Here is a 144179-nt window from a genome sequence, read left to right as displayed (position 1 = left end):
CGGAGAGTATTCGGCGAATGGGTGGCCTGCCTGTTACCTCGCTTTAAATAGAGTCAAGTACATGTAGCTAGATTGTGGCGACGTATTGGAGCACGTCCACATGCACCAGTGACCATATAGTACTTGTCGGCTGCGCTGGTTGAGGAACTGAATGCCTTACCACAAGAACTTCGTAACAACCTTGTGGCTAGGATGGGAGTATGTTGCACAAAGCACTGTCGTCCCTGGTGTTCACAAGCACTATTAAGTACCACACCCTGCCGTTTGTAATGTTTGATGGGAATGTCATGAATCGTGGTGACCTCGGAGCAATTATTGCCTTTGAATAAAAGTGTCATGTCTGTTTGTCTCATTGCATTTTGATTTTGGTTTCATTCTGTGGTCAACTGTAATAGTTTTTCTGTGTATGGTTCAAGTTTTGTTTAGAGGTGTTGCTTGACAGTGATACCTAAGGCGAAAGTTACTTGGGTCTTTATGTTTCGCAGACCAATGTATATACTACACAGCAAAGCAAGTATAACTATTTGACTGACACTGGCTGCTTAATTCATTGTATTAAGACTTTTACATACATCAGGATATTAAGAGTAATATACATAAACTGTTTCATGCTTTAGGCTTTCCTGTGAGTAAAATATAAAAATTCATTATGCTATTCGATCCTAGTGTCACGTAGCTTCTATTACTAAACAGCGTAAGCTGTATTAACCAACACAAGACTATCTATCTTTTTGTACTTTCAGATAAACTAAACACCTTAACTTGATATGTCTGACTGATTTAACTGTATTAAAATGAGAGCATTACATATTATTTGAGTGTGTGTGTGTGTATGTGTGTGTGTGTGTGTGTGTGTGTGTGTGTGAGAGAGAGAGAGAGAGAGAGAGAGAGAGAGAGAGAGAGAGAGTAGAGCAATGTAAAAAACGTAAATAAACACACACAAAATATTAAATTTGATTTGTAACTGATTTACTGTGTGGAAGATAGAGTAAATTTAGATTAACTTCATTTATTTCATCATAAACGTCTAGTTACAACTCAGTTTAACAATGTTGACACTTAGAAACAGAAAAATCATAATTCTGAAACACTTGAAGTGAGCTGTAGAAGCTGTGTGAAGAAAAAGCTCGGTACTTGGCACAGACTGTAATGCGAAATGGTTATATGAGTTTCCACAAAACAAACTTTGTCTCGAAACCTGTCAAAAAATTCAAGCAGACTGTGGTCGTATTTAAAGTAGGCTAGCGTCAAGGCGCGATCAGAGCGATAGCAATGGAAATACTATCGATGCCAGTGCTGCTAAGGCAAAGTTATTAAATATATTCTTCCGAAGTTTGTTCACCAAAGTAAACGAAGTAAACATTATGGAATTCGAATCTTGAACAGCTACCAATATAAGTAACTTAGATTTAGGTATCCTCAGGTATTGAAGCAACTGAAATCGGTTAATAAAGGCAAGTATTCCGGTCCAGATAGTATACCAGTTGTTTCTTTCATAGTATGCTGATGCTGTAGATCCGTACTTAAACAATCGTATACAACCGTCCGCTCGGCATAAGATCCATACCTAAGGACTCGAAAGTTGCGCAGGTCACACCAGTATTCAAGGAAGGCAATAGGAGTAATCCACTAAATTACATGTACATATCATTAACGCCAATAGGCAGCAGGATTTTAAAACATTTATGGTGTTCGAATAGTATGAATTATCTCGATGAGAATGGTCTATTGACACACAGCCAACACGGGTTTAGAAAACATCATCCTTCGAAACAAAACTAGCTCTTTACTTACACGATGAGTTGATTAGATTTCGCAAGGGATTTCAAATTCGTTCCGTATTCCTGGATTTCCAGAAGGCTTTTGACACTGTACCTCACAAGTGCCTTCTAATGAAATCGTGTGCTTATGGAGTATCGTCCTAGTTATGCGACTGGATTCGTTATTTCCTGTTAGAGAGGTGACAGATTTTAGTAACTGACGGAAACTCATCGAGTAAAAGAGGAGTGATTTCTGGAGTTCCTCAAGGTAGCGTTACAGTTCCTCTTCCTTTCCTTATCTAGATAAATGATTAAGGAGACAATCTGAGCAGTCGTCTTAGGTTGTTTGCAGATGATGCCGTCGTTTCTCGTCTAGGAAAGTCATCAGAAGATCGGAACAAACTGCAGAACGGTTCACAAAAGATGTCTGTATGAGACGAGAATTGGCGGTTGACCCAAAGTAATGAAAGGTGTCAGGTCATCTACATGGGTGCTAAAAGGAATCCGTTAAACTGTTGCTTCGCTATAATTCGATCAAATCTAAAGACCATCAATTGAACTAAATACCTAGGAATTACAATTACGAGCAACTTCAGTTGGATAGAACACATAGAAAATGTTGTGTGGAAGACAAACCAAAGGCTGCGGTATATTGGCAGAACACATATGAGATGCAACGTATCTACTAAAGAGGCTACCTACACTACACTTTTGTATCCTTTCTTGGAGTACCTCTCCGCGAACTGGGCACTGACTTATATAAAAGGGAAAGTCTGAAAATTTGTGCCAGACTGGAATTCGAACCATAGTTCCCTTCTTCCGAGACAGAGGCTCTGGCCACTACACCATCTGGATATAGTTGTCACCACAGCCACATAGACTACCCTAACACGACTCCCAGCAGCCCCAAATTCTTTACTTCTACCAGTCACTGATGTAGTGCCCCTGCTCATTTGCCTCATTACTCATGGCATCTCGCTGATTCCCGTAAGCTGATGTTCGTAATTCCTTCTTGTCTTAAACCACAGTGCAGGAACATACCTGAAAGAACAGGCACCACATACGGAATTTATGTGACGATGGTCAATGATTCCTTCAGTGTAGGTGCATACCGAGTTCGAGCTCGTATGGGAATCGGTGAGATGCCACGAGTAATGAGGCTTGTGAGCAGGGGAACTACGTTAGTAGTGTGAGATGTAAGTTTAAAATTTGGGTCTGAAGTGAAGCGCACTAGGGTAGTCGAAGTGGCTGCCACGTCCGCTGTGTCTGGATAGGGTAGTGGTCAGGGCATCTGCTGATAAGTAGGAAATTCATGTTCAGATACTAGACTGACCAACATTCCCAACCTGCCCCATTGGTATAAGTAAATGCCCACCGGAAGTTAATGTCTTTAGTACCTATGTTTCTTCATTTAGTTTGAATTCCAGCCTTAAATTTTAAATTCTTTTCCAAAGAAATGGTGGAGGAATTCATTACCAGGAAAAGATCAATTTCCTTACCCTATGACCAGTCAAGTCATGAGAAGTGCATCCTGGAAGCATCTGTCTCAAGATCCGACACTGCAACCTTAAACCACCAGTAAGGATACCATGCAGTGCATATATCTGCGAAAAGATTCCGATAATTCTAACAAAATTTTTCAAGCATCTAATCCTATGACACACTTCAAGTTTGGAGACTGTTCCAAATGGCGGTCGGGGGCCAAAATCAATTGGTAAATACTTCCCACCGTCGCTATTGACAACTCCATTTTTGTAAGATGTAACAGCTCCCGTCAGTTTCAATAATTTAATTGACACGATCGTATCATTTATTGGATAATCGCATGAGCGAAAAGGACTGGCAGATACATGCCGATACGTAGATGTTTATTGATTTGTACTGCGTGGCTGAACTAGCCTAAACGCTGTTCCTTAGGCTGACAGTAATATGTAGTTAACAATAGTATTGGAATGATAGAAAAATCACGCAACTGAGGTGAATTTTATTAATCCTTTAGACAAGTATTGACCTACCCTGTATGACAGAGGCTCATTCCGTCTAGCCGAAAAAGAGTCTCAGCTTTAAAAATTACGTTCTGAAAAATTCATGGGTCTTTAGCTCACAAATTCTACCACTAATTGAAATTCTACCACGAATAGAGACACAGCTATAATGATCTAATTCAAACAAGAACTCGCAGCTTTTACAGATTGGCTGAGTTATAAAACAGAGTGTTTTCATCAATATGCAACAGGAAAAAAGAGGAAATGAAGGACTAGTTAATTAAGCAACTTTGATACCGATGGATGTGATATATGCTTACAGGGAAAGACAGCTCCTACCCATGAAACCTTGCAGCAACAACAGTGCTCATCGCATATTACTGTAGTAGTGGGATGGGCTTAAGGAATAGTCGATATGCTATTCTCCGTAGTATTCAGGTACATATGTTCACAGTCAATGGCCCTAGTTACTTTAACTGAACCCGGCCAGATTCTACTAACCTCCAAAACATATGAAACTTACGGCGAAGGCAAATTGTTTCATGGAGTGCTGTTAACAATATCAGCGTCTGACCAGTGGTGTCACTAGTACAAAATCGTCTGGTCCACCCAAGTCCTTTGCTAGCTTAACTTAGTACACATAATAACAGCTCACAGTTCCAACAGAAGAAACAAGTACAAGTACATTTGCCATCGCATGTGAAAGCGATCATCCATGTATCAGGGGTGCATTCTTGTGACAGTTTACTGCATATGAACTTTCAAGCAACTGACTCGTTAATAAACTCCTCACAAAAGATTGCGGTTCGGTAAACCCTTAACAGAAGATGCAGCCGCATTCCGCTGCTCACACCATAGTGGACGTATGCCTACATTTCAGTACCAACTTCCCATATGCTTCAGCCCTTACATCAGTACACCAACAAGGCAGACACTAACATGTAACTCCGCAAGGCAATACCGAGGCACGATCAGTAAAATTCGGTATATCAGTTAAAATATAAGTCTCCACAATCAGTCGCTATAAGCTACTGTCCTATTAACGAGTACTCTTTGAGCTCGACGTAATATACTTCCGTTTCAACCAGAAACGGAAGACCCTTATTTATCCGAAGAGATGACGAAGACGAAGGCAGTCACCACGGATTCGCATCACAATTCGGTACTTGCTTCCAAGCAACACGATCTTCCAGGCCAGCAACAACACACCACGCCCACTCGTGTAACTTGTGCCCCTTATATCGCCGTTTCGAGGCATTTAACCTCGTGTCTGCCCGTGCCTGTCAAATTCAACGTAGGCGTGGCAGCGTTCACGTGGCCACGGCAGCTTTCAGATTCCCTTACTCGACAACCACCAAGAGCCAGCTGCCTCCTTTCTTCCTCACGAACCACCTTTAAATGACCTCTGGCAGTGACGTACACCCAATAGTCACATCACCAGGAAGCTCAACCGTCACGCCAGCTATAAGTCTCTGTTCGATTTTTCCGGAATCCTACTTACTAATTACAATAAAAGTAGATCAACATCATCGCAATGTTGTCTCCTGACACACGATAGAGCGAAGTTGGCGTGTTTAAGGTCGGTTTGTAATTTACGAGCGGTGAGGAGCATATTCAGGAACACAAAAGTCCAGGGAAGGCAGGTTGATTACTTGGATCAGCGCCCAACACTGTCACAGGGAGTGTACGAGACATACGGATTTTGCCACTCGACAGGAAGATTGCAGCCAGAGACCAATGGAATTCAATGGTCTGCGTAACTCTGTTTATTTGCGATCAGACTAACCAACACACTGAAGGCTAATTCTAAATATTACAAAAAGCAAAGGAAGCAATTGGTTGCACAAGGGAAGTCAGTGTCTGAAGCCATGGGAGGGTCCGGTGATACCAGAAGTAGCGAACAGTAGCAGCACGTTACGTGCAAACTCAAGAGCAGCAATCCAAGTGAGAAAGACAGACATGTCGGACCCTACCGAAGCTGACCACCAGCGACACGGAGTCGGCGCCAAACTATCTGACTGAGAACTCTCTCTGAATACAAAAACATGGGTTTTTAATTAATGGTGGTGGCGCACCATTTCTACCTTCCTAAAGTCTAACCGGCACTTAACAAGCTTCGGCCAATCTGGCGAGTCACTCAGCACCTCCAGGGCGCACCTGGCCAACCACATTCTGATTCCTCTCATACTCATAGGTAGGGATGCTTCTGCATTTTGCAGCAATAAACTCCAAGTTTGGCATGAAAGAATTCAGCTGGAAGCTGAATGTCGCTGTCACTCATATTGTTGCCAGCAACAACAGTGGTTTACGTCACTTGGCCCCGCCCTCTGCCCAAACCGTGGGTGGAGACTGCTGCAGCAGGACTCTATAACTGTGAGAACCCCCTGACATTGCAGATTTCAGTAGCAAGTAGCAAGCTTGCTGCATCTGCTAATACATGCCTATTCATGGCCACCTTCTACTGTGGCACCTTACAGCAGCATCTAGGCGGTGGATGGAGTTACCAGTTGATTCTCTGAAGTGAAACGTCTCTCCTGGGGCAGCTGCCCAGAGCGTGAGCGATTTTCTCGGCTCTTGTATTACTGTTTATCTCCGATAACATAAACGCCAGTACTTTTACCTGCTATCCGCATTGTATCTCTATTTTCCTACCTTGGAGTGCCCTTGATGGCTCCCAACAGCCTTAAGCCTATCAACGTATATGTCGTTTTCTAGTTAATATATAACAGCGGTTTAGACGCTTTCTTACGACGAGCCGTGAAAATCAGTATTTTGAAAAGAAGTGCTTCTCACATTAAAAATTATTTCTAACTGTGTTATGTTATTGGAAAATTATTGATTGACCATTACCGTGTAAGGTAATGTTATCGTTCCACATTCGGGACGTAACTTGTACCCAGCGTTAGCTTCTTCCCATTCCGTGCGAGGCTGCTAGTCAATGTGCTGCATAACGTCGTAAGAAAGACTTTTGCATTTATACCAAAGCTGTAATTCGTAAGTATTGTGGCGCACTGGATTCGAGCCTTATTCATGATTATACAATACATAAAAGTATTTAAACATTACTTGCGGTCCTGAACCTACCCAGACATCATGTTGTTGAAGTTTTTGTCGTAATGATCCTTCATGGGGAACTACACTTGAATTCAGTTTCAAACAGTTGCTAAAATTGACAGATTTGTTGTTAATACGAAATGTTCATTAAGTATAAGAATTGCTGTAGAAAAGATATTGAAAGCTTTCATGTAACTCCAGGTGTGTCATTTACATACAGTTCTATATTTCACTTCATGAGACGTGTCTACATATCACATGTCTGTGTAATATCGAATATCACACAGTATCCAATTTCTGATCATGATCTCGTATGTTTAATTTGTCCAACGCCGTAGGTTCAATGTTCTCTCGTGTACTCCTGTGCAGAACAACACAGTATTCACAGATATCCTAGCCCAAAATACCCTCGTTGGTAATTGTTTAACAACAAAATAATGCTAGATAAAGAAGTATATTAATTCGTTCTTGTATTACGTCGCATGTAGACCCCTGGAAGGTGACGAACGTATCTAATTGTGAATATACGGTCCCCAATCGCAATCTCGGATACGTAATTATACTATGAAAGCATGGACATGTACTGCTCGCCCCCTAATCTCCCGTATGACTATTTTCCCCTGCTGAAATTTGCGCTGCTACACGTTTTCTCTGCACTGAAGGGGATGGGGTATGCCCACACTGTTGACATGACAAATTGCCCACACGAACTTACGCTCGCGCCGCTTATTTAATATTCATATCGCTCCCGACCTCAGTATCAGTCTACAAATTTTTGTAGGTTTGATTAATTCCTGTTTGAATGTGATAATTAGTTAGTTACCTACGTGAGTTAATACCCATGACTCTGTCAAACGCTACTGAAATTAACTTGCCTGCTCGCACACAGAAATTTCGGCGCTGAGCAAATGCTGCAATGAGAAATGGAGCCCGTGCTTCTGTAATTGATTTGTGCATGGGTATGCCGTTGAGGCACAGGACCAGCACTGATACAGTAAACAGTCCATTTTCGACATAAAAAATCAACGAACTGATGTGAAAAAGAGTGAATGACGGAACGTCATCACATGCTCACTAGAAACAATTTATGAAAACAGTCTAAATGACTAAATGTATTTACTTATTTATGTGGTATTCTGTACTTTCAACCTGCCATATAATGGCTAAGCAAGTACGTGTAGAGGGGAACAGGCAAACCAAGATCCCCTTTACAAATAAACGAACCTGAGAATAAATAGTTCATATATATAATTATTTCAAAACATGGAATTCCTTGATTTAAAATGTACATCTATTTTACATTACACAAGACCACTGCTGTGTTATTCCACTTACAAAGACGAGAACTAAGGTACGATTTAAACAAATTACAAACAGTTAATAGTTGTTAATATAACCAGGAATAAGAGTGTCAAGTAGCTCAGTTTAATTGCAAAAATAAAATAGCGCTACTACTTGGGTAAAAGTCTCTAGCAGCGTCCATTCTACACAAAATGAAAAGGTGGGTGAGGCTTATCGCCGCCAGCAAACTAATAAAACTATTGGGCGGCTGCATCATTTGTAAAGCTCGGACGATTGACAGCACTGCTGTTATTCTGCCCTGTGCTTCTGTTTTGATACGACTGCACTGAATGTATGTTATTCAGCCACTACGAGAAACGTATGTTTTCTAGAAAACAGAAATACTCCTACTTCCAACCTAATCAACAAAGAAATAATAAACGTGGACGTATTCCAAACCATAACGTACAAGACGGATTCTCAATATCAACGGAACGCAATAGATAGCGAAATATTTTTCAATACGAATTCAATTAGACTCGCGCGTAAAATTATCCAATCACATTTCAACGCAACAGAAAATAAATTGCAGTAATCAGTTTTGTCAGGAGCATATTGTCTTGCGTGTTCACCTCTGATTATACGAGAAACACTGGGTAATCTAATTGCTTACAGTTTTCAGCGAGGACTCGGATGCCTCAGCGCACCCGTGCTGCCAATTTTAATTTCCGCTACAATGGCAGAGAACCCGTCGAAAAGAAGTCAGAGCCCTTGATGTACACTTTTTAATGTTTTAAGTATTTATTTCTATGGTAAATTAAGATCCCTATTTCTACGGGAAACTGTTGACAAAGTAGGCATATGCTAGCACTTGATATTTACTTTCCACATCAGGTGGTTTCTACGAACTAGGTTCAGGTGGTTTATACGAAATAGACTGTCATTAAGACGGAGAGCTAATCTCATATGAAACTGAATAGGGACGATTTATTTACACATAATTGTGTCAGTTGAAACATTTTTGAAAGAGAATTACAATAAAGTGTTAAATAGCAACTTGAAGGCCGTTACCTAATATCAAGCAAATAAAAAATTTAACAAGCGAGGCATAAGGACGAAGGGGAGCATCAATGGTGTAATGTCACAGTTAAGTCAAGAGATTAACATACATCTGATACACTCACTTTCGAAACATAAAGGCACAGTAGAACTTTTGTTCATAAAGGGGTTAATTTCATTTAATAATTCAGACTGACGTATTGATGTACTCGCCGTTGTTCGATTGATGTAAAAAGTAAGTACATCTTTGTGTGGTGTAGGAAACAGTTTCTACAAAGGAATTAATTTTCTAGCTAAGACAGTAACAGGAAATTTTATTATGTTTGTGATATATTATTTATAAACTTAAATAATCTAGATACAGTATAATGGGTGGTGAGAAAAGCAAATGTATCTGAGGAATTTAATGACGTCTGTACGAAAATTGCAGTGCTTAGGCAAATACTTTATATATTGCAACAGCGTCGATTAATCAGTCTGGCTGGTTGGCAAACTGCCGGTGTGTGTGGTCGGAATACAGTGATATGCGTACGAAATATCCAGAAGAAAAGCGTGGCTTGTCACAGTTGACGGTGTGTGATGGTGGCAAGAAGGAATTTATGGCACTGTATGATGAGATATAAATGTGCCACAGAGAAACCACTAAAACACGACCCGTTCACGACACAAAGGCAACAGTTCAGTTGTAAAGTGCTGCTCTCGCTAAAAATTTCAGTCTCTCATTCTTCAAAATCTCGTAAAAGGAGAGTATGATGAATTCGCTTCGTTTTATTCTGTAACCTATAAATGTAAAGTAGTAGCGGGTGTGTTGTTTAAGACGTACGTAGCAGCTAATCAAAATATTTAGCCATTTACGATCAGAATGTAGATTTGAAGTGTTGCCTGTGTAAGATTCGTCATATACATTGTGTGAATGTGTACATCTAGTGTCTTGAAAGGAGGATATAAGATGAACATCAACAAAAGCAAAACGAGGATAATGGAATGTAGTCCAATTAAGTCTGGTGATGCTGAGGGATTTAGATTAGGAAATGAGACAAAGTAGTAAAGGAGTTTTGCTACTTGGGGAGCAAAGTAACTAATGAGGGTCGAAGTAGAGAGGATATAAAATGTAGACTGGCAATGGCAAGGAAAGCGTATCTGAAGAAGAGAAATTTGTTAACATCGAATATAGATTTAAGTGTCAGGAAGTTGTTTCTGAAAGAATTTATATGGAATGTAGCCATGTATGGAAGTGAAACATGGACGATAAATAATTTACACAAGAAAAGAATAGAAGCTTTCGAAATGTGGTGCTACAGAAGAATGCTGAAGATTAGATGGGTAGATCATATAACTAATGAGGAGGCATTGAATCGAATTGGGGAGAAGAAGAGTTTGTGGCCAAACTTGACTAGAAGAAGTGATCAGTTGGTAGGACATGTTCTAAGGCGTCAAGGGATCGCCAATTTAGTATTGTAGGGCAGTGTGGAGGGTAAAAATCGTAGAGGGAGAGTTAGCGATGAATACACCAAGCAGATTCAGAAGGATGTAGGTTGCAGTACGAACTGGGAGATGAAGAAGCTTGCACAAGACAAGGTAACATGGAGAGCTGCATCTAACCGGTCTCAGGACTGAAGACCACAACAACAACAACACATCTGCATGAGTACTCTGAAGATCGTGTTTCAGTACCTGGAAGAGATTTCAGCGAACCACCTTCTAACTAATTCTATGTTATTGCACTCGAAAAGCGCCCATAAAATACGAACAACTCTACTGTTCAGTGCTAGCACCAGTTCCCCTTATATTACATGATCGTCGTTTTTAACCACGTATGTAGGCCTGTGCCAACAAAATATTTTCATATTCAGAGGAGCTAGTTGGTGATTGAAATTCCGTGAGGAGATTCCACCACAACGAACGAACTCTTTCTTCATTGATATCCACCCGCAATCCTGTATCATATCTGTGACCCTGTTTCGTAACAACAAAAAACAAGCTGCCCTACTTTGAACTTTCTCGACGTACTCCGTTAATCCTATCTGGCAAATGTCCCACACCGCACGTAGGTACTCGAAAACAGCACAGAGGAGAGTACTATAGGCACTCCCTTTAATTGATCTTTGCATTCTCTAAGTTTTCTGTCAGTAAAACGCAGTCTTTGGTTCGCCATCCCACAACATGTTGTAAGAGTTTTTCCAAGCTAAGTTGATCGTAACTGTAACTCCTGGGTATTTAGTTGAATTTACGGCCCTTAGATTTGACTGATTTATCCTCTAACCGAAGTTTGATGGGTTACTTCTACCACTGTTATCGATGATCTCAAACATTCATTATTTAAGTTCAATTATCAGTTTCTGCACCATACAGATATCTATTTAAATGATTTTGCAATTGTTTTTGATTTTCTGATGACTTTACTAGAGGTTAAACGTAAGCATTACCTGCAAACACCCTAAGACGACTGCACGGATTGTCTCCTTAATCGTTTATATAGATAACGAACAGCAGAGTGGCTATAACTCTACCTTCGGCAACTCCAGAAATCACTGCAGAATTCCAATATTTGAGTACGTATCTTTTGCCGAGCGACTGGTTGTACATTATTGTTAAATACGAAGCTATGGCATCAGCTTACTCTGATGAACCTAATTGGTGTACAATCTGGACTGGAAGACTTGGTTTTATTAAGTGTTTTATGTTGCTTCACTAATCCGAGGATATCTACTTCCGAAACACTAATGTTTGCAGCTGTTCTTGATTCGAATTCAGGAACATTTACTTCCTCTTCTTTAGTGTCGGAATTTTTGAAGGACGAAGGCAGTCTTTAATAATTCTGCTTTGAAAGTATTCTCATCGTCAGTATTTTCACTGTCATCGCGTAGAAAAAGCGGTGATTATGTCCTGTCGGAAGCATACTTTCCGTACAACCTGAAACGCTTTTCATTTTCTGTTAGGTTTGGAGACCAACTTTAATTTTGAGAACAATTACAAGCACAACACAAAGAAGTGAGCGCTCAATTTCGAGCTTCTGTATAAGATTTCCAATCTTCGGATATTACGTTCGATTAAATTTTTACATGCTTTTCTCGTTGATTCTACATAGTGTTGTGACCTGTTTTGTGTAGCAACGGTTATCAGCCTTTTCGTTTATTAATTTATTTGCATAAACTCTCAATTTCTGTCGATTATATTTCTCTGAATTCAAGACACATCTGGTCTACACTTACTCTGTTAATTAAGCAGTATTGGGATTATCTCTCAGGAAGCGTCAAACGAATTGTTATCTGCTCTTATGAACAGATGTCTTTTCCGTTTATTTTTGAAGGATTTGGGAGTTACAGCATTCAGTCTCCCTACGACAACACTGTGTTCACTAATCCCTGTAACCGTTTTGATGCTCGTTATTAGTTCAGGATCATTTCTACATCTACATCTACATTTATACTCCGCAAGCCACCCAACGGTGTGTGGCGGAGGGCACTTTACGTGCCACTGTCATTACCTCCCTTTCCTGTTCCAGTCGCGTATGGTTCGCGGGAAGAACGACTGTCTGAAAGCCTCTGTGCGCGCTCTAATCTCTATACTTTTACATTCGTGATCTCCTCGAGAGGTATAAGTAGGGGGAAGCAATATATTCGACACCTCATCCAGAAACGCACCCTCTCGAAACCTGGCGAGCAAGCTACACCGCGAAGCAGAGCGCCTCTCTTGCAGAGTCCGCCACTTGAGTTTGTTAAACATCTCCGTAACGCTATCACGGTTACCAAATAACCCTGTGACGAAACGCGCCGCTCTTCTTTGGATCTTCTCTATCTCCTCCGTCAACCCGATCTGGTACGGATCCCACACTGATGAGCAATACTCAAGTATAGGTCGAACGAGTGTTTTGTAAGCCACCTCCTTTGTTGATGGACTACATTTTCTAAGGACTCTCCCAATGAATCTCAACCTGGTACCCGCCTTACCAACAATTAATTTTATATGATCATTCCACTTCAAATCGTTCCGCACGCATACTCCCAGATATTTTACAGAAGTAACTGCTACCAGTGTTTGTTCCGCTATCATATAATCATACAATAAAGGATCCTTCTTTCTATGTATTCGCAATACATTACATTTGTCTATGTTAAGGGTCAGTTGCCACTCCCTGCACCAAGTGCCTATCCGCTGCAGATCTTCCTGCATTTCGCTACAATTTTCTAATGCTGCAACTTCTCTGTATACTACAGCATCATCCGCGAAAAGCGGATTGCTAAGAGATCAATTGGTTTTCGCAACCGTTTTCTATTCGACTGAGCTCACGAGCTATTTTCATAGAAAGCGTTTAAACGCAATTTTAGATGTTGTTTCATGCGAACCTCCTGATTTAAACATGTATATTCCCCAACATGTAGAGGGTAAATTGCTGTTACCACTGATCCGTTGCGCGATGGATAGGTGGGGCCATTTCTCCTGGAACACAGTCTTCGGCATGAAGGGGGCATGGCACGCACCGTTTTCCGGGTAGAGAAGTCAGCGAACACGAATGGACAGCGTAATCTGCGGGGAAACGGACCGGCTCTTGTTCTATCGCCCAGTTGGTGTCTGGCTGAGCATTTTCCCGACACGAGGAACGTGCAGCGGAAACGGGAGTGGACACGTTATTCCTTTGGCCAACCATGTCTGGAGGCGAGTGGTGGGTCGTCTTCATCCACATTTCCGCTGGTGGTTCCAAGGTTTTCCACTGTTTGTCATCTCACAGCGGCTTTGTATGCTCGCTGAGCTACTTTAGATCGGTGATTCAGTGCCCAGACCATGCGGCATTCGTAAATATCTTTCTCGCCTGTGTGAGCGTCTTTATTCTGATTGGCCAGCTTTATGTACGTGTTTGCGTTTTGCTTCTTCTATATGGGACTCAGTTCAACCTCTTAATGTTGTTCCATGTTCCTGTGTTTGCCCAGTATATTTGAGCCGGCCAATGTGGCCGAGCGGTTCTAGGCGCTATAGTTAGAACCGCGCGACCGCTACGGTCGCTGATTCGAATACTGCCTCCGGCATGGATGTGTGTGATGTCTTAGGTTAATTACATTTAAGAAGTTTTTAGTTCTAGGGGAATGATGACCTCAGAAGTTAAGTCAGATAGTGCTCAGAGCCATTAGAGCCCAGGAGATTTGCAGATATTGACGCTCGCATCAAAACATAATAACATCCATTTGGTAATTCTCATAGAGTTACAATCGGTTGTATGTTTTAAATTACTGGGTTTTAAAAATTTATTTGTGATCAGTGTCATCAATTATGACGTCCAGAAGATTTCTTTTTGCCTAGTACGAAATCGCCATGTCCCTATCTTTAGTTTTTGGGGTCGGCGGGTCTATGCGCCTCAGTGGTGAAAGTTTTGTTGCTTGTAGTTTGGTGAGCTACATTTCCACGCAAATTTAGTGCTTATCTAGGTGAGATTCATCAGTCAAACGTTCGTGTCTTTTTTCCACCTATGTTTTTCATCTCACAGACTGTTAAGTGCTTACGCCTCCCCCTCGTGGCGTGGTTTGAAGCTGAATCTCGCTAAACTTCTTTACTATGAGGTGTAAGTGGGTGTGGCGACCCCGACCAATTACGTTGTATGTTTTAGGAACAGATGGAGGGCGCACACGTTAGCGGTCGTCCAAAGAAGAAGGAGATCACTGTTAACAGCCCATTGCAGTACAAACGGAAGAACGAGTCCGAGACTTCGAGCAGCCTACCTATCTACGGCTTATCATCCTCAAGAAGATGCCATGAAGTGGAAAAGTTAAATGACAGATTGTCGCGGATGGTTGTTATTCTCCAAAGGTGTCGTCATCAGAGAAGATGTTGTGTAGCACAACTTTACAATCAACAGTCATTCTTTAAAGAAGATGTCGTCGTCATACGAGAAGCTAATCAGAAAAACAATAGAGCCAATGACAATCATCAATATCAAGAACGATGCAACCAGTATGCGACTGCTCCACATCGACGAAACCATCGATGTAACCACCGACAGAAGTATAAGTAGACGCATCCGGTCAACTGAGAAAACAAGCGAATGACATGAAGAAACACCATGGGTGTGACTTCTGATGCAGCTGCCCTTAGAATAAGAATCCGAGCTGCAGTCAACAACAATGCTCGATACTTCTACGTCTGGCCGGCAACTATTAAAGATGGGCGAATTAGATACTCACAGAAGTTGGCTGTTGTAACAGCTAGCAAGTAGCAAACAAGATACTTCAACTTCCGCCACTCGCCAGCAAAGAGGCGCCAAATTGATCAAAATCGGCCCAATCATGCTATTAGCCTATTCAAGAGGTAGCAGATGAGAAGATTGTCTCCTGCTACTAGCCTATTCAAGAGGTATGAGAAGATTGCGCGTCGCCTCGCGTTCCTGTTGCCTAGTCATCCGAGAGGCAGCAGAGGTAGCGGTTGATCAGACTGTGATCCCAGCCTGCACAGTCTGGTCCATCTGTCATGCGAGCGGAACGACCCGATGGGGAGCTGAGCGCTGATTGCAGTCAGTAATCCCGGGCGTGCTGTAAGCCTGCACTTCGAGCGTCGCCAAGAAAGAAGACAACGAAACTGTTTATTGTACACACTTTGTAGCATCAATGTATAATTCAATTTGTTTAATAATAAAATTCTTAAGCATGGTAATTAACATAGACCAGTCTTAAATTACTTAATCATAATTGGAATTATTTAAGATACGGATTACTTAGTAGGCACTTTTCTTAAGCCCGAAACATTTTAGCTTTGAGACAACTAAGGAATGAGATTTATAAACAGTCTAAATTCTTAGGCCTTCGTAGCATTAAATTAGAAATATTTAAAAGGTCAATCCTGTTAAGCCCATAGGATAATTTTCTTGACAACCACTGATATATTTTTAGCGATGAGTTTATATTGTAATAAGGAGGTAGGAGAGAGAGTCCAATTATCAATGCACCCCACACTAAGAAAGGGGTGCACCGATATTTGTCCGCGAGGCTGCTGTAACGCCGCTTCCTTTGGACGCAAAATTGAAAATATAAAATAGAACACGAAACCGAATAAAAGTCCCAGAATCCAAGATCCAAATTCCGAGTCCCACTGAAATAGCATCACTTAAATAGTAGCAAACTTAGAAAAGAAATCCAGTACAAACTGACTTAAAGTCTTAAAAAGGAACGAAAAGAAATAGAATCCATTTGTTTCGGATTAAAATAATAGTAGATCGCAAAGTAGTGTACTTACAGATCACGGAATAGAACGAGTGAACTCAAAGAATATTCTTTCTCAGTAGTCTTTGAGGACACTGCGTAATAGCGAAGAAAAAAGTCATACGCTCGTAATGTGCTGCTAGCGCTTGCTGGATCTGGTCGTTTCTCAACGTATGCTCTTGTACGTGGGCGTGACGAGAATGCTTTGGTGCATTTTGGGCAATTTAGCGATTTGCTAGGAATCATTAAACTTGAAATAGGTAGATCAGCAAGCCTGAATATATCATTACGTAAAGCCAAGGCAGGAAAAGATCCGAACTTGCCTTAAATTGATCATTATATAGCGAAGACTAAACTGTACCCCAAGGTAATAGACTGTTAGCAGTTTACCGACATAGGAAGTGAACATTCGTATTGAATTGTGAGAAAGTACTGAAGTTTAGTTAGAGTAGCAAATGAAACCTGGATTTTATTAGAAACTCTTTGACGGAAACGTAATTAATTCAACGCAGCTTAGGGAAAAGTTACTTACTTAACACAATAATAGAACGTGAACAGTATTTAATTAACCAGCATAAATTGTATTTACTGTGTGACATTTCTATCAACCCATTTCACATTGTGTGTTTATGAAATATTTAATTGTGCGACGACATAGATCAATAACAGCGCGCAGCATGCATAAATTTTCTTTGCTGCGATTGACAGTTATTGTTAAGTAGAATGTTTAGGTTTTTATGTTGGTAGAGCCATGTAGTGCTCTGTATGAAAATCACTGACTCTGCTGTGTGCAGTCTGTGGCTGGTTGGACTCATAGTTGGAATATTTGCTTGTGTAGTGTTGGGCAGTTGTATGTAAACAGCGCGTAGCGTTTCGCAGTTGCAGGTGAACCGCCATCAGTGGTGCAATGCGGGGACAGAGATGGCAGAGTTTTGATAGCGGACAACATGGACGTGTGTTCGTCAAAAAGAGGAAATTTGTGAGACTCGGTACCACATACTCATATATATATATATATATATATATATATATATATATATATATGATGACTTTTGAACATTATTAAGGTAAATACACTGTTTGTTCTCTATCAAAATCTTTCATATGCTAACTACGCCCATCAGTATGTGGCGGCGCGGTTCTTTCCATCCCTTTGCAACGAACCTGCACCTACCTGTGAACACTGTCTCAGCAGATCATCAGTAGGGATGCCGAACGATACCTACTGTACTTTGACGTGAACCAGGCTGCAATTAAACTCACTAATATACGTTTCGGGAGAAAGTTTTCACACGAAATGAAAGGTTGGAAATTTTGTCCTTAATTAATATATTCTGAAACTTAGGTGAACAAGTATCACTGCCAAGCCTGTGCTAGTCTTAACACAGTCAATCAGAATCCCTATCACTCACTTTAGCAGGTTTATGGTGTTGCATTTCCCGAAAACATAATAGCTACAAAAATACTGTTTGTTTTTGATTGATAATGCTCGCCAAATATTAAGTCTATCGCTATCAAATGCAGTCGCAGTTTTTTGATCACCGACCTGCTCAATTTGCCACGCGGAACATATGTCTTTTCTCGTCCCAAAATTCACTTACAAATTCCAAAATTTCTACACGCCCATCGGAATAATTATGTCGTCACTTTATCACACTTTTGATGAATGAAACACTGCTAGATCGGGCAACTTATCGTTTCAATCGGAACTACTACTACACAATTCCATACTATTTCATGGCTAGGCTCCCACTCTTCTCTAGAATACTCTAAGTCTTCTCTGACAGCAGAGAAAAGCGCGCGAAGAATATTGCTTTGTCATTGGTCAGTTTACTCAACAGCCAATAGCAAAACAACATCCTCCCACGTCAGTCCGCGCTTTTCATCAATAACCAATCGCAAAATTCTAAACCTAACGACTGTACTTTTTACCGACGTAATTATCTAATATGCTGAAGTTTTCCTTATGCATAAAGTTATTTGCTATTGTTATTTATACCTGAATTAACTTTCCCTTTACCATTAATTTGCTTTACAAATCTATTCTACAAAAATCCCCTTTGTCCATATCCATACTTCTTCGAAATATTCCCACACTAAATCCTATGACATAACTCGGTAAACAATTATCTTCATATTAACCTTAAACCACACTCACGCATCATTCATACTGCTAAACCCCATTTATAATATTTTACATACACAAAAAGACATGATAACACTTTATGAAAATACTAGAACAGTTTATGAAAAACATTCAATTACTTTAGTGCACTCTAGTGGGCACAATCGAAACTGGAAGATTAAGAAAAGGCAAACCTACGTTTCTAGCATTTGTAGACTTAGAGAAAGCTTTTGACAATGTTAACTGGAATACTCTCTTTCAAATTCTGAAGGTGGCAGGGGTAAAATACAGGGAGCGAAAGGCTATTTACAGTTTGTACAGAAACCAGATGGCAGTTATAAGAGTCGAGGGGCATGAAAGGGAAGCAGTGGTTGGGAAAGGAGTAAGACAGGGTTGTAGCCTCTCCCCGATGTTATTCAATCTGTATATTGAGCAAGCAGTAAAGGAAACAAAAGAAAAATTCGGAGTAGGTATTAAAATTCATGGAGAAGAAGTAAAAACTTTGAGGTTCGCCGATGACATTGTAATTCTGTCAGAGACAGCAAAGGACTTGGAAGAGCAGTTGAACGGAATGGACAGTGTCTTGAAAGGAGGATATAAGATGAACATCAACAAAAGCAAAACGAGGATAATGGAATGTAGTCAAATTAAGTCGGGTGATGCTGAGGGAATTAGATTAGGAAATGAGACACTTAAAGTAGTAAAGGAGTTTTGCTATTTAGGGAGTAAAATAACCGATGATGGTCGAAGTAGAGAGGATATAAAATGTAGACTGGCAATGGCAAGGAAAGCGTTTCTCAAGAAGAGGAATTTGTTAACATCGAGTATAGATTTAAGTGTCAGGAAGTCGTTTCTGAAAGTATTTGTATGGAGTGTAGCCATGTATGGAAGTGAAACATGGACGATAACTAGTTTGGACAAGAAGAGAATAGAAGCTTTCGAAATGTGGTGCTACAGAAGAATGCTGAAGATAAGGTGGGTAGATCACGTAACTAATGAGGAGGTATTGAATAGGATTGGGGAGAAGAGAAGTTTGTGGCACAACTTGACTAGAAGAAGGGATCGGTTGGTAGGACATGTTTTGAGGCATCAAGGGATCACAAATTTAGCATTGGAGGGCAGTGTGGAGGGTAAAAATCGTAGAGGGAGACCAAGAGATGAATACACTAAGCAGATTCAGAAGGATGTAGGTTGCAGTAGATACTGGGAGATGAAGAAGCTTGCACAGGATAGAGTAGCATGGAGAGCTGCATCAAACCAGTCTCAGGACTGAAGACCACAACAACAACATATCAAATATTGTCCTCTATCGGCTGATACATAAACTACGTGCGCGTTCAGTCTCGCGTCTCCAACTATCACTATCCAGCTCTGAGACACATCTCCCACTTAACCACCTCCAAGGCAGGATCGGTATACAGCGGTACGCCTCACTCCCCCTATGATTATAAAATTTTGTTCCAAAAAGTTTTAAAATTATACTCTTATCGATCCTGACTTAAAATTAGAAAATATTTCACAAAAATATTCTTATTCTTATAAACTAAAATCACAAATCTTTTACTTCGGAGTCGGCAGTCTATAACTAATGTAGTCCAAAATCTTAAATTTCTTTGATAATAAGTCGTTCTTACTTCAAAAAATTTTTTGACTAATCTTTAAAAAACATTCCTAACATATTTATAACTTTTTGAATGTCTTTTTTTTCAGGCACTGCAGTTGGTGTCCAACAATTTAATAATAATATTTTGTCCTACCTTAAAAAAAAAGCTACACATAACTATCGCCTCTTTATCACACATTTTTCCGTGAGTCTTGAGTATGGCACCTGGCATTGTAGCGTCCATAACACACCTCCATTCTCCACTTATTTGTCCCTACATGGTTTACATGCATTGCTGTCCGTGAAACCATACTTCCATCTAAGCCTACTTCCTTTATATACATGCTAGTATACAATTACATATAGTATAGGTAATAATTTATATTTTCTTTACTATTTAGTTTAACTTAAATACAAATGAAGGGAAATTAACAGAGTATTGCTTACTCAAATCAGCAATATCAAATCGATTCGAAAATCTTTTCTAAAATTTACTTATTTTTCAAAAACTTTATGAATTTAAAAGAACTTAATGCTACTGCAAGCAAAGGTTATATTGACATCTTGGGTTGTTGGGTGTTCTGCCGGATATCAGCGTCGTACTTGCACGATATTTCGGTCCTGTAGCTCGAGACCTTCATCAGGTGCGACCGAAGTCTCAGGACCTGATGAAGGTCACGAGCTACGGGACCGAAATATCGTGCAAGTACGACACTGATATCCAGCAGAACACCCGACAACCCAAGATGTCATTAGATCGCCGGGAGAGCCTGAAGAGTTACATCAAAGGTTATATTAATCTTATTTGTTTAACTTTCACTCAACTTGAAAATATTTGATGGTAATAAATTACACATTTCCTATAAAGCAATTATTTACAAATATTATAGTACATATAGTACATAGTTACCACTTTTTATGTAGTGTCTCTTTTCATCACTTCTTCCTCATAGTTTCACCACTATGTAACAGAAATCAAGAAAAGTATTTACAAAATATACAGATATTCTCCACATTCATTCATACTCTACTCCTAAAAAATGTTCTTCGCCTAAATCTCCTTTACTAACTGCCCTTGTCATGTCTGGTTATTTTTCTTATTTGTACATGTCACTCAGCCTTCATTCAAACTGACCCCCATCTCTCTCCCCACAAATCTTACCTCATCTTAATCCCATGATTCCATCTGACACCTACAAACACACCTTCCCTGATAGTGAAGAATATTACAGAAGATAGATTCATATTCCTTGACTAAGCCAGGTTTATCAGAAAAAAACATTTTTTACGATCTAGTAACACTACTCTTAAACGGTCCCTCTCATCCTTATCTAAATCTGGCACCTCTTTCACTTTTCGTTCTACTTTTTCTTGTACCACTCTCATTTCCTCAGGGTCCACCCCCACATCATCTCCATACTCATTGTAGTCCCCCATATCCTCTGTCCTTCTACAATACCTAACTGGTATACTTGCTACTTCTTCATTGATCACAGTCTTTTCGAAAAAAATGGCACAACATCTTTCCCATTTATTTCAAAAATTATCACACTTTCTTTAAAATTTAATTTCCATTTGTAATGGTTAAAGAAATCTACACCAATTTTTTATACATAGATCAGGAATTATAAGGAAGTTATGGAATACTTCCACCCCATTTATTTTCACTGGCAACAGAACTTCGTGTCTAACAGATTGTTTTTCACTTTTCCAGTAGCTACAATAACCTGTACTCCCATTACTGGCATAATTACAATATCATTCTCTTTTTGAAATGATTCTGACCAAACCTTTACTCACAGCACATAAATCACTACCTGTATCTGCTAAACATTCTACCTCTTCATCACACACCTGCACACTAATTATTTTTTGTTTCAATACTTTTCTTTCCTCGCTATTATCAGCACCCTCGTCGAACAAGTCGTTCACAACCTCTCTTCTATCGAAACCTTACCTATTTCTGGAATTTACACAGATTTTTGCAGAAGCATCTTCACCATTTTTCTCCCCAATACTATGTATTCTATCCACTAGTGTCAATTCAGAACTCCCTTCTGGCGCTTCGCCATTCTCCATTATAGCCTCTCTCTCTTCCCTTTCTCAACTATTAATTAGTCGAACCCTACTTTGGTCACCATCCTCCTGCTTCTCCCTAATAGCTTCACAAATGTCGTCATTTATAGACGCTAATATTTCCTCCACACTGGCACCACCAATTTCCTGTAATTCTGCAGCCTCTATACCTTCTCCTTCCTCAGTTCATGACTAAGCTTCAACTTGGCTGCTAACCACTTTCTTGTAATCGGATTCTGTCACATCTTCCACTAATACACCATCCCTCTCGTCTGTAATACAGTGCTTATCTTGTTTATGACTATCCAAAAAATCCTGTAGACCTCCATTAAACGTACAGATTTTTACGTAGCTCGTTTCGTCTGATATCATTACCTTCTCCTGTACCTCCCTTACAGTACCAGTCTGGCTATTATTAACACATACAGAAGATCTTGCTAGCGGGCTCAGACTACTACCTCCTGTCTGGTAAAAGCTAGCTCTTTCACAGACGGCGTTTAGTTTGACGAATTCTGTAGTTCGGTATCCTTTCTTACGTTTACGCCTCTCTGCTGCTGCCTTTGCGCAACATCATTCTCTCGCACTGGAGAATGCGATCGATAACTGTGCACGTGTTCCCCATTACTTCACCTATCTTTTGCAGGATAGTACCACCTCCTGGCACCTCTGCCCCTGCCATTTCCACGGAACACGCCATTTCTGTTAATGTTTACATTATGTCGCGGTCCTGCATCATTTGGTAGTCTGCCATAAGGATTTGCATATTCCTCCTCATGCAATAACTTCTCAACCCTCTCCAAATGACTAATGAACTTACGCACATCATCCCTCGGCGCTGAAATAAGTTTGTTCCGCCACTGCATAGGCAGTTTACGTTCCAAACCCATAACAATTTGCTCTGGCTCGATTTTGTTGTTTGTGTATGACAAATTTGTCATCCACTTTAACGTGAACTTTTTTACACTTTCACACCTGGGATTAAACTTTTCCCCAGCCCAGAAGCTATTTAATAACTCCATCTGTTTTTGCTTACCCCAATATTCTTTCAAAAATGCCTCTTTAAATTTCTCCGACGTATCGTACTGTTCAGTAGCAATAACCCCCCAGAGTTCTGGCCCCTCCTAAGAATTTTCCATAGTAAAATCAATTTTTATTTGTCTGACCACGAACTAGGTAACACAGATTCAAAATCATTCCAAAATTCTTTTGGATTCACATTTCCTGTTGGATCAAAATGTAGAAACTGTCTGTTAGTGACATGAAATTTCAGATGATTCTACCACAAAACTACACCCACTACTGTTAATTACACGTTTGAGGTTAGTTTCAACTTGGCATAGTCTACTGTCATGCTCATTCAACCTACTTTCCACCTCTTCTACTTAGTTAGCTGAAGAACACTTTTATCGGACTCATCCACGCCTTCTGGAACAGTTTTTACTTCATTCATATATTTGGCAGATTCAGAAGAGAGTTTTCTGGCTAACATTTTGTGATCAGTTTCACATACAGGTACTACAGCCGCTATTTTAACCTGTACTTTTTGTATACCTTCTTTAATAGCATATACTCTTTGTTTGTTTCCAATAGCAACTCTTTTCAAAGCCTCTGTTAATTCACCATTTACAATGCTAACAGATCTTTTGCAATTATTCTCAACTAGAGAAATTTTTTCACCTACTTTACTTCCTAATGACTTCAATTAATTTTCCCACATTTCTTTTAAAAATGCAGACTGCTTTTCAAGTTTTTCATTGAACCCACTGTCAAATTTTTTGAGTTTACTATTAATTTTTTCAGCTAAATTAGTTTGTCCTTATACAGAGCCCATTCAATCTGTTTCTTGTTTACCTTGTTTCACCGGCATTAAACCAAATTTGGTATCCACATTTGATACATTTGATTCAGTAACATTCCCAACACTATCACCACACACCTGATCATTACTGAGTTCATGTTTAATGTCACTTTTTGAATTAGTATTATCCCAACTAGTGACTTTAACAGACATACTTGAAGCAGACTCAATTCCACTGTCCGTAAATAACATAGAAATATCATCAAAAACATCCCCTTTTATTTTAAAATCTACTCCTTCTCTCTTTTCAGGTGTGCTAGTGTGTGAAGCACTCACACTGAATGAAAGTTCTTCCTCCTTCACCGTATTCACCAAATCATTACCACTTTCCATGTTTCTCAGTCTGTCAGCACACACACACACACAACAGATGTAACAATGTTGACTTATCTTTTGTCGAATGCTGCAGCCTCGGCGTGTTGAAACTGCGAGTCCGACCCCCTGCGGCTGTCGTAACAGTTTCCGGGCCCCCGCTCGTCGTGTAGACTGGCCGCGCTGCCCCGTTGTACTGCTCGCCGCCACAGCTAATATGCCATCTGCTGCTTCGCTGCGCTCCCGTTGCTGCTGCAGCCGTTGCGTGTCATCTTCTTTCCTGCAACTCCAGAAACTCGAAACGGGTTCCGTTCAAACTTCTGCTAGTACCGGTTCAACAAATTCTTTCACTAGCGTTCACAGTTCGGTCCTTCAAAATCTTTCTCTGGACCGCAGATACAAATTACTACGGCTTTAATGTTTCCCGGCACCGATGCACCACGTGCGGCGGCGCGGTTCTTTCCGTCCCTTTACGACGAACCTGCACCTACCTGTGAACATTGTCTCAGCAGATCATCAGTAGGGAAGCCGAGCGAAACCTACTGTACTTCGACGTGAACCAGGCTGCAATTAAAGTCACTAATCTACGTTTCGGGAGAAAGTTTTCACACGAAATGTAAGGTTGGAAATTTAGTCCTTAATTAATATATTCTAAAACTTCGGTGAACAAGTATCACTGCCAAGCCTGTGCTAGTCTTAACACAGTCACTCAGAATCCCTATCACTCACTTTAGCACGTTTATGGTGTTGCATTTCCCGAAAACGCAATAGCTACAAAAATACTGATTGTTTTTGATTGATAATGCTCGCCAAATATTAGGTCTGTCGGTACCAAATGCAGTCACAGAGTTTTGGCCACCGACCTGCTCAATACGCCACGCGGAATATGTCTTTTCTGGTCACAAAATTCACTTAAAAATTCCGAAATTTCTACACGCCCACCGGAATAATTATGCTGTCACTTTACCACACTTTTGATGTATGAAACACTGCTAGATCGGGCAACTTACCGTCTCCATCGGAACTACGTACGAAATATTTCATGGCTAGGCTTGCAAATTTTCTGGAATACTCTAAGTCTTCTCTAGCAGCAGAGGAAAGCGCGCAAAGAATATTGCTTTACCATTGGTCAGTTTACTAAACAGCCAATAGCAAAACAACATCCCCCCGCGTCAATCCGCGCTTTTCATCAATAAGCAGTCGCAAAATAGTAAACCTAACGACTGTACTTTTTACCGACGTAATTATCTAATATGCTGAAGTTTTCCTTACGCATAAAGTTATTTGCAATTTTTATTTATACCTGAATTAACTTTCCCTTTACCATAAACTTGCTTTACAAATCTATTCTACAAAAATCCCCTTTGTCCATATCCATACTTCATCGACATGTTCCCACACTAAATCCTACTACACAACTCGTTAAACAATTATAATAACCTTAAACCACACTCACGCATCATCCGTACTTGCTAAAACACATTTATAACATTTTACATACACAAAAAGACATGATAACAATTTATGAAAATACTAGAACAGTTTATGAAAAACATTCAATTACTTTAGTGCACTCTAGTGGTAACAAGCGAAACTAAATCAGTCCCCTATCAAATATTGTCCTCTATCGGCTGATACATAAACTACGTGTGCGTACAGTCTCGGGTCACCATGTGTCACTATCCAGCTCTGAGACACATCTCCCACTTAACCGCCTCAAAGGCAGGATCGGTATACGGCTCTACGCCTCAAGTAGTTGGTGACTTCCGTAGTTAAAAACTTTTATTGAGCTGGCTGTATTGGCGCTCGCTATATTGCCGTAGTTCGAGTAACGAAGATTTTTGTGAGGTGAGTGATTCATGAAAGGTATAGGTTGTTATTAGTCAGGGCCATTCTTTTGTAGGGATTGCTGAAAGTCAGATTGCGTTGCGCTAAAAAAATATTGTGTGTCACTTTATTGATGATCAGAATAAGTAATGAGAGGAATGTCAGAGTACGTTCAGTTTTACTCAGCTGTCCCTGTATCGAACAGCGTAGAAGTTTACCAGCACAGTAACATATAATATTTCTAAGGGGACGTTTCATATGTCGACCCTTCGCGGAGGATACCTCACTGGAATATTCTCATACTTTCTTGAAGTTTATGTAATTAGTGTAGCTATTGTTTATTGCTAACGCGAAATTGTAGAGAGAATTTCCTTTGTAGTTTTAGTTTTTGAATGTTGTGCAGTAAAACAGTTGTGGCATGAATGTAGAGTTGCACCAAGTATTTCACAGCTGCGCGTGAAATTAATTAGATATTGTTTACAGTTCTATGTTAATTTGTTTTCTTATTTTACTCTTCAAATGCTGCTTTTCTGTGTTATACGTGTGAAATATTGTTACAATTATGGCGTGTGGAAAACGTTATACTAGGCTCCAAAGTAAACTGAGAAATGACAGAGAAGACGAGAGAAGTGTGTTAACGTCACCGTGTAATGAATTAACTAATGTTCAAAATAGAAATTTGGTAATTGTGCATAGGGAAGTAGAGCAGACGCAAATAATGGTGTAGACAGTGAACAATTAGTGAACAGGGTAGTTGTCGATCGATCGGTCGGCAACAGCTGGCCCCAGGAGCCTGATATGACAGGACACAATCGTGCAAAAACCGTAGATTCAGGTTTGGCGTCCTCACCTTTATCTCAATTAAGTCAAGACTTACGCTCTGCTTTTCAAAATGCAAATGTTGCCGGTGGAAATGCACTGCCGAAAAGCATAGACGAACATGTTGCAGACACTAATACAGTGTTAATGCTATTCATGGAACGTACAGACCAAAATCAGTAGCAAGTGGGACAACAGCTAATTAGCATGAATATTGCTTTCCTAGCTCTCTGATGTTCTTATCTGTAGAAACTTCAAATAAAATAATTATTTTTCTTTAAAAGCGTCTTTAATTTCTTTTTCCCAAATTCTAAGTTGTTCTATCCCATCTGTTTACTTCCGTTAATGAAGTGCTTTTAAGGGTGCTTTTGAGGGTCCTTTCTACATCCATGTCCTTATTGACTGGTAGGAGAGCAAGCTTTTATTGGTGTCCGCACCGATAAAGTTACTTAGTACTATGTTTCAGCAGGAAATCATATTCGAACAACTCATGATGTGGCTTCTTTTCTCGTTTCTTTGCTTATCGTATTGCTTAAAGGTCTTAATTTTATCGTCTATTGGTATATAGCCACTCACAGAGTTTAATACTCCAGCACTCCACGTAAATTTATAAATGTCTTTCGTTTTGTAGACTGCGTTAGTAATTTTAAAATCATTAAAAAGTCGAATTGGCGAAGTTTCTGTCCATTATTATTAATGGTACATACGTTATAATTAGGAGAACATACAAAATAAAAAGAAAAGCTGAGAAACAAACAGCTCGCAAAGCACACCAAGAGTCGTGGGTTACGCTCATAAGCGTCTCAGAACACAACGTACACGACAGAAAGCAATGAGCACTAAAAAGTCGTGAAAGCCCTAAACAAGGAAGACAAAGACACAGCCACACTAAACATCACACACAATAAAGGCCTGTGTCTTAAACAGAAGGCAAAGATGACCCTGAGAAAGTATGATCAATGAAACTGTAGATGTAGTTACAATGTAGGAAGTACAAAAGGTTCAGGAAGTCATGAAAAACTGAATAGCTACTGAATTAGATAAAATAAATGCAGAACTAGTTAAATATGGGCGTTGTTGTTGTAGTCCTCAGTCCTGAGACTGGTTTGATGCAGTTCTCCATGCTACTCTATCCTGCACAAGATTCTTCATCTCCCAGTACTTACTGCAACCTCCATCCTTCTGAATCTGCTTAGTGTATTCATCTCTTGGTCTCTCTCTACGATTTTTACCCTCCACGTTGCCATCCAAAGCTGAATCTGTAATCCCTTGATGCCTCAGAACATGTCCTAGCAACCGATCCCTTCTTCTTGTCAAGTTGTGCCACAAACTCCTCGTCTCCCCAGTTCTATTCAATACCTCCTCATTAGTTACGTGATCTACCCATCTAATATTCAGCATTCTTCTGTAGCACCACATTTCAAAAGCTTCTATTCTCTTCCTGACCAAACTATTTTTCGTCCATCTTTCACTTCCATACAAATACTTTCAGAAACCACTTCCTGACACTTATGTTGTACCCGATTTTAACAAATTTCTCTTCTTCGGAAACGCCTTCCGTGCCATTGCCAGTGTACATTTTATATCCTCTCTACTTCGACTATCGTCACTTATTTTGTCCCCAAATAGCAAAACTCCTTTACTACTTTAAGTGTCTCATTTCCTAATCTAATTCCCTCAGCATCACCCGATTTAATTCGACGACATTCCATTATCCTCGTTTCGCTTTTGTTGATATTCATCTTATATGCGCCTATCAAGACACTGACCATTCCGTTCAACTGCTCTTCCAAGTCCTTTGCTGTCTCTGACAGAATTACAATGTCATCGGCGAACCTCAACATTTTTATTTTTTCTCCATGGATTTTAATACCTACTCCTAGTTTTTCTTTTGTTGCCTTTTCTGCTTGCTCAATATACAGATTGAATAACATCGGGGACAGGCTACTACCCTGTCTCACTCCCTTCCTAACCGCTGCTTCCCTTTCATGCCCCTCGACTCTTATAACTGTCATTGGTTTCTGTACAAATTGTAAATAGCCTTTCGTTCCCTGTATTTTACCCTGCCATCTTTAGAATTTGATAGAGGGTATTCCAGTCAACATTGTCGAAAGCTTTCTCTAAGTATACAAATGCTAGATACGTAGGTTTGCCTTTCCTTAATCTATTTTCTAAGATAAGTCGTAGGGTCAGTTTGCCTCATGTGTTCCAATATTTTTGTGGAATCCAAACTGATCTTCCCCGAGGCCGGCTTCTACCAGTTTTTCCATTCGTCTGTAAAGTGTTCGCGTTAGTATTTTGCAGCAGTGACTTATTAAACTGATAGTTCGGTAATTTTCCCATCCGTCAATGCCTACTTTCTTTGGGATTGGAATTATTATATTCTACTTGAAGTCTGAGGGTATTTCACCTGTCTCATACATCTTGCTCACCAGATGGTAGAGTTTCGTCAGGACTGGCTCTCCCAAGGCCGTCAGTAGTTCCAATGGAATGTTGACAACTCCCGGGGACTTGTTTAGACTCAGATATTTCAGTGCACTGTCAAACTCTTCATGCAGTATTTCATCTTCATCTACATCCTCTTCAATTTCCATAATATTGTCCTCAAGTACGTCACCCTTGTATAGACCCTCTATAAATTCCTTCCACCTTTCTGCTTTCGCTTCTTTGCTTAGAACTGAGTTTCCATCTGAGCTCTTGATATTCATACAAGAGGCTCTCTTTTCTCCAAATCTCTCTTTAATTTTCCTGTAGGCAGTATCTATCTTACGCCTAGTTAGATAAGCCTCTACATCCATTCATTTGTCCTCTAGCCATCCCTGCTTAGCTATTTTGCACTTCCTGTCAGTCTCATTTTTGTTACGTTTGTATTGGTTTTTGCCTGATTCATTTACTGCGTTTTTATATTTTCTCCTTTCATCAGTTAAAATCAATATTTCTTCTGTTACCCAAGGATATCAACAGGTCCTTGTCTTTTTACCTACTTGATCCTCTGCCGCCTTCACTACTTCGTCCCAGCTACCCATTCTTGTTCTACTGTATTTCTTTCCCCCATTCCTGTCAACTGTTCCCCTATTCTCTCCCTGAAACTCTGTACAACCTCTGGTTGAGTCAGTTTATCCAGGTCCCATCTCCTTAATTTCCCACCTTTTTGCATTTTCTTAGTTTCAATCTATAGTTCATAACCAATAGATTGTGGTCAGAGTCCACATCTGCCCCTTGAAATGGCTTACAATTTAAAACCTGGTTCCTAACTCTATGTCTTACCATCATATAATCTATCCGATACCTTCTAATATCTCCAGGATTCTTCCACGTATACAACCTTCTATTATGATTCTTGAACCAAGTGTTAGCTATGATTAAGTTATGCTGAGTGCAAAATTCCACCAGACGGCTTCCTCTTTCATTCCTCTCCTCCAATCGATATTCACCCACTATGTTTCCTTCTCTCCCTTTTCCTACCTTGAATTCCAGTCAGCCATGACTACTAAATTTTCGTATCACTTCAATACCTGAATAATATTTTTTATCTCATCATACATTTCATCAATTTCTTCATCATCTGCTGACCCAGTTGACATATAAACTTGTACAACTGTAGTAGGCATGGGCTTCGTGTCTATCTTGCTGTTTGTAGTAGCTTACCCGCACTCCTATTTTTTTATTCATTATTAAACCTACTCCTGCATTAACCGTATTTGATTTTGTATTAATAGCCCAGTATTCACCTGACCAAAAGTCGTGTTCCTCCTGCTACCGAACTTCACTAATTCCCACTATATCTAACTTTAAACTATACATTTCCCTTTTTAAATTTTCTGATCTACCTGTCCGATTAAGAGATCTGTCATTGCATGCCCCGATTCGTAGAACGCCAGTTTTGTTTCTCCTGATAACGATATGGGCGTTATTACCAGACAAAATAGTTTTACACTTTATAAATGAACGTTGGACGAACTGCAAGATTTCTGCGCTTGATATTCAACAGAATTAATTTCTTTTTTCATCAAAGGAAACGCAATGACTGTAAAAACTATTGAGGCGTCAGTCTTAATAAACACTGGCTACAGACTACACTCAAAGAGAATTAATAACCGTATGAAGGATATCACGTAAGCGTATGGCATTGGTGGTCAGGAGACCCTTTGCAGGGTGTTCTTTAACGCCACTACGGCGACTCGGGAGTGAATGATGATGAAGTGATGATGAAAGACACACAACACCCAGTCATCTCGAGGCAGAGAAAATCCTGACCCCGCCGGGTATCGAACCCGGGACCCCGTGTTCGGGAAGCGAGGACACTACCGCAAGACCACGAACCGCGGACACGGAAGCTATTACTTCTGAACACCCAAATGGTTTTATTTCATGTCATCCACACACAGTGATTTTAATATGAAAACCCCTGTGGCGTTTATCAACCTGGAGAAAGCTTTTGGCTTTGTGTATTTGGTAGCCTAAGTAAGATTATGTCTGCAGTTGATATATGTGTCACTTAATAAAGGGTGAGAAAAGTCTTTGTAAAAATACATGAATTGTAATAAACACAGGTAGTAATTTCAATTAATTATTAAGGATGGTGTTGGACAATGCTGTGGAGTAACACCTACGCTTTTTAATATTTAGATTAACTTCATTCTTCGTATATGGAAATGTAAAGTAAACAAAGGAATTAAGATAAAGAATGAGGAATACCTAAAAGCTCATTTTTTCACTGATGATATTATCGTTATTCAAAACAATGAACATGACCTCCGAAGATTAGTATACGAGCTACACGAAATATGCAAGAAATAAAACTTTAAAATTCCTAGCAACGAAACTGAAATATTGGAATTCTGCGAAAATATCCAGTCGGATCAAAATCTGTTTTGGATAAATCAGTTTTAGAAGAAGTCTCTCAAATCTCTTCCATAGGACCCCCGTTTTGCTCATCTTACAGCTTAAGTTAGGTGAGTCTCTTCCATTACAGCTACGTTTATAATTACATGCATTTACTAGAGCGTAACTATAATAGTTGTGTGTTTGTATGTAGATGTTCACCTGAAGCCACGAAAGCAGTCCTTAGTCACTAAATAGTGATTTTCATACAGCTGAAGGCGTTTATTAGTTTGCTAAATGTGATATAATATTATCGCAAAATAAAGGACATCTTTTACTGTACAAATCGACAGTCTACGATGGTTTCTTAATGCTTTCACAGTTTTGTGGGTGATATAAGCGCCACTTACGTTCAGGACCAGTTTGGTGTTGGGAGAAATTTCCATCTAGCGTCCACTGTACTCAACGTGATAAAAAAATTTGGGACGAAATCCAAAAAGCTGGCCGACTGTACCAAACGTTAGAAAAACTCGGAACACAGGTGGAAACGGTTGCGGCTCCTCATATTGACTGGCGCGTGCATATGGCTGCTGTAATGTCACTCTTTCGTGTTTTACACCAGGTTCCAAATATGTCTGTAATCAGTAATTATTCTTGTTATTAACTTAATAATGATTTTTAGAACAAATGCACTGTCAGGTGTCCTGCCCATCGCCTGTGCTACTTTGTATGTGAATTGAAACAAGTGAGACTTTCTCGTGAGAGTCTCAGCTCGCATTTTCCTTTTTTTTATTTGTAAAGTTATTTGTAGATTTGAAATGTAATAGAACTGTGCTTTATTCCATTTCATCAAATTGAACACAAAGTAACACAGTTAAGGTTTGCTATTAATAAACTGTGTCACCATTTTTCAGGTACAACAAAGCAGTGAGATGTTGGGTAATTTTTAGTATCAAATGATCCTGAGGACTCAGATGTTGAAGCTGATGATCTAGAAGAGGACAATATATCTACTTCACAAGAATCTGAAATTTGCATGCCGCATGTCTTGTCAAAAAATTTTACAGCAGGTGGTAGTTCAGACGTTTTACAAATCACAAATGACGTTCATAGTTCACTAACAAATGCCGTACTTCAAATTTTGTTTTATGTGAACTCTTATAAAAAGGCTAAACATAAATCCTCTGTTTGAAGCAGCGGAGGGGTAGGAGGTCAATATGTGTTTGTGATAGTGTCCGTGACGATGGCACAACATGCTTCGAATACACTGTGATTCTGTTTAAGGAGCCAACATTTAAATTTGATTTCATTGTGTCAGACAGTGAACGTATTTATTTTGAGAAACTTTTTTACATTAAAATTATGGATTTCATGTGTATGCTTCTCAAAAAAACTGTGTTAAATGGAAAGAAGTAACTGTTTCTGAAGGCATACATAGGCATACTCACAACATTGGGTGTCCATTAACTTCTGGTGTCTCATAATTACTGATGTTCAGACCCAATGATTAGAGCGAGATCAGTGGCAAATTTCAGGACACTGACAGATACAAGAACATAATGTAAAACCTGCACTACGGTGACAGTAATGTTTTTCTTCTTCCAAATACTGATCCAAATTGGGAGAAATCTTATAAAACATACTTCTTGCGGCACCGAGAGAGAACTGTTTAGTATTGTCTGAATCATCTTTACACTAGCAGTAGACGAGTTATTGGTGGCATTGAAGAGACACATATCTCTCGAACAGTACATGCCCATGAAGTCCATGAAAGGGGCTTACAAAATATAGTGCCTTACAACTGTAAAAGTGGTTTTGTTTCAAATTCCAGCACTCTAATACAAGGCTTCGAGAATTACTATATGTGTGACTGAGTGGTGCTGGACCTGTGTCCACCATTTATTTACAGGGCAGGAATCGTTTCTTTAACAATTTTTTTCCAAGTTTCTTGTTGACGAAACGGTTAAGGAACTGTGGTCTACTTAGTTTTGGAGTTCTAAGAGGAAGGCAGAGTAGGTTGCCAAAAATGTTAGCAAACAGTCGAGGATGATTTAAACTTTTAGTACGGTGTGGTGTAACAGCAATGAAATGTCAGGACAACAAAACAGTTTGTCTGCTTTCTAATTTCAACAACACAGTAGACATCAAATTTATTGGAAGGAAAGTGAAAGACGGCTCTAAAATAACTGTGTCCCGTCCCGTAGCGGTATGGCTTTATAACTACTCAGTGGACCGAGTCTACACGTTCGATCAGCTACGAAAAATTTTCATCATTGAAAGATGATAAGTAAAATAGTTGTATCAATCACTTTATTTTTTTTGTTGGTTTATCTGTTATTGGTTCTTCTGATTTGTAACAGATATAACGGCAAAAGACATATCACTTAAAACTTTGTCTCAGATTTGTAAGCCGAACGATGAGAATTGGTCCCGAAAGAAGAGTAATTCAGTGCATACTCTCTTTCCAGCATAGAGAGGAGTTTCTAGTATCCCTAATTATATCCTGCTAGTGAATGTAAGCCAACATGTCCCGAATAACAGTGACTGTTAAGCGATGCTGATACTGCAGCACTAAGTCTAAAGAGAAGGAAACAAATGTGGTGTGCATTGCTTGTGACATACTACGTTGTGCCGCACTAAGCTTTTCTGAGTTACATATAATGTAAGTTTTGTGCTTCAAAGTTTTCATACAAACTGAAAAGTAATCAACATTCTAGGACACTGACAGTAATAAAATAAATTATTACATGCGTACATAATTTATCAATTGTGTTACTACCTACTAAGGCTGTTTATGCCCAAAACAGATTATAAGCAAATTCCTATGTCAACAGGAAATGATTTCCCGTATTTGTTCGTGGGACATGTGTATCACTTCCTATTCGCAAAACAATTGTAGAAATTAATAAATATTTTGGTTGCGAAAGGTGTTGAAAGAAGGCAATATCACCTTAATATTTCAAAAATCTCTGCAAATTCGGTTTTAACCATGAAAGCTTAAAATGATTCCATCATTCAGTAATTAAGTTGATTAATGGAAGGAATGGGACGCTATGGGCTGCACTGGCAGTGGAGGTATCAAAAGTGGACGGTAAGATGGTAACATACCATCCGAGGATATTTCACTCCCACGTATAATTCCTCTGACTATGAATCTCCATCTATTCACGGTTTCCCTTTTTTTTTTTCTTTCTTTCTTTTTGGAAGGGTAACTCCGCACCTATGAAGCACCTTGTTGCTATAATTTTGCTTTACTCTAAGTCCATTTTCCGTAAAAATTCCGTTATAACACATATATATGTTGTTAGTATAATTACTACCGAGTTTGAGAAAAGCAAAAGAAATTTCCGAAGTATCTTGGATTATAGTGCGTACCAGAAACTTCTAGGACTTAAGTTAACAGTGAAATTCATTCGTAGTGCACTTTAGCGTATTGTAAAGGTAACGCTTTATGAGTAAATGTTAAATTACCATATTAGGATTATGATGAAACTACTTGTTGTCGGTCATTGACTTTCTAAACGTGTACGACTGTCATTTGGACTATGCATCAAATAACTATCGTAAGATATTATCCTATTAGCTCATGGCCATCAGGAAGATAGAGTTCCGTCACACGTATCTTCAGTAATTCCCATTCGCATTCTTTTCATCTCTTCACTTATTTTTGAGAATAGTAATTCTACTAACCAAATTGTTTCTAAATAACGACCTTAGCCCTGATTTTACTATCTATTTCGTCATTCTCACACTGAAAGATAGACTTTAATTTTGTAGCAGCATCTATGCATTTTGATGTTTTTCATTTAAATTGTTAATAGCCAGTTCGAAGACGACATTTCACCACGTGTTTTCTTTTCGCTTGATAATCGATTTAATGAGGATTATTCGCGATTACCACACACAGCACTTTCATTAACATCACCTCGCATCACAAGGCATGTGTTAAAGTTATAGTACACTACATCTGCTAACGCATTACTCCATTCGGCTATGATACGACTATTATGAAGACGTGACAGATATACGTGTATGTACGTGAACGTAATGTGTCCTACGTGCATGGAACTTCTCGACATGTTTATTCATCATTAAAATATATTGGACATGTCGGTTCACTGATAATTTACATTAACAGTCATTATAGAAAGTACATTTTGGGATGATATAAAAATTTAAGAATTATCTCTTCGCATCACTTACATTATGTATGGTCATACCATCCTGAACTCCCAATGGCGAGAAAATTTTATTCTAACTAAGACGGTATATCCTTTCCCTTCATCTGCAGACACTGCTGCTACTTTTGTATTACAGTAATTTATTTTGCGGGTTACATTAGTATTTGAAATTATGGCCTAAAAATAACGCCTAGAACATATTAATTAGAACTGCGTTCTATAACAGTTGATGGCTGCTAATTTTCTGCAGCAGTTGTCTGTGATCTCATACTTGGTTTATATTTGTACAATGTTAAATATTGAATTCAACATTTTTATCTGAAAGGTGAGTCCTGATATCTGCATGTAGGGGTGACTGAACGAAATAACTGATATTAGCAATATGTAGAATACACAAGAACGTGAACAGATATGAAATCTGTTGTACTTTAAAGGGTGTTATTGCTCTATATTAAAGGAATTTCAGAACATCCGATTTCCAATGAAACGTGACAAGTGTAATTGTCCTTATAATCCGAAACTATAAGTTTAGAGACAATTACGTTTTAATTCAAAAGGAATATTTGTTTCATCAGTTATTTTCATTATCTCATTGCTGCTTGTCCCAGTTACTTTATTGCTGAAGTTTTCTGGCAGTCTCTGAAAAACCGTTGCAAAGGCTTACCAATATTTCCGCAGACCACCTTCAAAGTCGTAAATCCGCATTTTGATTGATGTCTTTAATTTAGCATCCTGTGTCATTCTTTTATAATGTAAGGCACATTATCGGAGGCAACGACGCTTTTTCGCACCCTACTGGGGTGGTCGTATCTGAGAAAATAACAAATTACAGATTGCACGTTTTCTACTGGAGCATTACGTGAGTCACGCCATTTTAAAGTGTTCCAAGCGTCTTTTAATCACGGGGCTACTCAAGCGAAAAATGGATAGCCTGCAATCTTATCACACTTCTTGCTAACTACTTTCACTGAGCTAAGAATGAATTACCACAGACAACCATGAAAAGCTGAGAGATAGTCACACTCGTGTGAAACGTGTAAGTAACCTCAGTGTTATAGTTAGAAATGCCTGATTACACGTCACTCTTAAAACAAGTTTCTCAAAATGTTTGCCAACTTCTTTTGCGAATGTGTTAAGTGAGGTTAAGAAAGGTACAGTAAAGGGATTAAAATATTTTCTGCTTAGCCTAATGCTCATTTATTCTGGAACTCATCCACAGAGGTTACAAGAAGTAATCACGTTTTAGATCGTATGTATATTTATTATTTCGGAATCGATATATTGTGGTATTGTTTGAAGTCAGTACATAAATCTTTAAGACATGTTGCTCACATTTGGTCTTAAAATTTACCCAGGTGGTAATGTTATCGGAATTATCCATGGAAATCCGGATAAGATGAATCAACATGGCTGTATATTGAGTAGATACGGTTTTTCTCGAATATCAGCCAGAATTACGGTTTCCTCTGCAAAACTGGGAGAGATTTAGTTGAAATATGCAAATAAATAAATAAATAAATAATGGAAGAAAGAATGCCGGGGAAGACATATGTACAGGACTCGTAATTTGTTCCAGAAATCAGCGCAGAACTATAAAAATATTAAGTTTTTGAGGAAGTTTTGCATTCTGAGAGAGGAATCTTCATGCTGTAGCGAGGTATGTTAGAGGAATCCTATTCACGCACCATATCGTTTGTTTTTACGATGTTATAGATCTGTCAGACACGCATAATAAGAAATAAGAAAGTAAGTGGTACAGGGATCATTCTTTCTATACTTGAGTCAACTATTCAACTAGTACGTAAATTAAGGTATTGAGACTACTTGGTAACGACACTCATTTAGCATTATTGCGGATGATTATTAATGTAATTACAGAAAGAGACGTTTAAAGGGTTCAAATGTCTCTAAGCACTATGGTACTTACCATCAGTTTAACATCAAGTCATCAGTCCCCTAGACTTAGAACTGCTTAAACCTAACCAACCTAAGTACATCACACACGTACATGCCCGAGGCAGGATTCGAACCTGCGACCGTAGCAGCCCTGTGATTCCAGGCTGAAGCGCCTAGAACCGTTCGACCACAGTGGCCGGCAGAAAGAGACGAATTCATTGAATACACGCGTTAGATAGCAGCATTAATGGTATCAAGAGAACTAAAAGTAAGTGAAATACTTGGTTAAACTTTGTCACCGTAGCGGTAACATTTATTTGGAACGGTAACTCTTCGTTAGTCAGGATAGGATTTTCAAATCCTGAAACGATTTCTGACATAAATTAAAAGTATATTGGAAACTAGGTGATTAAGCTAAAGGAGGGAATTATTCTTTGTGACATTTTTTGCTATGTTTTATCCACTTTCTTTCCATTAGTATTTTCCTCTCATTCCATTCAGTGACCTACTTGTTCCGTAAACGGTAGCAGACTATTGAGTTCAGAAATCTATTTAGATATATTTCAAATGGTTCAAATGGACTTAACATCTGTGGTCATCAGTCCCCTAGAACTTAGAACTACTGAAATGTAACTAACCTAAGGACATCACACACATCCATGCCCGAGGCAGGATTCGAACCTGCGACCGTAGCAGTCGCGCGGTTTCGGACTTAGAGATATTTCTCCAATAGCATTTATCAGCAGCATCGCAGATTACAACATACGCAGGAGAAACAGAATTCTACACATAATCGTGCGCATTATAACTAATATTTATATTTCAAATAACTTCCGGGATTTCAGCCAGGTAACACTTTCAGCGACCGCCAACATTTCGGCGGCAGAGCACCCCGCTATTTTTACGGCAAACTGCAACCGACAGGCGGAGTACATGCAATTTTAAAACCTCGGTTCTCGGAATGAAGCAGGAAAGATAACGCACACACTGAACACTAGTGCCACCAAAGATGACCAAAGTCAGAGCTATCGATAGACTATGAATGCGCTGGTGAAGTAGCATTGACTCTGTCCCTCCGTTTTTTGAAAAGGGAGGGAGCCGGATTCCAAACAGAGTTTAAACAGATATCTCCATCCCTGTTAACGAGGTTGCTGGCTAATTTAATGTCAACTGCCTCCCTAATAACACTGTCCCAATAGCTGGACGTGCTTGCCAATATCTCGGTGTTATTATATAACATGGGGTGAACAGTATCCAAGCAATGTTCGCAATAGCAGATCTATTTGGCTTCTTTAATGTGTGTGCCGTCTATGATCAGTACATCGGTCCTCCACGGTCCTGATAGTTTGACCAATATACGCCATGCCGCAGCTACAAGGAATACGATCTACACCCACCTTAAGCAGTCCAAGATCATGCTTTAAATTTAGATGGAGGTCGGAAAACACATTTCACATCGTATTTCCGTAAAATACGACCGATCTTGTTGCACGTGTTTCCTACGTAAGGCAAAAAGGCAGTAGACTTTGGTGTTGACTCAGAATTATCGTCAATCGCCCGACGTACAGTTGGTCGGTAGCGCAACGCACGTTCAACCTGTCTATCACTATAACCATTTTGACAAAATGTAACTTCAAGATGGGACAGCTCAGCTGGCAAAGTGTCAGCGTCAGAAACAACATGTGCCCTGTCTACTAAGATACGAAGTACCACTTCACGCTGAGCCGGATGGTGACAACTATTAGCCTGTTTGTACAAGTCGGTGTGAGTACGTTTCCTGTATTAGGGAGGCAGTTGAGATTAAATTAGCGAGCAACCTCGTTAACAGGGATGGAGGTTTCTGCTTAAACTCTGTTTGGAATCTGGCTCTCTCCCTCGTCAAAAAAGAGAGGGACAAAGTCAATGCTACCTCACCTGCGAATTCATAGTCTATCGATAGCTCTGACTTTGGTCATCTTTGGTGGCACTCGTGTTCAGTGTGTGTGTTATCTTTCCTGCTTCATTCCGAGAACCGAGGTTTTAAATTTGCATGTACGCCGCCTGTCGGTTGCAGTTTGCCTTGAAAATGGCGGGGTGCTTTCCCGCCGAAATATCGGTGGTCGCTAAAAGCGTTATCTGGCTGAATTCCCGGAAGTTATTTGAAAGTTGTATACGCCAGGAGCAACTCAGATCTCACATAATAGTTATATGTTGCCGCAGCGGAAAATTTGTTAGTCAGAACTCTATGTTCCCTGATGATTATCTTGGAAAATCCAGATTCTAGATCCGTGTTTCTATTCAATCAAATCAAAATCGAAACCTTCATTTCCTTTTATTTGATGTAAATGAATGTCAAACTAAAAGGGAATTGTATCCGATGTTAGCTCAAATATTGAAAGTAAGTACATGCTTATTATGAGATCCATAAGAGGAAGATAACAGTTTCTGAAGTGTTACATAGGAGATGTAAACAATGTGGAAACACCAAAAAACACATTGATGTGTGTAATGCGATGTAGGTTACACGGTGGAACTGAAAACAGTTCGGATGGCATGTCGGATTGGATAAGTACAGCTCCCGCACAGTTTACTAGAGAATCTATTAGCCAGCTTCTTAAAAAATAATGGCAAGTTATGGTGAAGACGATGCAGTTGCACAGCGATCATGCACCACTGTCTCCAAAGTAGACCACAAAAGCTCAACAGTTTTGCGATATGGTAACTGTGGTGGCCAAGGGAAATGTGACAGTTATTTCTCGTGCTCCCAAAAGAGACTTGGACGAAGCAGTAGCATGAAGGGGTAGTCTTGGAATACAGCATCACATTGCACCATAAGATGGACCGCGTCAGTCAAAAACGGTCACACAGTTGTTGGCAGGATAGCGACCTTGCGATGTAGGCATAGGGCTCATGGAATACCACAATATTGCTGCCCAAATCATCACTGAACCCCACCGTGTTTCACTGTTGGGACCAACTTGGCCAGAAGTTGGAAACAGTGCGAAACGAGGCTCAACCAGCCAAATCATTATCTTGCATTTCTCCATGACGCATGTTTTATAGCTTCGGCACAAGTTTCTTTTTGTTACGAGTAACTGTGTTACTGAGTCGTTTAGCAGTTTCAGCTCCCCTACAGTTCTCTTCTTATGGAGCCCCATTCGTGTTGTTTTCGTGCTGACAGTGTTAGCCAGTGTGACATTCGGTTTGGCAAAGACCTTTGCAGCAGTCGCCCTCTTATATTTAGCGACCTACCATCACGATCACGTAACACACCATTCCGTCGTGCTGTGTCTTAGCGGATGACGTTTTTCCACTTGACTCTTTTCTGACGAAACTCCTCCATACCTTGCCTCTTGGAACACCAAACATTTCGGCTGTCTTGACTACGGAAGCACCCACCATTCGATCACCCACAACTGGCCCACGTTCAAATTGACTTAGCTCTGGTATAAGCACTCACCACTACATAGGAGACCGCTACGACCACGGCAGACGCTTTCAACGTACTTGACGGAGTTGCAGAGTTGCCGTTCGTGGTTAAACAGTAATGTGCAACATGGAGGTTTGGTTAGCATCAGCATTTATGCTCAAGCATGCGTAGCACGCGGTGCTTCCACATTTTGTGTCCAATCATCGACACACACACACACACACACACACACACACACACACACACACACAGACACACACATGAAAACCCAACATACTGTTTCACAGGACAACATTTTCACTTCTTAATGTCATTTCAATAGCCGACGCTCTGAATACAATATCGACATTTGATCGTTTTGTAATGGAAGATACTGTGCTTAATATTTTTGCATATGTGCAGGCGTGAAGTTTTTCACTCACTAATTACCAGTAAGTCTAAAATGCTATCGTGGTTACTATAATTACTCTGTCAAATATTGTCCTGTATAGAGTTGTACACGTCAGTGAACCACGATCATGAAAAGTTGTTAATATTAAGTGTCATATGTTGCAGGAAATTCTTCTGATTTTCATCACTAGCCGTAGCACCCAGCATTCAGGCTGCATGACAACATTTGAACGAAATTAATCTTTTGCAAATGATATATTTTTGTTTGTGGTTAAGAGAACACCTCTGGTTTATGTATGACACTATTGTATTTTTTGCGAACATCAATGATGTTTACTATTGAGCGGGAACAGCTTCTTCCATCTCATTATAATTAGTTTGTTCCGTCGCGTTATATTGAATACTATAGATGTTTGAGACATTTTCATCATATTTCTAAAATTTAAGAAATGTTGTAACTCGAGTGAGGAATAGACTACCTGTTTACTTAATTCATAATTACATAAATGCACCATGTGACGTGGCGCAGTAGTTAGCACACTGGACTCGCATTCGGGAGGACGACGATTCAATCCCGATTCCGGCCATCTTGATTTAGGTTTTCCGTGATTTCATTAAATCGCTTCACGCAAATGCCGGGATGGTTCCTTTGAAAGGGCACGGCGGACGTCCTTCCACATCCATGCCCAATCCGATGAGACCGACGACCTCGCCGTTTGGTCCCCAGCCCCGAATCAACCTAACCCAACATTAATCCACATCCTCTCCTTAACCCCTGTACGTTACCTTGCGTTCATTAACTTGGAGTTGTTTTGTTGGTAGTGGCAAGTCAGGTATGTTGTCAGTCTGTAGCTTGGTTAGTGCCAACATTAATTGGCAGTAAACGCGAGTAAAGGCAGCGTTGATGCACCTGTTTGCCAGGGTAGTTTGGGGTTGGTAACAGGTTCCCCTCCCCTCCAGTGCGGAGGAGAACGACCGGTGAGGGCCGCCAAGAGAGGGGCGATCTGGGATAAGCTGTTGAACTGAGCGGACGGAATAGAGGGCGATCTCCGTCTTTGCCTCCAAATTATTTGTCGGATGAGGTATAATTTATTACGTTGATAATAATCAGCTCTTTCTCAGGATGGAAGTAATGAGAATGTCGTGACGACTATTCATTATTTTCTTGAGAAATTTTGCCTGTGAAATCAAAATTTTCGTTTGGAGTTTCATTTCCAGAGTTGAGCATGGGGCTCACTTTATCTATTTGTAGTAATGCCATCAGTTAGTGTCATCAACACACGAGAGCAGCAGAAGTATCACAAATCATATAGTTCCACTTTAAGCATTAGCGTTTTCCAATTTTAAATCTCTTACTGGTCCTGCTTAAGTAAAATGGGGCCTCACCCCGCCTAGTTAGCTTAACAAGTGGTCGTACCTGCTGATGAGAAATTTAGAAGGTGATTCCGTGTGAAATCTGCTGGAGTATGCGTGAGTTTTGTGTGAGTTACTTAAGGCTCAAAGTCTGTGATGTAAACTTTTGGCTAATTCATAAATTTTGTGCACAGATCTTTTGTTTCATGTCTACTCCCATTTGAAGCAGCAACCTAGATGAGGCTCCATGTGCTAACTAAATGCTAATAATAGGTTGTGCGTGTGAATAATTGTGTAGATTTAAAATAAGAATGAACAGTGGGGTGAGTCCAAAAAAAAAAAAAAGTAGCAGTTGGTGTCGATCATCCACGTGGTGTCGAGTTGCACTGCCAGCGAGCTACCAGTTCGTTCTTGAAAATAGTTAAGGTGAGGATGCTCGGGTGTGCCGTAAATTGTTAATTTGCGTGTGCCAAATTTTATAGGATGTTTTATTTCTTAAGAAATTGTTGTTTGTGTATATGAGAGATGTTTGTGGTTGCTTTGTCCCTCCCGTTTTCCCACCAAGGATCTTTGCTATACTTTGGAATAAGGGAACGGTGCTGAGAAGTAACGGAGAGAGTGACCGTTGAGGAACCGTAGCGCGGTTCATTAATTCATAACGATTTGGTCCACGTAACAACATTTGGTGCGAATTTCGATCACTGTCCAAGAAGACGGACTACAGACGCAGCAACTTACATCCCTCCCCTTTCTCAGTGCACAATATCTTAAAGGAAACCAGATGTCTGATAGTAGAAGCACCTTCAGCGTGAGAGATTGGTGAATAGATGTGTGATATATGGGTACCTTCAGTGTTGGATGAGATGCAATTTATTCACCATTGCTTTAGTAATTGCAATTATGAGATCGCTTAAGTAGCGAGTAAAAATATCGATATAACGTTTGTAAAGTTTCTCAGTAAATAATACAAATGTCATATGAATTTAATTTCTTGGATTCAGTGACTAATCGTAACACCCCATCCTGTGCAGAGAACAATGCGAGTACTAAATTAAAGTCATGATAATATGGCGGAAATGGATATTTACAAGGTTGGAGAATACGGATCATGTTATACCGTGGTAATTTGTTAGTTGCCTACTTGGTCCCTTGAGCCCTCCCCCGCGTTACCCGTTGCGAAATCGTAACATGATCATCACCTAATCAATCAAAGATTAACTTCGGATCGGTCCCCTTTCAATGAATCCTTCCGAGCATTGAACGAAACTGGTAAGCAGCGTGTATATGAGGTGCCTTGGCACACACACAGCGGGCAAGCTCTAACACAGATCGAGAGAGAGAGAAAAAATATTACTTCTGGGAAGGTAACCGTCCACTACGTCGCTAAACAATTAAATCTATGGCGTAGTACATGAAACTACTTACTCTAAACAATGACCGCAATGAGTGCATGCAATTGGAATGTTCTATATTAACCAGTTTCGTTAAAAAAAGAAAGAGACTACAAACGAAATTTTTCAGCCAACTTACCTGAGAGTGTTTTGATGTATTGAATACCTGACAAAGATAGTCGAAGGACCTTTACGACTCACTCATTTATATAAAATATTTCGAATTGAAGTCCCAAGCCATCAACAGCTGTCTCCACAATCGAGTGACACCACTGAGTGCGGGGGAACATAGCCACAGTGGGAACTTCTTATAGCGCCTCCTTAGAGAGCGTCAAGCATCAGTCTGTTGCTTCACTCCGAGTACCGAGCGAGGTGATTGAATGGTTACCACACTGGACTCGCGTTCGGGACGATGTTGCAGGTCAGGGTACGAGCACCCATATTTTGGCTGTCTGTTATTACGCTAAATCGATTATGGCAAATGCCGGGATGGTTACTTTGGAAGGACACGGCCGACTTCCTTCACAATCCTAAACCACTCGCAGCTTGTGCACTGTCTCTAATGACATCGTTCTCGACGGGTCGTTAAAAATTCTTATCTTTCTCTCCATCATTCGATGTACAAATCCTGGCCGCATGCCTCACTGTTATCCGCTTAATTCAGTTAAAATTATTATAGTTTAATCTAAAGTCGGCCATAGCTCATTTAAAGGAATCGCAATATGGTCTTTAAGTTCGTTCTATACCATCCTCTATACAATATTCAACCATGGTAGACTACCTTCAATTCTCTCTGCACTATGTGGCGCGTTTACATTATAGATTGCTAAGCGCCAACGATAATAGTTTGAACTATAACAGTGCGGTCGCCTCGTATAGAGTCTGTTTGAGCACAAAAACTCGCTCAAGGCGCAGCTTTTATCGACATCTTTGTACTTTTTTTTTAAATGACATTTTCGTAGCCTTAAGAATATCATATTTGGGAACACCTTTAGCAATTTAGTAACTAACACTTAATCATAGTCTTAACTATGTTGTGTCAAAAAACTACGTTACTTCATTGTACTATTAACTCTAAGTAGAAATTTGTTAAATGTATTATTATTGATCTTCCTTTGCGATCCAAGTAATTTTAATATGTCTGCAGCGAGTGATACCTATCGGCCACGTTTCTTCGGCTTCCCATGCTGTAGCTGCAAAAACAGTAGGCCTACATGACGCTGGTTTCGGCTTATGACTCATGAAAAATATTTTGTTCTTCTGACTCTCTATATATTACAGTATTTGCCGCTGCCATTCTTGATTGGTATCTTAAGATGCTTTTAATGCACTTTTGAAGACAGGTATTTGCCCTGTGATGGTGTTATGCGGTTACTCATGTCACAAATTTACAAATTGTACGTAGATTTTATTGCTCTTATTTTCTAATATGTCGCACTCTTTCCACTTGTTACTATATGAACCATTTCATGCTACTTTTAGAATGAACAGATGATGATCGCTACTGATTGAAACAGCTAGAAAATAACATAGATAACGATACCGATTGCCCGTTTTGAGAGATTACGTGGATGTGTGCTGGTTCTAGGAGCATTGTGATCATGTCTTTACAGTAGGATGGCAGTGGTCCTTTTTTTACAGGGGAAAGTCTGGCAATCCTCTTTTTTGCTAGAGAACAGCCTTCCTCGCAGAAGATGATGGCAAGGAGTTAGTTATCAAAGGAAAAGTGATGGGCCATCGAGGAGTGATCGTTTTTAGCTGCTGTTAATGAGATATAGTTAATGATAATCATCTTTTTAATAGAAAACAAAATACGTATTTACAACTAGCGATGTATAACTTGTTCGGGGTGGGTGGATTGGGTGGGGGGGGGAGGGGGAGCAATCCATAGCGAAAACATTTCTTTGAGATAGTAATTCAATCATTTTTAGCACAGGTTTTTTATTTTCTTGGTGCTAGTAAACTCATGTACCCAACTACAGGAACTAAGTTGTCGCCTGATTTCTTACCGGTACTGGTGAACACTGAATAACGACGACACATTCGTGTTCTCAGTCTTGAAAACTCATTTTTGTGAACGCGTTTTTAATTTTACACAATGAGGTATGATTCTCTGGCTCATTACACAGCCAACATAAAAGCTGTAAATTGTATAGTTACGGTGATAGCGCTGATTTTTGGTTCATAGCTTCTGTCACACTGCAAGAAAGGAATTTCATGATCAAGTTTTTGTATGTTCATCCTTCTGAATGGAAGTCTGAGGGTCTTCGACCGTTCGCTTACGTGATAAAATGGAACACCTGCGGCAGTCCTTACGATGTTATTTATTATGTGACTACCAGTTTTGCTGCTAACTCTAATCGTATGCACGATTCATCTATAGCCAACATCTGTGAACTGGTTTTCGCTGAGTACCTGTAACAATAATGTTGTGTCTCCAACCATGGTAGTTGATGGTTGAAGAGACAACATCGTTGTTACAAGCAGTCTTGGAAAACCTGTTCACAGATGTTGGCTATAGATGAATTGGAGTTAACCCCATCAGCGACAGTTAAGGCCAGAAGATGGTACAGTAAAGCACCGAAACTGGTAGCTTTCCGTCTTCAGGCCACAAGTGGCCCATCGTGACCATCCGACCGCCGTGTCATCCTCAGCTGAGGATACGGATAGGAGGGGTGTGTGGGCAGCAAACCGCTGTTTCGGTCGTTACGATGGTTTCCTGTGACCGGAGCCGCTACTGTTCGGTCGAGTAGCTCCTCAATCGGCATCACGAGGCTGAGTGCACCCCGGAAAACGGCAACAGCGCATGGCGGCCCGGATGGTCACCCATCGAATTGCCATCTACACACGACAGTGCTTAGCTTCGGTGATCTGACGGGAATTAGGAAATTCACTGCGGCCTGGCCGTTGCCTACCGAAACTGGTAGCCATATAATAAATAACATAGTGAGGACGGCTGTGGATGTTCCATTTTATGATCATGTCCTCCTCGCCTACCTGAAGATACTTTCTAGGTGCTGTATCGACGGTTTGTCACGTTTCAGTTAAAGATATCTTCATCAGTTTGTCACAAATCAGCCAATCATTATTTAACCACCAGCGGCAAGAAGAAAGTATTGGGAGAGAACTGAACATAGCTTCTAAATCTTATTCCGAAAGCCACCTTATAGTTTGTGTTGCAGTGTGAATCCAGTAAGTCTATCATTTCCCCCGTGTGCAGTTCCATTTATGAATTTGGCGTTGGAACCACAACTGGGGGTAAGCCTATATATTAGCTCCAGTTTCCTGTACCCGTCGCTTGCCAAGATATACATGGAACTCTCTCTGTCGAAATTCTGAAAGCAAGTTTCTTCGTTGGACACATCTCCTGTAGTATCCGCCACTGCATTTATCTCAGCGCTTTTTTCCTCTCGTGTACTTACCAAACAAACCTGTGACGAAATCAAAAGTTATTATACCATCTATCTCTTATTTTTTTAATCCAGAGAACTACAATTATCCATCGACGGTGAAACAATTGTTTCAGAATGAATACATAATCCACTTTTCAGTTTTATCGCAATCTGGCGTCTGACAGTCCTACAGTTGGAATGAAAAAAAAAAGAAAGAAAAACCGAAGCATCACGAGGATTTATGCAGACTGATCACAAATCGTAAGCTTTGGCGACCGTTGGATGAATGGGTGACGCTGTAGCACAGTTTCACCGCGTAGCTGAGAGGGATAGTAAACAGTAGACTTGACGATCTCGTATATTTCTCAGTCAGTAACATTGAGGAAACATATCAGCGACACTGAGGAACCACAATGAATGCATCCTGAAAGCCCGGGGACGCAGAATCGTACAATGAGGTGACGAAAGTCAGCAGACACCTCCTAATAAGTCGTCGAACCTTCTTTTGCCTGGCGTAGAGCAACAACTCGGCGTGGCATGCGCTCGGTAAGTCACTGGAAGTCCCCTTCAGAAATATTGAGCCGTGCTGCACTACAGCCGTCCATAATTGCAGAACTGATGCCAGTAGGGGATTTCGTGTACTAACCGACCTCTCGATTGTCTCTCATAAATGTTCATGGAATTAATGATTGACGACGTCGGTGGCAAAACCATTCGCTCTGATTATCCAAAATGTTCTTTAAAGCGGTCCTTAACAGTTGTGGCACGGTGACTTGGCGCACTGTCATCCATAAAATTCCATCGTTGCATGGGAATATGGAGGACATGAAATGCTCAAATGGTCTCTGTTGGTTCAGTTGGACCAGAGGACCCAGTCCTCCATGCAAAACACAGGCACACCATGATGGAGCCACCACCAGCTTTCCCACTGCCTTGTTGATAACTTGGATCTAGGCCTTCGTGGGGCTGCACCATACTTGAACCCTTCTGTCTGCTCTTACCATCTGAAATCGGGATTCATCTAACCAGGCCACAATATTCCAGTCGTCTGTGGTGCTACCTGTATGGTCACAAGCTCAAGAGACATCGTGCTGTTAGAAAAGGCACTCGTGTCGATCATTTGCTGACATAGCCCATTAATGACACATTTCGCCACACTGTCCAAACGGATATGGTCGTCGTAGTCCCACATTGACTTCTGCGGTTGCTTGTGTGTTAGCACTGACAACTCTACGCAAACGCCGGTTCTCTTTGCCATTAATTGAAGACCGTCGGCCACTGCGTTGCCCGTGGTGAGAGGATTGCGGGATACTGAATTCCCAAAAGGTTTCATCAATGGAACGTCTGATGCACCTAGCTCCAAATAAAATTCCGTTTCCGATGTCATTTAATTCCCGTCCTGCGGCAATAATCACGTCGCATACCTGTTCACATGAAGCACCTGAGTACAGGTGTCAGGTCCGTCAATGGACTGTCTATTATATCGCGTGTAAGCTGTACTATGGCCATCTGTATAAGTGCATATCACCGTCCCATGATTTATCACCACCACAGTGCATAAAGAACCGTTATGTTTGCCACACTGCATTTAAAGCAAGAACAGAGCGGGTTAATTTTGCCACCACTGTTACTTTTTGAATCAAAGAGAATTTTAGTCAACAAATGTTTGTATAACGTGAACATGAAGCATCGTTCGAGTAGTAAACAAAGTATTATTAGTGATATGCGTATGTTATTATGTGGATCTTTTGAAACGTCCCCTTAGAAAAATTATACATGACTGTGCTGAAACTGACACACAATATTTTTTAGCGCAACGCAATCTGACTTTCAATAATCCCTACAAAAGAATGGCCCTGATTAACATTAACCTATACCTTTCACAAATCACTTACCTCACAAAACTATTCGTTACTCGACCTACTGCAATACACCGAGCGCCATTACTGCCAGCTAAATAAAAGATTCAAACTACTGAAAGCACTAACTACTGATAGGCATAGTTAGCACATGAAAGATTTTGATAGAGAACAACCAATGTATTTACCTTAATAGTGATAAAAAGTCAATATATATATATATATATATATATATATATATATATATATATAATTAGCTTTTGACCGACATTGTTAGTTAGAATCTTTTATTTAGCTGGCAGTATTGGCGCTCGGTGTATTGCAGTAGTTCGAGTAGAAGATTTTTGTGAGGTAAGTGATTCATGAAAGGTATAGGTTATTGTTAGTCAGGGCCATTCTTTTATAGGGATTATTGAACGTCAGATTACGTTGCGCTAAAAATATTGTGTGTCAGTTTATTGTTGAGAGAGTAATGTCTGAGTATGTTCAGTTCTGCTCAGCTGTTTGAAAATCAAATAACGTAAGGGGTTTACCAGCACAGTAATTCAATAATTTTTCTAAGGGGACGTTTTTCTTCATGATGACTGTTCACAAAAATAGTTATCGTCTTACAACCGCTTGATGTTATTGCATTACGTACACTAAAATTATTGATAGAGCAGTGCTTACCACGGTACAGATCCCTGTCTGGTCATCCAGGTTAAGGTCTCGTGCCATTTCTTTAATCACACAAGGCAAAAGGCTTGACGCTTCCTTTGAAAGGCCGCAAACGATTTCCTACCTCACACTTCCACAGTTCAAGACGGTACTCCATTTCTATTGCCCTCGTTGTCGACAGCAAGTGGAATTCTAATAATCCTCCATTCCATCCTTAAAAAAAAAAAAAAATACAGATATGCCACTCATAAGCACGTCTTACAGGAAGCATCAAAATTGGTGTTAAAAATCATTTTGGTCTCAGACGATTTACGCGAACATCAAATCCAACTTACAGGAATGTCTGCTCCCGGGTTTCTGTATACGAAGCACTTTTAGTAGCGTGAACAGACAGTTTAATGATTCTGGAGATATATGTAAAGCGTATGGCAAAAAGCCGCGCTTCTTAAACAAGAACAAAGTACGTCCACCGAGAATTCCATTGTCGTCCAGTCAGCTTAATTAGAGATGTTCTAATGAAATTGTAGGTGCATGTTAACGAGGTAGAGATGGAAGCCCTTTGCACTTTAATGAGGGAAGAAAAATACATCACAGTACCAGAGGAGATGTAATAATTATGACTTACCTTTCTGATTTAACGACAGTCTCGCATCTGTAAAGTCCAACAATAAATTGGGCTGTAGATTGATATAATTTCTTCATCAGGGTATAATGTCATAGACATGTTATTTATAATTTAAATCACAGTTGAAATAAGAGGTGCGACAATAAAATAATGAGACTGATTTTCATTGCAAGATGTGACGACCCTCAGGCTTGCGTAGACACAATACCTTTGACCTTGGTCTATAAGCTGCTTCTTGACCAAGCGGCACATCGATGAAACTGCTCAGAAGTGAGTTGTGCTGTAATAAGTTACCACGTGTTTGTGTCTCTTGTCACGGAAATGGAACAGCATAATATTGCGCAACGGTATGCCATTTCTTTTTGCGTCACATTGGGTGAAAACGCGACGACGACTTGCAGTAAGCTTCAGAAGTCTTTTGGAGAGACGTTTATGTCAATAGTTCAAGTTTTTTGTTGGCATAAAATGTTTAGTGAAGGCAGAACGAATGTTGAAGATGAAGACTGCAGTGGACGACCATCAACCTCACCGAAGGATGTCAACTTGGCCAGCGCGTGTGAACTCAGACGACCTGATCGAAGATTATCCGTGCATATGATTGTTGAAGAACTGAACATCAATCGAGAAACGGCTCGACTAATAATAACTGAAGATCTTGGTATGAGAAAGATTTCGATTCTGCATTACGATAATTCGCCATCCCATACTATTCTGTCAGTACAGCAATTTTTAACCTCAAAACTAATTTCAGCACTACCACAGCAACCTTATTCGCTAGATATCACTCCAAGCGCCTTTTTTTCTATTTCTAAGAGTCAAAACGGCGGTCAAGGTACACAATTTTCAAACAACACAAGATGTCCAAAGAACTGTGGCGACAGTCATGGAGGTTATTACAGAATATGAGTTCCAGAAATGTTACTTTCAATGGCAGAAGCGCTGGAATAAGTGTGTGCAATCAGAAGGGAACTACGTTGAAGGAGACAACACTAAACTTGACTAAAACGGTAAGCAAAATTTTTTTTCACATCAGTCTCATTACTTTATTGTCGCACCTCGTAGGGTGTAACGAACCAGGTTTTCGGAGGCCACTTGTGAGGGAGGTTACAACATAAACTGCTTCTGAAGCAGTTTCTCAGGACTGACAGGCTGCGCTGGTACTGTATTTTGATGCAGGGTTTGCGGTTTCTGCCAGACATAGTGTTCGGTCTTCCGGGAGTCAGCAGTAGGCGGTAACGACGCCCCACGCCAAGTCTTTACGGCCGCTGAGGGGCCCCTGCTGGCTGCCCAGAGGAGTCGTACTGCGTGTAGTCTGCATCATCGTCGCAGTCATGAGCCTCACCGCAAATGCCGGCTGCTTGTGACATTCTCACAGCTGTCCCTGACGCTATATTCAGTACAATCAGGGCATAGTACTGGAACAGCGAGTGTAACGAAGGGAAAAGTTTCAGGCCCCAAGCTAATAAATTGGACTGGTTGTAATGTCTCCTGCAGCGGTCTCTCGGCGATATTTTCAGAATTTTTTTATAAATTATATAACTCAGTACATATCTCGAAATATCTCTTCTTAACTTACCGATTCATAAACTTTAATATACGATGATTATCAATGCAAAGTAGTTTGAAGCCCTATTATTCCTTGGAGCGTGCATTTACTCCATGGAATAGCTTCTCGGCCATCTGCGTTTTCTCTTATGAAAAGATTGATGGAGATCATGCCGATTAGCCGTGAAAGAACGAAGATGTATATGTATGTATTGTTGAGCTAGTCTTCATCTTAATGAGTTTCTGTATGAGAAGGAATTTAATACATGAACTAAACTAAAGTAAGTGTGTTCGTGTATTATTTAACTGATTATTATTGACAGTGTCTGCTTACTACGCTGTGTTGCACGGGATCAGTGGGGAACGTCTGATTTACACTGGACGAACCTGCCGTTTTGTATGCTCAAGATATCCAGTTTATTACTTCCAATAAATAGGCTAACACGGTCTTACCATCAGATCTCCGGTCTTCCCCATGTGATCACCGAAAGTTAATAATTATTACAAATGTTTTCAGGAGATCGACTGACAATTTTCGTCGCACCGAGACTTCGAAATTGCTGCACTGCCTTATGGAATTTAAGTTTAGCTCAATTTAATCAGGATAGAAAAGTATTGAACTGTGTGAATGTGATAAGCCTGCTTTGTGAATGAAAATTCCCTTAATATACGCATGTTTTTTACTATCCTGATCAGTGAAACTAAATCAGGCCGGTGTGAGAGAGGTTTTTAAATTTCAGATCCCACAAAAATATTAAATTTGGCGACCGTGACAGGACACATTTTTGAGAATTACTTAAACATTGTGTGAATTTTATGTTGCATGTGCACGAGAGAAAAGAAGACGAGGTCTGTTCCAAAACTCACAATTTCGCCACAACCTACGAGATCGTCGATCAGGCCAGACAATATAAAATTAATCTTTGTAGGTAGAAACTTATAATAACTATTTAAATGTCTATCGGTGGACTTTGAATATTTTTTGAATCAGATTGATTGAGTGACTGTTGGGTTGAACTTTAGATAGGAAGTGTATATTATAAGTGAATATTATGCAAAGTTTAGGTCAGTGACATTATTAACTCTGATGCGAGTGATTTTACATATTTATTTTTCTGTGTATTAATGGTTCTTACTAGGGCGGCTTATAAAATGGCAATGCAACTGCAGAGCGAATCACAACAGCCCTCAGCTATTTCTGAGGTTAGTGAAACATTAGAAGCTAGCTTAACTGAAGTAGTGCCTAGCGGCTGCATCAATCAGGCCCCACAACAAAGCTTAAGTGTTTCGATGTCATCTGAGCAGGACGAAATAAACCCATTGAATGTAATCATGCTGCAGTTAACACTGTTAGCCAAAAATGTAACAGACTTAACTGAAGCGCAAATAGAGACTAAAAGGGAATTAACTAAAGCGCAAATGGAGACTAAAAGGGAAATGAATGAACAATTAGCAGCCAATCAAGTGAAAGTGGAACAATTAGCAGCCAATCAAGTGAAAGTACAGAAGCAATTACTAGCTAATCAAACAAAGTAGAATGAGCAATTAGAGGCTAATTAAGCGGAAATAAATAATAAATTAGCAGAGAGTTTTCAGAAACTTGATGACAAATTAAATAAAACTGCGGAAGAATTGAAAATTCATAATGAAACGACAGAATTAAAATCAGCTGCTCAAATTGAGCAAGTCACTCAACAGTGTAATGAAAATGTGAAGAAGTTACGCCTAGAGCTGACCGAGTATGTTGCTGCTAAGCTTGATACTATTAAAGAGCAAGTCGAGTCAATCCAACAGATAGTTCTATCACAAGAAGAGATGCAATGTTTTATGGCGGTAATTCCTGTATTAGTTGAAATTCAAGATGAATTAAAGCAAGAAGTAAATGAGATGTCAGCAGATATGCAGGATTTGAGACAATCACAAGACAAGAGCCTGAAGGACATCCAAAATTTGGATAAATCCATAAATAACATAAAGGAGAGACAAGACGAGGTTGATCATAAGGTAAACATTCTCGCGGGAAAATTCTCGCAGTTAAGTTTGGAAAGGAAAACCATTTCTTCAGACAATATTGAACGACACAGTTAGACCGCAATAGACCGGTGATGCTGTATTGTAACCTATCACCCCGGACTACAAGTCCATTTTTTAAAAGACAAAAAAAAAAAACGGTCAGAGCAGCTATTCGATCTATGACCGGAAGTTCTGGAAAAAATTTATTTAATAAAGGTTTGCGAGATGCCAGAGAACAACTAGGCAAAGAACTTAAATCATGGAAAGAAAACATTGAGGGATCTTATTCGATCTATGACCGGAAGTTCTGGAAAAAATTTATTTAATAAAGGTTTGCGAGATGCCAGAGAACAACTAGGCAAAGAACTTAAATCATGGAAAGAAAACATTGAGGGATCTTTAAATCAATCTCGAGAAGATTTGTTCCACGCAAGGAAATGAACCCATAACAAGTAGTGATGGGCTAAACTGCGATTTTCCGATATCAGTGATTTCTGTGAATGCTACTTTTCAGTATCTGTTATTCTTAACTGTGATTTGTCGCAGTTAAGGAACCTAGGTCGTGTATCCCTCCGCCACTGCTATTTCTGCTACTTCCGCGATTTCTGCGACTTCTGTGACTTCTGCAACTTCTGCGATTTCTGTGACTTCTGCTACTACTGCGATTTCTGCGACTTACCACCGTATGAAAAAGCTACATCTGTCCACACAGAAAATTGCGTCTCAACAAACCTGTCATTGGTAAGTATGTTTTACGTTTGTTCTTCTGTTGGCTTTAATTTTGTATTAAAGAACAACTGTGAAAATATTAATAGTGTAATTAATATGTAAGTAGCCTTACAGTACCGTAACAGTTCATGTTTAGAAAATGAATTCTAACATATTGTTATGTTCTCAGGTACCCGAACTACATTTCAGTCTCTCAGTAAAGTGATAACTCAAAATATCATTGTCAGCAGATCTGGAGAAATTGCCACTGCGTCTTTAGACCGTTTTCGTCAGACGAGAGGTTAGTTTCTAAGTGTTTCGATGGACTTAATTACTTAAGTGAGATCGTTCTTGCAAATGTGAAATATACCCCATGGAGTGGCTTTCATTACAGAAAATATTAGCAATCTACTCTGTCAAATATATTGCTTGTAATTAGTGACAGCAAAAATTGTTTAATAATCCTTGTGATTTTGCAGACACAGTTCTGGTTGCTGTACGTATCTATCTACATCAAGGCTGTTGGGAGAGACTCGTGAAGATTCAAGAGAGTTCTTAGAGGATTTGCAGTTTAAAAGTGACATTATTGCGAAATAAGTGTGCAGATGAGTGATTAAACTGTGTTTTATTGAAGTTATTGTGCGATTTTAAAGGAATAATAAATGTTAAATACAGTGAGTGAATAATGAAAATCTCATTTTCCACATGTTAAGCCGTCCTATACCCATAATTTTCTGCCACATATTTATTGGTAAACACTTGTTGGTGAGTGACGTGCCCCCCCCCCCCCCCCCTTCTTTCTCCACAATCTTGGTGTGACACTGACCTGTAACATATCCCGAAGTCTACAATATGCATTTTGAGGTTGTTGATACGAAAGTGGGAAGTACAGATCTTACAGTTAAATCAGGAATAGCTTAGGTACATTACTTGAAAGTAACACAGGAAAAGCTTACATATGTAGGTGGTAGTAGTGTCGGCAAAAAGTTCTTGTGTGTGAAGTTGCCATGTAGATCACCAGGTGTAAAACTTTTCTCCCGAGTCTTGAACTGTGTCGGAACAAAAGTGAGGCATTCATATGACACAATAATACTGTTTTTATTTCACTACACTTATACAGGTGTCTGACTTCTGCTGTGTTAACATTGCAAAATCCTGTAGGCATGTGGAGAACTAACCAAACCTGTCATATTGGAAGCAGAATCAAACACATTTGTTACGTTACTTGATATTTTCAGGAGAAAAAGGCAATGTTGCTTCTTATCAATGTAATACATTCAGAGTCACAGCTGTGTTTGACCAACCATAACTGATGCTGAATGTGCATGTCGTCGTATAATATGAAGGGCTTATTTCAATAGTGGTACAAGTCCATTACCTCCACTTTTCTGTCTATAATGCTTCTGAAATTAATGATCCAAACAAACATAAATAAAGGTTCATCTCTAGCAAGAAGCCATATGCTTGAATATTTCTGGTATCTCAACTGCAGATTTTTCAGCACTCATTTAACTTTACGACTCTGTATCTCAAAATGAACAAAAGTGAACTTGTACCACTATTGAAATAAGCCCTTCATATACAGTATTATGCACACAGTCACACGCAGCACGTCGATCTCGTGAGGCACAATGCTCTCATAACGAAGTACGTACGTCAATCAACAGATGGCACTAGGAAAAGAGTGTTAACTGCGCTTTTTAGTTGCTACGTGCGACTCTTAGTTGCGATTTGTCACAGAAATCGTAGTTTTACTCGGTAGCGAATAGCGTAGTATGAAGTTTGTTCAACAGATGGCACTGCTAACTGCGCTTTTTAGTTGCTACTTGCGACTTCTAGCCGCGATTTGTCACTGAAATCGCAGAAAGCAGTACGGAATTCGGCCAACAGATGGCTCACGGCGTTGAATGTGAAATGCTACTTGCGACTGCTAACTGTGACTGAAATCGCAGTTAGATTTTGTAAAGTTGTTATTGTGATATCTGTGACTTCTCAATCACTGTGATTTCCAACAGATACGCGATTTCCTGCCCACCACTAATAACAAGAGCTATCAACGACGCTACATTATTTAACCGATCAAGTACAGAAAGGGACATTAATGCACACGTTTGTTTTTGCAATCAACATCAATGACAACACGATTGAGGCGCCAAGCGCAAACCGAAACGGAAACGGATTTAATAATTATTATACTAGGAATAGTCATAGATTCAACGGAAACAATTTCAACTGAAATGGAAATTTCAAAAACAGTGCTGCGAGGGGCAGGTTCAGAGAAAATCGAACAGGTCGCAGATACAACCCAATGTTTCGAAATGCAAGAGATTATCAGAACCAGCAGTTTTCAAACAATTATAATGCGCACAGATATTCTGACCCTCGATTTGAAGCAAATAACACAACCAGTCATCAACAACAACCAATCGTAACGGAAGTAGTAGATGATTCAAGAGGACATAATAATCCACGTTTAAACTGAAGAGGGCCGCTTTATGCTCCGTAAATTCGGCCGGGGAATACAAAAGGGGCAAACCTGTTTTAAACGAAATTAATTCCGTGGCAATGTTGAGTTATAATGAAGGCGAATTAATGACAGATGAATTGACGAGAGACTTAGAGGCCTGTGTAGTCGAAGATAACAGGGTTCCTGTGTCTGAGATCATCACAGAAGTGGGAGGAGCAGCTATTCGATCTATGACCGAGAGTTCTGAAGAAAATTTATTTAATATAGGTTTGCGAGAAGCCAGAGAACAACTAGGCGAAGAACTTATACCATGGAAAGAAAGCATTGAGGGATCTTTAAATCAATCTCGAGAAGATTTGTTCCACGCAAGGAAATGAACCCATAACAAGAGCTATCAATGAAGCTACATTATTTAACCGATCAAGTACAAAAAGGGACATTAATTCACACGTTCGTTTTTGCAATCAACATCAATGACAACACTATGAGAGCAGTCATAATGACTGTAATTGTAAAAGAAATACTGAAGAGAAAATGCTGAAACAACGTCAATTCGAGATCTACAACCCAGACAAGAGAAATGTTCATCCAGTAGTGTTTGTAAGAAGTTTGAGGAGAGTATTGCCGAAAAAATTGGAGAGAGTAGCAAAAGGTTAGTTTCGTGACCAGTTATATTCAGGAGACAGGAGCTATATGGGCATCTGATATGATATCAACTTGGGACACATACGAAGATTTTGAACCAGCATTTTTATCGAAATACTGGTCCGAAGGAGTACAAGAACGTTTATGGCAGGAGGTATTATACCCGAACCTTTTTCCCTTTCACGTGGGCCTTTAAAGAAATACTTGAGAAATACATAAATCGCGGTATTGGGATATGCCTATGTCTCTAGAAGACATGATTGGCATATTAAAATATCGACTTCCAGCCAGCATCAGAAATAGAATGCTGTATATTAATGAGCATGACCTTGACTCTTTCATGACAATGCTTGACACTATAGATATGTTCGAGGAAGGTGAACATCAGCCAAGACAACCGGTTATGCAGAGGAGAGCGATTATTTATTATGTAATTATTTAATTATATATATTTATTATATAATTATTATACTAGGAATAGTCATAGATTCGACGGAAACAATTTCAACGGAAATGGAAATTTCAAAAACAGTGCTGCGAGGGGCAGGTTCAGAGAAAATCGAACAGGCCGCAGATACAACCCAATGTTTCGAAATGCAAGAGATTATCAGAACCAGCAGTTTTCAAACAATTATAATGCGCACAGAAAATCTGACCCTCGATTTGAAGCAAATAACACAACCAGTCATCAACAACAACCAATCGTAACGGAAGTAGTAGATGATTCAAGAGGACATAATAATCGACATTTAAACTGAAGAGGGCCGCTTTATGCTCCGTAAATTCGGCCGGGGAATACAAAAGGGCAAACCTGTTTTAAATGAAATTAATTCCGTGGCAATGTTGAGATATAATGAAGGCGAATTAATGACAGATGAATTGACGAGAGACTTAGAGGCCTGTGTAGTCGAAGATAAAAGGGTTACTGTGTCTGAGATCATCACAGAAGTGGGAGGAATTTTAACCAATGTTGTATTGGACAGCGCTTCATCTACAGACGTAGTATCCGGAACTTTGTTTCGCAGAATTAGTAAAAATAAGAAAATCGCTGTCTTACCAGTACAGAATTGCCGAGTTATAGGTGCAGTGGGAGCAAAATCCCGGAACGTCAAGATACAAACGCTTATAGAGATAAAATTGGGAATTGTAGCTAAACAATGCCCATTCCTTGGAGTGGAAAAGTTGTTAGTAGATTGTATTCTTGGCATTGCAACTTTGCAAGCCTGCAGTTGCATGTTGGACTTGGTAGAAGGAAAGGTGCATATTAAAATCGAAGATCAATTTGTTACACTGATCTTACTGAGAAAGGAGGCAGTGTATGAGCGATATTTACGTGGTGCTGCTGTGCAGTTGATTTTTGCTGAAAATAATAATATGTAACGACTACCGATCAAGTCAAGTGAAGTAGTGGATTTCAGAGAAACAATCGAACAGAAGATTGCTGAGTCAGATTGCCTAACGGATAGTCAGAGGGAACAATTATTCAATATATTAGCAGAATATGAGTCAGTTTTCGATGCAAAGCCCGGAATTATTAGAGAATATGTTTGTACATTACAGATTAAGCCCCATAAGACATTTTGCCGCACACACTATCCCATTCCCTGGTGACTAAAACAACCAGTTCAGGAGGAGATACAACAAATGTTAAACTGGAATCTTATTGAACCGTCGAAGAGCCCATATTGTTCTCCGTTGCTTGTTGTATCAAAGCCAGGAGGAAAAGTTCGATTGGTATTAGATGCAAGGGAAATTAACAAAATTATAGTACCTGTGCGCACAGATCCGGAGAATATTGATGAGTTAATACAGAAATTTCAAGATGTATCATATTTAACCAGTATTGATTTGAGAAGTTCGTTCTGGCAAGTCCAGTTAGACAAGGACTCAGGAAAATATACTGCTTTTATATATGTAGGGAGAAGCTATCGGTTGAAGGTCGTTCCGTTTGGTCTGAATATCAGCTCTGGAGTTTTTATTTCTGCGTTGGACTATGCCCTTGGACCAGAACTACGTAGTCCAATAACCATTTTTGTGGACGATTTATTAATTGCCTCTAAAACTTGGGAGGAACATAAACAACTTATTATGAGGATTTTGGCTGTGTTCAAACAAACTGGCATAACTGCAAATCTAAAAAAATCCCTTTTTCTCTACAGAGAATTAAATTCTTAGGACATATGATTAATGCAAAAGGCATTCTTCCAACAGAAGCGAAGATTAGCGCGATAAAAATTTTCCAACTCTAAGAAACAGAAGACAACTGAAAGGCTTTATAGGCTTGGCTTCATTTTTTCGTCGATTTATTAAAACTCAAGCAATGAACTCTGAAGCACTAAACCGGCTCCTGAGGAAAAATGTACCATGGCAATGGTCTAATGATTGTGAAAAGGCTTTTTGTGAAATTGAGGATCAACTTATAAATGCTCCGTTATTATACCATCCTGTTATGAATGTCGGATTCTGTTTAGCCACTGATTCATCAGATGTGGGATTAGGATCTTGTTTATTTCAAATTAGGAATATATGGTGTAGAAACCTTTTGTCCAATTGCATTTGCTAGCAGAGTTTTATCCACCTGTGAAAGAGCATATACCACTACGGAATTGGAAGCTTTAGCAGTTATTTGATCTTTGAAATGGTTTAATTATTATGTATATGGCTCAAGGATAACCGTTTATTGTGACCACCAATCACTGGCCTTTTTACAAAGTTGTAAGTTACTGCATCCTCGCTTGTCAAGGTGGACGCTGGCGCTGCAAGAATATCAGTTTCAAATTATTCATGTAGCCGCAAAAGAAAATATTATAGCTGACGCGTTGTCAAGATCTCCAGAAGGAATAACACCTGAAATGGATGTAAATAATAAGGCAGAATTTCCAGTGCTTCTTCTTCAAGAAAATAATTACAAGTTCTATTATATTCATTTATGCGAGACAATGGCTCAACTTCAGAAGAAGGTTCGGCGATGGAATGCTATAATACGACAATTCAATCAACAAAATCCTACGGTCAATTTGGAATACTACCGGCTTGTGGATAATATTTTATTTTTTAAATCTGAGAAGAATGAGAATCCAAAGTGGTGTGCCTGCATACCCGAAGAATATGAAGTACGATTAATTTGGTTTACACATTTGATCTGGACTCATGTTGGTATTGTAAAGTGTACTAATAAGATAAGATATTATTGTTACTTCCCAAATATAAGGCGAAAAGTGCACAAAGTCATACAGAAATGTGTTCTCTGTTAAAAGGCTTAGCCGGACAACAAGGGAAATAAAATTGCGCTTCACTCAATAATGCCTGTAGCACCAAGATAACTTATACAATGTGATTTTGTGAACCTCTTCCTTGAGCCAGAGGTGGTGTTAAGTACATTATTGGATTCTGTGAAGTGTTTACAAAATATGTTAAACTATATCCTATAAAATCAGAAACTGCAAGAGCTGCCGCAGTAAAGTTTGTAAATAACTGTATTCCTCATGCAGGGATTCCAAAATCTGTAATCTCTGACAATGCGAAGATATTTACAGGATATTTATGGAGAAAATTAGTACTACTACTAGGAATAAAACAGATATTTACATCTTGCTACCATTCACAAGGGAAATTAATTGAACGGGTTTTCCGAGAACTAAACAGATTCATGAGAACGTACTGTCATGGTAAACAAACTACCTGGATAAATTATTTGACCGAGTTTGAGCAGATTTATAATAATTTACCACATAGTTCTTCAAACTTTACCCCGAATGAAGTGATGTTCTGAGATAACGAAAGAAACTTTTGGGTAGATAACTTGCCTAAACTCGAGGACACCAAAATGTCATGGGAAGAAAATATTCGCAATCCTCTCATTAATATTATGGAGAAAGCAAGACAGCGAAAGGAAATCCATGATAGAAACATCAAACGGATTCAGACTTTCAATATCGGACAGAAAATTCTTTTAAGAAGACACATCAAGTCATCAAGGTTGAAGAAGACCATCAGAAAATGGAATCTAATTTATACAGGTCCATATAAAATAGTTGATATACCGAATCCTGGACCGTATTTATTAGCATATCCGGATTCTGGAAGAATAAAAGGATTATTTCCCCATGTAGACTGAAAGAGGTACTTTTAAGGAAAGTGTTACAAATGAAATAAAATGTCTGTATGAAGTATTTGGGTGTTGAAGAAAAATTGAAGTGCGAAGGACAGTATGCCTCAGCTACTGTGATAGGTTAAATGACAGCATGCCAAGCATCTGTGATAGTTTAATGAACAGTAAGCGATTGCTTCTGTGATACTATAGGAATATTTAGAAAAGTAAGTGGAACTGTAGCTATTGCTGCTGTGAAGACTTACGGGTTATCTGTCTACGTGAAGATCACCAAATAAGCTTGTGCGTGTGAAATAATATACATTCAGGGAGTGTTAATCTCCAGTGATAATAAGTTTACTGAAACTATATGAACGAATACGGCGCTTGCGTGTGAAGTTAGTGTTTGTTAACTGACAGTTCACAGGAGAACAAATGAACCGCGTTAGGAAATTAGAATCGATTGCAACTGTCCACAGACATAAAGACTCGCTGGTAATTTTTGGCGCGAGCTAAATTCTATTCAAGAGAATTTAATTAACTAGCTTAGCGTGTGTTTATAGAATTAGAGTTAATAAGAAAGTTCTTCATTGAATTTATAATAGTGTATCATTTTCCAGTTGGATTTGTTTATTGTTATATTGCATTCATATATGTTCATGAGAAAATTCGGCAATCGGAGTATAAAAGAGAAAAATTTGATCGTCAATCACTATTAACGAAGACTAATTTCAGCTGGAGAGGTCATGCTGCAAGACTTAATTAAACGTTCTCTTTCAGCAAAATTTCATTGTAATCATGTATGAATAAGATATTATTTTTTAAAATGTCTCAAATAATAAGGTTTTTTATATTCTGTCATGCTATCCACACTCGTACTTGAAATCAAATTAGTAAAGATTCAGGTCTACTTCCACCTGGAAAAGCCTACGAAACACACACACAAAAAAAAAATGTAAAACCAGGATTAGAACGTTTCGGCTTACTCAAGAAGATGGATGAAATTATCCATGTTTTCAAAAATTGTTTTCCGATCTGGAGTTGTGATATTGTGCAACTACAGTATCGATTAAGACACCTAGGTGTGGAAAGTATAAGATGAAAGGATTTTCCCATTCCTCAAATGGAAGATTGGATGGATCAGGTCCATATTTCAGTTCAAAATGAATCTGGAGAAATTCGACTAACTCTTCTCTTCCAGGAATCCTTAATAGTTGATTATTCCCTAGACGAATTTCGATTGTTTCATGCCACAATCCTGAGTACCTGTTCCTCAGGTTCCTTCTGGTCTCTCACATCCGTTACGTCTCCTGTCCGGTACGCCAATGCGACGCCTGTCCTCCGTGCCGTGTCCCATGTTCCTGTTAGATCAGTTTCACAGCAGTTCGGCAATACATCGATGAAAATTTTTCAGAAGATAGTAAAAATTTGGATTTGTAAAGATTTTTTTTTTTTTTTTGCTATGAGGTAGATATTATCTTTCCTACGAATTCTAGAATATCTCTCAAATTTCTAAATTATTCCGTCTTTCCTATTATCTGTGATACCTAGTTAGGGTCTAAGCCTCCAGGTTTTCCGGGGTTCCCTGTCAAGGCCAGTTCCTGAATAGGTAGACCTGATCAACAACTATTTAAGTTCATCTTCCCTGGTTGTGTACGTGGGATACGGGTATGCCCCAGCACACGTGAAAGCATCAACTAGGTATCTAGGTAACGAAGATCGGTGTTACCTATATCAAATCTCTTTCAATTCTTGTAATCAAAAAATCTTACTAACTTCTTAAAATTTATAGGAACGTATGTTCCACAAATTCTAACGAGTTAGCTAAGACAATAGTTAGCTCGCAAAGTGGATACATATCAACTTTGCTCGCTGCGAAGGGCGATGTAATGTCTCTTGCAGCGGTCTCTCCGCGATATTTTCAGAATTTTTTTTATATATTATTTAACTCAGTACATATCTCGAAATATCTCTTCTTATCTTACCGATTCCTAAACTTTAATATACGATGATTAACAATGCAAAGTAATTTCAAGCCCTATTTTTCCTTGGAGCGTGTATTTACTCCATGGAATAGCTTCTCGGCTATTTGTGTTTTCTCTTATCAAAAGATTGAAGGAGATCATGCCGATTAGCCGTGAAAGAACGAAGACGTATATGTATGTATTGTTGAGCTAGTCGCCATCTTGATGACATTCTGTATGAGAAGGAATTTAATACATGAACTAAACTAAAGTAAGTGTGTTCGCGTATTATTTAACTGATTATTATTGACAGTGTCTGCTTACTACGCTGTGTTGCACGGGATCAGTGGGGAACGTCTGATTTACACTGAACGAACCTGCCGTTATGTGTGCTCAAGATATCCTGTTTATTACTTCCAATAAATAGGCTAACACGGTCTTACCATCAGATCTCCGGTCTTCCCCATGTGATCACCGAAAGTTAATAATTATTACAAATGTTTTCAGGAGATCGACTGACAATTTTTGTCGCATCGAGACTTCGAAATTGCTTCACTGCGTTATGGCATTTACGTTTAGCTCAATTTAATCAGGATAGAACAGTACTGAACTGTGGGAATGTGATAAGCCTGCTTTGTGAATGAAAATTCCCGTAATATACGCATGTTTTTTACTATCCTGATCAGTGAAGCTAAATCAGGCCGGTGTGAGAGAGATTTTGAAATTTCAGATCCCACAAAAATATTAAATGGTGACAGTAGGAACCGCTCACTAAGGGTTCCGCACAAAGTTAATTATTTCTGTAGACAGTTTAGCCATTCCCGGGGATCCCGGCAATCATTGCCTGTTATCGCCATTGATACTGGGAAGATATCTTTCGAGAGTGGTTTGCTTTCGCGTTTTAAGTTGCGTGACGAATGACAAAATAAATACCTTTTTTCGTATGTTATCTGTACAGATTCTCAGTTTTCTGATCTTTTCGTTTACTCGCACTGTGAAATCTTTCCTCTTACCAAAATTCGGAAAGAACACTATACGTGATTTGCGAGCATCAAAATATACAAATGGCCTTATCTTTGGACCATAATATGTGACATAGGTTTCTACTTCATATATATATCCGTCACTGAGAGTAAGAGGGCTTTACGACGAAGGATTAGACAGTTTCATAACAAGTGAGCAGAACATTCTATTCATGTGACGTAACTACAAACTAACAGTTTTCGGATTTTTGATTTGGTTGTGGCGTGAAACATTGGTTCTTAGCAAATATCATCATTGTATGTCAACGGGAAGTACCCTTAAAGGTTTTATGACCGAGATTGCGAATATCAAACTTTGTGATATGAATCGCCGTACCTTTTGATTGATGCCTTAGAAGATTCACTTTTTCTCACCGCCAAGGGACATATTTCGTAATATGTGGCATAAATTTCAATTTCATATGTCTACTTGTTTCTCAGGTAAAGGTTTTAATCAGCCGTACAGACAATTAAGTGATCCTAAAAGGTTTCCATTTTTACCCATTTTGGTGCGGAACCCGTAAAAAAAGAGCAAAATGAAAATCTGGAGCGATACTTTTAATACATTATCATGTGTTAGATTCTCGCTCGGGGTTCTGCTTGGGTTATAGAAATTTCTTTACTAGAGGACGTGCTTAAATGTACTCTTTCCGGAATTTTTGTTCTCTTCTCAGTAGCTATTGAAGTATTACGAGCCACAAACATTACTTTCTCGACTTTCCCGCTGCACCGACGCAAGTTGCAAGCCTCCGCCACTAGAGGGGTCCGAACTGCAGCGTGTAACATTTCGGTGTGTAACAACTGAACCCACGAATTCTAAAAGTTCGTCCACACACGGAACACTCTCTCCTTCTGTATGAAAATATTAGACCTCACACGAGCGCTGCGTCATCTGCAACATTCCACTGCCTTGGGTTCACTGTGATAAATCAACTTCAATTCAACCTTGGCATCATCCGATTTTCATCTGTTTCCAAAACTTACAGACTACCTCGAGGAATTCATTTCTGTAGCTACATAGCGGTAAGAACGGAAGTGAAGTTATAGCTCCGTAAACAAAGTCAAACATTCCACCCTCACGTCATCAACAAACTGGTCTGTCATTGGGAGAAATGGTTCATCGTTATCGTGACGGTGTTGAGAAATTAATACATTGATATAAAGAACAGAGATGTAGAATGAAAATATCGATTCTTTGATTTTAAATCTTTGGGAGCTTCCGCGTAAAATATCCAGAGGCATTACTTTTCAGCACGCCGTTGTATTTCGTTATAGGAAGACGGAGATATATATTAAGCCATTCCATTCATATGAATGAGAGTTGAGAAGAGAGCGTCAATATTCCGGCCTCGTAACCTGTAGTCTTCTGCAGTGTCCTTCTGACGGGCGTTTTACATCCCCATAATTCAAATTGTTACGGGTAGTATGTGTGGTATCAACGTTCGATACCACACTTGTTAGGGGTTGCACTTATCGACCGCGGTCCGTACTAGTATCACTGGACCCGCGAGTCGCGACCAGCGCCGCTAGCGCAGCTCCGCGGCCTGTATCAAGTTTCTAGCGAGCTCTCGTCCACTCTTGCTGGCGACGTCTAGTAGTAAAGTAGCATAGCCCTCAGTTGATAAGAAGTAACCTCTAACAAGGCGTTTAGTAACGTATGGCCTAAGTGACTCCTCAATAGCTATCTTTTTATAATTCTATGTCTGCAGCCAAGAAGAATCCTGTACAACCAGTTAAGTACAACATATATTATTTTTTACCAACGACTTCTAATTATTTTAGTCGTAACAGATCCAGACCATGCAGCCACCACCTAATCGACGTTACTGACAAACCTGTTGTGATTTATATGTTTCTATTTAGCATTGGCCACCATCAACATCGGCGACGACTCGTTCGTCGTCATCATAACAGAATGCTTGTTGAATGTATGTTGAAAGGGGTGTGTGTATGAAGAATCATAATCATCATAGATAGCGACAGATAGGTAGAGTGTACATGTCTAAAGCCCAAACCATCAACTGTAGTGACGGAATTTTACTCAAAATATGTATAAAATAGTCACATCGCAAATTCTTTCTGAAATTTAGAAAACAGAAAGACATTATTGCACGAATATCAAATAGGATAGTAACTGTATTAGACTACTTTACTTTAAACATGTGGTTGCCGACCGCTTATATAGTCCCGCTGTCTAGTCCTGTGCGCACATAAATTCAGAATGCACAAAATGGTTGGTTAGCAGAATCGTCAGTTGCAATCCTATTTCATTCCTTACCCATCATTAAGTGAGGCGATACAACGAAGTGTCTCATGTCAACAGCCAGTAACCCAGCGTACTGCGACATACATTCAACCACCACATGAAACGTATTTAGCTTGCAGATAAATTTTACCTATAATAATTTACAGATCTGTAGTTGAGTGTCGATTTGTCAGGGTAAAATACTTATCTCTTGTAAGGCAACAAGTCGGCGGCCCCTTTGCATGGAAGACTCAAAATAATATATTATATCTCATCTAGAGTAAATCAAAATGAAGCCTACATAGTTTTTTAACAACGTATACTACTGCTGTGAACCCATCTGGCAACACCTGAACGCATCAACATTACGAAGCAAACAAACGCTAATTGTTCAGAATCATTCATTAAGCACTTATTCAGCATTAACTGCATTTTATTGGCAGGACACTTAGAAAATGTAGCACAGCTACTAAGGAGACTGCCTACACTACGCTTGTCCGTTCTCTTGTAGAACATTGCTGCGCCGTGTGGGATAATTACCAGATAGGACTCACGGAGTACATCGAAAAAGTTCAAAGAAGGGCAGAACGTTTTTTACTATCGCGAAATATGGGAGAGAGTGTCACTGAAATGATACAGGATTTGGATGGGGACATCATTAAAAGAAACGCGTTTCTCGTTGCGACGGAATCTTCTCACGGAATTCCAATTACTAACATTCCCCTCCGAATGGGAAATATTTTGTTGACACCAACCCAGATAGGGAGAAACGATCACCACAATAAAATAAGGAAAATCAGAGCTCGTAGGGAAATATACAAGTTTTCGTTCTTTCCACGCGCTATACGAAATTGGAATAACAGAGAACTGTGAAGGTGGTTCGATGAAAGTGATTAGCAGGGTATCCATGTGGATGTAGATGTAGATTGCTCTGCGATTCACAATTAAGTGCCTGGAAGGGGATTCATCGAACCACCTTCACATCATTTCTCTTTCGTTCTACTCTGTAACAGCAAGCGGGATAAACGAACACTTAAATCTTTCTGTGTGTGATTTAATTTTCTTATTTTATTATGATGACTATTTCTCCCTATGTAGAGGGGTACCAAAAAGAATATTTTCACACTCTGAGGAGAAACTAAGTAACTGACATTTCATGAGAAGCTGCTGCTGCAACGATAAACGCCTTTGTTTTAATGACTACCTTCACAGTTCACGTATCATAGCCGTGGGTCTTCCTCTCCTGTTTCGCGTCTCTACAAAACAGGTTGCCCTCTTTTGAAACTGTTCGACATCATCCAACGATCCAATCTGATGCGGATCTCGTACAGCACAGCAACAGTCCAGAAGAGGACGAACAAGTGCAGTTTACGTAGTCCCTTTAGCAGAGGTGTTGCATTTTCTCAGTGTTCTGCCGTTAAACTCGTAGTCTTTTACTTGCTTTTTCTATGTGACAACATTATCTATATGACCGTTCCAACATAAGTTATTCGAAACTGTAATCTCTAAGTATTTATGTGAATTTAGAGTATTTACATTTGTGTGCTATATCGCCTAACCGGAATTTAGCGGATTCCTTTTGGTACTCACGTGCATGCCTTCACACTTCTCATTATTCAGAGTCAATTACCACTTTTCTCGACAATCAGATATCTTGTCTAAATCGTTTTGCAGTTGGTTTAGATCATCTCATGACTTTATAAGACTTTAAAGGCTGAATCACCTGCAAATAATATATGAGTGCTACTCAAATTGTCTCCTAAATAGTTTATGTAGATCAGGAACAGCGGTCGGCCTATGACACTTCATTGGGGTACGTCAGGTAGTATTTCTACTTAGTCGATGACTTTTCGTCAAGTACTAAGAGCTGCCGCAACCATGAACCATGGATCTTGCCGTTGGTGGGGAGGCTTGCGTACCTCAGCGATACAGATCGCCATACCATACGTGCAACCACAACGGAGGGGTATCTGTTGAGAGGCCAAACAAATGTGTGGTTCCTACTACAGTAGTACAAGTTTATATGCCAACTAGCTCTGCAGATGATGGAGAAATTGATGAAATGTATGATGAGATAAAAGAAATTATTAAGGTAGTGAAGGGAGACGAATATTTAATAGTTATGGGTAACTGGAATTCGAGAGTAGCAAAAGGCAGAGAAGGAACATAGTAGGTGAATACGGATTAGGGGGTAAGAAATGAAACAGGAAGCCATCTGGTAGAATTTTACACAGAGCATAAATTAATCATAGCTAACACTTGGTCCAAGAATCATGAAAGAAGGTTGTATACATGGAAAAACCATGGTGATACTAAAAGTTACCAGATAGATTATAAAATGGTAAGACAGAGATGTAGGAACCAGGTTTTAAATTGTAAGACATATCCAGGGGCATATGTGGACTCTGATAACAATCTATTGGTTGTGAACTGTAGATTAAAACTGAAGAAACTGCAAAAAGTTGGGAATTTAAGGAGATGGGACCTGGATAAACTGACTAAACATGAGGTTGTCGAGAGTTTCAGGGAGAGCACAAGGGAAAATTGACAGGAATGGGGGAAAGAAATACAGTAGAAGAAAAATCGGTAGCTTTGAGGGATGAAATAGTGAAGGCAGCAGACGATCAAGTAGGTAAAAAGACAAGGGCTGGTAGAAAATCTTGGGTAACAGAAGGAATATTGAATTTAATTGATGAAAGGAGAAAATATAAAAACGCAGTAAATGAAGCAGGCAAAAAGGAATACAAACGTCTCGAAAATGAGATCGACAGGAACTGCAAAACTGCTAAGCAGGGATGGCTACAGGACAAATGTATAGATGTAGAGGCTTATCTCAGTAGGGGTAAGACAGATACTGCTTACAGGAAGAGACCTTTGGAGAAAAGAGAACCACTTGTATGAATATCAAGAGCTCAGATTGAAACCCAGTTCTAAGCAAAGAAGGGGAAGCAGAAAGGTGGAAGGAGTTTATAGGGGGTCTATACAAGGGCGATGTACTTGAGGACAATATTATTGGAAATGGAAGAGGATGTAGATGAAGATGAAATGGGAGATACGATACTGCGTGATGAGTTTGACAGAGCACTGAAACACCTAAGTCGAAACAAGGCCCTGGGAGTAGACAACATTCTATTACACCTACTGACGGCCTTGGGAGAGCCAGTCATGAGAAACCTCTACCATCTAGTGAGCAAGATGTATGAGACAGGCGAAATACCCTCAGACTTCAAGAAGAATATAATAATTCCAATCCCGAAGAAAGCAGGTGTTGACAGATGTGAAAATTACCGAACTATCAGTATAAGTCACAGCTGCAAAATACTAACGCGAATTCTTTACAGACGAATGGAAAAACTGGTAGAAGTCGACCTCGGGGAAGATCAGCTTGGATTCCATAGAAATGTTGGGACACGTGAGGCAATACTAACTAACCTTACGCCTTATCTTAGAAGAAAGATCAAGGAAACGCAAACCTACGGTTCTACCATTTGTAGACTTAGAGAAAGCTTTTGACAATGTTGACTGGAATACTATTTTTCAAACTCTAAGGGTGGCAGGGGTAAAATACAGGGAGCGAAAAGCTATTTACAAATTTTACAGAAACCAGATGGCAGTTATAAGAGTCGAGGGGCATGAAAGGGAAGCAGTAATTGGGAAGGGAGTGAGACAGGGTTACAGCCTCTCCCCGATGATATTCAATCTGTATATTGAGCAAGCAGTAAAGGAAACGAATGAAAAACTCGGAGCAGGTATTAAAATTCATGGGGAAGAAATAAAAACGTTGGGGTTCGCCGATGACATAGTAATTCTGTAAGAGACAGCAAAGGACTTGGAAGTGCAATTTAACGGAATGGAAAGTGTCTTGAAAGGAGGATATAAGATGAACATCAACAAAAGCAAAACGAGAATTATGGAATGTAGTCGAATTAAGTCGGGTAATGCTGAGGGAATTAGATTTGGAAATGAGTCACTTAAAGTAGTAAAGGAGTTTTGCTATTTGGGGAGCAAAATAACTGATGATGGTCAAAGCAGAGAGGATAGAAATTGTAGACTGGCAATGGCAAGGAAAGGGTTTCTGAAGAAGAGAAATTTGTTAACATCGAGTATAGATTTAAGTGTCAGGAAGTCGTTTCTGAAAGTATTTGTATGGAGTGTAGCAATGTATGGATGTGAAACATGGACAATAGATAGTTTGGACAAGAAGAGAATAGAAGCTTTCGAAATGTGGTGCTACAGAATAATGCTGAAGATTAAATGGGTAGATCACGTAACTAATGCGGAGGTATTAAATTGAATAGGGGAGAGGAGGAGTTTGTGGCACAACTTGACAAGAAGAAGGGATCGATTGGTAGGACATGTTCTGAGACCTCGAATGATCACCAATTTATTATTGGTGGGCACCGTGGAGGGTAAAAATCGCGAGGGACACCAAGAGATGACTACACTAAGTAGATTCAGAAGGATGTAGGCTGCCGTAGGTACTGGGAGATGAAGAAGCTTGCATAGGATAGAGTAGCATGGAGAGCTGCATAAAACAAGTCGCAGGACTGAAGACCACAACAACAACACAACTAAGAGCTGTTGTTGTCTGACATTAAACCACAAATCCAGTACCACAACTGAGACAGTAGTCTATAGGCACGCAATCTGTATTTGATCAGAAGTCGCGTCAAAAGCCTTCCGGAAATCTGAAAATATGGAATCAATCTGACATCCTTCATCAATAGCACTTATTACTTTGTGAGATTACAGAACTAGTTGTTTTTCACAATAACTATATTTTCTGAATCCGAGTTCGCTTCGTCAATAATTTTCAATCTTTGTCTTCGAGATAACTCATAACCTTTGAACACGATATATGTTTCGGATTCCTACCGAAATTCAGCAGACTACTCCTGTTTCCTTTCTTGGATATTGGTTTCACTTTTACAGCAATTCAGTCTTAGGTACTGACCTCGCAATGAGCGACCGGTTATATATGATTGCTAAACATGGAGCTATTGTTTCAGCATAACCTAAAAGAAATCTCATTGATATTCGATCGGGACCGGAGGCCTTGCCTTTATTAGGTGATGCAAGCTGCTTTGCTGCACGGATGATAGCTTCTTCTATGTTGCTCACGTTGACAACTGTTATTCCTTCAAATTCTTTAATATTTATTTCGTTTTCATTGATAAAAATTTTCGGAAAAACATGTTTAGTAATTCTTCTTCAGTGGCACTGGCAACAGTAACGTAACCATTGACATTGCACAGTGAAAGTAATGATTGTGTCATTCCGCTGGCGTGCTTTGGATTTTCTGCCAGATTTTGAGACAGAGCTCCGTTGAGGACACTATTAACAACATCTCTCGAACTGAAGCACGCGCCACCTGTGTACCTATGTCACTCGTGATGAACAAGCATTTTCACTGACCTGCATACTCGTTAAACATTCAGCAAGCTAAATGCTATCAATGACAGAGGTACGAGAGCGCGCAATATCTGCTCTAATAGTGGTCATAAAGGCCTACGGTGCAGATTTGGATTTTCATTACTATCTTTTGAATTGTTCGAACGATGGGACACAGATGCGGATACCGTCTTCCATCAAAGACAATCGATAAAATAGTTCTGGCAAGTGAATTTGTAAGATATGACTTTAACGAGCAATATAAGACATAAGAAATAATATATGGCTCTTCACAAAAATCAAGTAACATAATTTGAAACACAGTCTTTGATTCCTTGAAAAATTAACCTTACTCTTCAAGAGCAGTTAAAATCTTTCAATTCATGTTAGCACAGAAAGAAGTAATGCAACGTGTGATTCAATAAGCAGCTTTCAAACAGATCATGACAGCAACCTTTTAACATTAACGGCACTGTAGAGAAACTCATGAGTGGATATCTACGTTCAGAGTAATGACAAGAAATATTCCGAAACTAATCTCTCCACATAAAACTAGCTTCACCACTGTAAATAAATCATGTTGTTGTCACCGCTCCATATGCACTGCAATGTCTGTTTAACAGCTTAGTCTTTGCCCAGACTAAGAGAGCTTCCGTCTGACATCAGAAACACAGCACGAAGTACCTTTTCAAACTTAACATTGCAAGACCAGATAAGAAGTGGCCAACAGTGATGGTGAACTACAGTCAAACAAGAAGATTTACATGTTCCACATCTACCAAAAGTAATATTGCTGGCAAAGAGGCTGATAAAGTTCTTGTGTTGGTTACAGCATGCTGTTACAGAGTATACCAAATACAAAGACCACAATGCACAAAAGAGAAAATGTAATGTGAAGAAAAGATAACGCTGAGTAACAGGCACCTTTCATCATTTCCTCCATAATCCACTGAATATATTTGGAATGCTCTGCGGAGAAGATCACCAGAGGGTATTACAAACTTTCATCCTAACAGATAATTTAAAGAACAAAATTATTAAATAAAATGATTAATAAAGAAAATGTCTAATTGTTGAATGTACAGAGTAGGTGGGGGGAATGTCTCACAGTTGAAAACACAATTCTGGGCCATGATAATTAATTTGTGCATAAAGAGCTTAGTAGACATAATCATATCAAACATATAAAACCTCTCAAGTCACCATGAAACAATTCATAGTAGAATAATACTCACTATGTAACGTAACCATTGCACAAAAAATATATAGAATTTAAGTAGTTACTATTACATTGCTACATAATGTCGTAGTGCTTCTGTTCTACGTATTGATATCCCGGTTGCTGTGAGATAATTTATCAGTTATAATTTTTATTTGTATTTCACTGTACCTACTTGAGTTTACAGATTGCCATTCTTAGATATGGGTGGAGATATGGACGCTAGAAAATGGAGTGTCAAATAGCTAGCTGGAATATTTCCAATAAGTTCATCTGTAAGATTTCAGCAGCAGACGGTAGTGGACGCAGCTAGAAACAGATGCGTTGTGTATAGCAGTAGCAGTAGCCTTATTCATCCTTAGATCTCTTTTAACAAGGATACAGGACATGCCGAAATATTTACAAGTTTAGACGAATTTAACATAAGCTAATTCGAATACACATACATTTACAGACTTCTAGTTACAGGCAATTAATACATTTATTACCGGTATACAATATTTTTTTTACAAATAACTTATAAAATAATGTAAGGCCACACTGCTCACTCAAGTCTCAAGAAGGAAAAAAACATAGTCTGAATGTGTTATGTGGAATGTAGGATATTTTACATTCATTATTATTATTTACTTGTATAACTATTTTTATCAAACCTGTAATCTGTTTTATCTAAGTAATTCTTCAATGTATAAAATGTATTGCATGACAGGTATATTTTTGCTGCCATTTTAAACAAGTTAATTTTTGTAATTTCCTTAATCTGTTTTGGTAATTTATTGTATAGTTTTATTCCTTGGTAGAAAAAGCTGTTTTGAGATTTATGTTTATTTTTTCCTTGGTAAATGTAAATTGAGTCTAGTTCTTATTCCATGGTAATGGACAGAGCTATTTGTGCAGTAATTACCAGTGTTATTTTTTATGTGTACAACTGACTGGTAAATATATTCACATAGAGCAGTTAAAATCTCCAGTGTTTTGAACAGATCTTTTCAATGAGCTCGACTACTATTTTTGGTTATTATTCTTCTGGCGTTTTTCTGGAGTTTGGAAATTGTGTTCATATTTTGTCCATTTTTCCCCAAAAAAGAATGCCACTGCCAAGAATTGTGTGTACGTATCAATAGTATGTAACTATAAGACACTGCAAGCTACACACTGATGATAGGATTCTAAGGGCATAATATGCTGATGACATTCTGTTTGCAAGTATCTTTGTGTGTTCACACCCCTTCAACTGAGAATCAATATTCATTCTTAGAAATTTTGCATTTTTAGACAGTCTATAGAGGTGTCATCTGCATTTAATTTAACATTGGAATTTTTCATCTTCAAATTGGAATTCATGGCATTGGTTTTCTTCATGTTGAATGTCACTTTATTGCTTATTGACCAATCATAAGCTTCCTGGAGAGTTTCATCTGCTATCTCAGCAAGGAGTTCTCTTGTTTTCTCAGTGATTATAATATTGCTGTCACCATCGAAGAGAATTTTTTCACAATGACTAACAATACTGGGAAAGTCATTAATGTATATCAGGAATAGTATTGGTTCTAATGTGCTACCTTTCGGAAACCGTGTATTTTGGTTCTGATAAGTGTTTTGCTAAATGGTTAGATCTATTTTAAGTAGGGAGATCATACCATTGGACAGAGCACGCCAAGATAATGGTTTTATCACTCTAGGGAGGATCATTTTGATGTTAGTCACTTTCCACGTTCAGGAAGACCTCTTGGGTTTGATGAAGATAATTTAACTGCGTTAATCCACAATGATGCATGTCAGTATACTCGAGAACTGACAAATATAAAGAGCTGCGACCTTTCCACCATCGTGAAAGATTCAGAAATCGGATGTGTCGGTACCGCATCTCTAATACAAAATCAAAAAGATCAGCAGATGGCCGTATGTGCAAATCTTCTTGCTCTTGAACAACTGGTCATGAAAAGCACCGCCGATTTGTCTTCCGTATCATTACTCGTGACGAGAAATGGGGTCTTCATGCTAACGTAAGGAAAAGAAAGGAATGGTTGAACAAAAAAAAAGCAGCAACTCCATATACAAAGACCTGCGTAATTCCACAGAAGATAATGTAATGGATCTGGGGGAACAGCGACGATGTGTTGTACGACGAACTGCTTCTCCGAGGTGTAACCATCACTGCTGGTATTTATTGTCAACAACTGAGTCATTTTGCAGGCGCTATCCAAGAATAACGACCCGAAAGACAGCGTGGAGAGATACTACTCCACGATAACAGTCTTCCGCCATCTGCTAAAATGACAAAAAACAGTATACAGCAGTTGGGTTGACAACACATTCCACACCCACCATATCCACTGGATCTTGTGCCCTCAGATTTTCACCTTATCATCTCTCTCTCGAACAACCGTCAATGAACTTCCTTTCCGGATGAAAATGTGCTCCAAACATGGCTTCGTGAGTTCTTCGACCCAAGGCCACGATATTTCTATAGTCACGGAATCGAAAAGTTATCCCAGCGTTGGCAGTCTGTTGTAAATAGTAAGGGGGAATATGTCATTGATAACTAAAGTGTGTGTTATGTGTGTCTTATGGTAAAACGCTACGAACTTACGTACCAACCAAATAATTATTCGTGATGATTAATATTGATAATGTGAAACGTCCCCTTAGAACAATTATACACTACTGTGCTTAAACTAACACACAATATTTTTTAGCGCGACGCAATCTGACTTTCAAAAATCCCTACAAAAGAATGGCCCTGACTAACATTAACCTGTACCTTTCACAAATCACTTACCTCACCAAAAATCTTCGTTACTCGAACTACTGCAATACGGCGAGCGCCACTACTGCCAGCTAAATAAAAGATTCAAACTACTGAAGGCACTAACTACTAATAGGCATAGTTAGCAAATGAAAGATTTTAATAGAGAACAAAAAATGTATTTACCTTAATAGTGTTGAAAAAGCATAATATACATAGCAGTTCATAATGTCCATTCTGTACACAAAAATCCGCCATCTCATTTCCCACATCCACCACTGCTGGCGGCTCACCTCCAACTGTGCAACGCTACGCGCTGTTCACATCCAGCTGCCCAACACTACAATGGCAGACAACAATGCAAACTAGCCACAGACTGCACACACCACAGCCAGTGATTTTCATACAGAGCGCTACGTAACGTTGCCAATAAGAAAACATAAACAGCCTACTTACATAGCCCCCATGCTCCCCACAAAAAAATATTTCAAATTATTTTGGGCAGTGGCCAATAATGATTTGATAACATTTTTCATAATTACAATAACAAACATATCAAATGCACACACTTATTTATACAATGTTGGTCAAAAGCTAAAATTTTCTCACAGTCCATAAAGAAAGTCCAGATTGTTCATCACAGTAAAATTTCAGTGTCTTTTTTTCAAAGTCTGAGCAGTATAAGACAAAGCACACGGAAGTAGTGGATTTCCATGCAGTCTTGAAGAAGTAATGTTGTCCTTCCAACTGAAAGACAGTGCTGACTCTTGACATGCTGACAGGTAATGGGCCACAACAGAGCAAACCCACAGCAGAGTCATTCGACGTTTTGAAGAAGATTGGTAGGTAGGTCATCACAGAGCAGACCCATTGTAGTCCTGGTAGAGAGTATGGTATTGGTGGGCCACCAGAGGTGCAGACCCACTGCAGTCCTTGTAGAGATAATGGTATTGGTGGGTCATCAGAGATGCAGACCCACTGTAGTCCTTGTAGAAAGTGTGGACAGGCCCATTGTAGTCCTTGTAGAGACTGTGCAGGTGCACTATCACCATCGAAGAGTCTTGCAGAGAAGATAGCAAGTCCATAAACCACCACTTGTACACTCGCAAAGTTTTTGGAATTGTCCTTAGAACCAGCAATGATGTTATCCAGTCCCTTGCTGAATTATCAACACACGTGCAAACACTAACAGTCCCTACTTCTCACATTTTGTGCATTACTGCGACCAACAGAAATGTGTGCAGTGAAATGAATGCTTACAAGTTACTTAATTTGATTAACTGGTGTCAATTACAATATTATAACATGAGAATACAATTACAAGGGTACAAAATACATCATTAAAACATAACAATACAGATAACATTTGTAGTAACACAGGATTTACAAAACAATAGAAATAAACATATACATCAGTGTTACAGGAATTATGACATGAGTACATACATAAAAGATCAGAATAACTTTTGAAACATCAACTTCACACATGAGCATTAAAACAAAACAGAATAAATAATGTCTAAGCATATTTAAAAAGTAAATAACATATTATTAATGCCAATTATATTTGAGGATAACAGTATTCCTCATCATAGTGAATGTAGCTTAGTATTAGAAGAAGAATAAATTCTATGAAACTACACGGAGACAGGAAGAAAACAAATACACAAGGGTACACAAACACATAGTGGGAGAACATAAAAGGAAAGGACATGGTTCGTTTTCAGTGTAACATTTGGTACTGCAGTCCAACCCAAAACTTCATTCCATAGATCGTTCGTCTTATTTCAACCTTTGCTTCCACCAAAAAACTCCTATCCAAGCATGCTTTCTGTATTTTTCTCGTATAACCTCTCAGTGCATTTCCTCAAATTCATCGCAACTCGTTCTCTTATATAGTCTACCCCTTCTTAAGCTAACTTAAATCTACTGAGCTCAGATGCTAAACTAATGGACGAGGCAATGCAGCAGCACAAAACAATTAACACGAACAGCAATGACAAAAAATTCAAATTGGCAAAGTAAGCAACAATATTACAACTAATATGCAATGAGCAGCAAACAAGAAAAATAAATCAGTAATAAACTGGCTTAGCAGAGTAACACAAAGTCAAATTGAGTAACACTATGCCTGGCAAACAGCCGCAGCAAATGAAATAACTTATGTCTAAACATGACATAGCTCAAGCAAAAAAAAAAAAACTTTACACTAAAGACAATAATGCAGACACGGGAAATGTATATTCACATCTTAATGCCTATGTAATTAAAGTGGTGCACCGCAACTTATTCTACAAAAGAAATTACCAAGTACTTGAAAAGAAAATTATATATGCAGTTATTGTTTTCAGTCCCTTCTTATTGTTCTTTCCATCCCAAGAGCTCCTTTTTTGTAAGAATGTGGATCATAAAATAATTATTTAATAGATCTGTTGACAGAAAGTGTTCACATTAGCAAATGCATTTTATTTTATTTTATTAAACCAATGCTACAACACAGGTGGAAACTAGATATCAAATGAAATAAGCAACTATGAAAAGCAAAGCATAAAAATATCATTCAATAGTCATGTGACATTTCATAAGTTAGTAGAAATTCTCTCAACTCTCGTAGAAAGACGCTTGTCATAATCAGGTGTGCAGATGTAAGTATCTTTCCAAGTAATGAACGTGTCGTATTTGCGATGCTATATCTAAAGGAATGTCAATGGCGAGGGTAATGGCCTCTTTTTTTTCTCCACCTAATGGCGTTCTTATGTCAGACGACTAACTCTCAGCTGGGCGCCCAAAACGCAATACGTCAAGGTCACTTACCTTTCTTACTGAAATATTTACGATAGCGGTTTCTGCTACAGTGACAGTCTCATATAAAAATATTTCACAGGTCAAGAATTTGCGTTACAAATCTGTAGAAACTAAATGCTATTGATATAACAGTGTCCAAAAAATTTTCGCCGGCATTGTAATACTTTCGCGCATTTACATACATTTCACAACTCTTAAAGTTAACCACTACTCATTACTCCTTACCTTATTACACATATATATGTTCGTCGACACTTCTTCAATATTTCACCATAATAAATACATAGCATAATCAAATTCCTCATATAGCATCAACTTATTGATCATAAACATACCTCAACAGCATAATACACATTGTCGTCGTAATAATAACATCATAACACCTCAGTCAACTCTCAAAATCGTCGTAGATTCCTCCAATAATTTCAAAACCTAAAAAAATCTCTCCTCATGTCAAAATTGTCATCTGCCTCAAACGTACTTTAAAAATCGTGATCCCATACCAAATACATAATTCAAAGCTCTCATAATATCACAATGGGTCCGAAAAAATATGAACAGTTCACACAGTACAGACAAAATACAATTTCATAAGTGTGAAGTTATCCAACTGTGTAATTGCGTAAACATGTGTCACTGATGTAGTAAAATAAATGTTTGTCTCTCTCAGTTAAACGATCAGATAGCTGTGTAATTTATGTATTAGAGAAATATGGTACCGATGTGTAAAGTTGTATAAGCAAATACCATATTAGCTAGGGCTCCTTGTGTTTGCCAAACACATGGTACACAAAGCAGGCGTGTACCCCTCTGAGGATTAATGTAATTATACCCTCAGGTGTTACAGATTACAGCAATGGAATGAAATGTATCACGGAAAACTTTTGTATCATTGTACTTCAAATATCTTTAAAAATAAATTACTTAAGTACAAATTTAATCACTGAAATGCGCTACCTGTAGCGCTAAATGTGCGTCTTGCTGTAAGATAATCTCTGTGAAAGTGTCGTAGTTATTTTCCTCCGAAAGCTAAGTTCTGCAGAAGTCAATGTACTTACCTCATGATAAACAAAAGTGAAGTGCTTTGCGTATAGATATCTTAGTTATTACGCTTATTGTTGTGATTAAGAAATTACTGTGCTGTAACGTATTGTTGTGCTACGGAAAAGGCTGTCTCATTGTAGCTGTACCACAAAAGTTACTACTAAAACCTGTTTTACTTTCCAGAATAATACAGAAAAACTGTGCAGATATGAAACAGAAACACCGCAAAAGCAACATTGTGAATTGTCACTCATTAGTAGCATCGTGATAAAATCGTGTAGCTGTCACATAAACTAACCACTGTGTCATCTGGTATCTCACTGAAAGTACTTTAAATGGAGAATGTATTTTCAAGTAAACCAAAATGTTGCATTAAAATCTCGTTAGCAGTACAGGTACATGTTCTAAGTATGTCAGCCTTATGGTCGTTACGTAATCGTGCAACTAACAAGCAAGAATGCACCCACACAATAACACTGTGTCGTCTGTTCACAATAACAATGCATTCGTAATTTCTGTTTAAATAAATTCTCTTGGTTCTTGACTGGATATTTAGCTAGCTTTAAAAACAGTTGCATGTTAACAGTTTGTAAGTGTGACAAAGAGTACTAGTAACGTGAAGTGAAAAATTTTATAGCAAAGACTAAATTAAAAAACAGTTTATCTCTCAAAAAACGGTTTTACATGCGAGATGTGGTGTAATCCTTTGCTCTTCTCAGTACGCAGAGTTTCAACTTGAATGCAATTATCATGCGGTATTCGTCTGTAAAGAATACTGGAATTTTGCTCAAGGTTAGCGTAAATGTTATTTTTCCCTGAGCCAGCGGGCGCAAGTGGCTGCCTGCGGTGCGAGTCATTGTCTGTTTCTTTGTTGGCGCGGGTCGTTACTGGGATTAGGAGACCTAACTTCTACAAATTCGCCTTGCCGAGAGGGCTCATCTCTGTTAGAATCCCGCCAGTTCTGATGAACTTCACGTCTGTCGTTACGATCATATCGTCTGTCGTCATGTCGGTAGATTCCATAGTTTCTTTCTTGTCGGTCACGTGGTGGAGAATTTCTCCCTGAGTCGTAACTGCGTGCTGTACCGTTGCGTCTAAAGTTATTCTGTCTCCCTTGATAATAATAGTTCTGGTTACCATATTGTCTGTTTCTATGATTGTCTCTATCATATTCATTACTACGGAAATGCGATCTTTGCCTGTAATTATTACTACTCTGCCAACGGTTGTCATATGGGTGATGTCTGTTTTGGTCACGATTTGTGTTGTGAGAATAGCCTTGTCGTGTCCAGTTATTATTTCTTTCATCGCGGAATTGCGACGGATGTGACCTGTAATTGTTGTCTTCCTGTTTTCGCGTTCCGCGATTGTCAGTGTCAATTTCTAATTCTTGTAAGAGTCCCTGAAAAGCTTCAATGCCGTCTTTGCAAGGTCCTGCTAAAATAATATGCCGTAAATGTTCAGGTAATTTGATTAAGCAAATGCGGATGAGTTCTGAGGGGCTGTATGGGTTTGACAGGTACTGATTCTTGTGCAACATGTCTTCAAAATATTTCACAAGACTGGAAAATTCAGATTGTTCGAAATGTTTCATCATTATGATGCCATGTTTTACTCAGTCTTGTGTGGCTTGAGACCAATTTGCTGAGAGGAAGGCATGGTAAAATTCGCCTTCACTGTGGCAATCGTGAATGACCGATCGCATTCTTACAGCTGGTTCATTCTCTAAATAGCCACACATAAATTCTAGTGTGTACTCTAACGACCAGTTGGGAGGAAAACAATGAGAGAATTGATGGAGCCACGCTTGTGGATGAATGTCGTTGGCAGAATTCTTACACGTTTTGAATTTACGTGTAGTAATGAACAACTTATAGTGAAAATCATTGTGTCGGCGAGTAGCATATCGGTCATTGTTACTTCGTGTCGGCTGTTCCATCTCAAAATTCGGTGTACCTTGCCAATTTCTTTCATAATTTCCGAAGTGCCCTGAGTTATTATTTTGTGGCTGTTCCGTATTTCTATGTCCCTCTTCCCGTATTGGAGCGCTAGTGGCCTCTGAAATATGTAATTCTTGTATTACGTGTGTCAGCTGATCTTGTACTTCCCGGATTTCTCTATGGTGTTGCATATTAATTTGATTCTGCTTTTGTTTGAATTTCCTAATTTGTTCGCACTCTTCTGTGTCAGTGATGGCTACAGGTCTTGTGTCATTCAGATCACCATCTACCTTTGCAGATAAGTTAGTGAACTGATCGGAAAGTTCGGCTACTTTCTCCGATAGTGAAATTATTTCCTCAGTGTGTTTTTCTGAACCAAGTTTCAGAGTGTCCATTTGTGTTGAAATCGTATCTACTGTGTCCTTTAAGTTTTCTTGAGTTTTAGCAAGTTGCGTAACCAAATCGGCAGATGCAACTGAGTCAATTTTAGCTTGCAAGGTCTCATGATTTTCATGAACAATGGTTTGCAGTTCTTTTATGGCTGCTTCGTGATTCTGTAATGCATTTTCATGCCGCGAAAAAATAGGTTGAAAATGCTCACAAATTTGTGTTTTTAGGTCATTACAGACTTTTTGACATTTCGATTCAATGTTATGTAACTCAGTAGTTAAATCTTCACGTGTTTGTTCAAGCTTATGTTCCACTGAGTCTAACTTTTGAAGCTTTTGTTCCATTGTGTCTAACTATTGCTGTGTTTGCCTCTGGTGTTGTTCCATTGAGTCTAACTTTTGAAGATTTTGTTCCATTGTGTCTAACGTTTGAAGATTTTGTTCCATTGTGTCTAACTTTTGAAGCTTTTGCCCCATTTCTTGCATTAATTGTATTAACAATGCACTGGTGTCTGAAACATGTTCCTCAGTGCTATTCGGCAATGCATTTGAACCGCCAATATTCGCATTTTGAAAAGCAGAAAATGTGTCTTGACTAATTTGAGAAAACGGTGGGGACGCAAAATCTGAATCTACAGTATTTGCAAAATTGTGTCCTATCATTTCGGATTCCTGAGGCGAGCTGTTGCCGAGCGATCGATCGATAATGCTTCCCTGTTCACTAATTGTTTCACTGCCTACGCCATTGTTTGCCGCCCGCTCCATTTCCCTATGCACAGTTACCAAATTACTATGTTGAACATTACATGGTGGCGCTAACACACTGCTTTCGTCTTCACTGTCATTTCTCAGTTTACTTTGGAGTCTAGTATTACGTTTTTCACACGACATTATTGTCACAATATTTCACACGACAACACAGAAAAGCACAATTTGAAGAGCAAAAATAAGAGAACACATTAACATAGCACCGAAAATAATATCTAGGTCATTGGAGCTGCGAAATACTTGGTGCAAATCTACATGCGTGCCACACCTGTTTTACTGTACAACAATGAAAGACTGCAACTACAAAGGAAATTCTCTCTATAATTACGCGCTAGCAATAAACAATAGCTACACTAATTACACAAACTACAAGAAAAAAATCAGAAGATTCCAGTGAGGTATCCTAGGCTAAGGGTCGACATATGAAACGTCCCCTTAGAACAATTATACACGACTGTGCTTATACTAACACACAATATTTTTTAGCACAACCCAATCTGACTTTCAAAAATCCCTACAAAAGAATGGCCCTGACTAACATTAACCTGTACCTTTCACAAGTCACTTACCTCACCAAAAATCTTCGTTACTCGAACTACTGCAATACGGCGAGCACCACTGCTGCCAGCCAAATAAAAGATTCAAACTACTGAAGGCACTAACTACTAGGAGGCATAGTTAGCAAATGAAAGATTTTAATAGAGAACAAACAATGTATCTACCTTAATAGTGTTGAAAAAGCATAATATACAAAGCAGTTCATAATATCCATTCTGTACTCAAAAATCCGCCATATCATTTCCCACATCCACCACTGCTGGCGGCTCACCTCCAACTGCGCAACGCTACGCGCTGTTCACATCCAGCTGCCCAACACTACAATGGCAGACAACAATGCAAACTAGCCACAGACTGTACACAGCACAGCCAGTGATTTTCATACAGAGCGCTACGTAACGTTGCCAATAAGAAAACATAAACAGCCTACTTACATAAAGAAAACATAAACATCCTACTTACAAATGAAGATGTTAAATGCTAATACTGACGTTTTCCAAAACAGGGAACAGTGTAAATAGTCAAATACTTCCCAAAATAAACGTCTATATATTATTATAAACACAAATCATATTTTAAAGACAACGTCATAGTTGGGTATTATGTTAACACGAAAGGTAAATATGTTCCATGTCACTTTCCGTATTGGCCAGCCGCAGTGGTCTCGCGGTTCTGGCGCTGCCGTCCGGAGCCGCAGGACTGCTACGGTCGCAGGTTCGAATCCTGCCTCGGGCATGGGTGTCTGTGATGTCCTTAGGTTAGTTAGGTTTAAGTAGTTGTAAGTTCTAGGGGACTTATGACCTAAGATGTTCAGTCCCATAGTGCTCAGAGCCAGCCACTTTCCTTATTAATTTTTTCTTCTCAAAATATTTTAAACATAGAATTTTGTGGACTGTAAGAATGTTAAATAGTAATAAAGAAAGAGTACAAACGAACAGTTCTGTGGGAAAATTTTCGAATTAATCAGTAAAGCAGGAAGGAGCAGATCTGTTTGGTTACATTGACACTTACACTACACTAATTACATCTAGAAATAGGGTACACCTGACTTCTTCATGCAGTGCAGCACCAAAATATTATTTAAGTAGAACTTTTGGGATACATTTGTCTATGCAACATATTTAAGAGATTAACGTTGCAAGATATGTCACTGAAAACACGAGGCAAGCCACTGCAAAAACATATGCTGGTACATTATTAACCAGTGTAATCGTCAGAATGTTGAATGCAGGCATGCAAACGCGCATGAACTGTGGTGTCCAGCTGTCGCATGTCAGTTTGTGCGATGGCGTTCCAAGCCTAGTTGCACTCGGATTGTCAGTACAGTAACAGTAAAGATCGTTTTTGAAGACACTGTAGTTGTTGTTGTCAGATGGTATCCTACTGCGCGCGATTAGAGATAGATTATGTGATTGAACATGCCAAGGCAACATGTCAACATACTATAAATGGCGTTGCGTTGCAAGAGCTGTATGTGGTCGAGCGTTATCCTGTTGGAAAACCCTCTGGAATGCTATTTGTGAACGGCAAGACAACAGGTCGAATCACCAGACTGACGTTCAGTTGTAGAGTCAGGGTGGGTGAGATAATCACGAGAGTGGTCCTTCTGGCATACTATATGGCACTCAAAACCGTAATTCCAATGTATTTAGCACGCAGATCGTTTGGTTGCAGGACCTTAACTGGCCTCCTTCTAATACAAGCACGGGCATCATAGGCACCAAGAAAAACCAGTTTTCATTAGAAAACCGAACCAACCTCCACCCTGCCATCCAAAGACCTCTCGCTCGTCACCACTGAAGTCACAAATGGCGGTAGTTTGAGGTCAGTGGAATGCATGCTACATGACGTCTAGGAGCGGCTCTTGAACTAACCGATTTGTAACAGTCCTTTTTATCATGGTGATGGCATCTACTGCTCGAACTGATGCTTCAGATGCAGTGAGATCCGTCAGAGCCACATGCCGAACACGATGGTCTTCCTTCACGTTAGTATCACGGAGCCTTGCGAAGCCTGGTACTCTTACATCTGTTCATTTTAGTGTCCACCGCTGACAATGAACAGTAGCTACAATCCTGCCAACTCTTTCTGCAATATCGTAGAAGTAACACTCTGTTTCCCGTAGCCCTATTACAAGATCTCGTTCAAACTCAGTGATGTGCTGATGACGTCAGGTCACCACGTCGAGTCTCAAAGGTAACTAATGCTCACAACCGTTACTGTGCGTATTTAAAGCACACCTGATTTGCATCCTCATAGAGGCGCTAGCAGCGATACTATTACGCGTGGCAGAAAATTTGAACAGATATCGTCTTTCAAATGTAGAAACACGCCTACCAACTTTCGTTCATGCTCACAAATTCTTACTGGTGTTGTGGGTTTTTTTCCATCAGTGTATATCACATTAGCTCCTGTCAATGGGAATAAACTGAAGAAAGAATGATATTTGCTGAACATGTCTCGAAGATGAAGATGATGAAGAGTGGTATAAATGTCATTCACCTTTGGACATCCATCCACTAGTATCTGGAATCTCCTGGCGTAAGTATCGTCCATATAACAACGTAGCTGCTCATAGTTTGGATGCACGTCACACTCCTGAGTTGTGAACACGTTTCACTTGACCGTTAGGCAGGCGTTTCCCACGTGCATATTCGTACATCGGCCTGCAGTTGAGGCTTGCGCTGTGATGTCTGCAAATGTCTTCTTGTTGGTACTGTCAGGCCACTCAGTTTGATTTAGACATGACAAGTAAGGACTTTTGACTTGATAACGGGAACTACGGCGCTGAATGTCATTTTCTCCAACAGGAGGCCCTGATCAGCAGCAAGAAAACGGAGAGAATCAAGCAATCTGAATTCTGCGGCGCAGCATGGTGCAGTTTGAGTAGTCGTTTTGTCTGTAGCATTGTGTTTTGGTCGGCTGTTTATGTCTTGTGTTGGAACGTGTTTCGAAAGTGTGCCATTTCAATGAAAAATGTAGAAATAAGTGCCTGTGGCTATTCATATTAACTGATTGCGAATAGAGAAAAACAAATAAAGAAACTGAAAAATTAATGAAGGCATAATCATCTAAAAACGAAATATTTGTCACATTTGGAGTCACGTAATAATGTGAGGGAGGTAGAAAAAAATAAGAAAAATGTTCGGATTCAAGAAGGGAGACAGAGACGAGATGAGGGAACGATAGAAATGAAGAAAGGTGTTGTTTTTAGGTACCGTATACCCAAGCATTTCACATTAGGGCAGCAAGCATGTAGATAAGAACTAAGGGAAGAAGTAGGACAGAAAAGAGGAATTAGAAGACGGGAGTTGTATGTGACTTGAAACGAACGATGATCAACACTTTCACTCTGATGACTATTTTTTCCTGAACAATCTGAAGAAGGATATGTTCTTGTGATCAACACAAAAATGTAGGTAGTGCCCTATTCCCTGTAATATTTAAGTTTTGTTTACTATCTTAGAGATTGAATGATCCGCCAGAACCTGAGCATAAATCTGTGAAGAGATCATATTTTAGAGAGGTTGGGGTCCAATCGCTTATAATGACTTTTCCTTGAGAATTAATAACGAGCTCTCAAGAACGATTTCTATAGAAAAGCGAGGACGAGGAATGTAACATGAATCGGAGTCCGGGTCGAACAAGCTGTTAACGATAAATCAAGTGTGGAGAGATTTTACGGAAGCATTCCACAGGGAATGAGAAGTGAATTTACGAAATTGAGGAATTGGATGAAAGAATATCGAGATTTTTTCGTTAATGTAGAGGCCAGAGGAAAGTGAAATGAAGGTAAGAAATCGATGCAGTTCATGTTGCGCGAGACTACTGAGAGACGCTGACAGCGCATTCTGTCGCGAGCACCACTGCGACTTGCTGAATTTATTACACGTCGTTGATGTAGGTGACATACGAAGCGGAGCCAGTGCCTGCGAGATGTAGCGAAGCACAGATGATCATGGAATAAAACAGAATTCACATCGGTGCCTCACAGTTCAAAGAAATCGTAAGATTAAGACAAAAATTACAATCCGTCCTATTGGCCTTTATGACATCTCCTACGCCAGACATTGCGCACTCTCCAGCCACTATCAGCGATCGCGCTTAGCTTTCTGAATATTTAACGAGTTTGCTATTAATGAAGAGGCATGTTCATCAGGAATGTTATGGGTGTACAGGAGGCCTAGAGGTGCCTATGTGTTCGTACTGAAAAGGCCCTTGGGGAGTGATTTTTAACAACGAGCGTGTATTTGCTTTGTGGTTTCGATATATTCACGTGTTGCTAGATGTGTTTACAGCACTATCCGTAGTTGAAAGACTATGGAGGCTTCATTTTAATTTTCTGTGGGTCAGCTAAAATATTTCATTTGAAATTTTAACCAGAGGTTTCACATGCATTTGGTTGGTAAGAACGTGGATGACGGTCGGATGTCCAAATTTTACACTGTAGTGTATGCAGACTGAAGCGACGAATGAAAGTTTATTCTAGATTTCATATTCTATTCTTACATGCACGTAGTCTATGGCCAACTGGTGTAACTTCATTAAATTATGGCATTGTGTCTTTTCATACTTTTCTTCTGAGTGTTCTGTTGATGTGTCCTATATCATATTGAATGTGTCAGTCTTCCTCTCAAAAAATGGTTCAGATGGCTCTGAGCACTATGGGACTTAACTTCTAAGGTCATCAGTCCACTAGAACGTAGAACTACTTAAACCTAACTAACCTAACATGCCCGAGGTAGGATTCGAACCTGCGACCCTAGCGGCCGCGCGGTTCCAGAATGTAACGCCTATAACCGCTCGACCTCTCCGGCTGGCAGTCTTCCTCTCAATATAAGTTATTCTGAACTGCGTTATTTTACATTCAAAGAATCTGACTGTGCTAACCTATTCAGTAGTTTTATTTTCTAACAAGAATTTTATCTTGAAAACTGTGAGTTGGTTTTATTTGTCGATAATCTTAAATCCTACCAGCTTGAAAAACCTAAGGACGGAAGCAACATGTATAAAGAAACATAGGTCAATAAACTGTGACTTTGGGTACAGAAGGTAAATGAAAGGAACACGAAATGATACACCAAATGATATGAACAGAGACGACAGTTTTATTCAAAGACAATAACTACATTGAAGCCAACGCGATTTGTGATGGCATGCTGACATTACAAAAGGCGGGAAACTATCTTTATTGGTTGTGTGATCACACAGGCAGCGATGAATACTCTGCAACGTGCTCCAACACTGCCCACTACGTGGTAGGGACTTCTTGTGTTACAGCGAATCATTCTTCCACTATCCCGGATGACAGTCGCTGGATAGTAGTTGACGCATGTTCACGCACTGCATTACATATCCCAAATGTATCCCACAAGTGTTCGATTCGATTTGTGTCGGGGTAGCTCAATTCGCCCAATTTCCTCTCGTTCCAACATCTCCTCCACCGGCTCTGTTCGATTCAGTCGCTTATTGTCATCCGTAGAAATGAAGTCACGGCCGAATACCCCTTCGAAAAGAAGGACATGGAGAAGAAGTGCAGCATCACAATAAGATTGTTTAGTGTGCAGTGTTCAAGGATCTGCAAATCAGTACGCCCAGGCGACATCATGCATCGCCTATCCATAACAACTAGGCGACCAAAACAATCTCTTCCAACAATGTTTCTGGGTGCATTACGTGTTCCCAACTCTCGACATATTAAGGTATGTCCAAAAGCACTACTCGAACTAAAGCAGGCCTCATCCGAGAACAGCGTGTGCGTACTACTCTTTGGCTCGGTAGCTACGCTATTAGCGTCATCACGAACGGTGCCGCTGTTGTACGGGTGTCAACAGAACGCTACATTCATCTCGTTGGGCAAAGAGACCAACCCCGTACTGTCGCCGTGTCACATTATAATACTTGCGTCCCGTTAAAAGTGGTTGCAATTCACCCAGTCCCTGATGCGGGTCCTTACGCTCCTGTTGCATAATGCAGCGATTATCTTTTGCTGTAGTTGACCTAAATTGTCAACCTACTCTCCTTCTGGCAGTGCCCGTGATTGAGAACACTCCCGAAGCACCTGGAAAAATGTTGTTAAAAGTATAAAACTCCTGGGCTTCAGTCGTCACACTTGTTCTTTCTCCACTTTTCCTGGTGATTATTTCCTATGAAAAGTGTTGCCCCTCGGCCATATTGAAATAAAGCACGTTACTGCACTGCGCCGTAACTGCTGGGTGAATGACACGCACTGTCTTTCCCTCGAACTGCGTTGTGTTTCAGGGTCGGCCTCTCGGCATGTGACATCCAACTCTATATGTATCACCGCTACACCACTGCAAACATGTTCTCGCACAATCATTCATTTCCATGTAGTAGTTATTATGTTATCTTACTTTATCCACTTCGCTTTTAAATTTTGCAGAGTGGTGTATATTGTTTTCATATAGCGCTCTGTAAGTTATCCCAGCTATCCGTGTGAAGCTCCCGTATTTCCCTGTATATCAATTTTTGCGGCTACTGGACAGAAATAATCGGATGCTTTACAGAGAGAACACGCCTCATTGCAAATGAGCCTGACCTAGTTGCATAATACGAACACACCGAGCGGAGTAACGCTGTGGTTATTACAGCTGACCTGCATTCGGGCGGGTGACGGTTCCTAAACGCGTCTGAACATCCTGATTTAGATTAACCGTGATGTCACAAAATCGCTTAAGGAAAATGCCGGGATGGCGCAGCCATTTTCCTACACCATCCTTGTCTAATCAGAGATTGTGCTCCGTCTCTAATGACCCCGTTGTTTACACGAGCTTAAACACTATTGTCCTGTAATATGAACGCGTCTCTCTTTTGCCTTCCTCACTCTAAATATAAAAGTGGCACTTTGAAATAATAACAATACGAAAAATGTTTCGGTTTAGTGCTGTAACTGCTCCTATTAAGATATATTGGAAATGTTCGTTGGTGAAATTCGTGCTCCGACCGACTAGCGGTAATATTCTCTTATGAGGAACATTACGTTAGAAAATTTGTCCTGCTGCACTGTATTCAAGCCGAGTGTGTATTAATGATATCAACCAGTTCAAATAATTATATGCTCCCCGACGTGTACGAGCACAGCTACCCACAGTTGCACACCAATGGCTATCCTTGTACTGATTATGGCTACAGTCCATGTACGGCAACAAGTTTCTCCTCTAAAGTTTTCAGTTTACGTAAGCTTAATAGTTCGAATCGCTACGATAACTGTCTAACGCGGCAAAGAATATTTATGAATGTTGCGCTATGTTGTTAATCTATGTCGTCGCACAAATAATTATTTCATAAACCCACAGTAAATTCACTTTGTGCTGGTTTATTCTATACTATTCACGTCCTATCATTATATTAAGGAAGTATCTCTTCCCTAAGCCGGGTGGAATGAATTACGTAAGTTTCAGTCAAGGAGCTTGTAACAAGATCCAGATTTCATTTGCTACTTTACCGAAGCTTCAGTACTATCTCAAAATTCAATACCAATGTTCACTTCGTGTTGTTGGAACTGCTGCTGTTGTTGAAGACGGTACCATATTGTGGAGCCACTGGTAATTATAGGAACGAGCAATCGTAATTAATACAGCCTCTTCCGCCTGTCCACTGTCCATAATCCTGCTCTAGACATTTGGCCGACACGAGTACATGATGCCGCCGAAAATGTTACTCTCTGCTGCGAGAGCGTTAACACCACACTTCCGCACACTACAAGCGCTGGAACCCTTCTCCCGCTCTCTGCGAACTCTGCGCAACAACACCCTACACAAAGATTTTACAACGCACAAGCACTGTTATTGTCGTAGCTAGCCGATGTAAATAACAATTCCTTTGACTTTTTCCCAGAGCTTATAAGTTTCACAGTAAAACACAGATAAATACAATGAAATGTCAACAGACTTCTACCTAACTGTACACATACAGTGAAGCGATGTCCTTACTTATTAAAAGAAAGCATTTAAACTACAAATATTTACATTATATATATATATCGGTAGCAGGTGCCATGCATCTTGCATTTTCGGTGTTACAGAGTGTAATAAATAGGAATTGCAACGAATGTAAGGTTAAATGGCTGCATGAATAGTGTGAAGAAATACAAAATGGAATGATTATCAGAAGGACTGAGTCACATTACTCGTAAAAGCAAGGTCGATAAAATAAATATTGCGATTGGAATTCCACTGTTAAATGCAGCAGAGGGAATAGGAATACGGAAAGAGTACATTTATGGCCAGTGCCAGGAGGCACCTGATTGATGACGAAGTACCTGAGGCTACAGGAATCGATAAGAAAGAGAGAGAGGACGAAGTATTAGAATCAGAATTAAAAAGAGCTTAGGAAGACTTAAGATCAAATGAGGCAGAAGGATAAACCACATTCCATCCGAGTTTCTAAAATCATTAGGGCAAGTGGCAACAAAATGACCATTCACTATGCTGTGTAGAATGTATTAGGCTGGTGATATACCATCAGATATTCGGAAAAATATCATCCACTCTATTGCAAAGATTGCAAGAGTCAATTTGAGCGAGAATTATCACACAATCAGTTTAACAACTCATACACTAAAGTTCCTGACAACAACAACATTCAGAGGAATGGAAAAGAAAATTGAGACAAATGACAATAACTTTGGCTTTAAGAAAGGTAAAGAGCACCAGAGAGACATAGAGCCGACTGCATCAACGCCGATTAAAATGCAAGATAACCGAGGGTCCCGTGATCACGGTTAAAACTTAATTGCGATTAAGTTGGCTCTGTGATGCACCAACGTTAAACGCCGATTGTCAAATCGCGGTTAGCTTATCGGGAGTTGGACCACGGTTAACTCCGCGTTTTACAAAGGAAAGCGTCCATATACATGCAAAGATAATACTCGCTGTCTGCCTGTGGCAAGAGTGTTGTAACCGCCTTGGTCTGTGGTACTTACGCGCGCTTTTCATGTTATTGGCGTAACGTGAGAGTTGTTACTGCACTATTGAGAATAAGAAAAGGACGCAGAATTTTTCCAAATTCGAAGTAGACATACATTTTGGCGTTTGTTGCCTCCAATTCAAGTATATTAGAGTTAAAAAAAACGGATGGTTGCACAGTTAGGGAAAAACTGGATGGATGGGAAAATACAGCATCACAATTTAATTCAACTACAGGTGAGATTAAATTTTATTTGAATCATAAATCAATGAATATCTGTTACTAATATAAATTAAAACACTATTTTTCATGTCACTTAGATTAATATTAAATAACAATTCAAGATACACACAACAAATGTGATATCAGCTACTAAAAAATATATAGATTTCAGGTGTGACAAAAAGAAGGCCTGAAAGGCTTAAAACACATCACGAGAATATGAAGAGGAGGTTGCAGAAGGATTTGGCTGAAGAGAGGGTTCTAGTCTATAAAACAGGAGGAGGGAAGGCAGTACCAGTACCTACAAAGAGGATACACGAGGCAAAAATACTGGAAATAGTTGGTTCATCATTGAAGCCACTGGAAAATACCTTTGATTCTGATACACAGTAATATGTAATAATGGATCTAATTGTAGATGTAGTTGATGATGCAGCAGTTGGCGATGCCAGCAGTACCGCAAACAGTAATGGAGCTGTAATTGCTGCTGGAGCTGGCGAAAGCCTCATCCCAGCTCAGGTAGTTATGGAGAAAGTTCAGCAACCCCTCTCTAAACAATCAAGTGCAGGAACACAAGAAACATGTAATTGGAGAAGGATGCTACCGAGGCCTAAGCCAACATTTTCCTCTGAACTGGACAATGTGATGCAGAAGAGGGAGGAAGTACTCATGCACCACCTGTAAATCATGAAGAGAGAACATATGAAAGAAATGAGAATAAAAAATCTCAAAATTTTGGCACTAAAAGAAAAATTGAAATATTGGAAGCGGAAGAGTTCTACAGAATGTAATGTAAATGTTTAAAAATAATTTTGTTATTTGTGCACTATAATAATTTCATATAAAAATATTTACAAAATGGTTCAAATGACTCTGAACACTATGGGACCTAACATCTGAGGTCATCAGTCCCCTAGAACTTAGAACTACTTAAACCTAACTAACCTAAGGACATCAGACACATCCATGCCCGAGGCAGGATTCGAACCTGCGACCGTAGTGGAAATATATTAATATATCTTATATGTATTAAGTAACAGTTTACCTCATTGACAATGTTCATCAATTATAGTGCGACGAACTGCTAGTCCTAGTAATGTGTCTTCACGGTACATTTGTTGACATCGAGGCATTGGCTCATTATCGACGTCGATATCGGGGCCCCTCTCACTACGTAATAGACTCAGCAGCCGCATAATTTCAGTATCTTCTGGTGGCTCTTCCTTGCTTGTGCTTCTTGCAACATTATGCAAGACATCCGCACTCGCTATAATTGTCATTATCTTTTGTGGATTGCACCTCATTCCCATAGATGAAATGGGGAATCTCCTCTTCCACAAACCATATTGTCTCTCCACAGTATTCCTTGTTGTAATGTGAGACCTATTATATCGGTGTTCTGCCGCCCTCTGAAGATTTGAAAGTGGTGTCAATAAGTACGGTCTGCATGCATAGCCACTATCTCCTAGTTAGTGACCGGCTGGTATTTCACCATTCTCAAACTGTGACTTTCGAGCGAAATTACAAAATATTGTACTATCGTGCACAGAGCCAGGCCACTGAGCGACAGTGCCTTGCATTATTAAATTGTGGTCGCTCATTGTTTGACAATTAAAGGAGAAATATGATTTCCTATTGCGGAAAAGTTCAGCATTCTGTGCCCCAGGTGACTGAATCCTTATGTGAGTGCTATCCACTGTACCAGTGACTCCAGGAAATCCACCCAGTGTGTTGAAACCATCCATCATAGAGAGTACTTACGCTCGAGAAGGAAACTTTCTGTATTGACGAGACATTGTAGCTATGATTCCCGACACTTCACTTATAATTGTTTGTGCCTTTGTAGAATGTACATTAGCACTGTCATCAATTACTATATTAAATGCTCGAGTTGCGTATGCCCTTAATGTCATCAGAAGTCTGTTAACGGGCAAGACCGGATTGTTTCAATAATTTGGAAATTCTAACCTATCGTGGATTTGATCCAATAACCACCACAGCGTTTCTTTTGAAAGACGAAACCTCTCGTCCTCTTTCCACAAGTACACCAATACGGTTGCGACAACTTATGTGTTGAAGAATTAACATTTCCTCATCTTCTGTGCCATCTAAAACATCAAAACGCGCTGCCATGTTACGTGTTTACAATAAGATAACCACGATCAATTCAAGATAATCGACCCTTCGAGCTCGGTTAACCTTAATCGCGATCAAATCCATCGATTAACTTTGATCGACGTTGGTGCAGCCGAATATTGACTTAATCAGGGTTAAATGCTGACTTGACCACGATTAACTTTCAATCGGCGTTGGTTCAGTCAGCCCATAGTATGTGGTAACGGCAGTAGGACAGAAGAAAAATCAAGATACATTCATAGCAGTTTGTCGACGTGGAAAAAGCGTTCGAAGGTGTAAAACGGTGCAAGATGTTCGAAAGGAGCCACCTCTAGGGTAAGACTTGTAATATACCAGTACACTACTGAAAAGAAACAAGATGGAACAATATGGCTGGAAGACAGGCAACCGATTGTTGATATTAAAAAGGGTGTACGACACGGATGTAATCTTTTGCAACTACTGTTTCATCTGCTCATCGAAGCATCAGTTCAAGATATAAAACAAAGGTTACAAAGGGGAAGTAAAATAGAAGGTTAAACGACATCAGTGATTAGATTCCGTGATGACATTGCCATCCTCAGTGAAAGTGAAGAAGAATTACAGTATCTGTTGAATGGAATGAACAGTTTAATGAGTAAAGAATAAGGTTTTGCGAGTAAATCCGAGAAAGACAAAAGTAATGAAAAGCGACAGAAATGAGAACTAAACATCAGAAATTGTGATCACGAGGTACATAAAACTAAGTATTTCTGCTACTTAGGCAGGGCATACAAAACAGGGTAGCACTAACAAAAAGATTTTCTGGTCACGAAAAATCGATTAGTGTCAACCATAGGTGGTCATTTGAGAAAGACATTTCTAAGAATGTACTTTTGGAGCACAGCATGGCATGTCAGTGAAACATGTACTGTGAGAAAAGTGGAACAGAAGAGAATCGAAGCATGTGATATTTGCTGCTACAGAAGAACGTTAAGACTTACGTGTTCTCGTAAGGTAATTCTCCATAGAATTGGCGAAAACTCTGAGAAGAAAAAGAGAGAAGGTGATAGTACATCTATTAAGACATCACAGCATAAATTCCAAGATAGGCGAAAGGAAGGTAGAGTTGACAGCTTGGGAAAAGTGGTCACTGCTTATCTGATGTCTTCGATAGTGCAGTTTCCTACCGAGAAGTAGCCGTACTAGGCGTGATCGACACCAATAGTGTTGTCAGTGACGCTGACCTAGGAATCTTGCTCTGTTAACATTCAGTGAAATCGTTTAGGATATTCGGTAGTTAAATTTAAGATTAATCACTGGTATTAATTTAGTTGCTTCACTCTTTTGTCGAGTAATAGGTTTTTTATATCGTTGTTCACGCAATGCCTTTTGGCTTACAAATTTCAGTCACTGTCGTTTCCTTCGGTTGTATTGTTTTGCGTGTGAACCACTGATACAGACATGGCGTCCGATCGGGAAAACTGCCAACGCAGCACGTCGATGAATGGCCACTATTCCCAACAGTTCATTTTCAGTTTGTTTATCCCCATGCGAATTTGGTAATTCCATATTTAATGCATACTATTAACAGTTAAAATCAAAACATGACAAATCGTTTTCTACATAAAACTAACATCCATTATTCTGCCCTCTTCAGGAATCTTAAGATACCAAGAAAATACAAGCAACGCAGGAAGGAATGATAAAATGTCTATTTCGGGAGCAGCAAAACAAAACAGTATTCCATGTAGTATACTACAAGAAAGAGTTCTAGGGAAATGTACAGATGTAATTGACAGTAAAATGGTTGTGGGCAGCTTAAGGGCAGCGTTCAATGAATTACAAGAGCAAGAATTCTTAATTACATTTTAGAAATGGAAAAGCGATTTTATGGGATGACAATGGAATTAGTCGACTAGCGTTACAGTTGACAGAGCGTAACAAAATTCAGTATATTTTCAACAAATAGTCTGAAATGGCAGGCAAAGACGGGCTGGTGTGGTGTAGAGAACGGCATCCTAATATTAGTCTTAGGAAGCCAGAACTTCCCTCTATGGCTAGGGCACAAGCGTTTAACAAGGTGAACGTAGACAAGTTTTTTGATATCCTGAAAACGTTGCAAGATAAAAATTTGTTCCTGGTATATTATACATCCTATAAAATATATTTTTCTCTTAGCTACAAACACTTGGTGTGATACTTCACCGTACATAGATTCGAGATTTATGTACCACAAGCTGCTATTAATAGTCATGGTGTCACGGAGATTCAGTTTCCCTTGGGCTGGCCGCTTTAACCCACCTTACTGTACTAGAGGCAGCTGTTGAGGGTCAAATCTGTAGAGGAAGATTGAGACCGGGATACATCACGTTGACATAGGAGGGGGGATTTGTGGTGACCCGCATCTAACAAGCCAGAACACTGACTGATGGCTCATTTACGCTAATGTAACGCGTTAGTCTACTCTTCCACTTCTCAGTTTGTAGAATAACTGCTTTGACCCAGTAACGGGGTACTTCTTGTTTGCAAAAAACGATGTAGAAGATTTTACTTTTTTACGTTGTGCATACAGTAGAGAGTGTGTTGTATCTACGTTTTCGAACTCCAGACCGTTGGGATAACTTCTTGTGGCTAAGGAAAACACAATTTTTTTCACTTTTTTCATATCTTTCACTATTACTCCGAAACTATACGTCGTACTCAAAATTTTACCAAATTCTATAATTTTCTATGCAATAGGGTTCGCAGCTGCGATGAATTTTTTGAATGATTTAGTGAAGCCTTCAGCTGCCAGTTTCTTTACTTCCCGTACGATTCCACAATTTCGGCCTTAGGCCATTTTCAAGTATCTTATGTATGATTTTCTGGTAACAGATTATGTCATATGCGTTGTTGCTCCTATGACATCATGTTATGCTCATAAATTAATTCGAGGTGTTCACAATTCATGATTAAAAACTCGGCGCCAACGCTTAGAACTCAAATAGGGCTACATAGAATGAAAAAGTTAAGTTAGAAAATGTTGATAAAATTTCATGTTACAAAAGCATCTATTTTTTAGTCTGTGGCACTATTAAGCTTTCGTACACTTGAAAGCCAAAGTAATTCTATTTTGTAGTGAAAGTTATTCAATTAAATGAAATTTCCAATTGATGAAAGCGGGCTAATAAACTGAAAACCGGGAACATAATTACGCGTACTCTATATTTACGTATCAATAATACAAAAATTATTTAGCCTCACTGACATTAGATTCAGCAGCTTGCACTTTAAGGTGTGGGTGTTGCTCCACAAAATTTACTGATTTCAATTATCCTTCGGAAGAAAAAGGTGATGTGGTATTAAGTCCGGTGAATGCATGGTTGAAACGGGAAAATGGAGGAACCTGCTGATTTCCCTCTTCCCCGTTTATGGAAGGACCAGATCTTGTAGTTGTTTCCTTGACCCGTTAGGAGAAAAAGCGCGTCAATTCTCGCTCACGCTTTCCACACAGTCAGACTTAGCGGCTTTAAAAATAGCTACTTCCACAATTAATGAACTGCATTTATTTCTACTTTTAGCACTAGAATATTTTCATAGTCAAATTGCCGCATGAGCATCACACTGAAGAGGTTCTTGTTGCTCTAATTAAAGAGAAACGTCTCATGGGCGACTGCAGCATTTGTATTGAAAACTGATATCTGATGAAAAACCAGGCGTCTCTAAACGACGAGATATTTACAAGATTTTGTTCCTCTTTGCGAAGCATCACCTGGGTAGCTATCGAATATAACTATGATTTATGACCCTTAATGCTCAATAGGTTTCACATTTCATACAGATTGCTCCATATTTTTCTTTGATAATCAAAACAAGCCTATGGAACAAGTGACCGCCATCTGCCACAAAGATTTTTATTTCGGGCACAATTACGTTGGAGACATGTGATTGCGTCATAGAGAAGTGATTTTGCACCCTTATTGAGACAGTCTTCTGTGAACGACGACATGGGGTATGATGAAAGATCAAATCAGAAACAGAACTTCAAGCCAGTCAAGATGTTAAAATCGACGTTATCAAAGTTGTATAAGTCATTCACTGGTTATGTATGGATGCTCAGGCCGCTAACATCTCAAGTAGGGAGGCCTCCATACATGGACCTGGGAATCCAATTACACTAAGAGCGTCGACTAAAAGTCTTCATCCTAATTCTTTGTACGTGAATAAACTGAGCCCAAGCAATCGTGAATATAGAAATAACCGAGGCCTTACTGCAGAAATGCACTGCATTTAACAAAGCAACACCCTTATTTTCATTTATCAAGAGTTTCTCGTTTGTTTTATCAACGGCTCAAGGAACTGGAGTAATGATTTTCGAATCACTGTTTGGACATCTGACAAGAAATAACCGCGGGGGAGGGGGGGGGGGACTGGGATGTTCAAAATGGTTCAAATGGCTCTGAGCACTATGGGACTTAACATGTGTGGTCATCAGTCCCTTAGAACTTAGAACTACTTAAAACTAAGGCAGGATTCGAACCTGCGACCGTAGCGGTCACGCGATTCCAGACTGAAACGCCTAGAACCGCACGGCCACACCGGCCGACGAAGGGGATGTATTGCAATGTTTGATACCTCTGTGTACGAATGTTCTCATGAAGTTTATCTACACCAGCGTATACAATTCTCAGAACTCTTCTCGTGGAGCTGATAGCTTGCTGTGATAGAAACTATCCGACAGGATCTTATAGCCTTTACTTTTGAAACACACTATTGTGCTCTTTTTATGTGTGTCAACAATTATTATTTCTTCGCAATATTTCCCGAAGAGTCGGTTTTTTATGGTCCTACATTTGCCTCCCAGCCATTCGTTATTTGGTTCTTTTAACTTCTACGAAGTAAACTGGAAATCTTCTGATTGATCCATGTACGAAGAAATCATTTCCATTGCTTCATCTCTCTGTGTGGATTCAGGACTTCCTTGTTGTCCTCCACCCCTGACTGGCCGGCAACAATCCCTCCGACCAAGCTATGATATTATCTTTAGCACAAAGGTCCTCATTACGGATACATTCCAAATACTTCACGAGCCCAGTCATCACCTCTGCTTTTAGCTACCACAACAACAGTATCTTTTAATTCATGTTTCATCACGTTATGAACAATATTTCACATTGTATGCGGAAGCTTGTTACGTTTCTCTCTATTAGAATCAGTTTCACCGCCACAATAAGAGCAGTGTTTATTAAAATCACATACCTTATCGTATGATCGAGGGTTTGACGTTGACGGTGGAGGGCCTTTTGTCAAAGACGATTTAATCACATCTGGCTTATTGTACTTCTTCTGTCAAGCACTGTACACATCAACTTCAGCAATACCAGTTACCAACTTACGATGTGCTGCGATTTTCCTATTCTTAATGGACTATACTTACGATTCCGGTTATTTGTTTTTCAGTTCAGATACATTACCATCCGCCAAACTGCCATCGCAAATAAGACGCACCTCCTGACGATTAGGAGCACTAATTTTTAGGGCACTGACCACACAATGTAAGTAAACTCAGCCGAAAATTTTGCAGAACACAAGGAGTTCTGAAAGTGTCCCTCACACAACGGAGGAAGCCTGGGCGAGCAACAATGTAAACAGTAATAAAAGTACGGAGGGGCTGGCAGCCTCAGCTGTTAACAACTTGTCAATTGAGGTAGATCCATAGACACCTCTACACTCGAAGGTGGGACAGATTTATATCTTTCTAATGGACATTTCATTTCACTGAATAACTTTGACTTAACAAAAAACCAACAAAATGACATTACTTTGGCTTTCAAGTGTATGAAGACTCAATAGTGTCTAAAATTAGAAACTAGATGCTTTTATAACCAGAAGTTTCATGATCTACACCTTTGATGACTTGGCATTTTTCATTTGGAGTAACGGTTTTCGAGCTACAGGCATTGCAGCCGACTTCTTGGCCAAGTTGGTAAAAATGAAAGAATTTTTAACAACTAATTGCGGTCACACAGCTGCACAGATTTTCACGTTTAAGTATGTCGCTGACGCAAAACGTATTGCTCTTTAACTTTGGTAATGGTTACATTTTCATTAGGATGCATAGCCCCGAGTAACAGGCAAAAATATGGAAGAAGTGGTCAAATATCGTGTTTTGGTATTTCTTTTTATTTTAATTTTTTATTTATTTATTTATTTATGTATTTATTTATTTATTTATTTATTTTTTTTTTTTTGACACGAAATATTTTCCCGACGGTTGCGAAGGTCGAGACTTGAATTGTACCTACTCTCAATTATATATACATGATAAAAAATAAAACCTTCTATCATTTTTGCAAGCAAATGACCTTTACTGTGACGCTGTTACTGGACTACTTCTGCTGCTGCTCATTTTCAGCAGGTACACCGCTGCAAATCAGTGTATGATTTAACAGATCATATGTTCCTTTCAGCTTCTTCTTAGCCTTGGGCAACATATCCGAGATAAGCGTTGCATTCATTGCTTCCCTTAGTACACTTTTTATGATCAAGATCACCTACATTTTTTTATATGCCGAGATGTTTGTGTAATGAATTTGGGGATATCGTTAACATTGTGTAAACCTTCTTTCAGAGACAGTAATATTATTGTTAGTCTTTTCTCGCCACGTTACGAACCCTGCGCAGCCCCAGGGTTGAATTTTAAGTTGACAAAACTTGCGTCATCACGATGTTTTTTCGATCTTTACTGCCTTATCGAAACTGGCTGCAGTACGCTTCCAGAGCGCTCCAGGCCGTGTGTTGTGGGACACCATTCTTCTGGCTGCTCTGTCAAGGTTTTTCCGGCCTGGGTGGCCTTGCCGGCCACTACACAACCTAATCTCTGGCATAGTATTCAACTTCATTGAAGCTTGAATCGCCTTGAACTGAAGGTACTTTCGATAAGACTGTGTCTCACGAGAGTGATAACGTATTCGCCCAATGAAATTGCAGTCACTTGCATCTTAACACTGAACTTCCCAACAGTCTTTAAAAATATTCGTATGTGCAACAGCCTTAGCCTGGTCCACTTCTAAACGGGTGTGGAATGGGGGGACTGTGTAGTCACAGTGTCTAACAATCGTAGAGAGAAATTTTAATTGTATCTTCTTAAGAAAACATGGTCTGCTGGGTTATGTAGTGCCACTTGTTCCACGGCGTTTGTTCAGCCCCTCCACCACATCCACATCAGATTTCAGGCTGCTCCATCCACTGGAACGTGATGCTGCATGGTTGCTCGGACGTTTTCACAGTATACAGGCAACAGACTTTTCTCAAAGTGCTTAATGTAAGTACTTTCCACAGAAACCTGATGGCAGTAATGAGAGTTGAGCTGCATGAAACGGAAGCAGTGGTCGAGAAGGGAGTGAAGCAGGGTTGTAGTGTACCCTCGATGATATTCAATCTGTTTAATGAACAAACAATAAAAGGAAACAAAAGAAAAAATGGAGTAGGAATAAAAGTCCAGGGAGAAGAAATAAAAACTGTGAAGTTTGTGGATGACATTTTTTGAGACAGCATAGGACTTGGAAGAGCAATTGAACGGAATGGATAGTGTGAAAGGAGGATGTAAGATGAACATCAATAAAAGCAAAACGAGGGTGATGGAAGGTAGTCGAATTAAATCAGGTGATGATGAGGGAATTAGATTAGAAAATGAGACAATTCAAGTAGATGATGAGTTTCGCTATTTGGGAAGCAAAATAACTGATGATGGTCGAAGTAGGGAGGATATAAAATGTAGAATGGCTATGGCAAGAAAACCGTTTTTGAAGAAGAGAAATTTGTTAACATTCAGTATAGATTTAAGCGTCAGGAGATCTTTTCTGAAAGCACTGCTATGGAACGTAGCCATGTATGGAAGCGAAACAGAGATGACAAACAGTTTAGACAAGAAGACAATCCAGACTTTTGAAATGTGGTGCTATAGAAGAATGCTGAAGATTAAATGCGTAGATTATATAACTAGTGATGAGGTACTGAATAGAACTGAGTAGAAGAGAAATTTGTGAAAAAACCTGACTACAAGAAGAGATCGGTTGGCAGGGAAGAATCAGACGCATCAAGGGATCACCAGTTTAGTACTGGAGGGGAACGAGGACGGTAAAAATCATAAAGGGAGACCAAGAGATGAATACAATAGGCAGATTCAGAAGGATTTAGGTGGTAGTAGATATTCGGAGAGGAAGAGGCTTGCACAGCATTGAGTAACATGGAGAGCAGCATCACCAATCTTTGGAATGAAGACTATAACAACAACAATTACGTCAACTACAAATATTTTCCCTCTTTTCGCCATTCATACATCACTTAGCAACCTTTAATGACTCATTGTCTTCTATTTCACATTTTATGTTAATATGTTTTTCCTGAAAAGAAGGGGGGGGGGGGCGTATTAAGAATCGCATGCACCTGGACCGTCAGACGTATAGCGATCCGACTGCATTCAAAAGCGTCACATATCCGACAACTGTACTGGAAAACGAAGGCCTCAGACAGTCCACTCGCTGTCATCCCCTTTGTAAACAACACAGAAACGCTGTCAAAAGTCAAAAATGGTAATTTCACGCACAAGGACACCCCACTTCAAATTTACGTCGAACGAACTTGAATTTATACTTCTTGTAATTTCCTTCTCTAAGTCCCCTTCGTACGTCAAATAAACGTTTCCAACTAGCGTATTGCTCCAGTCTCTGACATACAACCTCTTCCTCTTCTAACAAAGAGCTAGCGTACGCCCGCTAGACAGTTATTACCTAATTTTCTTTTTGTCATTAGACATTTTACTGTCGTTATTCTTGCTGAAATGAGCTATCAGACAAGGAAATTAAGTTCGACGAAATCATGTCTGTTGTCTCACAGGTTCCCTTTTCATCGCAGGGACACTGGGACACCATACGTGTTACTTATATGAGTATCCTGCATGCGCGTTATTTGTCTCTCACAGACAATGGATAATTTACTCTGTGGGTACTAAAACTCCTTCTAATGTAGGGACATGAATGTCAGAGTGGGTTGTCATAAGTTCCTAGCCGAGGGACCATTGTTCTGTAACGACGACGTAATATCTGGTTTTTTCGTTCCCTGGGGAAGGTCGTCTGCGTTATTAACAAGTTTAGAATGAAATTCTGCAGGGACTATTACTTAGAGGCCCAATGTGCATTCAGCAGAACACACAAGGAGAATAAGTAAATCACGACTCTTACCTTTCGTTACTGCTACTGAGTACAAATTCCCCTGGCATATTAAAATATTGGCAGACCTCGTCCCTGTTTGATTATGAATCGGCGATGTTTGTCGTAGCTGTGCGTAAACGAGCATGTTGTTGCCTGTTGCAAGGTATCTGGATGGGAACTGGGAATCAGGTCCTACCGAAAACAGGTCAGACATTTTAATCGCGGTGTTACATCTCCTGCTTTGTAATGCTGAAGAGGGTCTTGATTAGGGTTCACAACCTAGAAAAACAGAAGCAAGTCCTGTTACTGTTCATGTCGAAACAGTAATATGCCTCCCTGACAGTATATGTCGTCAACTGGGAAAGTTACTGACAGGCTATGGTGATTCTTTCGTGCCGTGAGACACAGTGAACATACATAGACATTTAATTGAAATAAATTTATTGTCATGTACTAGCAAAAACACAGAAACAAATAAATATTAAAACAGCAGATTAAACAGCGGAAAACTATACATTTAATCCTACATACTCAATTTAGGTACGCTACCGCAATTCCGTGAATTTTTGTACTCATTCTCGGCTACATTTAATCGGTTCTGCAGATCACCGCCGCATGTAGTTTCTTCATCAGATGACAGCCTAAAGTGAGGTCCTGCACAGCAGCTTAACTTAACGGCATGGTTTTGAACTGATCCTGTCGGCGTTCACAGGATCCATCACAAGCCGAGCCAATCAGGGCGATCTTCATCTTCATCTTCCCTTCATCTCTGTCGGGGTCTTCCTATGTCTCTTCTCCCATGGCACTTATAATTTCTTGGCTTTAATGGAAGTCTCTCACTCTCCACATTCTTTGTAGATGTTTGTTGCACTTTCTTCTGAAATCTCGAATTTTATCAGTGAGGCTAAAGATTTGTAGTTCTTCTCTAATATCTTGATTTCTTAGCCTGTCTTCTCATGTTCAACCTTTAATACCTCTAAGGAATTTCATTTCTTGTACCTGAATCCTGCTTTCTTGCTTCTGGGTGATCACCCAGGTCTCACGCCCATAGAGCTGTGTGGGAACTGCAACAGTTTGGTAAAATTAAAATGTCTTTCCTGGTTTTGTTTTTTAGGTTTCTGTTAATTGTTCCGTATACCTGGCTTGCAATATAATAACTTATTACGTAATACTGATGTAGTATTCCTTTCAATTTAATGGAAGCCTCTCTTTTTTTCAGATCGCTCATTGCGCTAACAAATTGTGATTTAGGATTCGCTGTTTAGTGGCATAGCCTCTTATCACCGTTTTGCTGTTAATTCAAAATCTACTAAAATAGCCCAAGATTGCAGTTGTCTTGCTGTGCTCATGGCGCTAACAAATTGTGATTTAGGATTCGCTGATTAATGGCATTGCCTCTTATCACCGTTTTGCTGTTAATTAAAAATCTACAAAAATAGCCCAAGGTTGCAGTTGTCTTGCTGTTGTCAAATTGCTACCTTAACATGGTAGAAAATGGGAGGTATTTATTCAGAATCCTGTCAAAGGCACATGCGCTGAAATTAAGAAATAAACTATTGGTCTGTCAGAGTTTCTTAAAGTTTAAAACGGTGATTTCATAGTATCCACAAAGTGGCTCGCTGTCTCTTATTTCTTTTACTATACTTTTTCTTTCCTTTAAGAGTGATTGCACACCTTATTATGCAGGCAGTTGCCACGTGAAATGTACATGACATTGTCATTCAAAATTCAGAGATATATCAGACATGGTGTGGATTACTTTCTCTGCCAGACGTCCAATAGCGAAATAGCCTCATGAAATTGATTTCAGCAAGTGGATTGAAACATACCAAACCAACAAGAAATATCACGTGCAGACATTTCTTTATATCTGCATTCACTATCGGCTGCTATTCTGATATATATACAAGTAACATAGTTTCCTCTCTGCTTTTTTCTGCGGCTGTACCTATGTCTGTATTCGGTCGTCCATTCTCCATCGTATTTCATAACATAATAGTTATTTCTCTCTTATTCGTAACTAGCTGTATTTTTATTTGAAGGGGTGTATATCAACAATCAACCTTCCACTTTATTTCAAATACCTGTTACACCTATCGATAAATATAAGCTGTCATTTGGAGATAGTTTCATTGATCATGTACATGGACTCTTGCAATAGACTTATGGTTGGTCGATTTATGGGAGGGGGAGGGGGGGGCCAAACAGTCAGGTCATCAGTCCCATCGGATTATAGAGGGGTTCGGAAGGAATTTGGCCGTCCCCTTTCAAAGGAACTATCTAGGCATTTGCCTGAAGTGATGTATGGAAATCACGGAAACCTAAATGAGGATGGCCGGACGCGAGTTTGAACCGCCGTCCTCTCGACTGCGAGTCCAGTGTGGTAACCACTGCGCCACCTCGCTCGGTCCACAAATTTATGTTTAAATGCTCTGGTGCTGAAAAAGATGGCTGCCAACGTGTAACCAAACATTTGAAATGCGGCTGAGGAGGCTACAGTTCGATTATATTGACTCGCCAAGGAGTCGGGTGAAAGCATTGTCTTTGCAATGCAGTAGAGTGTTTGCAGTCCCCACTATTGTGTTCTAAACTGAAATAATTGGAACGGCGTGGTGGTAAAGACTCGTTACAGAGACTGTGCTTGTGTCTCTGTGTAATTATTGTAATCCTGAGTTTCCGACTTTCTCATATAGGAAACCAACGCCGTTGAAGATAGTAGGCGCTTTTGCAATTTACGCATTTTAGTACGCAATCTAGTTTTTTTATTTTACATATGGTAACGTCCACTGATTTACTAATGCCTTCGTCACTCATTTAGACACGTGCTTGTTATTCAAACTGCATTGAATAATTTCTTCGTTTACACATTAACTTTTCCTAATGTCGAATTTGTCCCAGAAAATTACGAGTTGTTTTGTGTAATCAAAAGGATTTTATGCTAGTCTTCCTAGAATGTGCACACATGGTTTGTGTGTAATGGTAACTGAGTTCATAGCCACAAGCGCTATCAGTGTCACAATTTTAATGACATGCATGGAAAAAATGTTAAATGCTACTTATACTTTACAACGAACTACGTGTGAACAAAGAGTCCATTTTCTATTCCCTTTGTATGAAGATCGAGTTTATGTAAAGCTAGTTACCGATCGGTGTATGCACTTTGCTTTGATTATATCTAACCATTTTTGAATGGCAACGTGCAGCAGCCACATTTAATATTCATTTGTGCACTATTTTCTTATTTTAACCACATTCTGAGGCTATAATCGTAGCGTATTTAGGCGATGTTCAACTCCAAGCACAATCATGGAGTCTCATTTTGTAGACAACTTAGGCCTACACAGGCCATATTAAGTCACATTTCAGTTAATGGCTGTGGAGTACATTTGAACCTAAGTAGTCAGATAGAGGTAACTTTTCATTTTATTCGAATATGACTAAATTCTGGAAGAGAGCATGAACATGTGGATCCTTGTAAGGAAAACTTCATAAAATTTAATTTCATGTACATTCATTTAATTTTCAGTCCTCATTTTACTACCCAAAAGATAAAACTTTTCCATATTACTTGGTTTCAGAATAAAATCCTACGTCAGCGACACAAATATGTTATTCGCTTTACCGGTTCCAAAAATAGAATTTGTCACCTTCACAAGTCTACTAAGTTACAGATATTATAAATCATTAGTCCTCGCTCATACATTTTTGTTAAATATAGGAAATATGTACTAGAGGTACGCTTAAACCATTATCTGAAATTGCGCTAAAGGCATTTTCTGAAAATTGTTTCCAGTAATTAGTTGATGAGTCCACTCGAACAGTAAATGGTGGTATAAATACACTTAGCAACATATAATCCTTAGCAAATACCGGGCATCAAAACACATACAGTTATTAATGAACATCGGTTGTAGTAGGGAGACTGATTACCGGAACTCCCACAGCCAACAAAAATAAACGAAACACGCATATATTCAAAAAATAAAATAAAAATTAACTTGACGCCATTCTGAAAGACGACCTCCACTCCTCCCAAATTAGCATTGTGAGAGTAGGTCAGCAATCGAGGGACTTATATCAAATAAATTAGTAAAAAACGGAGCTGATAACCCACGGCACACAGAACAGCTCAGAACATTGTTGCAGAAACCATGGAAAGAGCATGCCAAAAGTAAACGAACGTAGAAACCTCACTATTGGCAATCTTACACATAAGCTAGAAATTTAGCAAGGACTTCAATGCGAGATACTTATAATAGTATCGACAACTACACACAACCTTCCGAAATTCCTTCACCAGAGAAGAAGGGGTAAATATTCCAGAATCATAATCAAGAACAGCTGCCAATATGATTTACTAAAAGTAGATATCCCTAAAGTAGTGAAACAACCGAAATAACATCATAAAATGTGGTATGACGGTCCACACTGTATACCAGTTAAGTCCCTTGCACAGTATTCTGATGCAATAGCTCCATACTTAACAATCATATACAACCCATCGCTGAACTGAAGATCCGTACCCAAAGACTGGGAAGTCAGACAGATCATGTCAGTATTCAAGCAAGGCAATAATATGAGTAATCCATTACAAACGGCAGTGAGCACTATGGGACTTAACATCTGAGGACATCAGTCCCCTAGAACTTAGAAATACTTAAACCTAACTAACCTAAGGACAAAAGACACATCCATGTCCAAGGCAGGATTCGAATCTGCGACCGTAGCGGTAGCGCAGTTTCAGACTGAAGCGCCTAGAACCGCTCGGCCACTCCGGCCGGCAATCCATTACATTACATGCCCAAGTCATTAACGTCCATATGCAGAAGGATTGTGGAACATATACTGTTTTCGAACATCGCAGATAACTGTCTAGTGACACATAGTCAACACGGATCTAGTAAACATCGTTCTCGTGAAACACAACTAGCTCTTTACTATGAGTGCTACCGACAAGGTACTACAAATTTCCTTTGGGTTTCCAGATATCCAGAAGACATTTGACACAGTACCTGACTAATGGATTTTCGTCCCGGTTATGCGACTGTATTCCTGATATCCTGTCAGAGAAGACATAGATCGTAGTAGCTGACGGACAAACAAATGTTATTTCTAACTTCCCCCATGCTTGTGTTATAGGCCTGCTGCTGTTCCTTTAAACGATTTACAAGACAAGCTGAGCAGTCGTCTTAGGTTGTTTGGAGATGATGTTGTCGTTTATCATTTAGTAAGGTCATCAGAAGAACAAAACCAACTGCAAAAACACTTACGTAAGATAATTGCATGGTTCGTAAATAGTTAACTAACCTTTAAGTAATGAAATGTGGCAGGTGTACGGGAAAAGAACAGCTTAATAAAATTATTTCAGCTTTTGTGCTCAGATTAATCACATAGCCTATAATTAAGATACCATAAGTTCCAAATCCGATATGAACAGTAATCAAATCTGTCACGTTACAATACTTTTCGTAGATTTATTTACTCTATCAGGTATTTACATCTTTTGCGTTTATTCTTACGCGCCCTTAACTAAACTGCGACGCCAAAGAAACGGGTACCCAGCCCTAATATCGTGTAGGGACCCCGCGAGCACACAGAAGTACCGCAGCACGACGTGACATAGACTTGACTAATGCCTGAAGTAGTGCTGGAGGGAACTGACACCATGAATCCTGCAGGGTTGTCCTTAAATCCGTAAGAGCACGAGCGGATGAAGATGTCTTCTGAACAGCACGTTGCAAGGCATCCAAGATATGCTCAGTACTGTTCATGTCTGGGGAGTCTGATGGCCAGAGGAAGTGTTTAAACTTAGAAGAGCATTCCTGAAGCCACTCTACAGCAATTCTGGACGTGTGGGGTGCCGCATTGTTATGCTGGATTTGACGAAGTCCGTGGGAATGCACAATGGACATGAATGGATCCAGGTGACCAGACAGGATGCTTATGTACGTGTCACCTGTCAGAGTCGTACCTAGACGTATCAGCGCTCCCATATCACTCCAACGTCAGATGCACCACACCATTACAGATCCTCTACCAGCTTGAAGAGTCCCCTGCTGACATGTAGGGTCACATTGATTCACGATGTTGTCTCCATACACTTACATGTCTTTCCGTTTAATACAATTTGAAACGAGACTTGTTCGACCAGGCAGCATGTTTACAGTCATCAATAGGCCAATGTCGGTGATGGTGGCCCCAGGCAAGGCGTAAAGCTTTGTGTCGATGAGTCATCAAGGGTACACGACTGGGCCTTCGGCTACGAAAGCCCATGTTGATGATGGTTCGTTGAATGGTTCGCAAACTGACACTTGTTGCTAGCCCAGCACTGAAATCTGCAGAAATTGGCGAAAGGGTTTCACTTCAGTCGCGTTGAACGGTTCTGTTCAGTCGTCTTTGGTCTCGTTCGTGCAGGATCTATTTCCAGCCAAGGCGATGTCGGGGATTTGATGTTTTACTGTATTCCTGATATTCACGTTACACTCGTAAAATGGCCATAGGGGAAAATACCTACTTCATCGGTACCTCGGAGATCCTGCGTCCCATCGCTCGTCCGACGACTATAGTACCACGTTCAAATCCATTGAAATCTTGACAACCTACCATGGCAGCAGCAGTAACCGAGTTAACTACTGCTCCAGACTCTAGTTGTCTTATACAGGCGTTGCCTGTTTACGTATCTCTATATTTGAATACGCATACCTTACCGGTTTCTTTGGCGGTTTAGTGTATAACTCTACACTTGATAGTCATTGGGAAAGAACTACTCACGTGCGCTGCTACATACTTCCGGAGAGGATAATGCTTGGGTTTTTAAAATGCTTTAGCATCAGCCGGCCGGTGTGGTCGAGCGGTTCTAAGCGCTTCAGTCCGGAAACGCGAGACCGCTACGGTCGCAGGTTCGAATCCTGCCTTGGGCATGGATGTGTGTGATGTCCTCAGGTTAGTTAGATTTAAGTAGTTCTATGTTCTAGGGGACTGATGGCCTTAGCTGTTAAGTCCCATAGTGCTCAGAGCCATTTTCTTTGCTTTAGTATCAGCCCAGTAGACTACGATTCACAATTCGCGAGAAACAATCGAACGAAATTTACGGAAGTCTTTTGTCTCACAAAACAGACTTCCGCAGGAGTTCCTATAACGTAATCACCATGCAATGACATGGGTGCATGACATATTTTAATTCGTATGAAGCCTTTGCTACCAGAATAAAATTTGTAAATTACTTTATATTGTGATATCAATCTTGTGACTGGTTTGATGCGGCCCGCCACAAGTTCCTCTCTTGTTCCAGCCTTCTCTTCTCAGAGAAGCGTTTTCAACTCTTGTCTTCTGTTATTCATTGTAGGTATTCGTCTGCAGTTTCTACACTCTACAGCCCAGGGTAGTGAATATTTCCTGATGTCATAACAGATGTCTTATCACTCTGTCCCTTTTTTTGTCACAGTTCTACATATATTCCTTATCTTGCCGATTCTGAGGAAAATCTCCTTGTTCTTTACCTGATCAAACAACCTGATTTTCAAGTCTTCTGCAGCACCACATCTCAGACCCTTCGAATGTCATCTGTTGCAGTCATCACCACCATACTATGTTGTGCTCCAAACATACGTCGAAGAAAATTGAGGTCTGTGTATGACGACACCAGACTTCTCTTCACCAGAAACGCCCTTTTTCGCTAATGCTAGTCTGCTTTTTATGTCCTCCTTGCTTCGTCCGTCATTGTTTATTTCGCATCCTAGGTAGCAGAATTCCTTAATTTCATCTACTTAATGATGAGCAATTCCGGTGTTAGAAGTTTAGCTATTGTCATGTCTGCTAATTCTCATTACTTTCGCTTTTCTTCGATTTACTCTCAATCCGTACCCTGTACTCATCAGATTGTTCATTACATTCTGCTCATATAGTAATTCTTCTTAACTTTCATTCTTGATACCAGTCTAATCATTTGTATCTTTCCTCTTTGATTTTTATTTTTAAATAGTTGCCCAAATGCTAGTAATTTTCTTAGTTTATTCCAAGACTAACTTGGAAGTTTAAAGTGGAAGTTCCGCTCAGTCCAGGAGGGCACTGTCGTTGCTGGTCCTACGCAACAATGCGTTTGTTTGACGTGGGCGTGTTCCCAGTCACTTATTGGCCGACCGCTACACATTTATGTTTTGCGTAATTAAAAACTCCTCCCGCATATGCCATGGTACCGACTGTCTACCGCGTCATCCTCAGCCCACAAGTGTCACTGGATGCGAATGTGGAGGGGCATGTGGTCAGCACACCGCTCTCCCGGCCGTAGGTCAGCTTCCGAGACCGGAGCCGCTACTTCTCAGTCAAGTAGCTCCTCAGTTCGTCTCACAAGGGCTGAGTGCATCCCGCTTTTCAACAGCGCTCGGCAGACCGGATGGTCACCTTTCCAAGTGCTAGCCCAGCCCGATAGCACTTCTGTTGATCTGACGGGAACCGGTGTTACCACTGCGGCAAGGCCATTGGATTGTTTTCGAAATTATTTGGAAATAAAGCTTTCTCGTATTTCCGATATTGCCTCTTCTATGCGTAGATTGAACGTGAGTGGTGAAAAGCCACAAGCCTGTCTTATACCCCGTTTAATCTGTGTACCGCGTTCATGCTCTTCAGTTCTTATTGTTTTCTCTTGGTTCTTGTACATATTGTATATTACCCGTCTTTCCCCAAACCTTACCCCACATTTCTTCGAATGTCGAACAATTTGCACCACTTTATAGGGTCGAAGGATTTCTATAGGTCGGCAAATCATATGACGTGTCTAGATTTTTAGTTCAGTTTTGTTTTCATCATTAATAGCAATGTAAGGAATATAATTTTCGTCAAACACAGTACAAATTTTTCTCCAGGCTTATGTTTATTGTTCTTGTAAGCAAATTTGATGCACAATTCTCGCACTTTTCTGCTCTTGCAACCTTCGCTGTTGTGTGGATGAAGTTTCTCCGGAAGTCTGATGGTATAACGCCAGTCTCATTCATTCTACACCCCAACGTGAATACTCACTTTGTTGTTACTTACCGAAGTGATTTTAGACTTTCCGGTGACATGTCATCTATTCCTTCTACCCTACATGATATTAAGTCTTCCAAAGCTCTTTTAAATTCTGATCCTAGTATTGGATCGCCTCTTTCCCACATCAACTCTTCTTTTACCCCGTCATCAGACAAGCCCCCTCATAAAAGCCTTCAGTTTACTCTTTTTACTCTCCCTCTGCATTTGACAGCGGACTTCCCATTGCAGTCTTAATGTTACCGCCGTGCTTCTAATTTCACCAAAGGTTTCATTGAGGTTGTAAATAGGCTGTTTAGGTTTTTATGCTGGTAATGCGATGTAGTACTGTGTATGAAAATTGCTGACTGCGCTTTGTGCAGTCTTCTGCTGGTTGGACTCATTGTTGGAATATTCGCTTGTATAGTGCTTGGCAGTTGGATGTGAACAGCGTGTAGCGTTGGGCAGTTGGAGGTGAGCCGCCAGCAGTGGTGGGTGCCAGAGTTTTGAGCGGACGATCTGCACATATGTGCGTCAGAAAAAAATTAAATTTGTTTAACTGTATGTCACAAAATTATATATATATATATTACGACTTTGGAACGCTATTAAGGTAAATACATTGTTTGTTCTCTATCAAAATATTTCTTTTGTAACTATGCCTATCAGTAGTTAGTGCCCTTATTAGTTAGAACCTTTTATTTAGCTGGCAGTATTGGCGCTCGCTGTATAGCAGTAGTTCGAGTAAGGAAGATTTTTATTAGGCAAGTGATTCATGAAAGGTATGGGTTATTGTTAGTCAGGGCGATTCTTTTGTAGGGATTACTGAAAGTCAGATTGCGTTGCGCTAAATATATTGTGTGTCAGTTTAGAGATGATCAGAATGAGTAAAGAGAAAACTGTCTGAGTACGTTGAGTTTTGCTCAGTTGTTTGAAAATCAAATAACGTCGAAGTTTACCAGCTCAGTCATTTATAATTTTTCTAAGGGGCCATTTCTACTTCTTCATATGCCGCGTCAGTTATTCCGGTAGTCATTCCTTTTCCGATTTCTTCACTTTTTCATGCAGGCATTTCGCCTAAGCTTCCTATTTATACCATTTAGGTTGACTTGTATTTCTGTATTCTTGGATTTTCCTGAACATTCTTGTACTCCATCAAATTACCTTCCATTAGGAAAGTTGCATGTGCGCCACGACATTGATACAAGTTTCAAAAGGATAAAGAGCAGCAGTCAGTCATCGTTTCCATTCTACCTTCATTAGAGCAGGTTCAGATTTCCGACAGTAACGAGCCATAATCAGTGCAACATCTCGGAGCTGTTACAAGTGCTCCAGTACGTCAACGTATATTGTTCGGCTCTTGTCACAGTTAATTAAAGACGCCTTCTTTTGTCGATCAACTAAGATATTTCTTCTGTTACTCGTGGTTTCTTCGCAGTTAGTTACCTTGTTCCTATGCTTTTCTTTCGAACTTCTGTGGTTCCTCTTTTTGCAGATGTCCATTCCTCTTTCCCTGTAGTGTCCACGGAGCTATTAATTATCGCAGTGTTTACAGCATCAGAGATCCTAAAGCATATCTGTTCATTCTTTAGTATTTCCCTGTCGCACTTCTCCGCCCATTCATTCTTCCTACTAGTGTCTTGCATCAACCTGGTCTTCATCATTACTAAATTGTTATTTGAGGCTATATTTGCTCCTGGGTACGCCTTACAATCGAAATCCTGATTCTAGAATCTCTGAATGACCACTATATAATCGAACTGCAACCTTCCTTTGTTTTCTGACCTTTTCCGTGTATACCTCCCCCTCTTGATATTCTCGGAAAGAGTATTATTATTATTAAATGAGATCTATTGCTGAACTCAATTAGCCTTACTCCTCTCCCATTTCTGATAGCTAGCCCGTATCCTTCCGCAACCGTTTCTTCTACTCCTTCCCCTACACTCGCAATCCAGTCTCCCATAACTATTAGATTTTCATCTTTCTTTATATTTTGAATAAACAATTTAATATCCTAATGCACTTACTCTTTCTCTTCATCATCTACTTGAGAAATCGGCATGAATACTGACCTATTGTTGTCGCTGTTAGTTTGCTGTCAATTCTTATGAGAACAACACAGTCACTGATTGTTCGAAGTAATCCATTCTCTGCCCTGCCTTCCAGTTCACAACGAATCATATTCCCGGTTTACCCTTTTCAACTGCTGTTCATATTATCCTTCACTCATCTGAACACAAGTCCTTCTCTTCTTTCCATTTCACTTGTTTACTCCACCTACGTCTACATTCAGCCTTAGAGTTTCCATTTTCAGATTGTCTAACTTCTTTACTGCCTTCAGACTTACCGAATTCTACGCCCTGTCTCGTGGAACGGTTGTCTTCCGTTGGTTATGCAGTATTTTTCATACGGTCACCTACCCCTTTGACAGTCCCCTCCCTGAGATTCGAACGAAGGGCTAGTCAGAAATCTTTTGCAAAGGAAGAGGTCATCGTGACTTACTTGAATTACAGGTCATATGTCCTGTGGATACACATTATGTGGTCTTTAAGTCAGTGGTTTCCATTGCCTTGTGTACCCTCTTGTCGTTGATCAACACCGGTTCTTCCGCCTTTTAGGGGCAGTTTCCTAAATAAGGCCAAGAGATGTCCCTGAACCTGTGTCCTCTCCACCGACTTCTTAGAAATCACCCTTGGCAGAGTGAGGATGTCATCTTATAACTAAAATCTTTGGCCACCATTGCTAATGATTTTTATTTAAAATTTATACAGTTCTGGTCTTACATAAAACGTTGGCTTTTGTAAAAATAATGACGCAGTCAGTTCAATTTTTAGTTGGTATCAAGGGGTGCGTTTTTAGATAATCAGTACATACTTGTTTCCACAATTCTGCATCTTATACTTGCTTAGTGAATTGTAGTGAACAACTCTCCAAATATTTTCTCCACAACATAACGTCCCGTTCATAAAGTTTAGTTATTAGTTTCGTGATATCGCAACTCGATCCTCTGTTACAGCGTTATTGGCACCCACAACTCCAGACGCTTTTTTTCTTTATCATGAAGTGGGAACGTATATACTAGCGTCTAAAGGCTGCCAACGGCCAACGACTGACAAGATTGAAAAAATGAAATGAAATGTATTTGACATATTAGCAGCGTTGAGGGTTTAGGTTTCTTGGAAATTCAACATATAGTACAATATATTGCAACAATCAGTAAAAAGTTTGCAGAAAAAAAAGTGTTACTTAATATGTGTGTATAGTAGGAGAAATCATGAATGCTTCAATCTTTCTAAGGAAACTTTATTAACATCGCGTAACAAGAAAACAGCAGCGACTGCTTGAGAACATTCTAAAATGCCAATAAATTCCACGCTGAAGCAGTACCTAATCATTTGATAATGGTTATTCAATTAGTCCATATGAGCAGACCGACTAATTGGCTGAATGGCTGAATGGAGAATTAATGGAGAACACTGATAGGGTTACCGAGTTACGAGCAGCGTCGATTAAGGCCGTTGACATGAATTAGTGTGGGACGGGTTGAAGAACCCGTTATCCTGCCATATATAAGGTGAATCATCTAAAACGTGTACCGCAGATACTGCGGAAATGTAAATACCTGTTGTGATGTAGGGTTTCAACGGAATGGATTGGTGCACATGGGTTCGTATTGTTAGCCATTAAACAGATTGTAACAATACTTCGAAATAGGATTTTTACGCAAACACACTCTTTTTTGAATGGAACAATGCTTTTTGACATTGACAGTTTAAAATATCTGTAATTTAAAATGCCAGTGGTGTTGGTTTCGGGATTCCGTTGAGAATCGTTTACGAGTTATTGTATTTAGAAAAGCTCCCATACAGACACTTTTTCGACACCTGTGGTAACACACACTAAAGAACAGAACAGCATGCACTAATTACGTGGATTCCGTCCAGTAGCAAGACAACCACAATGACCACTGGTAGCGGCCATACATGCTTGCAGTCGCATAGAGCAACTGCTGCACTCCTTCCAGCATTTCAGCGGAGATGTCCGGGCAGCCTGCTGTAATAACTAGTTGCATTTCATCTGATGTATCGGTATGTCCTTGCAGACAGTGCCTTTTAGCTTTCCTCACAGAAAAAGGTGTACAGGCATCAAAGCTGTGGAAGGGACCAGGCAAGGTACTGGTCTGCGTCCAAACAAATAATTTGCAAACAGTTCGTGAAGATGTTCTGTAGTAGTCCATGCACTCTGGGCTGAATAATCGTCACGATAGTACCACAGGTTCCTCCTAGTCTGCAGAGTCTTCCATCATCCGTGCAAAATTGTCTGTTAGAGGCTGCAATACTTATGGGGGAGCCAGCCGAGGTAGCCGAGCCGTTCTAGGCGCTTCAATCCGGAACAGCGGGACTGCTCGGTCGTAGGTTCGAATCCTGCCTCTAGCATGGATGTGTGTGATGACCTTAGGTTTGTTAGGTTTTATTAGTTCTAAGTTCTAGGGGACTGATGACCTCAGATATTAAGTCCTATAGCACTCAGAACCATTTGAACCAACTAGTGTGGGTCCAACGTAGGTCTATGAAAAACGGGTCCTAATTCACTGTCCCACGCCACATATTTACACTCCATGGACTCTAAAATTCCATCTGACAACCCCTAAGGGGATAGTCAACACACTAATAGCGCATGTTTCGGCGGTTTACCTGCCATTACTGGTAGATTTGGCTTCATCACTCAACAAGATATATGATACATCTCAAACATCCTGTCTTAATGGGCAAGTACAGAAGTTAACTCGATTCTCATTATCGTTTCCGTACAGCTTTTCATGGAGAGGGATGTGATAGGGATGGAGCCTACGTCGATGGGAAATTCGTTGGACACTTGGCTGACTCATGCCACTTCCTCCTGCGATTAAGGGGAGCTAACGTGCGGATCAACTGCAAGAACCCTAATTTCCCTCTCTTCTGTCATCACTTGTTTCGTTCTGTTACGTTGTCTAGGTGTTGCACTACCGCATTCACGTAGAGGTTGATAAATGATTACCCCCATGGTTGGCATCTACTAGGATATCTTGCCGCATACACCGTACGAGAAAGAACTTTATTCGTCCTACTATTTCCACTCACCATGAGTATTTAGGCTTTTTATGCATTGGTAAATCCCATCGACTACTCACGACCTACCGTTAGGAACGTCACCCCCTATCTGACTATCAAGTTGCAGTGCACTCATGGAACACACAAGCACAAAGTAAATGAACAAGATCATACCTAGGTATTATGTAGGTGTAATGGCACAAAGAACTATTGGTGTGGGAATGTTTCACAATAGGATACGACACATACTAGAATCCTGGAACAAACACCGCCAACATTCTAATTTCCTCTACTTTTAGTTTGTTAGTGTGAATAGGCATTGTTCCATTTAAAAAAGTGTAGGTTTGCGCAATAATACACTTCATAACTATTATTACAATCTGTTTATTGGCTAACAGTACGAATCCCTGACTACCAATACATTATGTGAAAATCGCGCATTAATAGCACGTACCATTTCAGCAACATTTGAACGGAAAGTTTTAGGTGACTTATACTGCAGAGTGCGTTTGTCGTAGTTACTGTAAAGAGCTTAAGGTGAATGCCGGGATGACACCTTCTGAAAAAAAGGAATGTACGCAACATCCTTACTGATCCATGTCCAATGCAACATTGATAGCCATCTATGATAGCCTTGTCCTCGACGGAAGACTAAACTCTCGTCTTCTGCCATTCTATTATCTAGAAAATTTTTATCCGCTTAGACACGTGGCCATTAAAATTATGTTGTGTGTTTACAATATATCGTAATATCACGGCAGTGTGCTACAGTCCGCCTGCTTGGCTGGGTGGTAACGTGCTCGCCTCCCATGCAAGCGGGCCCGGGTTCCATTCCCGGTCAGGTTAGAGATTCTCTCTTCTCGGGGCTGGGTGTTGCGTTGTCTTCATAATCATTTTCATCCTCATTACCGCGTGCAAGTTGCCCAGTGTGGCGTCGACTGAAATAAGAGTTGCACTAAGTGGCCGAACTTCCTCTGACGCTGCCTTCCGGCCAACGATGCCGCCATACTCGAGTAACGATAACAGCCTAGCAGTGAATGAATTCACACAATGATTACTGTTATTCAGGGTGCACAGAGTGCGTAACAGATGTTACACATCCGTTATTACACGTGTTGCATCCGGTGTGAGTTTGGTTTGTCCTTGATGGTTAACTTATTTGATCCGGACCCGAGCTCGCGCCCAGTAATAGGCGATCACGTCATTCTACAGGTATCACCTGAAGACATCGAAGTAACGAGTTTCGTAAACAGCTGCACCCGGCTGGACACTCTACGCCAACATAAACTACTTTATTTCGTACAGCTGCTTGTGGCCCGATGTTACGATTGCCTCCTTTTCACAATCTTCACCAGCTGAAGTCACAATTCATTATTTACTCTCTGTTAACGAAGAACGGTGAGGCCAATCATGATCACGTTATTATACAACATTGCCAGTCTACTTTTGACACAATAAACAATCTCTGTGCGCCAGGTCTGCTATCCAAGCTGCTCATTCCGTGGAGGTACAGCTCTCTCTGGCCACGATAGGACAACAGGGGTGTTGCCCAAGGCTGCCACTCGATTCGACTCAACCATTCTCTGTGATTCTCTTAATAACGTAATCTCTGGAAATCAGAGAGTATGTATCTCTAATGTGTATAGCTTGCAAGGATATTTGAATATTCCGAATAAACAGATAATTTTCACTAAATTGTGCTCAAAGATGCACCAAATGGTAACATTCCAAATTAGCTGTGTTTTATTACTATGTCATTTAATGTATATGCCTTTCATAACCCTCACTCTATCGAGGACGAATATTGCAGGATGTTTCTTGTCACTGTTACTAATACTTAATTTAATGTAATACCTTTCAGATTATGTAATGTACTTCGTTTATCAGAGGTACGATGGCTCATCACAATGGTACATCATGTGAAGATACACATTGTATTGTGTACTAGCATGCATTTATGAGATTAACTTCGATAGAGCTAATCAATTACTACCAAATCAGAACTGTAGTGAGCCCTGAAGCGAATATTTCAATGTGTGGGGTGTCATAGAAGTGAATAAATAACATCTGTTACTGCAAGCGAAACAACACTATCATAAGGTCGTTATGACGGAAAGGGAAGATACGTGTAACTGTGCAGAAAAGGAAGGTCATATCACCCTCTTTAGCTCTTAGAGCTTCTACCGTCAGCAGGAGAGTGCATCGAGGCAAATATAGTGGCAATCCAGCACAAACGACTGGTAAGCAGCAAAAACAATTACTACCGACTGGATAAAATTCGATAAGATTTTTCCTATCACTTGACACAGACACAACTTTATTAAAGGGCAATTTCATTTTACACTCTGCTGCTATGACGTCCACTGTTATTTACTTCACACAGTCAGCTGATTTCTGTTATGTGCCAGCTTCAAGTGCTTACTCGTAACTTATTCGTCCGGGTGTAGTATAAGTGTCTGTGTGTGTGCGTGTGTATGTGTGTGTGTCTGTGGGTTATGTATACTGATAATGGCTCTTCATTGACATCAACTGATTGTATGGAATAAATAATGACTGCGAACGTCATACAGCCAACGCGTAAATGGATAAAGACTTCAAACACTTGACTACAATTGTAGAACTAGCGTCTTGTTTTCGATTTCCTCACAGATGCATTGCACTTATCCTGTAACCGAAACAGAAATCAAAATCTGCAAATCACGTTGCCTACTACATATTTGAGTGGTTCGTTCATATTCTTGTAACTTCTTAGTCAACACTATCAGTTACTGAAGACTAATTTTATCTTCATTTATTTCTGTCCGCTTTCGGAGCACCATGCTCTGCAATATTGATTTTATAATCCTGCTCTTGGTTTTCCATTATTTCCTCTCCACAATCCGTTCTAAGGAAGTTGTTACGCTCAACAACGTGGCAAAATATTGTAAGCAGTTTATGTGCACTGCAAATTTTCATTGGTGCTTCACTTTTCTTACTTTCTGTCGCCACATTTTGTCATCTTCCCTAAACAAATTTACGACTTTTCTAGTCATATTGTATCCTATTTTAAAAGAGAAAAACTTTTGCAGTCATACAGTAACACAGCCCCGGTGTATTAATTAAGCAGTGTTTCCCTTTCTCGTTGTTTAAAGTTTTTTTTACTAGAAGCTGCTTATTTGCGGCTGATGCTTTTTTAGCCAAAGCACTTATTCTTCTATTTTCCATGGAGCACCTGTTGCCAGCATTACCTAAGGAACAAAACACAATCACATCTTTTATTTACTGTTTCTTTCTGTTTTAATACCTCCATGCTAGTTTCTTTTTAAAACATTCTATGACAGTTGTTTGCATTAATTAAAGCCTTCCCAAAATATTTCACAAATGTTTCACCAGCTCCTGCCTATCATTCCCCACGTAAGTACCTATGGCTATGCTGTCTGCTCATCTTCATTTTTGGTGTGTGTGATTTAAAGGTTACTGATAGATTTTCAACAAAGGCATTGAATACGTACGTTGATAAGAGACATCCTTGCCTTCAGCGTCCCCGGATATTTGTTTTTTTTTTCCCACGGATCTATTAGTTTTAAGGTAACTGTACGGTTCATGAAGAAGTTTAAATGTGCTCTCTTCAGTACAAAAGTATATACATGGTGTTTCTGAAGACTTCTATCCACTAAATATTACCAAATACCTCCCCCATATCAATAAAGGGTATGTATCCAAGCTTCAAGAATCTGCAACTGAAAGCCTAAGATATTGGATATTGGACGAGTCACAGGTGGTGGATAGTGAACGTTTCACCAGATATGGTGACAGCTGCGAATGCAGAATAAGTAGTAAAGGAATAAGGCAAAACAAAACCAAATCCACTTTGCGTCTGTCTTGTAGTAAGCATCAAAGTGGTCGGTGTCTGCACATCAGTGGTGCGGCTGAAACTTATATTCTGGTACTAACCCTTCCAGTAGTAACACTCTGAGTTCACTCAGTGAGTGTACTCAACTACACCTGAATCCAGGTACAACCATAATGCAGCATTTTTTGCAATCACAGTATTACCCCCGGCGGTCAATACACCGCCAGTATTACAGGCACAACTGATCCTTCTGATTCCTGGGCGGACAGGTTCAAAAGGAATTTTTTACAACAGAGGAGGATGGAGTCTTCTGGCCATCTTAAACCAAAACAAACACATTTTTTTGCAGTAAATAACATACAAACACTTTTTCAACCAGGTGAACTTCATAAATCGGGAGATACATTAAAAGGGCTGAAGGTTCAAATATTGGCACTTCAAGAAACACGAATGACGGGCAATAGTACCATGGATTTTGGTAATTGTCGACTTTGTAAAAGTAAAACTGATAAACGAATAGTTAATAATGCACCTTATCTGTGAGTTGCTTTTTTAGTCTCAAAAAATATTTTAAATACAATGACAGAGGCAAAATCCCATTAATAATAGACTAATGACAATTTCTCTCAAAGGTGCAAAAAAGACACATACATTAATTAATGCCCATATGAAAGTCAAAGGCCGGGAGATACGGGAAGATTTCAATTAGATTACATCATGGTCAGACAGAAATTACGCAATCAGATACTGGATTGTAAGGCGTACCCAGGAGCAGATATAGACTCAGACTACAATATAGTAGTGATGAAGAGTAAGCTGAAGTTCAAGACATTAGTTAGGAAGAATCAATACGCAAAGAAGTGGGATACGGAAGTACTAAGGAATGACGAGATATGTTTGAAGTTCTCTAACGCTATAGATGCAGCAATAAGGAATAGCGCAGTAGGCAGTACAGTTGAAGAGGAATGGACATCTCTAAAAAGGGCCATCACAGAAGCTGGGAAGGAAAACATAGGTACAAAGAAGGTAGCTGCGAAGAAACCATGGGTAACAGAAGAAATACTTCAGTTGATTGATGAAAGGAGGAAGTACAAACATGTTCCGGGAAAATCAGGAATACAGAAATACAAGTCGCTGAAGAATGAAATAAATAGGAAGTGCAGGGAAGCTAAGACGAAATGGCTGCAGGAAAAATGTGAAGACATCGAAAAAGATAAGATTCTCGGAAGGACAGACTCAGCATACAGGAAAGTCAAAACAACCTTTGGTGACATTAAAAGCAACGGTGGTAACATTAAGAGTGCAACGGGAATTCCACTGTTAAAAGCAGAGGAGAGAGCAGATAGGTAGAAAGAATACATTGAAAGCCTCTATGAGGGTGAAGATTTGTCTGATGTGATAGAAGGAGAAACAGGAGTCGATAGGGGATCCAGTATTAGAACCGGAATTTAAATGAGCTTTAGAGGACTTACGGTCAAATAAGGCAGAAGGGATAGATAACATTCTATCAGAATTTCTAAAATCATTGGGGGAAGTGGCAACAAAACGACTATTCACGTTGGTGTGTAGAATATATGAGTCTGGCGATATACCATCTGACTTTCGGAAAAGCATCATCCACACAATTCCGAAGACGGCAAGAGCAGGTAAGTGCGAGAATTATCGCACAATCAGCTTAACAGCTCATGCATCGAAACAGCTTACAAGAATAATATACAGAAGAATGGAAAAGAAAATTGAGAATGCGCTAGGTGACGATCAGTTTGGCTTTAGGAAAAGTAAAGGGAAGAGAGAGGCAATTCTGACGTTACGGCTAATAATGGAAGCAAGGCTAAAGAAAAATCAAGACACTTTCATAGGGTTTGTCGACCTGGAAAAAGCGTTCGACAATATAAAATGGTGTAAGCTGTAAGAGATTCTGAAAAAGGTAGGGGTAAGCTATAATGAGATACGGGTCATATACAATATCTACAACAACCAAAAGGGAATAATAAGAGTGGACGATCAAGAACGAAGTGCTCGTATTAAGAAGGGTCTAAGACAAGGCTGTAGCCTTTCGCCCCTACTCTCCAATCTGTACATCGAGGAAGCAATGCTGGAAAGAAAAGAAACGTTCAGGAGTGGAATTAAAATACGAGGTGAAAGGATATCAATGATACGATTCGCTGATGACATTGCTATCCTGAGTGAAAGTGAAGAAGAATTAAATGATCTGCTGAACGGAATGATCAGTCTAATGAGTACACAGTATGGTTTGAGAATAAATCGGTGAAAGACGAAGGTAATGAGTAGTAGTAGAAATGAGAACAGCGAGAAACTTAACATCAGGATTGATGGTCACGAAGTCAATTAAGTTAAGGAAATCTGCTACCTAGGCAGTAAAATAACCAATGACGGACGGAGCAAGGAGGACATCAAAAGCAGACTCGATATGGCAAAAAAGGCATTTCTGGCCAAGAGAAGTCTACTAATATCAAATACCGGCCTTAATTTGAGGAAGAAATTTCTGAGGATGTACGTCTGGAGTACAGCACTGTATGGTAGTGAAACATAGACTGTGGGAAAACCGGAACAGAAGAGAATCGAAGCATTTGAGATGTGGTGCTGTAGACGAATGTTGAAAATTAGGTGGACTGATAAGGTAAGGGATGAGGAGGTTCTACGCAGAATCGGAGAGTAAAGGAATATGTGGAATACACTAATAAGGAGAAGGGACAGGATGATAGAACATCTGCTAAGACATGAGGGAATGACTTCCATGGTACTAGAGGGAGCTGTTGACGGCAAAAACTAGAGAGGAAGACAGATATTGGAATACGTCAAGCAATTGAGGACGTAGGTTGCAAGTGCTACTCCGAGATGAAGAGGTTAGCACAGGAAAGGAATTCGTGGCGGGCCGCATCAAACCAGTCAGTAGACTGATGACAAACAAAAAAAAATTATACTCAACGAGGATAACCGTACAAAACTTGAAAAAATTAATGAAACTTGGGAAACATTAGTAAGCATCGTCTCGGGATGCCCTCAAACCATGTTAAAATTTTAATGGATGATTTTAATGCTCAATTAGGTAAAGAGCAAAAATATGAGAAAACGGTGGGTGGATTTTCTGCGCATAAACGGACAAATCAAAATGGCAAAAGACTTGTTGAAACTTGCTTAGAAGGCTATGCACAACGTTTCTAACCAATGGCTATAGCCATAAGCCGATCCACACAGCCTTGTCGACGAATAGAAGTAAATAAGGTAAGCAAGAAATAGACAAACTACAGCCAGCAATGGGCTTACCTTACGTGAAAAATGTTGCTAACCGAATAGGCAAACACCTTCGCCCGGTTGGGGCCCAGGACGTGCTGGGCTCCATTAAGGGGAAAGCGATGCATTACTCACTGCACTCGTTTACAAGGTGGAATGCGAATGTGGAGAGGCATACATCGACGTGACTGGCAGGCCAATAGCAAAGCGCATTCGGGAACACGAGCGCTATATTCGTCTAGGGCAACACAACAAATCTGCAGTCGCAGAACTTCAGCAAGATTGCGGGAAACAAAATTCAGCGAATCCTGTGTGTTGGCCATGAAGCCCGTTATGACGAAACGCAGAATCAGAGAGGCCATCGGAATACTTAAACACCCTAAGAACATGAATAGAGAGGATGGACTCAGTCTTGCCCCATCTAACACGCCAGCAATCAGGGCCCTACAGACCGCACCGTCAACACAAGACGCAAGCACCACCGGCGAGTAACTGCCGCCGCGCGGATGACGGCCAGCATTCACCGGTGACCACCAATCACGGCACATAACACTAGAACCAATAGACAACAGAGGTGACGCTCTCCCTACACCGCAGTAAGCTATAAAAATAAATTTCCCTCTCCTTCCTCTTTAAGTGATTAATGAAATGAACTTTCTTTTTATTATTATGACGTAATGGCATACGCAGTGAACAGGAATAATCAAATATAAGGGACCCTACATAGCTGGAACGAACCAGTAGATCCCGAAGAAGGCCGCTCCAATCGCGGCCGTAACGTTGGTTTGCCCCAGCAGTACTTATATACAATATGACACGGTATCATACCTAGAAAACTTTTATCCCGATTGACTCTGGCCCTGGAGGCGTACGCAAAATTTTAACCAAAAAATCATGTCAATAATTTAAAAAAAAACTTGGTAAACAAAATACTTGGCAGGACCCAAATACATTTATTGTTTAATTTCAAACCGGTTATTATGCAATTTCTTATCCTTATTACAAAGAAGTTTTAAACATCCAAGTTAGCAAAGGCTACTATAGATTCTCACCATAATTTAATGCGAATTAAAGTAAAACATCAACCTCAAAAACTTTTCAAAACAAAAATATTATCCCCAAATTTGACAATGCTAAAATAACCAATACCGCAACAAGCGAACTTGACAATAAAGAATCCAACAATTGGGAAAGGCTAAAAGGAAAGTTAATCACAGCAGCACAAAATTTAATTCCGCTTCGAAAGAAGCCAAAACACCCTTGCTCGAAAGAGAACTGTGAAACAGCAGTTCATTCTAGGCATGAGGCAATAAAAAATTGTAATAGTAACAAAACCGAAAATACCCACAACATATTTCTAACTGTAAGAAAAAAAAAAAACATATAAATTAATCCGACAGACTAAAAGAGACTACGAAAATGCCCTACTTTTATAAATCGAAAAACACTTCCAAAAGAATAATAAAATAAACTTTTATGAAACATTTAAAACAAAACTAACTGGTTACCAATCTCAAAGTCTTCGCTTCAAAAATGAAAATGGCTGTTGGGGTCTTAACAACCAGGAACATTGTAAAGCACTTGCTAGTTATTTTGAAAAAAACTATTTAACTGTCGAGAGCCAACGAATAAATTCCTACCACAGAAGACCACTAACACCAACCCTAACTGTAAAGAACGTGACGAAGTCGAAATAATTCAACAAATTAAGAGAGTTGAAAACAATTAGGCATACGTAGAAGACGGTTTAATTGCAGAACTGTTAGGATGAGCTGGCTATAACACTATAAAAGAGATCACTTAACTAATAGGATATATCTGGAAAACTGTGAATATAACTGAGGCCTGGAAAGCTGCCCTAACTCATTCATTGCACAATAATGGAAGTAGAACCGACGTTGATCATTACCGAGGAATCTCTCTTCTCCTGGTCACATAAAAAGTTGCCTCGCACAGTTTAATTGATCGAGCCAAAGAACAGTTAGAACCTAAAAGATGTGAATATCAAGCAGGCTTTAGACGTAACGCATCCTTTCTGGATCAAATTCTTGATTTAAAACTAATCCTTAGGCACTAAAGAATTGCCGGCCGGGGTGGCCGAGCCTTTCTCGGCGATACAGTCTGGAAACGCGCGACCGCTACGGTCGCAGGTTCGAATCCTGCCTCGGGAATGGATGTGTGTATGTCTTTAGGTTAGTTATGTTTAAGTAGTTCTAAGTTCTAGGGGACTGATGACCTTAGAAGTTACCTCCCATAGTGCTCAGAGCCTTTTGAACCATTTGAACCAAAGAATTTCTGGTAAGGCTATTGTATGTACATTTGTGGATTTTAAAAATGCGTACGAGTGAGCTGATCGTGATCCTCATATCCAAATTTTAAAAGATAAAGGGCTAGATAATAAAACTCTAAAACTGATTAATTATCGTTAACCGAACCAATCTCTAAAGGTAAGTTCATGGGAGAAATTTCAGAACCGTTTGATACAGAGGCTGGTATGAGACAGGAAGATGGACTTCCCCAATACTGTTAATGTGTGTTTTGGAAGAGGTGATTACATAATGGAGAGAGCAGAAGCTGAGTCAAATTATAGAACCATCTATCGAGTTAGACAGAATTAGTATTAGAGTAGATTGCCTCGTTTTTACATATGATCTGGCAATTTTAACTTGGGGTATTACCACAGCTCACAAACAGATTGAATTTACTAAATTAGTTGCTGTTATGACGTAACGACAAGCGCCTGAATGACGATGAAGAGCGGAAGAGCAGAGAGGGCTGTGAGACGACGTCAGCCAATACTATACTGACTAGGACGACACACAGACAGGAGTGGCATCTATACTTAGGGAATATAAGACCCACGTCGCCTAGCCGCTGGCACAGTGGAAGACGAGCCGCCGTACAAACGCTACAGCAGTGACATGAAATGCTTTGCTGTGCTTGCATTGATATTGTATGTACCCAAAGACATTGATTATTTGGATGTCGCCATTTGCTTACGTCACACCTTCGTGAGTACGAAAATTAAGTATTGTCAATTTAACTTGCTGTAATGAACTAACTTAATACGAGTTGCTTGAATTGTTGTCTAGCGATCCGATAAAACAGCTTCCTAGGCACCCAAAGTCAGACGAGTGGGCAGGACACTACAGTTGCGGAAAAAGAATGATTACAAATATCGTTCGAAAAAACGGAATAAATTACATGCAACGAACAAGCACCGGAGTTTTTGAACACAAACGTTGGAAAACTAAAAAGGCTTCCTCAGTTTAATTGCTTGGGGGAAATAATACAATAAAGCGGTCTCGAAAAAGCTACTAACGAAGATTGTAGTCAAAAAATGGCAACAGAATTTAGATTAACACAAAATACGTATAGTAAACAGTCATTTCCTAAATTCACTTAACTTAGACATTACAGCACTGTAAACAAACAGGAATGTCTTTATGGAGCAGAGACTTTAATTTTAAATGGAGAGATGGCTATTGAAGGAATTCAAAATAATGACAGGAAGAACATTAGGGAAATATTAGGCCCCAAAATTACTGATGGAGAAAGTTATAGGCAGAGATGATAATAAGGAAATAGAAGAATTCACAGACATACATGGTGACATGAGAAAACGAAGACTTAAATTTTAAGGACACATTAAAAGAATGGTACCCTCTAGCTTGACAAAACAAATAGCAGAATTCTACGAAAATAGAAGTTAGGCCAAAACTGAACCAACGAAATATATCGCTGTGACAAAAGGAAGATCTTGAAGTAACCGGTATCACTAAGGGAGACGTTACGGAAAGAAAACCATTCAGGCAAAATATATTTGTTAGGAAAGTTGGTCCGAGGGAAATTTAAAAACGGACTGGGACACTGTCATATTATGAAAGAAAGAGACATCATTCTTAAGGGATGAAACAAATTTGGGCACAAAGCAAGGCCAATCAGCAAATGTGGCATTGATGTATTGTACCTCGCTTGGTCCTATTGGACCCATACGTGAATAATAATAATAAAGGCTTCGTAAGTGTATCTGTCAAACTCTTGTCTTCTCGAAAATGAGGTTCTGAGGTCTATAACAGCTACTCACGTTCCTACTACAGGTCTGTATCCAAACTGTCCTTCATCCAGGTTCAGGAGAACTATATTTTAGATTCACATTTAGTGTTTGTATATAACTTTTCAGCTTGTGAAATAATATCAAACGTAGTTGAAGCAAAATTGCAGTGTCAATTTCCTTGCTTTGCCATTCTACTTTACTTCCTGTAAATATAAGGTTCTGTTAAACTCGAATAGAGCTGTTTTTATTCGCGGAACAAATCCATTCTCTTGGAATGTGTTAATCGAAACCGTCCTTAAATTAGAAACCAGCAACAAATATTTCTTTACTGTGTAGTCCATTACGTTTCCCACTTAGAACAATATGGAAGAAATGAAAATTGCTGCTCCTTCTACCTAGAGACAGAACTGTATATCTTAATGATTAAGGAATCTCATTTCACTTTTCAGATATTTCAGTACACAGTATAAAACGCCTGGAACAAAATTTTCGTATTTACGTTCTGTCATACATAGTTATATTCCATAGAATGTATTTCAATTATCTAATTTCAGTAACGTAATGTTCTAGCTATGACTCAACAGTAAAGTACTAAAATTCAAATTAATGAATCTAAGTAACATTAACATTAGAAAACTTGTGTTACGAAGCAAGAACACGAAAGACGGAGAGTAATCTCTCAGAGCTGAGTCGTGATAATCACACTAGATTACGGAATATCTGCAAAGAAAAGGTGACACATTGCGGAAAAAGTACAAGACAAGACCTCTAGAAGTAATTAAGTAATTTGTCACGCAGACTTAGAGTTCCTGAGTTGTCTGACACTGATCCAGATGGACTGCGCTTGCAGAGCCAAGAGGATACATCAGGCCTAGTCGTGTAGACTTACAAGAAAATCCCACCCAAGAATTCCTGATTAGTCCTGTAAGTACTGTGTGTCAGCTGCGTGGCAGTCAAAAGCAAATATACTAAGAACATTCCTTTGGCGTCATTTCATTTCATACATTTCCATGTTATTACGTAGTTATATCGCATGTTCTAGTCATTCTTCTCGCCGACCAATATTGTTAGAAACTGCCAGCTTTTCAGATATGTGACAACGTGGAACGCACTTGATAGATCTAAATGATACTTTCCTTTAGGCAGTACTTGATAATGCCAAAAAAATTAAATCCCCTCTCCTCCAGTGAAACAAATGTGTTGTATACATGAAGCCAATGGTGTTTCTTTTCCAGAATGTATCTTATTAAATTAAAGAACTGCACTTGGAAGAGTAAAGTGTAAGTACTTTCGGCACGTCACTAACAGCGAAGCTTAATATGCCTATCGAGTACAAAAATGATGTATTTTCGTTTTCCTATCCATGCGTCTATTATAGTACTAGAAAAGGGCATATCCTTATATTCAGAAGGTAAAGGCCAGTTACCTACATGCTTCATCACGACAACTATTTGCATTCTCATGTGTTAGTAACAGATGCATTGCTGTGTGGTAATATAAGGGTGTAATAAATTATGATAAATTCGTAAGTTAATGGATGTAAATTCATTAGAATTCTGGCTTTATACAGGGTGGTCCATTGATAGCGACCGGGCCAAATATCTCACGAAACAAGTATCAAACGAAAAAACTACAAAGAACGAAACTCGTCTAGCTTGAAAGTGGAAACCAGATGGCGCTATGGTCGGCCCACTAGATCGCGCTGACATAGGTCAAACGGATATTAACTGCGTTTTTTTTTTAATAGTAGCTCCCATTTTCTATTACATATTTGTGTAGTACGTAAAGATATATGAATGTTTTAGTTGGACCACATTTTTTGCTTTGTGATAGATGGCGCTGTAATAGTCACAAACGTATAAGTACCTGGTATCACGTAACATTCCGCCTCTGCAGACGGTATTTGCTTCGTGATACATTACCCGTGTTAAAATGGACCGTTTACCGATTGCGGAAAGGGTCAATATCGTGTTGATGTATGGCTATTGTGATCAAAATGCCCAACGGGCGTGTGCTATGTATGCTACTCAGTATCCTGGACGACATCATCCAAATGTCCGGACCGTTCGCCGGTAGTTACGTTATTTAAGGAAACACGAAGTGTTCAGCCATATGTGTAACGTCAACCACAACCTGCAACAAGTGATGATGCCCAAGTAATTGTTTTAGCTGCTGTCGCGGCTAATTCGCACATCAGTACCAGACAAATTGCGCGAGAATCTGGAATCTCAAAAACGTCGGTCTTGAGAATGCTACATCAACATCGACTGAACCCGTACCATATTTCTCTGCGCCAGGAATTGCATGGCGACGACTATGAACGTCGTGTAAAGTTCTGCCACTGGGCACAAGAGAAATTACGGGACGATGACAGATTTATTGCGCGCGTTCTATGTAGCGACGAAGGGTCATTCACGAAGGGCGGTAACGTAAACTAGCATAATATGCAGTATTGGGCAACGGAAAATTCACGATGGCTGCGACAAGTGGAACATCAGCGACTTTGATGGGTTAATGTATGATGCGGCATTACGGGAAGAAGGATGATTGGCCCCCATGTTATCGATGGCAATATAAATCACCCGCACGTTCACCGGATTTGACGTCCCGGATTTCTTTTTGTGGGGAAAGTTGAAGAATATTTGCCATCGTGGTCAACCGACAACGCCTGACTACATGCGTCAGAGCATTGTCAATGCATGTGCGAACATTACGGAGAGGGGAATGTCGTTACACGTATTGCCAAATGCACTGAGGTTGACGGACATCATTTTGAGCATTTATTGCATTAATGTGGTATTTACAGATAATCACGCTGTAACAGCATGCGTTGTCAGAAATGATACGTCCACAAAGGTACATGTATCACATTGGAACAACCGAAATAAAATTTTATATCGTACCTACGTTCTGTATTTTAACCTACCTTTTACCAACTGTTCGTCTAAAATTGTGAGCCATATGTTTGTGAGTATTACAGCGCCATCTATCACAAAGCGACGAAAGTGCTCCAACTAAAACAATCACCTAGATATTTTTAATATAGTTATAGTAAGTTGTTTATGAGGACTGTGTTGCTATTGCGGCTCATCGTGCGCAAGACATATCAGAAAGTGCGAAATTTTTTGACACCCATATTTTGGTAAAGATGTCCTCCAATGTCGAGAATGCTTAAAACTTGTTTGGCGACAGCTTTCTTCGGTAAGAGGATTATGAACGTGTTCTGCAGGTAATTATACCATCAAGTCAAATGCGTTGGGCTGGAACCTATGACGCCATTAAAACACGTAAATAAAGATTCTTTGACGTTCATAGGACTCTGATAAACATAATTCTTGCGAGAAAGCATTTCAGTCGTGGCGGCTCATGTCACTATGGTTAACTTCTAGCTAGCGTCTCACCAGGGGTCGCGATTACTCCTTGTGGGGTTATCGCTGGCTCGCCTCGTTTCCAAAAGCGGAGGACTCAGATCTGGATAGATAGTCCTTCGAAGATCGCAGCGCCGGCAGTTGACGGGAGTACAGCGTAGAGGCGGCAGGCGCCAGCAAATCAAGGAGCGACGCATACGGGCTGTGGATAAGCACCAAGTCTCAGCCAGTATTGGGCAGAGCGCAACGTATGGTGCGCTTATGGTGCGCGACACTAATTGTTCCGCTCAGCGAACGGATTTTCCTCTCTAGGAGCCGTTTGAACAGATGTTCGTGGTCAAGTTTCATTGAGTCGTCATGCATGCTTTGCTACTTAGATCTGTGACTTCTTAACAGTGTATGCCCTGCGTGCTCAGTGTGATTTTGGAGCAACTTCTCTTAATCTGCTGGCCACTGCTCCATTGAGCGTAGATGGAAGAACACGGGGCCCAATCAAGACATCACTAACAATGCCTGCCCAAACGTTCACAGAAAATCTGTGTTGATGACGTGATTGCACAATTGCGTGCGGATTCTTGTCAGCCCACACATGTTGATTGTTAAAATTTACAATTTGATCACGTTGGATTGAGGCCTCATCCGTAAAGAGAACATTTTCTCTGAAATGATGATTGACGCATTGTTGGATGAACCATTCGCAGAAGTGTACCCGTGGAGGCCAATCAGCTGCTGATCGTGCCTGCACACGCTGTACATGGTACGGAAACAACTGGTTCTCCCGCAGCACTCTCCATACAGTGACGTGGTCAACGTTACCTTGTACAGCAGCAACTTCTCTGACGCTGACATTAGGGTTATCGCAAACTGCACGAAGAATTGCCTCGTCCATTGCAGGTGTCCTCGTCGTTCTAGGTCTTCCCCAGTCGCAAGTCATAGCCTGGAATGTTCCGTGCTCCGTAAGATGCCGATCAATTGCTACGAACGTCTTCCTGTCGGGACACCTTCGTTCTGGAAATCTGGCTCGATACAAACGTACCGCGCCACGGCTATTGCCCCGTGCTAATCCATACATCAAATGGGCATTGCGAACTCCGCATTTGTAAACATTGCACTGACTGCAAAACCACGTTCGTAATGAACACTAACATGTTAATGCTACGTACTGATGTGCTTGATGCTAGTACTGAAGAGCAATGAGTCGCATGTCAACACAAGCACCGAAGTCAACATTACCTTCCTTCAATTGGGCCAACTGGCAGTGAATCGAGAAAGTACAGTACATACTGACGAAACTAAAATGAGCTCTATCATGGAAATTAAGCGTTTCCGGACACATATCCACATAACATCTTTTCTTTTTATGTGTGTGAGGAATGTTTCCTGAATGTTTGGCCGTACCTTTTTGTAACGCCCTGCATAAATTTTTTAAAAATTATGTTGGTTTCAAAATTTTAGAGCAAAAGATACGGTAGTTCTGATTTAATGTTCGTTTTTATGAAGTTTTAGAAGCTGGTGGATTCTCTGGTATTATTATTATCCAGCACTTTTCTCTTCTATACATTTTTTAAAAAAATAAGTTGGTTTCAAAATTCTTGTGCAAAAGATCCAGTTTCTCTGATTTAATGTTCGTTTCACGATGTTTTAGAAGCTGGTCGATTCTCTAGTAATATTATTATCCAGCACTTTTAAGCATGTTGTGAGCTCCGGAATGGTAAGACCTTAGAGAGTTGTTTATTACATTTCTTCCCGGAAGAATTTACATCTCCCTTTCTGTAGTCCCCTGTTAGCGAAGCTTATTTCCTAGAGCGTTATTAGAAACGCTCTATAAGAGCAATCATGGTAAAACTGTAACCTTACTTGTAGTATAATGCAGTGAGAAACACATCTTCCTTGTTTTGTAGTTACCAAGTTACTTGGAGCGGGTTCCGTGAAGGCAGCAGCTTCTCGCCTCGCGAGCCTGCCTTACTTGCGGCCTTGTTAAGGACCCTCGAGCACTTCCTAGAGCGGCTTGCTGTTTGCTTGCAGTCGCGCGTCATTGGCTATCTGTTCTGAAGTTGAGTATCGTACGTTATGACTTGCACTTGAATGAAATTTTGCCGTCGGTCAAGAGGCCTTTGATGAACTGTCATCACAAAGGAAATTTTCTCTTTAATGTTTAATATACATTGTATACTTGTTCTAACTCCCACTGCAAATCCTTTTGAGTAAGAGTTTGGGTATTCACTATGTTATCTTTGTCAATATTCATCTTTTGGGAGTCCGTCGAATGTCTTGAATTTAAATTCGCTTGATGAAATTTATCTAGAACTGTTTCAATAATTTTAATGTCTAATTTATTTAAAACTGTTCCTTCTAAATTTTTAAGAAAGACCTATACTGCTAAGGTCTTATTCTTGAATTTCTTTGAGGTTATTATTGAAATTTAACGGCGATGTTACTCACCATTTTTGACGTCCGTAACGGCAAATTAACCTTAGTTTCTATCTGTCTTTCAAAGAGTGCCTGTTATTAGAGAAAATGTATAAAACTAGATGCTGCTGATGTTCAAGAATAAATGATATTAGTTACAGGGACCTGGGCATTCCATGTATTTTCCATGCACATGGTAATTATCGATTTCAGCAATGTTACTAACGAACTGCAGGAATATGTCTTAAAATCAAAATTTAATAATAACAATTTGTTAATTTGTCAGTAATTCAGTACAAAGAGCGAAGAAAAACAACATAGCTTCAAGGGCTTGCACTCTGAACGTTGTTCTTGTCGTGGTCTTCAGTCCTGAGACTGGTTTGATGCAGCTCTCAATGCTACTCTATCCTGTGCAAGCTTCTTCATCTCCCAGTATCTACTGCAGCCTACATCCTACTGAACCTTTTTACTTGGTCTCCCTCTAAGATTTTGACACTCCACGCTGCTCTCCAATACCAAATTGGTGATCCCTTGATGGTTCAACATATCCAACCTTTTAGTCAGGTTGTGCCACGAACTGCTCTTCTCCCCAATCCTATTCAATACCTCCTCATTAGTTATGTGATCTACCCACCTAATCTTCAGCATTCTTCTGAAGCACCCCATTTCGAAAGCTTCTATTCTCTTTTTGTCCAAAGTATTTGTCGTCCATGTTTCACTTCCATGCATGGCTACACTCCATACAAATACTTTCAGAAACGAATTCCTGACACTTAAATCTATACTCGATGTTAACAAATTTCTCTTCTTCAGAAACGAATTCCTAGCCAATGCCAGTCTACATTTTATATCCTCTCTACTTCTACCATCATCGGTTATTTTGCTCCCCAAATATCAAACTCCTTTACTACTTTAAGAGTCTCATTTCCTAATCTAATTCCCTCAGCATTATACCATTTACTTCGACTACATGCCATTATGCTCGTTTTGCTTTTGTTGATGCTCATTTTATATCCTTCTTTCAAGGCACTATCTATTCCGTTCAACTGTTCTTCCAAATCCCTTGCTGATTCTGATAGAATTACAATGTCATCGGCGAACATCAAAGTTTTCATTTCTTCTCTATGGATTTTAATACCTACTCCGAATTTTTCTTTTGTTTCCTTAACTGTTTGCTAAATATACAGATTGAATAACATCGGGGAGAGGCTACAACCCTGTCTAACTCCCATCCCAACCACTGCTTCCCTTTCATTCACCAAGACTCTTATAACTGCCATCTGGTTTTGTAAATAGCCATTCGCTCCCTTTATTTTACCCCTGCCACCTTCAGAGTTTGAAAGAGAGTACTCCAGTCAACATTGTCAAAACCTTTCTCTAAGTCTACAAATGCTAGAAACGTAGCTTTGCCTTTCCTTAATCTATTTTCTAATATAAGTCGTAGTGTCAGTATTGCCTCCCGTGTTCCCACATTTCTACGGAAACCAAACTGATCTTCCTCAAGGTCGGCTTCCACCAGTTTTTCCATTCGTCTATAATGAATTCGCGTTAGTATTTTGCAACCGTGACTTATTAAACTAATAGTTTGGTAATTTTCACATCTGTCAACACCTGCTTTCTTTGGGATTGGAATTATTATATTCTTCTTGAAATCTGAGCGTATTTCGCCTGTCTAATACATTTTGCTCACCAGATGGTAGAGTTTCGTCAGGGCTGGCTCTCCCAATGCTGTCAGTAGCTCTAATGGTATGTTGTCCACTCCTGGGACCGTGCTCTGTCAAACTATTCACGCAGCATGATATTCCCCATTTCATCTTCATCTACACGCTCTTCCATTTCCACAATATTGTCCTCAAGTACATCGCCCTTGTATAGACCGTCTATACACTCTTTCCACCTTTCTGCTTTCCCTTCTTTGCTTAGAACTGGGTTTCCATCTGAACTCTTGACATTCATACAAGTGGTTCTCTTTTCTCCAAAGGTCTCCTTAATTTTCCTGTAGGTAGTACCTATCTTACCCCTAGTGAAATATGCCTCTACATTCTTAAATTTGTCCTGTAGCCGTCCCTGCTTAGCCATTTTGCACTTCCTGTCAATCTCATTTTCGTGACGTTTGTATTCCTTTTTGCCTGTTTCATTTACTACATTTTTGTATTTTCGCCTTTCATCAATTAAATTTAACATTTCTTCTGTTACCCAAAGCCCTACTAGCCCTGGTCTTTTTACCTACTTGATCCTCTGCTGCCTTCACTACTTCATCCCTCAAAGCTACCATTCATCTTCTACTGTATTTCTTTCCCCCATTCCTTTCAATTGTTCCCTTACACTCTCCGTGAAACTCTGTACAACCTCTGGTTTAGTCAGTTTATCCATGTCCCATCTCCTTAAATTCTCACCTAATTGCAGTTTCTTCAGTTTTGATCTACAGTACATAACCAATAGATTGGTCACAGTCCACATCTGCCCCTCAAATGTCTTACAATTTAAAACCTGGTTCCTAAATCTCTGTCTTACCATTATATAATCTATCTGAAACCTGTCAGTATCTCCAGGCTTCTTGCATGTATTCCACTTTCTTTTATGATTCTTGAACCAAGTGTTTTCTATGATTAATTTGTGCTCTGTGCAAAATTCTACCAGGCGGCTTCCTCTTTCATTTCTTACCCCCAATCCATATTCACCTACTACGTTTCCTTCTCTCACTTTTCCTACTACAGAATTCCAGTCACCCATGACTATTAAATTTTCGTCTTCCTTCACTATCTGAATAATTTCTTTTATCTCATCATACGTTTCTTCAGTTTCTTCGTCATCTGCAGAGCTACTTGTGAAATAATGTTGTACTACAGTAGTAGGCGTGGGTTTCGTGTCTATCTTGGCCACAATAACTCGTTCACTATGCTGCTTGTAGTAGCTTATACCCTCTCCTATTTTTTTATTCGTTATTACTCCTACTCCTGCGTTACCCCTATTTGATTTTGTATTTATGACCCTGTATTCACCTGACCAAAAGTCTTGTTCCTCCCGCCACCGAACTTCACTAATTCCCACTATATCTAACTTTAAATTATCCATTTCCCTTTTCAAATTTTCTATCCCACCTGCCCGGTTAAGGGATCTGACATTCCACGCTCCGATCCGTAGCACGCCAGTTTTCTTTCTCCTGATAATGACGTGCTCTTGAGCAGTCCCCGACCGGAGTTCGGAAAAGGGGACTATTTTACCTCCGGAATGTTTTACCCATGAGGACGCCACCATTATATAATCATACAGTAAAGCTGGATGCCCTCGGGAAAATTTACGGCTGTAATTTCCCCTCGCTTTCAGACGTCTGAATGTAAGTACCTGCAATTCCATAACACTTGTTTGTAACAGACCAGTCAGGAATACCTACAATCAATTGCTCGTCTGACAAACTACTTGATGAAACTACGTGTACCTGTGCTACATGGCTACGAGTCTATTATCCCATTATCTGGTAATCAGACCTTAGTTGCTTTTGTTCGGCTCGCAAAGAATTTTATCAGTACAAACTTCTTTACCTGAGATTAGCATTTGCAACCAACGTCCTCTATTATTCGTTGGACATATTCCAAACTCCGTCTTTCCCAGCAGCTTTTATTCTAGGTAGGTCCAGCAAGTGCGATGGACGTTATTCTGCGATGGACGTTATTCCCTGATCTCTTGGCGTGTATCTCATCGTTCCCTCCCTCCTCCTTGCCCATAACTTCCAAATAATCCTTTCCTCGCCGATTGCGGGGAGAACCTCCTCGTTTCCTTAACATTCCTTCTTATTATCTTTCTACAGCACCGCACTTCAAACCCTTCGTATTCTTCTCTTCTGGCTTTCCTACACGCCATGATTCAATTCTCTTTACTGCTGTGATCAAAATTTACAATGTCAGAAGTTTCTTGCTCAATCTGAAGCCGAAGTTTTATTGCTGTTGTGGTTTTCAGTCCGAAGGCTGAGTTGACGGAGCTCTCCATTCTACTCTGTCTTGTGGAAGCATCTTCATATCCGATTAACTACCGCAATCTAGATTCATTTGAACCTGCTTATTCCATTCATGTCTTGGTCTCCCTCTACGAAATTAATCTAACTTATTTCCTTCCAGTACTAAAATGGTGATCCCTTGGTGTCTCAGAATGTGTTCTACGGAACGATAGCTTCATTTAGTCAAAATGTGCCACAGATTTGCTACAGACAAATACCTCCAGGCAGCTTCGGGTCGCCGTGCGGTCAAGGGCGTTTTGTCACAGTCCGCACGGCTTCCCCCGGCGGAGGTTAGATTGTATAGGCCTAGGGACCGATGACGTAAGCCGTTTAGTCCCATAAGATCTTACCAAAAATTTACAAAAAATACCTCCAGAGACGATTTCCTGTCAAATAAATCTGTATTCAATGTTGACAAATTCTCTTCGTCAGAAACGCTTTCCCTTCCATTGACTGTCTACATTTTATAATATTCCTTCTTGTCGGGGGATGCTTTATTTTAATACCCATATAGCAAAACTTCCTCCAGTTCACTTGATGTAACTCGACTACATTCTATTACCCTTGTTTTGATTCGTTTGGTGTTAATTTTTTATCCTGCTTTCAAGACACAGTCCATTCCGTTCAGCTGCTCTTCTGAATCGTTTACTATCTCTGAGAGGATTGGAATGTCATCGGCAGACATCAAAGTTCTTATTTCCTCTTCAAGAACTTTTTTTCCATTTCCAAAGTTATCACTGGTTTCCTTTTCTGTATGCTCAATGTAGATCTTAAACAGCAACGTGGATGGTCTATAACGTCATGTTCCACTCTATTCTTAATCACTGATTCTCTTTCATTCACTTTCATACCTACACAGATTGTAAATAATACTCCGAGCTCTGCCTTTTAACCCAGTTACTCTCAAAATTTCAAGGAATGTATTGCAGTCAACATTGTCAAAATGTTTCTCTAAGTTTACAAACGGTGTACACCCTGGTATGCCTTTCCTTACCCTATCATCTAAGAGAATTCGTTTCTCCGGAACACAAACCGATCGCCCCTAAGGTATTTCCATTCATGTATAATTAACTCAGTCCAACATTTTGCACGAATGACGTATTAAATTAGAAGTAAGTTATATCAACGACTGTCAGCACCTATTATCTTTGGTATTGGAATTACTGCATTCTTTAACAGTCTGTATGTTATTCCCCTGTCTCATGCATCTTGCTGCCTATCTTAAGGGTATCAGTAGCTCAGGGGGACTCTCGTCTACTGCATTGGCCTCATTTGGAAATAGGTTCCTTAGTGCACAGTCAAGTTATTCTCTCAAAATCATATTTCGTGTCTCAGCTTCATGTAATTTGTCCTTTCTTTCGATAATATTATCTTCAAATCCATTTCCCTTGTACAGTTCCTGTACACATTCCTTCAGGTACATAAGAGAATCGAGACGTTTGATATGTGGTGCCACCAAAGAATGTAAGAAACCAGTGGGATGGTGAGGTAGCGGATGAGTAGGTTCTCGGCAGACTCGGCAAAGAATGGGACTATGTAAAACACTGGCAAGCAGAAGATGAGGATCAGAGTTCATGTGTTAAGGAATACGGGTTGGGTAGATGGTTTAGTCGGACGAGGGGACCAAACAGAGAGGTTATCGGTCCCTTCGGATTAAGGATGGGGGACGAGGTCGGCAGTGCCCGTTCACAGCAATCATGTTGGCATATGCCTGAAGGGATGTATGGAAATCGCGAAAAACTTAAATCACTATGGTCAGACACGGCTTTAAATCGTCGTCCAAACGAATGCGAGTCCAGTGTGATAACCACTGCACCACCTTACTCTCTGTATAAGGGAACAACTTCCAAGATTCTAAAGAGAGCCGCATATGGTAAAAAATTGTATGGGAAGATGGAGATTCGAATACAACAATTAACTGATGACGCAGAGTGCAAGTGTTACTCGGAAATGAAGAGGAAGGATGAGGAGGGGAATTCGTGGTGTGCCACATGAAACGAGTCCGAAGACTGAAGGCTCAGATAACTAAAAATACATAATATTAGTTTCCATCCGCCTTAGAGCAGTAACTTCTTTGCTTAGAACTGATTTTCCTTTCCAGTTCTTGATATTCATGCAGCTGCTTCTTTCTTCTTCAAGGACCGCTTTAGTTTTCATATAGGTGGTACCTACCTTTCACATACTTGTACATTCTTTCACAACCCTGAATTAGTGGTCTAGCTATTTAGCTCTTTTTGCAGATTTCATTTCATAGACGTCACTATTTCCTTTTCACTGCTGCATCTGCTGCACTTTTTATGTCCTTGTCGTTTTGCCTATTACATCATCTGCTGCTTTACTTTCTCCAAATCTTTCTCTCCCTTTTTCTGCTGTAAAATACCAGTCACAAAAACACATTTTTCTGTCACTTAAACATCTGAATAATTTCTTTTACCTTATTGTATATTGTTCCAATCGCTTCATCATCCTCGTCACTAGTTGGCATAGAAACTTCTGTAAGTGCAATGGGCATTGGCTTCGTGCGTTATCTTTGCTATCATAATGTGTACTATGCATGACATAGTAGCTCACTCACATTCCTGTTTCCTTGTTCACTGTTACACCTATTCCTGCATTACCCATACTTCATTTTAGGTTTACAATCCTGCACTAGACTGGAAGTCCGGTTCCTCATGCTACCGACCTTCACTAACTGCCACTCTATCCACCTTCAACCTACCAGTTTCCGTTTTTCGATTTTATAACGTAGCTACCAATCAAGATAGTTGACTTTCCACACTTCTAGCGGGCAGGATCCAAGTTTTGATTTTCCTGATGATGACATCAAACTGAGTAATCCCTGGTCAGAAATCGAGACAATGGAATATTTTATTTTCGGATTATCTTAAGCCATAGAATGCCATTACCATTTGACGATGCAGTAGAGCTGAAAGCCCACAGGTAAAATAACGGCTGTAATGTCAGCAGACGTTCACATTACTAGCACAGTAAGACGATGTTGGCTGAAATTTCAAGGCCAGGCCAGTCAATGATGTAGCCTGTTGCACCTGCAGCTACTGGAAAGGAAACTGGCCGTCTTCAGGAACGACATGTCTGTCTGGCCTCTCCACAGGTACCATTCTTCTGCGGCTCGACCTGCGGTATGACTATCCGTATCGTTGAGGCATGTGAGCCAGTCCATCGCAAAGATGTGGAAGATTTAATAATAGTAGACTCGTTGTGGAAACTTTTAGTCTACTTACTATGTTCTCCTTTCCTCATCAGACATATGTTAATTTAATTCCAAGGCGTTGCAGTTACTTCATCCACTAGCCGGTCCCCAATTTTGATGTTAATTTCTAATCTCATTTCTTCTACTTCTCATTACTTTCGTCTTTCTTCGGTTTGCTTTCATTCCACAGCATTCCTCACTGCACTGCTCATTCCGTTCAACAGATCCCGCAGTTCGTTTGGGCTGAGGCTCGCAAAGTCATCGGCGAATCTTATAACTGATTTCGTTTCAAGATGAAGGTTAATCACAGTATTTTCCTTAACAAATTATAACAACTGCAAAGAAGATAAGTGGATGGCGGAGGATCGGACATATGAGGTACGGGTGACATTTGGTGGGTTCAGAAAGAGAGAAACGGCTGAAGAAGAGCAGTTCCAACAAAACGATTTCCCCTGCAAGGTACGAATCATGGGCTGAGCGCCTGTGCACTGTCTGGAACAATTGCAACTTCCTCGACGTACCAGATACAAGACTTCATTTTCCAGGAGAATGGACTCCTGCCCCGGCGGCACTGACTCGTGCGAATGTGTACATCGATCGTCATTAAGCTCTTCTACGTTTGCTCGAAGAATTCTGGGTAACCGAGGGAGGGCATCGCCAGGGAAGGCGATCCAAGCGCTTTAGCCAGCGAGGAGAATAAGGTTGCCAACTGCGGTGCCTGTAGACATATATACTGTGGCTGCCGGCTGGTTCCAACGTCGAGAGTCGGAGTGACCGGTTACTGCGTACGAGGCCGCGCGTGACTTGGATCTACACTGATGTTGATTTTCATGCGGCACTGGTTATGTGGAATTGTCTCTGAGGAAGGAAGGCAGTCTGGACAATGTCAAATGAAACATTTTTCAGCCGTCTATATTCCCAATTTGTTATTTTATTGGGGGTGAGAGTTTCGGTGACATATTACGCCACCGCCATGCCCCCCGATAGACGTGCTGTAAGATTTCCACCTCTAGTCCAGTCAAAATATGGGCCAGCATTCAATG

The sequence above is a fragment of the Schistocerca cancellata genome, chromosome 6 (assembly GCF_023864275.1).
Source record: "Schistocerca cancellata isolate TAMUIC-IGC-003103 chromosome 6, iqSchCanc2.1, whole genome shotgun sequence".
Classification (NCBI taxonomy): Eukaryota; Metazoa; Arthropoda; class Insecta; order Orthoptera; family Acrididae; genus Schistocerca; species Schistocerca cancellata.
The sequence above is the reverse complement of the archived record's forward strand: the minus strand, read 5'-3'. Positions refer to the sequence as shown.